The sequence below is a fragment of the Mercurialis annua genome, linkage group LG2, assembly GCF_937616625.2.
Source record: "Mercurialis annua linkage group LG2, ddMerAnnu1.2, whole genome shotgun sequence".
NCBI lineage: Eukaryota > Viridiplantae > Streptophyta > Magnoliopsida > Malpighiales > Euphorbiaceae > Mercurialis > Mercurialis annua.
The window spans coordinates 44,387,044-44,508,517 of record NC_065571.1 but is presented as its reverse complement, the minus strand read 5'-3'; the positions used below and the strand labels follow the sequence as shown (position 1 = coordinate 44,508,517).

At 32.5% G+C, this 121,474-nt stretch overlaps 16 protein-coding genes and 1 long non-coding RNA gene across 20 annotated transcripts in view; 9 read left to right on the top strand and 8 right to left on the bottom strand.

The window, feature by feature from the left end:
• Nucleotides 1-15,988: 15,988 nt before the first annotated feature.
• LOC126668844 (N-terminal acetyltransferase B complex auxiliary subunit NAA25) lies at nucleotides 15,989-29,332 on the top strand. 2 transcript variants are annotated; one of them, XM_050362052.2, is made up of 19 exons: nucleotides 15,989-16,267; nucleotides 16,367-16,523; nucleotides 16,615-16,733; nucleotides 16,813-16,887; nucleotides 18,649-18,742; nucleotides 18,828-18,946; nucleotides 20,304-20,374; nucleotides 21,582-21,723; nucleotides 21,825-22,000; nucleotides 22,131-22,333; nucleotides 23,284-23,414; nucleotides 24,038-24,114; nucleotides 24,852-24,926; nucleotides 25,063-25,255; nucleotides 26,204-26,323; nucleotides 26,406-26,544; nucleotides 27,314-27,354; nucleotides 27,491-27,733; nucleotides 28,250-29,332. In XM_050362052.2, exons 1-19 carry the CDS (start codon nucleotides 16,121-16,123, stop codon nucleotides 28,952-28,954), a joined length of 3,027 nt encoding a protein of 1,008 aa, XP_050218009.1. In that variant the 5' UTR covers nucleotides 15,989-16,120; the 3' UTR covers nucleotides 28,955-29,332. The 2 variants fall into 2 exon arrangements, with proteins under 2 accessions (XP_050218009.1, XP_050218010.1); XM_050362053.1 differs by lacking the exons at nucleotides 15,989-16,267; nucleotides 16,367-16,523; nucleotides 16,615-16,733 and having other exon boundaries at nucleotides 18,860-18,946.
• Nucleotides 29,333-35,956: 6,624 nt separating this feature from the next.
• On the top strand, nucleotides 35,957-36,471 carry LOC126668577 (uncharacterized). The gene is made up of 2 exons (XM_050361767.1): nucleotides 35,957-36,207; nucleotides 36,270-36,471. Exons 1-2 carry the CDS (start codon nucleotides 35,957-35,959, stop codon nucleotides 36,469-36,471), a joined length of 453 nt encoding a protein of 150 aa, XP_050217724.1.
• Nucleotides 36,472-37,850: 1,379 nt separating this feature from the next.
• On the top strand, nucleotides 37,851-42,036 carry LOC126667410 (cation/H(+) antiporter 24-like). The gene is made up of 3 exons (XM_050360375.2): nucleotides 37,851-38,186; nucleotides 38,984-39,994; nucleotides 40,842-42,036. The coding sequence occupies exons 1-3, from the start codon at nucleotides 37,896-37,898 to the stop codon at nucleotides 41,970-41,972; spliced, it is 2,433 nt and encodes an 810-aa protein (XP_050216332.1). The 5' UTR covers nucleotides 37,851-37,895; the 3' UTR covers nucleotides 41,973-42,036.
• A 7,917-nt stretch (nucleotides 42,037-49,953) lies between these two features.
• LOC130014759 (uncharacterized) lies at nucleotides 49,954-51,005 on the top strand. Its single transcript, XM_056104677.1, has 3 exons — nucleotides 49,954-50,745; nucleotides 50,846-50,953; nucleotides 50,997-51,005. Exons 1-3 carry the CDS (start codon nucleotides 50,008-50,010, stop codon nucleotides 51,003-51,005), a joined length of 855 nt encoding a protein of 284 aa, XP_055960652.1. The 5' UTR covers nucleotides 49,954-50,007.
• A 7-nt stretch (nucleotides 51,006-51,012) lies between these two features.
• LOC126667356 (uncharacterized) lies at nucleotides 51,013-52,188 on the top strand. Its single transcript, XR_008790090.1, has 3 exons — nucleotides 51,013-51,173; nucleotides 51,256-51,348; nucleotides 51,615-52,188. It is a non-coding gene; the product is annotated as an uncharacterized LOC126667356 (long non-coding RNA).
• Nucleotides 52,189-52,200: 12 nt separating this feature from the next.
• LOC126668576 (uncharacterized) lies at nucleotides 52,201-54,916 on the top strand. The gene is made up of 8 exons (XM_056104550.1): nucleotides 52,201-52,434; nucleotides 52,513-52,716; nucleotides 52,975-53,100; nucleotides 53,182-53,277; nucleotides 53,348-53,381; nucleotides 53,587-53,713; nucleotides 53,800-53,917; nucleotides 54,000-54,916. The coding sequence occupies exons 2-8, from the start codon at nucleotides 52,561-52,563 to the stop codon at nucleotides 54,585-54,587; spliced, it is 1,245 nt and encodes a 414-aa protein (XP_055960525.1). The 5' UTR covers nucleotides 52,201-52,434; nucleotides 52,513-52,560; the 3' UTR covers nucleotides 54,588-54,916.
• Nucleotides 54,917-55,547: 631 nt separating this feature from the next.
• LOC126668575 (uncharacterized) lies at nucleotides 55,548-58,650 on the bottom strand. The gene is made up of 4 exons (XM_050361764.1): nucleotides 58,297-58,650; nucleotides 57,942-58,126; nucleotides 56,094-57,716; nucleotides 55,548-55,964 (listed from the first exon to the last, which is right to left on the bottom strand). Exons 2-4 carry the CDS (start codon nucleotides 58,122-58,124, stop codon nucleotides 55,548-55,550), a joined length of 2,223 nt encoding a protein of 740 aa, XP_050217721.1. The 5' UTR covers nucleotides 58,125-58,126; nucleotides 58,297-58,650.
• An 83-nt stretch (nucleotides 58,651-58,733) lies between these two features.
• Nucleotides 58,734-61,612, bottom strand: LOC126669744 (uncharacterized). Its single transcript, XM_050363291.2, has 10 exons — nucleotides 61,223-61,612; nucleotides 61,003-61,088; nucleotides 60,822-60,888; nucleotides 60,478-60,620; nucleotides 60,124-60,172; nucleotides 59,877-60,014; nucleotides 59,713-59,793; nucleotides 59,468-59,644; nucleotides 59,304-59,390; nucleotides 58,734-59,031 (listed from the first exon to the last, which is right to left on the bottom strand). The coding sequence occupies exons 1-10, from the start codon at nucleotides 61,478-61,480 to the stop codon at nucleotides 58,969-58,971; spliced, it is 1,149 nt and encodes a 382-aa protein (XP_050219248.1). The 5' UTR covers nucleotides 61,481-61,612; the 3' UTR covers nucleotides 58,734-58,968.
• A 2,579-nt stretch (nucleotides 61,613-64,191) lies between these two features.
• LOC126668574 (uncharacterized) lies at nucleotides 64,192-69,064 on the top strand. The gene is made up of 12 exons (XM_056104676.1): nucleotides 64,192-64,350; nucleotides 64,900-65,757; nucleotides 65,973-66,254; nucleotides 66,350-66,856; nucleotides 66,937-67,080; nucleotides 67,181-67,264; nucleotides 67,346-67,525; nucleotides 67,670-67,876; nucleotides 67,948-68,001; nucleotides 68,131-68,321; nucleotides 68,403-68,526; nucleotides 68,606-69,064. Exons 1-12 carry the CDS (start codon nucleotides 64,192-64,194, stop codon nucleotides 69,062-69,064), a joined length of 3,249 nt encoding a protein of 1,082 aa, XP_055960651.1.
• A 1,573-nt stretch (nucleotides 69,065-70,637) lies between these two features.
• LOC126668573 (uncharacterized) lies at nucleotides 70,638-72,192 on the bottom strand. Its single transcript, XM_050361762.1, has 2 exons — nucleotides 71,380-72,192; nucleotides 70,638-71,063 (listed from the first exon to the last, which is right to left on the bottom strand). Exons 1-2 carry the CDS (start codon nucleotides 72,190-72,192, stop codon nucleotides 70,638-70,640), a joined length of 1,239 nt encoding a protein of 412 aa, XP_050217719.1.
• Nucleotides 72,193-80,855: 8,663 nt separating this feature from the next.
• Nucleotides 80,856-81,851, bottom strand: LOC126668571 (uncharacterized). Its single transcript, XM_050361761.1, has one exon. The coding sequence runs from the start codon at nucleotides 81,849-81,851 to the stop codon at nucleotides 80,856-80,858; it is 996 nt and encodes a 331-aa protein (XP_050217718.1).
• A 1,503-nt stretch (nucleotides 81,852-83,354) lies between these two features.
• Nucleotides 83,355-88,060, top strand: LOC126668869 (uncharacterized). Its single transcript, XM_050362083.2, has 2 exons — nucleotides 83,355-84,299; nucleotides 87,418-88,060. Exons 1-2 carry the CDS (start codon nucleotides 83,535-83,537, stop codon nucleotides 87,631-87,633), a joined length of 981 nt encoding a protein of 326 aa, XP_050218040.1. The 5' UTR covers nucleotides 83,355-83,534; the 3' UTR covers nucleotides 87,634-88,060.
• A 331-nt stretch (nucleotides 88,061-88,391) lies between these two features.
• LOC126668870 (probable protein phosphatase 2C 26) lies at nucleotides 88,392-91,749 on the bottom strand. The gene is made up of 11 exons (XM_050362084.2): nucleotides 91,510-91,749; nucleotides 91,367-91,418; nucleotides 91,217-91,296; nucleotides 90,789-90,870; nucleotides 90,386-90,456; nucleotides 90,206-90,285; nucleotides 89,986-90,083; nucleotides 89,767-89,890; nucleotides 89,608-89,690; nucleotides 89,487-89,535; nucleotides 88,392-88,648 (listed from the first exon to the last, which is right to left on the bottom strand). The coding sequence occupies exons 1-11, from the start codon at nucleotides 91,626-91,628 to the stop codon at nucleotides 88,518-88,520; spliced, it is 969 nt and encodes a 322-aa protein (XP_050218041.1). The 5' UTR covers nucleotides 91,629-91,749; the 3' UTR covers nucleotides 88,392-88,517.
• Nucleotides 91,750-94,303: 2,554 nt separating this feature from the next.
• On the bottom strand, nucleotides 94,304-95,206 carry LOC126668570 (uncharacterized). The gene is made up of 3 exons (XM_050361760.1): nucleotides 94,794-95,206; nucleotides 94,501-94,699; nucleotides 94,304-94,402 (listed from the first exon to the last, which is right to left on the bottom strand). Exons 1-3 carry the CDS (start codon nucleotides 95,204-95,206, stop codon nucleotides 94,304-94,306), a joined length of 711 nt encoding a protein of 236 aa, XP_050217717.1.
• Nucleotides 95,207-99,440: 4,234 nt separating this feature from the next.
• On the top strand, nucleotides 99,441-102,818 carry LOC126670278 (protein FLC EXPRESSOR). Of its 2 annotated transcripts, none has more exons than XM_050363969.2 (4): nucleotides 99,441-99,994; nucleotides 101,235-101,380; nucleotides 101,486-101,565; nucleotides 102,480-102,818. In XM_050363969.2, the coding sequence occupies exons 1-3, from the start codon at nucleotides 99,516-99,518 to the stop codon at nucleotides 101,548-101,550; spliced, it is 690 nt and encodes a 229-aa protein (XP_050219926.1). In that variant the 5' UTR covers nucleotides 99,441-99,515; the 3' UTR covers nucleotides 101,551-101,565; nucleotides 102,480-102,818. The 2 variants fall into 2 exon arrangements, with proteins under 2 accessions (XP_050219926.1, XP_050219925.1); XM_050363968.2 differs by having other exon boundaries at nucleotides 101,486-101,569.
• A 3,768-nt stretch (nucleotides 102,819-106,586) lies between these two features.
• Nucleotides 106,587-110,843, bottom strand: LOC126668907 (transcription initiation factor TFIID subunit 15b). 2 transcript variants are annotated; one of them, XR_007638392.2, is made up of 7 exons: nucleotides 110,630-110,843; nucleotides 110,401-110,527; nucleotides 109,557-110,265; nucleotides 108,975-109,125; nucleotides 108,749-108,827; nucleotides 106,792-107,002; nucleotides 106,587-106,668 (listed from the first exon to the last, which is right to left on the bottom strand). XR_007638392.2 is itself a non-coding variant. In XM_050362137.2 (6 exons), exons 1-6 carry the CDS (start codon nucleotides 110,745-110,747, stop codon nucleotides 106,888-106,890), a joined length of 1,299 nt encoding a protein of 432 aa, XP_050218094.1. In that variant the 5' UTR covers nucleotides 110,748-110,843; the 3' UTR covers nucleotides 106,587-106,887. The 2 variants fall into 2 exon arrangements, 1 of the variants encoding a protein (XP_050218094.1); XM_050362137.2 differs by having other exon boundaries at nucleotides 106,587-107,002.
• Nucleotides 110,844-118,576: 7,733 nt separating this feature from the next.
• Nucleotides 118,577-121,474, bottom strand: part of LOC126669156 (biotin carboxylase 1, chloroplastic) — a 9,553-nt gene continuing 6,655 nt past the window's right edge. The window contains exons 13-16 of the mRNA XM_050362534.2: nucleotides 120,511-120,586; nucleotides 119,843-119,889; nucleotides 119,671-119,733; nucleotides 118,577-118,865 (exon numbers count right to left, since the gene is read on the bottom strand). Of these exons, the coding sequence (XP_050218491.1) occupies nucleotides 118,830-118,865; nucleotides 119,671-119,733; nucleotides 119,843-119,889; nucleotides 120,511-120,586 (222 nt within the window). The 3' untranslated portion in view covers nucleotides 118,577-118,829. The remainder of the gene's footprint in view (nucleotides 118,866-119,670; nucleotides 119,734-119,842; nucleotides 119,890-120,510; nucleotides 120,587-121,474) is intronic.

Here is a 121,474-nt window from a genome sequence, read left to right as displayed (position 1 = left end):
TATCTTCGCACATAAACGTTGAATTCTGTACATAGAAATGCAAAATTTTGTTGCGTTTTCCGTTGGCAGAAATGTAAAAATATGTATTTCTGACTACAAAAATTATTATTGGGTGCTTCGTTGGAAGAAATGTAGAAACGTGCATCTATGGTTAGAATAGAACTATTACTGCGTTTTTCGTTGGCGAAAATCATAAATATGTCGTTAAAATTGTCATTCATGGCGTATATTTAATAAAAAAATCGGATGTCATTATAATTGCCAAATGACAAATTATATTCATATATTTATAGGAATGGATTCATCAAGCGGACAACAAGAGATTCATTAGCGGAAAATGATTTTAGCTATGTGTTGTGTTATAAATTTATGTGGATGATTTGAATTTTATACTTTTGAGTCTGTGAATTGTTTGTTGAGGATTTGTACTATATTTATGGATGATAATATGTCTTTTGATTTGAATTTAAGGTTATATATCTGGATTTGGAAGAATGAATAATGGTGTTTTGAATTTAGTATTTACGTATTAGCTATTTAATTTTGGTGGGCTAACTTTTTGGTAAGTGTTTATATTCACATCCCATATGAAATATATTTTTATAGCTAAATTTTATCAAATGTTTTATTAATATAATAAATATATTTAATTGTATAAATTTTAAAAAATGAAATCATTAAATATAAATATATTAGATATAATTATAATTATTTTGAAATGAATTTCATGAAATTATGTGAAATTCATATGGGACAAATTGTTTGTTTTGAAAAGATGTATTACATCGAGTTTGTAATTTTGATTCAGTAAAAAATGAAGGGAAATGGGTCATATATGTCCTTCATGTTTGGCCCTAAAATCAATTTGGTCATTTATATTTGGAAATAGCTTAATAAGCCCCTCCTTTTAACACTGTTTGAAAATCTGTCAATCCTTATTTATGTGGAATTTAACGTGACTTATTGAACCTATGGTGACTCCAATATGCCATCAATGTTCGTCCAAGGGCCGTCTGAGATATGGAAATGCGTAAAATCATATTCGCAATGGAAAAGGCAGGGAATTTTTGAAGTTATCACATCAGACTTTCCATAATAAACGTAAATTACATTCACACTCAAGAGAGTGATCCTTCTTAACTTGCACATAAACAAATGAGTTTCGACAATAAGTTAGAAGCTCATTAAGGAAAGAAGTTATGCTCTTTTGGAAATAGGACAAGTTAAGATTGGTCCACTCAAGACGATTATGGAAGGACTTGATCATTACTCCATTTTCAAAGTAAAGAAGATATTCTCAACTTGATCATCACTTAAGTTTTATATGGAAGGATGATATATTTGGCTTGGACTCCACTCAAAGTGACTCTATAAATAAACCCCATTTGTGTAGAGAAAATAGATATCACTTAGTGTAAACTTAGACTTAGACACCAAAAATATTCTTTTAGTATAGTTTACTTTTTATCTTCTATCTCTTATGTACTCAAGGTGTAACTTATCCATTGTTATAATTCATATGACAATGGGTAACTAAACCTTTCGTTCGAGGGTTGATATGAATGTTTAATTATATAATTGATTGACTTTGAATATATTGGTGATTTATCGTGTTTCGATTATTGAACTTAATGCTTGGATTAAATTGAGAAATTGATTCACGATGCATGTTTAGTTAACTAATTGAGAAATTGTTAATTAAATAGATCTAAGTAATCGGAAACTTAAACGACAACGCCATGAGAGTGGGTTGGAATTTAAGTAATCTTAAGTTTGTTTCATAATTACGATTCAGTTGGTTAATTGGTTTTTAATAACGCGAGAGCGATTTAATTATCGATTAATTAATAGGTGTTAAAATTTGGTGTTGATTAATATTCTTCATGCTTGAATGTATTTGATCAATTCATTCATTTCTCTATGTTTTAATTTTGACTCAAGAGAGCTTAGTTAAAATAGATCAGTTAATCAACAACGTATGAATTTATAACACGAGAGTGAGTTAATGAATACGTGTTCTTAAGGATTTTCTTAATAAATACTCCCTCAATCCCGTTTAAAAAGTCTCATATTCTATTTTGGGATGTCCCATTTAAAAAGTCTCATTACTATTTTTAAAATATTTTTCCATTGAATACCCCATTTTACCTTTATTTTAGTTATCTTAAAAGAACTCTATGGAAAATTCCACTATCATTAATAGGGGCAAAACATGAAAAAACATGAAAAGACAAGAATAATTAATGTTTTCTTAATCTGTGCGTAAAGTCAAATGAGACTTTTAAAGTGGGACGGAGGGAGTATCATTTAATCATTTGACTAGGTTTATTATAATACGAGAGTGAGTAATTTGCCTATTAATTGGTTATTTGTTTATTTTTATCTATAGTAACTCGAGAGAGAGCTATAGGTGCTTTAGACTAGCCTGAACTATAATTTGGCAATACAATTGAGTTGTGATCATTTCGGTCTTTGAGACTCTAGAGAGCGGGATTCGATGTTTTAGAATAGCTCGATTCTATATAATCACCAAGATATTCATTGTTCATGATTTTATATTCTTATTCGGAATTATCATCCCTCGAGCCTTTTACTATTATTATTTCCAAATACTAGCTTTTAAATCTTTTAAATTTAGTGATTTTAACTACATAAAGTTTATTTGTTAATTGGTTACTATTAATTATTTAATTTGGTCACAAATTCTCAAACCATTTTCGTAACTAACCGGTCAAAATAATTCTTTAAATTAGTCGTTAAATTCATTGACTCTGTGTGATCGATATCCGTACTTCCGGATTATATTATTTGCGCGATATCTTGCAGTTTAGCATCAACAAACGAGTGTAAATCTTTTTTACTTCTTTATTTTCTTATTTTCTCTAAAATTAACTTATCTTTTTATATTCAATTTTTATGAATGTACACGTTAATCTGTTTTTGTTTCTCTTGTCATATTTTTCTTCTAGTTAGGAAGTTAAATATATGGTTAGTAAACCGTAAAAAAATTGCTAGGGTGGCTATAATTTGGTTTACAAATCTATCAACCAATGTTTTAAAAACCGAACCGGTAGCTACACTGGCGTGGTCACCGGTTCACGGTTCAACCGGTTAAGTACATATATAAAAAAAGGGTTAATGTCAAAAAAATCACGAACTTTACACGTTTTCTCATTTTAATCACGTAATTTAAATTTTATCATTTTCATGCACGAACTACCACTATTTCTCAAATTCATGCACGGCGCTGAGGTGGCACTCATTCATTGGTGTAAAATGACCTTCACCTCAGTGAATTACACTAATAGAGTCGTGACACCTCAGCACGGTGCATGAATTTGAGAAAAAGTAGTAGTTCGTGCATGAAAATGAGAAAATTTAAACTACGTGATTAAAATGAAAAAACGTGTAAAGTTGGTGAATTTTTATAACATTAACTTTAGAAAAAATAAACGGGACTATAAATAGTAATGGAGACCCATATATTTCAAAACTCTAAAAATAGTAGGTGCCAGTTAAGAATGACTCCTAATATTTAACATTTTTATAATGACTTTTGCTATCCCAAAAGCTAAACACATAGCTAAATTTTTGAGAAAAATCGACCTATCTTCTTCAAATGACCAACTTTCTTCTTCTCCATTATCTTTTTGGTTTTACTTTTTTGGTTTGACTGGTTATTATTTTTGGATTTGTTAATTTTTCTTACATATCTTTAAAGATTTTTATGGGTTTTCTTCATTTTTCTTCTTTGGTTATTGGATTTTTTTTTGTGTTTGAATCACTTCAGAAAATGGCGATAATTATCTGTTTAATTTCTGCTTATATTATTGATTTTGGTGGGCTGTTCATGCATATGGTGGTTGGTGTTTGTGTATAGGTTTTAAATGAGACGAAAGTAATAATAATTGAGGAAAACTTTATGAGACTAAAACAAGACAAATGCTGCAAGATCATTTACAGAAAAATATGACAAATCTTGCCTTCGTCTAAAAAAATATTGCAACCTATAAATCTTTAAGACAAAATCTTCTGACCGGACGATCCAATCTGGTCCGTTTGTTTCCGGTTCCTTTTGGTTCTTCTGGTCTAATCCGGGTTAATCCGGTTGAACAGCTTTTCCGATTCAAATATGTTAATTGGACCGGATAGTTGGCCGGTTCCCAGTTTAACCGATTCAACCGGCTGGTCGGGTCTGGTTTTTAAAACAATGCTATCAGCATACTTAAGAAAAGGAGAGTGGAATTGTCGATTATAATTCATAAACCTGTAACCAAACCATTTCTTACTGATTAGCTGTTTGATATAGTCATTTCTAATTCTAACTTATGTAATTTTCATTACTTTTAATATAATTTAAGACATTTCTGTCCCTATATATTTTTTTTTCTTTTTTTTCGTAACTAGCTTTCTATTTTATTTTATATTTTATATTCTAATATTTGAATTATTAGATTTTCTTAATTTAATTTTAAAGATTTGTTTTCAAGATGACTAGTACGAAAAATAATTTTCTACCATTTAATGATGAAATTATCAATCTAGAAGAACACGATGATGAAGTTATAAAATTAAGAGGAACAAAATAGCAAAGCGTTAAAAGGAAATTAGCATCAGTTATATGGAACTATTTCATTAAAGAGGAAGGCAAGTGTCACGACCCGAAATCTCGAGACGAGATCGGCGCTAGGGAATGGGAATGGTAGTTCCAAAACCCGTAGTAAGCCTAAAACCATAAAAACTTTTCGCAAAACATCAATTATACATTGACATTATAAACGGAAGCATTTACAAACACACATCTTTATATACTAGTAACTTACTGATACAAACTAATTGGGCTTACTGTCTCCGTATCCTGTACGTACTAGCCCGATACATACTAGTGTTCAAAACCATATCATCACAGGTATTCACCTTCCGTGTACAAAACATATATAACTACAAAGACAACAAATGAAAACCGACATTGTATCAAAATGATGTACTAGACCACAATTCTGGTCAGACAAGACACTACTGCAGCAACTACGGAAGTCCAGACTGTACACGCCAAGATTGACTTCCGATTAAATAATGGACTTCTAGCCAAGTCCAGAGTCTTGGTACCTGAAAGAAAACATAGTGGGGGGGGGGGGTGGGTGTCAGCTTTAAGCTGAGTGAGTTATAAGTTACATACCCTATAATCAAAATAGCATCGTATTTTTTAAAAACATTTTGTGCAAACACAAACATTTCATATACATATACTTTCAAACATTTCACAAAAGTACTTGATTCAAACAAATCTTAATCTTAGACTTATAACGCTCTAGGTATTTACCTAATCTTAGCGAGGGTATTGCCTTTTTTATCCATTTTGGTAAGGTCCCGAGATAGTTCAACCGAGTTCAACCTATACCAAGTGATACAAGTTCCGAGATAGTTCAACTGAATTACTCATATCACGCTCGAATCCAAACAAGAAGGGAATGCCCGAGATAATTCAACCGAGCTCACATCCCTAGACACATGTCCCGAGATAATTCAACCGAGATCAACCTTGTGTCTCAAACACAAAATGCCCGAGATAGTTCAACCGAGCTCATATTACACATACGGGAGATTCCATGATCAGTTAGTTGGGTTCATTCTAGTTTTATAGTCTAAACTTGACTCGACACTGTGATCACATTTCTAATACGAACCATACACACATTCACAATTTGTATATACAAAGCAATACAAATAATACAATACAAGTCAAACCATTCAAGCCAATATAATTAATCCAATCCAAACAATCCAATCCAAATTAATACAATCCAAACCAATACAAACCAACCCAGTTCAATATATATATATGGGTGTGTGTGTGATGCATTTACATACTATTCATATAGTATATAACATAAGTTTAATATGACAATGCGAGTAAGTAAAATATACTCACAACTTGCTATTCCAATCATTTCATAATTCGCTTGTCTTGGCCGAACCTTCTAAGCCAATGCCATCATTCGTGAAACTCGTCGATAAGTCTGTCACAAAACATAACCAAATATGTTTAATTCAATAAACGTATGCCACATATACAATCCTAAGTTGTTAAATTAGGTTGACTTCTTTAACTTTATATGATTTTGTTATCAACTTGTTATCGCATTTCTATTTCGTTGAGCTATCTATCTTATATAGAATCTTGATCGTTATTTGATTTCTGTATCAAATAACTCTCTTGATGATATCAACTTAGTATCATCAAGTCTACTACTTTTATACCTCATAACAATAATTATTAATGATTCATGTCGAGACCTACTACCTTATCGATATCACATCTTTATACTAGTATATCCAACAATCTTATAGGTCATTAATATACACAATCCAAGTCTTAACACAATCAAATACACTTAGACATGAAATCCAAGTTTTGGCCGAACCTTATTCATCATTTTAATCAACAATCATCAATCCAAACACAACTTATTTTCAGCTATAATAACCTAAAATCAATGCTTATAACCATCATTTGACCCAACATTATCACTTAGCATGGTGGCCGAAGCCCCTTAACCAATTTCATTCAAAAATTTCACTTAATATCCACACAATTCCATGACTACAATCATCAAATAATCCATCATACAAATGCTCCTACCATTGCCGATTACGTTGGCTAAAACATCATCCAAGTTTATCAATTAACACTTAATCAATTTCAAAAATTGGCTTACCTTAGTGATGTCTCATTGCCGAAGTCCTATCTCCATCAATTTCACCATCAAATCATCCATTCCAAGCTTAATAATTACTTATGAACATGAATACACCAAATCCTAACTTAATCATTCAAAATCTGAATTGAAACAACATAAACATTAACCTCAAATGCTCATCCTTACCTAAAATTGATGCTATAATCTATTAGATAATCCTTTCCTCGTCCCGTGTCCGCGAGAATCGCTCAATTTCGTTAAGAACCAAAAAGATATGGCCAATTGAAGTTTTTAAGGTTTTGAGAAGATGAAGTTACAAGATTTCTTATTTCAGCTGAAGGAAGAAGAGTATTTGCTGCATATCAATTCATTCCTTTGCTATTTATAATTATGGCAAAATACCCTCGTTAGTCCTTAAAGAAATCGACTCAAACCGCTTCAATTTCTAACTTAAAACTTGTTTGATTTCATCGATTTAATACCCGATTTTTACATCTCGACAGATTTTATATTATTTATTGTCCAAATAAATAATATTAACTTAGTATCTCATAATTCTGTTTCCGATGATTTATTTTGACAATTTTGGCCAAAAACACTGAATTTCCAATTTTGAGCTAACTTGCATTTTTTTCTCACTTTTCGTCCTAATTCCGTTTAATGAATATTGATATCCAATTAATCGATATTGTTTTCTTAAATACTAATTCCCATATATAATTTATTTAAATTATATTTTCCGTGAATTTAAAAGCTTATTTTCCAATTTTGGGCTAAAGTGTACTTTTAGCCACTTTCTCTTATTTATCTTTTTAACCCAATTCCATTTCTCTTATAGAATATTATGATTGAAATTTTCTTATTAAAATTTCAATGTCAACCTACTAGTGTCCTCTATCCGAACCTACTCGGCCTAAATTTCATAATTTAGGACTCGTGGCACGATCCAATTATCATATCATTTTCAAGGTTATTACAGTAAGAACAAAAAAAGGACTGCTAAATATAAAGTTTGTCGAAAATTCTATACAGCTGATAGTAAATATGGGACATGTAAAATGAAATGTCATATACCTATTTTTCCATGGAACAATAATTGAGACATTGGTCAGAGTTTAAATTTTTTAAGTGATGAATTTTTTATGAATGTAAAATTTAATATTAATATGTTTAAAGAATTGATTCTCATGGCTGTATTTATGCATGATTTGTCATTTTAGTTTTTTGAGTAGGTGTAGATAAAAATTATTATTATGTCATTAGAAACCTAATTTGCATATCACTTTATGGAATATTTGTAGAGCTGATCGCATTAAGATCTTTAATAGAGAGAAAAATCATGTCTTTTTACTAACTTCTGATAATTGGTCTTCTTTTATTACTGATGGATATGTTTGCTTGATCTGGTATTTTATTGATAATGATTGGTAATTGCAAAATAAAATTTTTGAATTTATATTATATGCCTTCTCCTCATAGTGGAATAGCTTTATTTGACAAAATTCATAACTTTATATGGTTTTAGCAAATTGATACGAGTATATTTTCTATTATTTTGAATAATGCATTCTATTAATCATGTGTGTGCTGAATTATTGAAAAAATCTTTTACTTGTTTAGGCTGGACTTACAAAACATATTTTATTTTCACATGAGATGTTCGGCTCACATCTTGAATTTAATAGTTCAAAATGGTTTAAAATAAATTGATGAATTTATTGTGAAAATTTGCGAAAATATTAAGTATGTGAAGAGATCTCATCTAGAAAAATTAAGTTCTTAAAATGTGTATGTATTTGCAATTTAGATTCAAGAATAAAATTTAGAAAAGATGTTCCTACAAGATGAACTTCAACGTATTTGATGATTGATAGTGCTTTATTTTATCAAAATGTTTTTGTTTATCTTCAATTGAGATATTCTAATTTCAAGTATTGTCCAATCAATTGATGAATGAAAAATGTAGAAATATTTGTAAGTTTCTATGAGTATTCAATGATCTTACTTAATATCTTTTTTGGAACAAAATATCCAACGACAAGTATGTATTTTCTCTTGATATTTTCAGCCCATTTGACATTGAATGGGGGAATTAATAAACATAAATATATGTTAAATCAATGACATAAAATGCTTACTAAATTTAATAAATATTGAGTTGAATATAGCAAAATTTTAGCTGCCGTGATTTTAGATCATGAGTACAAATTGAGTTTTGTTGAGTGGTGCTTCAAGAAGATATATGGTGATGAGGGGTTAATTGAGACTAAAAAATTAGAAATGATTTGTTTTCTTCATATTTCGAGTTTATGATCACTGTGGATACACATCACAGAATTGTGACTCAAGCACCAAAAGTCATGCAAAAAATGGAGAATGATGCAAATTATTCATATGGGGTTAAAAATGTATTGAAGGTATTTCATTAACTCGACTATATTTCGTAGATATTTCTCTTTTTTGTTAATTTTATTAATTTTGAAATCCTTTTTATTGCCAATATTTGGTATTGTTTCAGCTCATTTTTTTTTTGTAATTAATGATCGTTTCTTCTGGACTTGGAAGTTCTATTTTTAACATTTACATGTAAAACATATTTTTAAATTATTTAATACATGTTAACTAAATAGGCCAGTGGTAGGATAGGAAATCATATGAATTAAGACTAGAATAAGTTAGTGTTAAGAGATTCTCAAGACATGAAACTCTAAAAAAGTTAACTAATGAAGCAAGAGTTTTTCATGGTTATTTTTTTATGCTAGTGCAGTTGGATAAGCTGAAATGTAAATTAAGTTTGAGTTAGCGTTTAACATTTTTTTGGTTATTTGCGTTTGAAAGAGAAACACGAATGCCTTACAAAATTAAGATTTCCCCCATTATTGAATTGTTGGTTATTTGAATTTGCTTTTATAATTTTCTATTTTATAAAGAAATTAGTTCTACAATTGGTGTCATTGTCATAATTTATCATGTTAATCCAATTGTGCTATTTCCTTCGATATCAAATGTATGTACACATACACTTGCAAACACACACACACACACACACATAAATATATATACCAAGTTAGATATTTATGAATATAAATTTTATATTGTAGGAATTTAATTCGTTGGAGTTTGATGGGCTTACTCCTCAAAAGATGGAATTAGAGCTTTATCTCGAGAAGTCAAGGATGGACTGAAAGATTAAATTAGATATATTAACATATTGAAAACGAAATCAATATCGATATCCTTATGTTGCAGCCGTGGCTCGTGATGCTATAGCTATTTTTGTTACTACATGGCTTTTGAAAGTGCATTTAGTAATAACTGAAGGTTTCTTGATCAATATGGAAGTGCATTAAAATTTGAAGTTGTTGAACCTTTAATGTGTAGTAGAGATTGGCTACTTGGAAATCAAGGTATGACATGATTTTATAAAGTTTGATAAATAATAATTTTTAAAAATTAATTCTTTTATTATTATAGATGTAGATTAGAGGTAGAAGAACTCACAAAAAATATTATGGAGCTTAATTTGGAGTCCAAGTTCAAAGAAGATGCTATTGTCCTCCTTCATCAAATTCTAAAAATTAAGTGATGAAATATTTATTTAGAAGAATTTAAAACTTAATTTATTTTTGTGAGACATATTTAATTTATGTATATGTTTGATTTATCTTTAAAATTATGGATGTTTATTTAAAATTTTAAGACATTTAAGTTTGGATTATAATTTGAGCATGAATTGATAAATTTAAGTGTAAAATTATGTTTTATATGTTTTTAATATCGTTACCGGTTAAGCAGGTCGTGTCAGTCATGTCGTTTAATCGTGCTAGTTGTGTAACCCATTTATCATAACTTGTTAGGCGTATCGTGTCGTATCACTCGTTTAAAATTCAAGCCGTGTTAGGGTAAAATTTTGGACACGATTAGTTAAATGGGTCATGTTCGTATGGGCTTTATTGTGTCACTAAAGTGGGTCGACACGACATGAACACGATCCGCCAACCCATTTTAACACCCTTATTCATATACAAATATGTTTAAATATCATCATTAAGGGTGAGAAAAACTATAGACTCATCAAATTACCCGACCGAACTGATGATTATTGATCGGTTTGATTATAAATTTGGGTGCAATTGGTTTGGTTTTGGTGAAATATGTTAATTATTGTTTTTCTTGGTTCAGTTAGAGATTTGAATTGTCCAAATTAACCGAATAAGCCAAAATTTAGATTTTTTGTAATTTTTTCTTGCGTTTGTGTCGGTTTTAACCTGACCGGGCAAATTGCTGCCATGTTCGGCCAATTCGATTTTGAGAATTTTTCTTTTTTTGTTCAGTTCGTTCGATTTCAATCAAATTTATTATTCGTTCGATTTTGAGTTTATATATGTTACCTTTCATAATAGCAATGCAAGATTCTAAGCACAATACATCACTTTTGAGGTTGATTCGCTTCCAAAATTTAAAGTGAAACTTGATTCACACTCAATTGAATATCAGTTAAACGCTCGAGCTCAAACTCTATAGAATTATTGGAACTTGAATTTTATTCGACTTGATTATCCGTATTAATATTAGAGTTGATTTCAAATATTTCCCAAGTCAATTCTAAATACTCGGTTAAACTCCATATTAAGGGCATATACTTGTGACCGGAGCAGGGTTCAGGGGCCGCTCGCCCAAGGCTTATGGATGAATTCTCGATTTGGAAATGGTTTGAAAATGGAGTCGCCACCTAGTTCAACTAGGAAATGCCTTTTAACCAACTGGATAGCCTTACTCGCCTCCGGTAAGACTATCGTGCATCAGACCAAAAAAAAGGGTTCGTGGACCTCCCCGAGTCTCATGTGTTTGGCTTATCTGTTACCGGCTTTATTTTCTGAACATATTCGTTTTATATCCCATCTCAACAGTATATGCAGTTCACAGGATATGAAAGCTGTAAATAAACAGTGATGAAAGCAGTAAACACGTTTGACGCGCATATGACTCGATTTGGACTGACATTTGAGGCAAGTAACAGGTACTCCTAAGCACACATCTAACTTAGAGGTTTCTAACAAATAGTCATAAGTCTGGCTGGTCTGGATTGATTACATGCACAAAGGCTAAAACCGGATGTATAAATGTGATTGATTGATTTTATTAGGTGAGTCTTAAAAAACCTATACAACTGTTACTACTTTTTCGTATTAGTCCTACGATGTCTAAGTGATGGACTGGATTCGCATTAATGGGCTAATTTTGAGTGATTAGTCCTTTAACCGGTTATTATTGGATTTGAATACTTTTGGAAAGCAGTAAACATTGCTAGCATGCTCAGTGGCAGTTGGATATACATACAAGGTTAGAAATACTTTTAAACCTCGTTGACTTTGAGTGCCTGGCACTCGCGTGAGTTTTAACCATCGGTCTGGTCAGCATGGGCTTTTGGTTAGATCACGAGAGTTGTTCGTCTCGTCGATCCGGTTCTACTGGTTTAATCCGGAGTCGATTCCGAGTTTGGGTTAGCCCGGAATCGGCTCCGGAAGTTGCTGGTTTGCTAGGCCTCGGTCTCGTGGGCCCGATTTATACACTATGTTACATATTTGGACTTCTGGGTCCGTTTTACATCGTGTCTGGCCCATTACATTACATAATATTATTCTATACTAAATTCTCTACGTCTGGATTCAAACTAGGCCTGATTTGGATTCCGGTTGGGCTCGGAAACACGTTTTGAAGTTCGGATCGAAGTCTGGAAGATCTGGAAAGAAAATCTGGAAGCTGGGAGAGGAAGAACACGGTGCCGGTTCATAGTGCCGGCGCCGCCAGTATGACCTGGCGGCGCAGCCGGTTTGTTGTGACGGCGCCGCCGGCTTCGGCGGCGGCGGCGGTTCGTCGGTAGTTTCTGAGTCGTTTTATTTTGCTTCGTTCTGACTCGTTTTAACTCCGTTTTTCATGCAAAAGTAGTCAAAACAGCATAAAATCGAACAAGGAATCCAAAAAACACATAATCGAAGTGTTTAAATCTCATCTATGCAAAATTATTTTCTAGGCAGCAAGTACGTTTTTAGGGTTTTTATGGCAAAAAGAGCTAAAATCTCCTAGAAACATCCATTCTAAGAGCCCTAAATTGATTGTTTTCTGGTTCTGAGCATTAAAAACATCTAATTACAGTGACTAATATGCTTTTTCATCGAATTTTATGGTGATTAGGAAAACATTGAATTAATTGATTCAAGCTATTTAATGGCAAATAAGCAATTATAGGCTAAACATGCATCCTAAGGTTCACAATTACAACAATTATGACAATTATACATGCAAAATTATGGCAAAATCAAAAGAACAATATTGAGGATCCTCAGAAATACCGTTCTGAGTCCTTGGCTCGTTTACTAGCGAAGTGGATGCGGAATCCAACTTCGAATTTGTGCAGGGCTTACGTTCTTGGAGAATCAACACATGCTTAGTGTTTTTCAGGACTTGATTTAGCGTGTCTGTGTGTGTGATGGCCGAATTTTCTGGTCTATTTTCTAGGATTTGTGTGCCACCTTTAGCCAGGCTGGCTTAAGGGTGTATTTATAGGGATTAGGGGTGAGCTAGGATTTGGTTAGAGTCTTCTAGGGTTTAAACTATTAAGTGATAAGTCATTAGGTTTTAAGATTAGAATTAAACTCTATTTAATTAATTAAATTCGTATTAAAGATTGGCGGCTAAGTAAAAGATTGATAAAAATCTATTTTGATGCCTGAAAGTGTTAAAAAGGTTTCTCTAGTCCTATAGGTTTGCTTAAGGTCAATTTTAGTCAGTCAAACTTGCAAATTGGCCCATAAACTTCTAAGATATGGCAATTAGTCCAAATTCTAGACTTAAATTACAATCACTTTGAATTTTTATGGGATATTTGTTAGGGATTTTACTCGCTAACTTGTAGTAACTCGACAAGTCGAGTGTCGATCCCACGGAGACAAGAGGTTAAAGTGAACGAACACGGATTTTGAAGTTCAATTCGGAAAGCAAACGAGTAATATGATTTAAATTAATAACTACGGAATTTAAATACTAATTAAACGAACAATTAAAATACTAAACAAACAAATTAATAACTAAGCAAGCAAATTATAAGCCAAACGATCAAATAATAAACGGTTTAAACAAATAGATAAAAGGCGCTTAGAGATTGCTAATTAGGTTTGAAAACGCTCCTAGGTAATCAGGGTTGATTGAGTAATTGATTCGAGTCAAATCTTTCTAAAATGTCTAATCCGCTCTCTCGAGTCCGCAATTATAACTAATTGAAATTAAATTAATATACCGAAATCTAAATCGCTCTCGCGTAATTAGATTTTGATTATACTAATTGAATCCAATCACGATGCTAACCTATAACCGATTAAGCCCTAAACCGCTCTCGCGTGATTAAACCCTAATTAAGTGATTTGCTAATTCCGGGTAATTAAATGACTCTCGCCTAATTAATTAACCTTTTAAACCTAGGATTAGGAGATCAATCTATCCTAGGCATTAAGCATACAAATCATTACAAACCCTTCAACACAATCAAACCCTAATCAACTAATCACAATCAAACTTCATTAACAACCCCCAAACAAGGGGTTTATCTACTAACTACTAACATGATATTAATTAACAAATAAGAACTAAAAATAAACACTGTGTAAGAATTAATTACCTTGTAAATAGAAGAAACCCAAAGCATTAAATAGATAATAAGAATAACCAAGATGAAAAGAACAATAATCTTCTATTAACTAATAACCACCTCAATCCACAATAAAGCTTGAAAAGTAATCTAAGAACAAGAGTAATTTAAAAAGCTGAGAATGATAAAGTAAGATGGGGGCTACAAATTCTAATAATAGTGCATAACCCTAAAAAGGAAATAAAGGGGTCCTTATATAGTTCAAGGACAAAAAGGGTACAAAATTACATCCTAGTACAAGTCTAAAATAAGTCACCAATGAAAATAAACCAAGGAGATGCCCATACATGTCATTTCAGCCCTTCATCACGTTTTTTCATTAAAAATGCGTTTCTGTCAGAAGTTGGCTTGTTCTGTCTGACCCTCAAATGAAGAACTCCTGGACACCATCAGCCCCTGTCTCGTCCGAGGGTGTTTCGGCCGAAACACTCCTTATTTCAGCCGAAACAGCCTCTGGGCCATAATTTTCTACTTCTTCCGACTTCGATTTCTCCAATTACGCTCCAATTTGCTTGATTCTTGCCAATATATACCTGAAACACTTCGACATGAAAATGAGCAATAAAACACCTTCAATGGACATTAACATGGCATTAATAACTCAAAATAGACAAGTAAAATAGGTGTAATTCTACACCTATCACTATTCACGCCTAATTACGTTTTAATCCTCCAAGTTTACAGCTGTGCATAGATTACGCCTGCTTAGATTCCAGCAAGCAAATCAAAAGCTCGTCACCCGGACAGATTTCTCTAGAAATCATCATTGGACGCTTCAGTTCCTTATCACTTTTTACCTGTCCGAAAAATAGGTATCTGCAATACTATTTAGGTTAAATGACTAAAAAAGACCAATTTTTTTATGAAAGTTTCACAAAAGTCCAAATCTTTCAATTTTATCCAATTTATCCGGAAAACGCATGATTTCTTTTCAATTATATCCAACTACACAATTTTGCTTATTTGGCGCTGGTGTGGCACATTGCCACATCAACGCCACATAGGCGCCACATGAGCAAAATTGTGTAATTTGACATAATTGAAACGAAATCATGTGCAAATTGAATAAAATTGAAAAGTTTGGATTTTTATAAAACTTTTATAAAGGTTTAACCTTTTTTGATCATTTGGTCTACTATTTATACATAAGTGACATATTTGAATTTTTTCATATACGAAAGGCATATCTGCATTTTGTATACATAAGGGTATTTTTGAACCTTTTTATATATGAAGGGCAATTGATTAATTATTTTTGGGCAATATTTGAACCGTTTCATACATGAAGGGCAAACTTGAACCACATGCCAAACATTGAGGGCATATTTAAACCGTCTCAAGTTCAATAAGCCATATCAGATTCCGCTTAAATAAGGATGAACGATTTTTTTAAACATTGTTATAATCTTAATTGAGTTTTTTTAACATTAACTGTGTTTTAGTAACTTTCTAAACATAGAGGGCCAACTAGATCCTCATGCCAAACGTAGAGGGCATATATGATTCTTTTGCCAAAAATAAAAATTGCAGTCAAGTGACGGTTTTATTCGGGACAGCGTGTAGACTCACACTAGCAACCAAACGCCGAGATTAGGTTTTCTGAGTCTTCACTTCCACAGTACTGTATAATCAAAACACAAGCAAACACCTTTATCAGTAGAAATCCAAAACCCTTACAGATAAAATCTTAAAAGGAATTTAAAAGTAACGAATAATGGCGTCAAAATTCGGTTTAGCTGGCGGCATACCGGAGCGGCGGGTTCGACCGATTTGGGATGCGATTGATTCGCGGCAGTTTAAGAACGCGCTCAAATTGTCAACTGCACTTCTTTCTAAATACCCTAATTTACCTTATGCTCTTGTAAGATAGTCACTCATTATCATTATTTATTCAAATAAAATTTTATCTTATATGAATTTGATGATTGAATTTGAACTCCTTTTTCTTTGGATTTTTCAGGCACTTAAAGCATTGATTTTAGAAAGGATGGGGAAATCCGATGAAGCGTTATCAATATGTTTAAATGCGAAGGAGTTTTTGTATAAGAATGATTCCTTGTTAGTGGATGATCTTACTCTCAGTACTATGCAGATTGTTTTTCAACGACTTGACCACTGTCAGTATGCTTCTTCTTTTATTTTATTTATTTTGTTATGATGCTTTGCTATGTAACATTGTTGTTTAACTGTTTTTCGACTTTTGGTCAGTGGATTTGGCAACTAGCTGTTATGAGTATGCTTGTTCAAAATTTCCGAATAATTTGGAATTAATGATGGGGCTTTTCAACTGTTATGTACGAGAATATTCTTTCGTCAAGCAGCAGCAGGTTGCTTTCTCTTTCTTGCCTTGTGGTTTATTTAGTAAATACTTAAGAATTACTAATTGCTATTTGTCATTATCTGCAGACAGCTATCAAAATGTACAAGCTTGTTGGTGAAGAAAGGTTTTTGCTTTGGGCCGTTTGTAGTATTCAGCTACAGGTTTCTAATTTACTTCCCTGCTTCAATTCCCCCCTATTGTTTTTGCTGTATTGACTATGCTGTTTCCCCCCTTTAAAAACTGAAATGCATGTGGTAATGTATACATGTTTTTTTGTTACATAACTTGGATTGCATGATTTGTATACTGAGGCGCCGAGACTGAATGTTTTGGCTTCATGATCAGTATGTTAGATTTTTTAGTCATTTTACAAGCCCCATTATGGTCTGTGTCACTCAAGATTGAACAATCTGCGTCTTACCTGGCTCTAATTCCCATAAAAGCCAACTCCGAATTGATAAAGAAGAAATGTTTTAAAGAAAATCTTTAATCAAATATTTTCGAATCTCAATGCAGTATTAATTGCTGTAAAGACAAACCTGGTTTGAGGTTTGAAACATTGCAATAGTTTTGTTGAAAGGATCTAAAAAGTTAAGTGGTTGAGTGCTTGTCCTTGATGTCTCTGCCAGAAGACTATTAGAAATAATAACTAGCAGAAGAGACAAATTAGAGTGATTGGCGCAGCTAATTAAGCTGTTTCATTATGTCTATGAATATATTATTTTTTTGTTCAGCAAGCAGTTTGTAAAAGCAAAATGAACTTTATTTTAGTTTGGATTAGATTCTTGAATTCAGGAATTGGTAAGATATGGATACCAGGAGAACTTTTTTCAGCTGATTTGAATTGTTTAAGACATTCAAGCTGTTAGCACCTTCAGTTGAGATAATGCTGTTGTAATTCATGTTATCAAATTCTTGATTTACATGAAAAGAATTTTCTGTTGTACTTCCATTTTGATTAATATAGTTACCTGTCATTTCAGTTCTACCTATTGATATATACACTTCATATGTACACTAGGTTTTGTTGTGCATTTCAGCTTGTTTTTCTTCAGTCAGTTTGGTTTTATTTCTCTTACCTGGCGATTCTTATTGCTCTCATTAGAATAGTTGTGAGGAATTTTTCACGCATGGCTTCATAACTTTATTAATATTTGTTAGCTATCTATAATTTAATCTATGATGTGGATATGATTTCCTCTATAACCAATTTGTACTTACATATTTTGTTATAGGCCATGTTTAAATACGCAGGAGAAAGTTGTTATGTAAAAGACTTGGCAAGTGACCTAGTGTTATGTATATATCTATATATAGTCCTGGATAATCAAGTAGTTTCTTAGTTGCTCAGAGAAATTTTTAAGGATGCATGGATTTCAAAAGTGTCATAATATTTTGACAAACTAGAAAATCACCAGCTTTCTTGTATTTACCTTCCAAAATATTTTTTTTAGATGAAGATGTCTTAGCAAAGCTTACCTTTTATATAGTGAAACTGCATTTTGTCATCCATTAGTAATTCTTTGATACAAAAGTTTGGTGTTCCAATGTATTTATGTGTTTTTAATTGAGAAGGTTTGGAATGCTTTTATCTGTAAATTTTTGCTATCTTATTGTCATTATGCTTCTAAAAATAGTTTTCAGCTCTAAGTTCTAACCCTTCCTCTTCTTTGTGAATCTGAATATTTTGGCTATTGTTTTTGGGATATTTCATTAGGATGCCTGATCCAGAATAACACGGGACTATCTCCATTGTTTTCATAAATTTCAGAAATCGACATGCTTTCTCTACAAATTTTATGCACTTTGTTAGTTGTTCCCAACGGACTTTAGTATGTTTGTCTGTTGATGACAATTCTTTTTTCCTGCTGGAATGTATGTTATTTTTCTTGTTTTTATTTTGTTGCTTTGACTCGTGATAGGTATTTTGCGGGAATGGGGGAGAGAAATTGTTACTCTTAGCTGAAGGCTTACTTAAGAAGCATGTTGCTTCCCACAGCTTGCATGAACCTGAAGGTGCCTTTTTCCATCTTGCCAATTTCCATGTAATTTTTTGTGTATGCTGTTCAGTTCCTTACTAAAGGCCTGCAATCTCATGCAGCTCTTATTGTCTATATCTCCATATTGGAACAGCAAGCAAAGTATGGCGACGCATTGGAAATCCTTTCTGGGAAATTAGGACCACTTCTAGTTATTGAAGTTGATAAACTACGCGTGCAGGTATTTTCTAAAGCTTTATTCATTGTTGTTTTTATTTTTATTAATGATTTTTGTTGCAAAAGATTTTGCTAATAATTAAAGATATTGCATTGCCGAATTGACTCAGTTTTCAAACTGTCTGTTATTAGTTTTGGGTTTGGGATTCTTATCTGTCTTACTTTTATCCAATCTCTTTAGGGAAAGAATGCGTCCGTTTTTATATGTCTGTTGGCTTTACCTTTTTTTAAAAGTTTGCCAATAAATCAGAATTCTGGTAGAGAATAGGGCATACGAGATTATAACCAAAACATATGATTGGACTAAGCTTTGAGCAGTGGACAAGTTAGGTTCATAAAGGAGGATATAATTTGGAAAAATTAAGAAATACCACTAAGATTGTTGAAGCTGATAAAAATTTCTTTACAACCAAGCTTTGATTTGGAAGGAAAGACCTTCAATTGTATTACTTGTAAAAAAATTAACGGGAGAAATCAGTTCTAAAGTTAATAGGGGCTAAACAACCCTTTTTTTTAATAATGGGGGCCAAATGAAAGCAGTCCCAAAACGGGACATCGTCTCTCTCAATGCTTCCTCTATAAAAAACCTAAATCCAGGGTATCATTCTCTATTGTGATTCACTCAGGCTTTCTCTTCTACTTGTCATTCTCTTCTTGTAACTCAATGCCTTTACTTTCTCAGATTTTTCTCTATTCTTTCTCTTCTTATGTTATGCATTCATGACTTGATTTTTAACCTTTTGATGTTACTTCGATTATTGGTAAAAGATGGCAATGCAAAGCATTAATTCATAAGAAGAGGAATATGACAATAAGATGGTTTGTTCTAATATCAACTGAAGTTGCCTCTTTGTCTTTACAGTTTGTTATAATGACGTTACAATGAACTTCTGTATTTATGTTTTCAAATAGTACTACCTAAAAATTGAAAACATATTGAGACTCTCATCACTTAAATGCATACCTGCCCTTATTTCTTGGGATTTAGCCCCATTGCGTAGTTCACCAATATACACCTAACGTCCTGAATGTACAGAGTCTTATAATTAGAGGGCTAGAAAATACCTTTTTAATTCAATAACCTAAAATGGTACTGTATTCTTTGGCTGTGTTAAGAGGCGTATATTGTGAAACTGTAACGTCATTTATGACATAATGAAACCGACCCCTTATGTTGCAAATTAAATTTTTCTGAAGGATTTATATGAAACCTTTAAATTTGTCATTGTCTTGTCTTGTGGTAGTGGCTTCTGAACATGTATTATATTTTTTGATAGGTTGGGTATTATTTGATTTTATTGTAATTTCTATTACTTTTAAGTTTCCTTATCAACCTGTACTCTTTGACTTTAAGTTGACAGGGTAGGCTGCTTGCTCAGTCAGGTGACTATGCTGCTGGAGCCAGTGTTTATCAAAACATTTTAGAATTATGGTATGCTTGCAACTGAGCAGTTTTATTACTTCTATATATGACTTCAACGTTGAATATTTTCGTAATTCATTTGTAGGCATCTTGAGCATATAATTATGTAGTTAGCTCTAATTGTTATCTTCAGATAACGTTATTAACATTGAAATAAATTTTGATAGAGAGACCAGATTTTGCAACCAATAGACAATATCTGAAGATCAGATTTTCTGTCATGATAATAACCAAAAATGAAAAATGATAAGCCTTTTGAAGTCTGGTATACTGACTTGATACTGAATTTTTGATATGGGTTGAAATTTAACTTCTCATCAAATGACTTTATAATCCTTGGCCTTGTATGGATCAATTATCCATGGCACTTGAAAAAAGATGTACCCTTGAATGTTTCCTTTTTTCAACCCCTTAAAAAAATTCTATTTTTACAGTAATTTAATTTCCATGCTTTATCCTCAAAGCCACATTGTGAAAATTTTCTATACTTCAGCTGTTCAAATGAATTCAACTTTATCGATCTCCTTTAGAATGTATCAATTTCTTAGCTCTTATCCTAAATTGTTAGGGATTCAATACTGTGCCTTATAAAAGTTCAACAAGGTGATTAAAAATATATAGATGATTAGTATCCTAACAGATAGACTAAAGTTAAATACATATAATTCACTTTTAGAAAAGTAAGAAGTCAATTGTATAATTATGAAACATGCACTGCTGTGCTATTTTTTGAAATGAAGTTATAGAATACATTTGTTGTTTTGTTTGCTTATTATGTATGTTCTGAAATTTAAATTTAAATTTTCATTTTCAATCTATATCTAATTTCTTTGATCGTTGTAGTATCAGTTTTCTGTTTTATGTTGAGGTTGTTAAGAAAAATATTTATTTTGGATTATGAGATTATAAGTGATTGCCATAAATGATAATTGTGATTGCTTTCTCTTAATTCACAAGCCTGATTTTTCCAGATTTTCTTCCGTATTTTTTCAGTTCTTATGGTAGATGAATTTAAGTCTTATGTCTTACGCTGAGCGCTTGAATAGGCATACCGGTCTTTACTCAAGTTTCATTCATAAAAATAATTTGAGATCTCATGCTTAGAGTTTGTAATTGAGATCATTATTCCTTGTCTCCTTTAGGTTCTTGTATCTTTTCATTTTTCTAATTTTGCAATTATTTTATTGCTGTTAATGTTGTTCCTTTTTTATGGCAGCCCTGACGATTGGGAGTGTTTCCTGCATTATCTAGGCTGTATGCTGGAGGATGACAGCAGCTGGAGTAGTGGAGCAGATAATAATCCAGTTCATTACCCTAAATTTTTGGACTGCAAAGTCTCTCATTTAGCAGATGATGTGGTGCATGTTTAAATCTTTGAACTCGATAGCCATTGCTGTATTTCCTTCATACAATACAATCTTTTGAAGCAGAGTTTGATAGGTGTAATTTGGATATGCAGTTTGATTCTCGTTTATCAGATGCGTCAATTTTTGTGCAAAAGCTACTGGTGGATGCCAATAACGGTTTTGTTAGGTGTCCACACTTGGCAATTCTTGAAATTGAAAGGAGGCGGCACTTATATGGAAAAGCTAATGATGATGAGATAATGGAGGCTCTAATGCAATATTTTTACAAGTATGTAAAAGCAGCATAAAACTTTATTTAATTATTGAAAATGCAAGTTGCTTATACTTAATATATCTTCTTTTGTTCATTCTAGTGATTGAACCATATCACATTAGGGTTTTCCATTCTCTGGGTACAGGTTTGGTCACTTGGCCTGCTTCACTTCTGATGTTGAGGTGTTCCTTCTAATCTTAACTACGGAGAAAAGGATGGAATTTGTTGAGAAGCTTACAAAATGTTCCAATACCCTTTCAACAATCCCAGCTAAGGTGCTTGGGCAGTCAATAACAGTATTCAAAATACAACTGTTGGTTGGAAATATAGACAAGCTTCCAGTTGTTGGTGCGTTTCTTTCTTACATACATTTGCACGAGTGCAGGCACCTGTTCACTTTTATGGACTGTCACACATCCAATGCATGACATCCTTCCTATAAATTGTTCTCATCTATTTGATGCCTGGCTTTGTGCCATTATAATTTAAGTGGAAAATTACCTTAGAAGAGTGATTAGCCATCAAATGTATCTATTATTTTTTTATATGTGGGTGTTATTCAGGAAGTATTTACTGTCATATGCCGACATGATCTAGGATGCACATGTATTCCATAAGGACATGTGTACGACACGTTTCTGTAGTTGGACTTTGATAATCTTTTATTTAGTGAACATTTCTTGTATACAGCAGGGGGCTGATTTGAAATTTTAAAATCAGTTCAAATAGTAATTAAAGTCCCTTTAATTTGTGGCATTCTATAAATCAAATTTTAATATTTTTAGTCCATTATTTTGTATCATTGAATGCTTATACTCAATTGCTGAAGATCTTTGACTAAATTAAGAGATTTTAAGACACTGCAATGGGGCTAAGTTACTTTGAATTTTTGTTTTAAATATATTTTGACAAGGTATATAGTACTTTTATTGAAATTAAACTAAATATATTTCTTACCATTTATTTTGTTTCATTAATTTAAACAATTTCTTTTTAAATTAAATTTAATACATCTATGTACTTTTAATTAGGATGTCAGGTGTCCCTATTGTCTCATTTTCAAATTTTTGAGATTAGTTGTGTCAAGCTATCTGCCTCTGCATTGTCCCGTATCTGTGATCTGTGCTGTGTCGGTGCTTCAAAGCATTCTCATTTTCTTCTAAATCCTTATTCAGTTCACTTCTTAATTCCTTTATTATTTTTTCTTTCTAGTGCTTGTTTTATGTTTTCACCAATTAAGCATAAAAGAAATAGAATGAACATGAGATGTATGTGAATGATTTGGTTCTCTTGCACAGAACTTGAGGGTTTTGCTAGACAAATGGTGGAGATTTTTTGGAAAAGTATTCCACTTGCGAAGGACTTGGATCCACAAGAGAGTATGCATGGAGAAGAGCTGCTATCTATGATATGCAATGTATTGGTTCAGGTATGACATTTGGTGTAATGGGCAATGGTTAATATCAATGTACATATTTGTGGTTTCAATGCTTGAGGTGAGACCATTTTTATAGATTGACTCATTGATTGTAGATGGTCTTTAGGGGTTCCTCACTGAAATTCTGCCTGGCATTGGCTCCTTAAGTCTGACCTGCTTCTTGTCAAGACTTTTGACTTCTAAGTATGTTCAGTTAGGTCAGGTGATGTTAGGTAGTTACTGTATGACAACTAAAATTCAGTACTTGTAATTGTTGCAGCATCTTAGTGTGGGAGAAGGCCAGGAAGGATACTGTATTTGGGAATTGATTCAAATAGAAATGAACATGCTTGAGAAAGTGATATCAGACAATGAAAAGTAATTGATGTTAAATGATGAAGAATAATGATAATTGATGATGAATGATAAAGATCGAGGGTAGGTGTAGTGCTTATCTAGGCTGTGCTACATTTTGAGTTGGCGCTTGTTCTGTGGTATACTATTTTTAGTTTTTATTAAATGAATTCATTACATAGGTTAGTAAATTCTTCTACTCAGATGGAAACTGTAAGGCCAACTTCTAACTAAAAATTAGCTCTTCTATTTGTATATTGATTTTCTTTCCTTTTGTTCAGTTATTCTGGCGGACAGGGCATTTCGGCTACTTCATGGAGGCAATTATGGTTTTGGAGTTTGGGCTGACTATCCGACGGTAAGTGGAGATATTCTTTTGCTTTTGCTTCTTTAATGATGGTTTAGTGGAATGTCAACCATTCATATAGCAGCTTTTGAGCTTTGTGATTATTTTGTTATTGTTCAAAGATGTATTATTTATGTAGCCTTGTTCTGTTGTTCACTAGGGAGGCTATAGAAGTTACCTGTTGTTAACAATGGGAAGTCCTCGCAACTTTTTGTTGCCAAAAGGAATGAGTAGATCCTAGATACTGGCTACTTGAAATTATTAGTTGTCTTGTGCAGTTATTCAGGCAATCACACTAAAAGAGGTCCAAGGCAATTGTATTTAGAATTTGGGTGAATGCTGAATTGAGTCAACACAATTAAAGTTGTATAATGCTGAAATTTTACTAGCTCTCTCTATGAATATGAAACAATACAAAGTTTAGTATTTTTAGACTCAATGAAACTCTAATACTATTAGAATTAGTAATCCTAAACTAGTAATTCTCTTGCAGTCTTACTCATCTTTACTTAGAGGACATGACCAAACCATTTGAATTGAGCTCTTGCTAATTTATAACATGGTTATATTTCAATACTTATATTTTAAAACCCTCAAGGTTTGAATTTGTCATGTTATCTTTTAAATGGTTAGCATGAGAACTGAGATCAGTAGAAAGAACTGAATGCAGCAGTCGTAGGACATTACAGCTTTGCAGGAAGTACTTACATTTTGAAAGCTAACTTTGTGATTTTTGTCATATTTGGCAGATTTGTATGGCAATACAAAATATTATTGCTGCACTTGTACTCGCACTTAGGTGCTGTCTCATTAGCTTATGAAAGGTAAATTAGTTGATTTAGTATGTCTTTAATCTAAGTAGTTAATAGTGATCTTATTGTTGCCTCTCCCTAAATTTAACACTTCAGTTTCTGCTTTGTTTTAAATCAGTCAACTCTTTGAATTTTCCATTCTGTTTAGGTATAAATCAATGGACGTGAAGAATATATTAACGGAAACTATTTCACACCATATTCTTCCCCATATGTTGCCATCTCCTCTGTGGGTTGATTCAAGTAATCTGCTACAAGATTATCTGAGATTTATGGATGACCACTTCAGGGAATCTGCAGATCTTACATTTTTAGCATATCGCCATAGAAATTATTCAAAGGTATTTGAAATGTTGCTTGATGCTTCTTGTGTCTCTGCATGTATCATAAAAAAATGATGCTAGTAACTTCTGGAACAAATTACTTTGAGGTCCCTGAGGTATATCATAATTAACAGTTTGATACCTCATGAAAAGTCTACTTAATGGTCCCTCAGTTCCAATTCTGTTTACTATTAGGCTCCTCCGTTAATTTCAACATTTGCTTTCAAATGATTCGGTACCCCACCTTTAATTTCGTGAACGATTTGGTCCCTCATTTTTAATTTTATTAAATGATTTGGTACCTCACTTTTAAACGATTTGGTACCTCAGTTTTAGTTCCGTTAAACGATTTAGTCTCTCAAATTAACGGAAGAGTCTCTCAGTTAACGGGATTAAAACTAAAGGACCAGACTTTTGAAACAAGAGATACCAAACTGTTAATTATGCTACCTTACTTTTAAACGATTTGGTACCTCAATTTTAGTTTCTTTAAACGATTTACTCCCTCAAATTAACGGAAGGGTCTCTCAGTTAATGGAATTAAAACTAAAGGACCATTAAATAGACTTTTGAAGCAAGAGGTACCAAACTGTTAATTATGCTATACCTCAAGGACCCCAACGTAATTTGCTCTAACTTCTATATATGATCCGTGAACATATCAGAGTTTTATTTCCAAAGGTATATGAAATGTTGCTTGATGCTTCTTGTGTCTATGCGCATGTATCATAAAAAATTGATGCCAGTAACTTGATATCATAATTTTATTTTCAACTATTTTTAAATAATTTAATTTTTTTTGATTGTTTGTTTGATTACCGTCTTCATTTCATTATAGCCCATTATTTACATAAATTGTTTGTACATCTTTCACTCTTTATGGGAGTAGTTATATATTTTGAGATTGAGCATTACATTATGATGCATATATCTGTGTAACGAAGCAAATTGTGTGGCTTGTGTCAGGTAATTGAGTTTGTGCAGTTTAAAGAACGATTGCAACGATCCAATCAGTATCTAAATGCAAAAGTTGAGACATCGATATTACAGCTAAAGCAAAGAGCTGATAACATTGAAGAAGAAGAGGTACTTATTTTTCCTCCCTCAAAACATTAAATGGCCGTTCTTTTATGTATTTGATGACCAATGCGAGTATTCTCCCTTCCAGGGAATTCTTGATAGCCTGGATTCTGGGATTTACTTTGTAGAGCTTTCAAATGAGATCAGATCAAAAAATTTAACCTTCAATGAAGATTTTCAAACACGGCCGTGGTGGACTCCGGCTCCAGAAAAGAATTATCTTTTAGGTTAGCATTTGCTGCACCTTACTTTAAATTGCGTTGATTAATTACAATTCCTTGGCAAGGGACAAGTTCATTTGGTAGCATATTGTGTTCAATGGGAAATATAGGATGCTTGATTACTTCATGGTCTTCCAATTCAATTGATATTTCAGTAGCTGCTGTAGCTGCAGTTCCTTTTTTTTAAAACATAGAGTTAACTAAAAGTGAAAACGTTGTTAAAAGTTTCTTTTCCTGTAAGTTGGATGCCATAGTTTATCTAATGGCATTACTTGCATATTTCTTTCAGGTCTTAGTACCTTAATCATGTACAAGCATGTTGTTGGTAAAGATATTTGGATGAAATCTTGTTCAATGTCTGAATAGCTGTATTTTGGTAAGGAAAAGCTCCAATATATAGCGTTCAGAATTAACAGTTTTCAAGTGTTCCTGGCTTTATTAATATCCCACATCTTCTTTTACTGTTCTGCCAATTGTGGGAGGATTCAGATAGTTTCAGTTGCTTTTTTGAAGTATAAGGTGGACCTTATAATTTTTCTTAAGATGAATGAGAGTATACTTTGTTGGGAAGTGTCTCTGTCCTTTTCACTTGTTATTACTCTTTGCGTTCACTTTTTCTTTTGGGTGAAACTCCAATTCAGTTTATGATTTTGGTAGCTTATGTTTATCTTCAGCAGCACTGGTGTTGTAATGGTTGGGGGCTTTGTTGTCTTATTTCCTGATGATTTCTCTTTGATGTTCTGTTCACCTTTTTGTTGGTATTTATCTTTCCTAGGTCCATTTGAAGGAATTTCCTATTACCCTAAAGAGAACATGGTATGAAGTGCCTCTCTACATATATATATATATATATATATATATATATATATATATTTTTGCAGATACTGCAATATTTTATAGGTTTTATGTCTTTCTAATGCTTATGTTCATTTCATCATCCATCATAATATAGACAAAAGAACGAGAAGAGAATGTGAGAAGAGTTATTGAAAAGAAGTCTCTTCTCCCTCGAATGATCTATTTGTCTATCCAAAGTACCACAGTATCGTATAAGGAGAATGGGTCTATATCTGAGTCTAAAATCTCCTCAGAGTTGAAGTTTTTGCTTGAGCGTTATGCAAAGATGCTGGGGTACTCTTTAACTGATGCAATAGAAGTGGTTATGGGAGCTTCTACTGGCCTAAAATCATCTGAGGTATAACCAATCTATTCACTTTATGCATATTTGGTTTTCTGCACTTGATCTTTGTTGAATTCAGTGCGACTGATGCTTTATGATATGTTCATTGATTATGCTTTTTTTATTATTCATCTATAACAAGACAAATGTAATTTGTGCTGGTTTGTACCTATTTCCACATGAAGCTTGAACTGTATTTTTGTGCACATGCAATTCGAGAATTTTTTTGAGGTGCGAAGATGGGTTAAACTCGAGAATTCTTTAGGTACTATAATTTTTGTAGTTAGTATAGTAAGATGTAACTGAAATGGTACCTTGTAGATATAAAGTTGCACCTGGAAAATGATATTTATTGCTTTTGGTAAATGTATGCCATTTTTGTGAACAAGATGTGCACTTCATTGGAGTATGGTCTTTTGCTAACTAGACAGATTGTATTAACAAATTCAGTGTTCAATTTAAAAATTTGCTAAACTAAAATTGCAAAATTTAGTTATCCTTCCTCTGATGCAATGCTTGCCCTTGATGCAGGCTTTTGGCTCAGACACGATTGACTGGCTTAACTTTTCTGTGTTCTTGAATGCCTGGAACTTGAATTCCCATGAGCTCTCACATCCTGATGACGATCGAGGGGGGCGTGGTATTTGGCATAATGTGGATACTTTACTGGCGATGTATATTTTAGAGAAGACCAGATCAATGGGGTCTCTTATTAGCTCGCCAAGGGGTGATCTTCCAGTTTTAGTTCAATTGATTACGGAACCATTGGCTTGGCATGGTCTTGTACTGCAGTCCTGTGTCCGAGCATCACTTCCTTCTGGAAAGAAGAAGAAGAAAAGTGGGCCTACAGAGCATTCAACCTCACTACTTTGCGGTATAATTCAAGATTCAATAAATTCTTCGGCGGGCATAGTTGAAGAGGTTGCAAAGTGGATACAGGAACAGATTAACAAAGCAGAGGATGAGGTTGTGGATAATATACTCTCCTCTCTTGGGAAAAAGGAACAGGATGAAGGGCCTGGTCAGGTTTTCCACCTTCTGGAGAAGTTTACCTCATCAATTGACGAGGTTCAGCTTGGCAGCCGCATCTCCCAAGCATTAAATTTATGGAGTCCTGTTGATGTTGCAAGGAAGATAGTGATAGGTAACTCTACAGTATTATCCGAGTTTCTGCGTATTTGTGAATCCAAAATCAAGTTGTTGCACAAATTGAAACATCAGATTGCTCAAGTCTGAAGAGATATATTGCAAGATGAAATCAAGGTCTCTTCCTGTATTTCTTGTTACGCGAGCGCGGCATTTATCTGGTTTGCTATTATTGTAGTCTTCGTGTCTAGGGGATGGATGTTTCAAATTTTGTCCTGTTTCCCTTTTCTTAGTGATTTTTTTATCTGCAGATTTTCATGCCAGCTTTGTCTCTGGCAGTAGCTGCTTCTCTTTAAGCAGTAATGGAAATTTTTGTGCAAGAGTTAGCTTGATGTAGTGTAGAGAAGATTGTTTGGAATTCTTGTGGACTCGCACAGGTTTCTAATTTTGTTCCTCGAGTGATTTATTGTAACAATGCATCAATGTATTATTTGGTTGATTGTTAATAAACAGAGTGCAAGTATTTAATTTGTTCTCTATTAAATAATTGTTTTGTAGTAGGGTGTGATGTATTATTTGGTTGATTGTTAATAAACAGAGTGCAAGTATTTAATTTGTTCTCTATTAAATAATTGTTTTGTAGTAGGGTGAGTATTTTTTTCGTCGAAGTAGGTGAGTTACTCAATGATTTACTATAAATAGTAGAGTTTTATATGAAATACTTTTTTCTCCAACATTTACTTTTGGCCTAATTACTTAAAAAACTCCCACCTCGTAACATTTTTTTGTTTATACCCTCACGTAGGAAAAAGTTCATTTGTACTGTTTTTTTGATTTTTCGTTTTCATCTCTACCCTAAAATTGAAATTTTTGACAATTAAATTAATTAAATGATGAAAAGATTATAAATGATTAATAATATTAATGTTTAATTAAAATATAAGCTAAATATAAAGGATCATTTTGAATATTTTTTCAAACGAAAAGAGGTCAAATTAGCTCTTTAGGGTAGAGACAAAAATGAAAAATCAAAAAAAGGTTAAAATAAACTTTTTCCTAAGTCAGGGTATAAACGAATAAATGTTATAAGGTGGGAATTTTTTTAAATAATTAGGCCTTTACTTTTTTACTACCTCTTCTAACTCTTTACATTTCATATCAATTTTTTTATACTACTATTTGAAAAAAAAATTACTTTTTATATTAACTTTTATTTCCAACATTTCCAACATCATCATTTTTAATTTTTTTTCACTATTATTTCATGCACTTAATATTTATCACATATTAAAATTTAATTTTTTTTATTTTTTTGATTTATTTTTTTGAATTTTGACTTTTATTTTACTGTTAATGTTTTTCGTCAGTTTTAATATCAACACGAAATCAACACAAATCAACATATGTAATAAACTAATTAATTTAAAGTTTTCAATCTTTTTTACACTAATTTTTATTTTTTCAATATTTTTTAAATTTAATTTTAATTTTTTATTTTATTTCACATATAATGTGTTCTTTTTTGTTAATATTAAAATCAATTAAATATCTAAATAATATCAACACAAGATCAACATTGTAACATTACAATAACTTAACATTATTATTTTCTTCTTCACCAATGCTAAAATTAACAAAATATCAACCGAAGATCAACACAATATTAACACTGTAAAATTACAATAATTCAACATCATTATTTGTCTTTTTCTCCGATACTACCATATCATTATCTAGTCTCAATTTAATTTAATTTAATTTTTTTAGTTTATTTCACAAATAATATTATCTTATTTGTTAATGTTAAAATAAAACAATATCAGTTGATATCAATATAATATCAACATAAAGTCATCAATTTGTAACATTACAATAATTAAACAATCAATCATCATCAACAAATCGTTCTGCGGAATAAAAAAAATGCAGAAATACAACAAAAGACAACAAAAATGCAGAAATAACAGAATTTTATTCCATAAAATCACAAAATTATTCTACATAATATGAAATGAGTATTAGATTCTTTAAAAATACTCTTTATACATGTTTAATGGTGAAAATGGTAATAAATAAATAAATTACAGATCTGAAAATGATAAAAAAAAAAAGAATAAAAAATTTCAGATCTAAAATCAAAAAGATAAAAGAAAGATGGCAACGAGACGAAGGCGGAACGACATAGATGGAACGACAGAGGCGGAACGGCGGAGGTGGAGGCGGAACGACGATCTGAGTGTGTGAAAGGTGAGTTGAGAGAGAAAGGAAAGAGAATTCCGAAGAGAGAGAAAATAATTATAATTATGAGAGTTTGTATTATTATGGTTTTATTTATATGAACGGTATAAGAGTAATAAATTTGTTCTTGTATGTTAGTTTTAAAATGTCAAATATGAGTCAGTATAAAAATAAATCAAACCTGAATGTTGGTTATTTGAGTAAAAAATCTAAAATAATAATATTAGTAGCTAGTGTAGAATTATGAGCGACTGGCAGTAATAATTCTAGAACAGCAAGCTAGCTAGCTAGTTTAACTTGTTTTTCAAGATATTCTTCTAATAAATATAGAGTACTTTTAATAATTTTGTCAAATTTTAGGTTAATAATAATATTTAAATAATTAATTATTTTAGAAAGTACTTTAAAAAAAATTATTTTAGATGCATTTCATAATGAAATAAATTTACATGGATGTGGAAACCAAGGCTTTTCAAAATATATAAGAGAGCTTTAAATGTTTGTTATTTTATAATAATAATGTGAATTCATTCAGTCTTATACTTGGCTTATTGCTCCTTCAATTTTTCAGAGAAAACAAAACTTGCATTAGTTTTTGAAGTCTTATTTTTTCGGAAATCATTTTTGTACAAAACTTGAAAAGAAAGTTTTATATTATAGATATCCGCAGTAGTCTAGTATTTTATAATTTATATATAAAGTATTAAGGGTTTTTTAAATTCTGATGTTTTATATAAATGAGTCACATATTCTAAGAATGATTGTTTAATTACATTTCAAGTTAAAAGCGAAAAATTTATAGCAATTTTTAGGCTTATCACCTATTTCAAAGTTACCACCTTCATTCTCTAATGTCGGTTTCGGTTCAAAATTTTGAATCGTGGCAATTTTTTTCTTTTATTTTTTTCCATAGATAGAGAAAATGAAAGCCATATAACAACAATTATAATCCTCCAACTAAATATGAAACAAGAAAAAAATACAAGCAAATGATAATAATAATAAAAAAGATAAATTAAGCCGAAATCCCGCTAAAGTGCCATCTTGGCGCATAACGATGAACAAAGTCCCATTGGTATTAACTTGAACCGTGATCGATTATGCCGTTAAACCGTTTGAATTCTTTAAAGTTTCAAACTTTTAGCACATGTCCTTCAAGTTGGATCAAGAAGATAAAATATCACCTACTACATAAAACAAATATTAAATAAAAAACAACTAAATAACATATAATATCAAAGAAAAACTTCAATATTTAAAGGTTCATAGATCATCATCTACATAAATTTTTTTGACATGCAAGCCAAAAAGGTTGGAAATTTTTTATTTGGATCATAAATTTTTAATATGCAAATCAAAAAAAAATTTAAAAACCAAGATTTTTTAAAAAGCTTTCAAAAATAAACCAATAAAACATAAGAAATTCTATTAATGGAGTAATTATTGAAGATAATAGCTAATTAAAACTGAAAATAATAAAAAAAGGTGGTGGGAGAGATGGTTTTCTGACCATAAGGTCAAGAAAACCACCACTAAAAGCTATAAGTGTTGAGTTGAAGTTTGAAGAGAAGGTAGATAATTTTTTTCATAAGTAATTCTACTATTCCTTAACCAAAAACTAATTAAAAATCAACCACTAACTAGGTCAAAGTTTATTTAGGTTCTTTATAATTTATATTTCATACAAATTAATACTCCTGATTGTCCTTATTTTCAATCTAGACTAAATTTCAAAATATAATAAGATCGTAGCATATTAATTAATAAGTTACCAATCCTCATGTTCGTGACTAATTTCCATAAGAAAACATTTTTTCTTATCACAAATAATTTAATTTCTACAATCATTAACTCTCATAAATCGTGAGAGACGTCTAACACTACATATCATGATCATCCAAAGAGATATGAAGGGAAAAGTAATGGATATTAGCATACACTCAAATAATTTCATTATAAGGTTTTGATCTTGGCCGGTTTCATAAATAATCAAGCATTGAATCTCTTAATCGTATGACCTCATCCTTTAGATTTAATTCCTGACTAAATAAGATTTATATTAGAAAACTCATTTATAGTATTAAAACACCTTCTATACAAGTTAAATTCTTTTAGCCAAGAATTCATGCACCAAGAACAACCAGAGATGGTATAGAATTTTATGTCTGATCATATTGAGTAATGACCACCTATCTCCATATAGAACTAACTATATCCATCACATGTTCTGAAACAAATTCATAAACAACAATTGGCATAAATAATATCAAGCTACAATCACACTTATATATAAGATACCCATATCACCACAAGTCGAAAGACGTGTAAGTACAATCATGAACTAAATGATGATATATTGACTTATATAATATACCATGTATATAAAATTTCTGGTATAAGTCAGGTGATTCTAACACCCGTTTTTTTTCACAAAGCTGCTTTTGGTCGGAGAAGAATTAATAGAATCATTAAGCTGCAAACTAGTAATGGTCATTGGGTTGAGTGGGGTAACAGTTTGGAGGAGCACATTTTAGATTACTTTCAAAGTTTGTTTAAGTCTACGGTGGATATTGATGTTAGATTGCCTTGTCCTATGGAGGGGAATAGGCTAGCGAATGTTGGTGTGCATGTGCTTATGGAAAGTGTGTCAGAGCTAGAAGTTAGAAGTGCAGTTTTCAGCATGCAAGGGGACAAAGCACCAGCACCTGATGGTCTGACCCCTGCGTTTTACCAAAAAAATTGGTCTATTGTGAAGAAAGATTTAGTGTTTGCTGTCAATAGATTTATTCAGAATGGTGAGGCCTATGAAGGGGTGAATGATACAATTATTACTCTAGTTCCGAAAAAGAAGAATCCCACAATGTTGAGTGATCTTCGCCCTATTTCTCTTTGCAACGTCTTCTACAAAATTGTATCAAAAGTTCTGGCTAACTGTTTGAAGAGATTCTTGTCGGAGATGATCTCTGAAAGTCAGAGTGCGTTCGTTCCCGACATATTAATTAGCGATAATGTTTTAATTGCTTTTGAAGCTATGCATTTTCTGAAGAGGAAAACTCAGGGAAAGGATGGGTATGCTGCTCTAAAAATCGATATGTCGAAGGCGTATGACAGAGTTGAGTGGGTGTTTATCAAAAATATATTGATGGCTTTTGGATTGGGAGATAGGTTTGTGGAAGTTGTTTTTAGATGTAATTCTACTGTTAGGTACTACATGATCCACGAGGGTAATGAGATAGGCCCAATTGTGCCTAACCGTGGGATCAAGTAAGGGGACCCTCTGTCCCCCTATCTGTTCATTATATGTGTCGAAGGTCTTAGTTTGTTGCTTCAAGAGAAAGAAAGAGCTCGGTTACTTCATGATGTTAAGATTTATCGAAGAGCTCTTGAAATTTCTCACCTGTTCTTCGCAGATGACTGTTTGCTTTTTTTTCAAAGCAAACCCTTCAAAAACTCTCCAAGTTAAAGAGATCCTAAAATTCTACGAGGAAACTTCAGGCAATTGGTGAATTATGGGAAGTCTTCTATCTTCTTCAGCAGTAACGTGAGGCTGACTATGCAGATTCTATCAAAAACCAGCTAGGTGTGAAATGTATGAGTTCAGATGGTACTTATTTAGGCCTTCCCTTAATGATTGGTCGAAATAAAGGAGCTGTGTTTGGAATGATCAAAAGTCGTATCTGGAATCGTATCCAGGGCATGAGGCATCAATTTATTTCTTCAGCTGGGAGAGAGTTAGTCATTAAAACAGTTTTCCAGGCCATCCCAAACTATTATTTTAGCGTGTTTTTTATTACTAATTATGTCTTTAAGGAGATTGAGAGGATGCTAAATTCCTTTTGGTGGGGATCGAGAAACCGTGGTGATGCTAAAGGAATTAATTGGTGTAGTTGGGAGAAATTTTGTGTTCCTAAAAAGCTTGGGGGTTTAGGCTTCAAGAAGTTGAGAGATTTTAATTTGGCTATGTTATGTAAACAGGGCTGGCGTTTTCTTACTTCTCCTCTCTCTTTAGCCAGCAAGCTTTTTAAAGCTAAATATTTCTATGATTCAGATATTTTACAAGCTAAATTAGGAGCGAACCCCAGCTATGTGTGGAGAAGTCTTATGGAGGCTCAAGAATTGGTTAGAAAGGGTACTAGATGGAGGATTAGAGATTGTAAATCAGTCCGGATTGGAGTTCAAGGTTGGCTTCCTGATGATAACATGGGATTTACTGAATCTAATCTCTCCGAAGAAGTGAAACATGATCTTGTTAGTTCGATTATCACTTGTTCTAATGGCTGTCGTGCTTGGGACAAGGTTAGGATTGAGCAATTGTTTTCCAAACGAGATAAAAATCTTATCTATTCTGTCCCCTTCCTTAATGGTAATGTTGATGATAAATTAATTTGGCAGCCTGAGATGAAAGGAGATTTCAGTGTGAAGAGTGCGTATAGGGTGGCTATAGGGGACTTGCGGGAAGCAAGGGTTGGAGTGGAAAGTTTTTGGAAGTGGTTATGGGGTACGAAAATTCTAGAAAAGTGTAAGTTGTTCATGTGGAGATTAATGCGCAACTGGTTGCCTACTACGGATGCGTTACAAGCCAAAAACTGTGATGTTTCGAGTACGTGTATGATGTGTAATAACGACTCAGAATCTATTCCTCATTTGTTTTTTAATTGTGCTTTTGCTTCTAACTGTTGGCAGCTGGTGGGTTTGATGTTGCATGATATTTCTTTTACTAATGTGATGGAATTTTTTGATTGGTTGGAATTGAGTGGTAATGAGGACAAGAAGCAGATTAGTGTGATGGTTTTGTGGAGCTTGTGGTCAGCTAGAAACCAACTTTTTTGGAATGGGGGCAAAGGTTCTCCAAGGTACGTTTTTTATCGAGAAGGGAACACTCTTCACTAGAGGCAGAGTGTTCAAATAGCCCTTATGAATAAGGTGTTATCAGAGGAATTCTGCGGAGGTGCTATCAAGTGGGAAAAACCTCAGTCAGGTTGGACAAAAATCAATGTTGATGCAGCTTGCTTCAACGACTTTCCTTTCACAGGTGGTGCTGCTGTCGAGCGAGATGATCAAGGACATTGGGTTGCTGCTATGACGAACACAAAGGCTGAAAAGTTGGCTCCAGTTGTCGCTGAAGCGTGGGCTTTAAAAGAGGCATTATCATGGATCAAGACCAGGTCGCATAATAAAGTTGTGGTGGAGGTTGATTGCATTCAAGTGGTCCATTTATTGTATTCAGATCTTCATCCCTTATCAGCCCTGTTATGTTTGCTGTGATTGTATGGATTTACTTAAGTGTTAAGGTAAGTTTTGTTTATCGCTCTGCGAATATGGTTGCTCATGCCTTAGCTAGAGAAACTTATTCTATGTCAGGTCGACGTAGTTGGTTTGATAGTGTTCCGGAGTTCTTGCGGAGCGTCTTTATTTCAGATTCTTATTAACATAATTCAAGTTGATTATCAAAAATAAAATAAAATCATCTAATGTTACAATTTAACCCATTCATTACATGAGTGTCCACATATTTATCTAATCTCCATCAAGTAGTATAAAAACTAACTCCATTAGTATCTCAAATTAATTTAGAGAATAAACATAGGCAATGATTTAGGATATATGATGTCCTATATTCGTATATTAATAGATCATGAACTTATTTAGACCATTTGTATAAAAAAAAAATTCGTAACTCATATTTATGACTTTAAGAATAGATTCTTGTACAATGTGGTAAACACAATATGTAATTGTTGTAATATTGATACCGATTGTTGAATCTTTGGTACCAATTGTCTTGACCGGTTCTTGACCGGATTGGTATGCGCAGCGGAATCGAAACCATTCGGTAGGTATTTAATAATGGATTTGATCAACAAATAACAATATAGCAAAATAATAAATAACACAAGAGATTTACGTGGTTCTGCTTTAAAGCGTACATCCACGGGCGAAAGATTCGAGCCATTCACTAATCATCAAAAGGAGTACAAAATTGGTGGAGAATCACAAATAGAGAACATCTCTAGTAAATATGCCCTTAGAAGAAAAACTCACAAAGTGTTTCTCTCTCTACAAGAAGTACCCAAAAGGGTAAGAATTAACTTATATTCCTCACATCACACACACCCCCTTTTCCCCTTATTCACATCAATGTCTACATTGTGTGTTCGGTTTTTGGTGTTTTCTAAAAGGTGAATAAGGTAGGCTATATATAGTGAGTAAATAATCTATATGGCATTAGGAGTATTAATCCTAATTGGATTTATACTTCCTAATTAGCTAATGATAACAAAATTATCCTTCTCCCAAACACTTCATTAATAGAGTCCTAATACAAATAGGAATTAGAATTTTAGACATATTCTAACAGTAATAAATAAATATTTAGTCTTAATCAAATAAAACTTATATAATAATGTCATTGAAATTATTTTACATAATTGTACATGATTAAACGGCGCCCGCGCATACTACTAAAAGATTAACATAATAAAATGCATTATGTTCATTAGAATACATATCATGTACATCTTGTTGTACAATATAGAGATTCAAATCTAGTATTAAATGTTTATTCACATAAATCATAGATTAATACAAGAGATTAACATTAAATAACTATATCATCAACCTATAAAAAAAATGAGAGAGAAAAATATAGTTTCAACAAACGAAACAAAAATAAAACAAAATGTGCGTAAAAAGAAAGAAAATGGTCAACTAATGTAATCCATGAATAACAATTAGTAAACTAATAGAGCACAAATTCACGGACATCCACATTTAAGTAACAAAGATGTGTTATGATTTTTATCTCATTCTTTCTTTCTTCTTTCTCTACCTATTCTCTTGACAAGTACTTGTTATGGTTAGGCCTTTCGCAGTCTTTCAATTTCTCATTGAAGATCACCGGCGACGCATAATGGACGACGAGTCCAACTCCGACGCGGAATTGAGGAACATTGCGTCTCAAGTTATACATGTTTGTCAAAAAGCTCATGTTCCTCATCATTTGGGCATCTTTTATAAAAATAATCCCTTAGAATACTCGTTTAGTCTTATATTATTCGAGACTATCTTGGTTATTCTACTCTCGAGAATTGTCCGATTTCTTCTCAAACCTTTAAAGCAGCCCAGAATTGTCTCTGATATCATTGTGAGTTTCTCTTGCATTCTATCAAATGCTACACCTTGATGACAAAAATACGGTGATCAGTTTAATTATGTAACAATCGGTGACAACATATTATAAAAATATGCTGGCATATATAAGGCGCCATGCCGGATTATGATTGAGATAGCAACGGATTAATATGGCATCATAACCTAATAAGAATGTTTTCATTCGGTCATTATATTGGATCTGGAATTAAAAAGATGTTACCTCCTGAAATGAAGATTAATTTGTTTATCCATTTTGGTATAAATTTATGTTTGGATAAATTACACAAGCGGTGTTTGAACTTTTCTAAAATTTCTAATTTGGTATTTGAACTTTTATTTATTTCGTGTCAGTATTTCAGCTTTTTAAAAATGTAACAAAATAATCCTTTTTATCCATTTTGGATAACCGGACTACTAGCAAAGTTCAAAAGTAATTTTTAAAATTCACTGTATATGATTTGTCATTTTAAGTCTCTATATATAAGTGTATTATTGCGCATACAATTATTATTTTATTTACTAATTTGACGCATATAAAAATTGATCTAGAGTTATTTTTATCATGTAGTATATAGGTGACTGAAAATTGCTAAAAATACTTGTTTAGTACATTTTTAAAATACTGATACCGAAATATAAAATTTGGAAAAGTTGAGACACCATTGATATAATTTTTCCTTTATATATTTTAGTATCAAATTGAATAAGATTATTTCCTGCTTTAATAAGTTATTTAAATTTTGTATACCACCTTAATAATTTGTTTGAAATGAATTTATTGATGTAAAGGGCGGGATCATCATTGGACCTTCAGTTCTAGGGCGCAACAAGTCGTTTACAGAAAATGTATATCCAGAACAAGCTCAATATATGGTGGCGAACATTGGAGTATTGGCCTTCATGTTTTTTGTATTTTTATCCGGAGTTAAAATGGATCTAGGTTTAATCTCAAAAACAGGAAAAAAACACTTATACGTTGCTTTAGTAGGAGTATTCTGTCCGCTTATAACCACAGCCGTACTCGGCTTCGTTCTCCGACCTATGTTGGACAAAGAACTCGCCAAATTATCGGGTATCGGAGCAATGTCTTCGAGTTTGGCATTGACTTCATTTCCCGTAATTTATCTTATTCTTAAAGAGCTAAACCTACTTAGTTCGGAGATCGGACGAATGTCCTTAACGACGACAATGGTCAGTGATGCACTTGGTATCATCGCCATTATCGTATTCGAAGCCTTAAAACAAGGGGAAGAAGGTCATGGAGACAGTGCCCTATGGTACGTCGTGTCCACATTCGTTATTGGAGCTTTTTTCGTAGTACCCATTCGACGAATATTGTGTTGGATCGTTCAAAGAACTCCGAAAGGGAAACCCGTCGATCAAAATTACGTGATCATGATTTTGCTCGGGGTGTTGGTGATGGGATTTTTTACGGACATGTTCGGATTAGCAATAGCAAATGGATCGTTATGGTTAGGTTTGGTAATACCGGATGGACCGCCCCTAGGAGCTACAATTGTAGAAAGAATTGAGACGATAGTAATGGAGATTTTGATGCCTTTTGGATTTGCATTGGTGGGATTATATACGAATGTATTTGTTATGGCTGAGTATGGTTGGGACAAACTGGCTCCGGTTCTTATAATATTTTTAGTGGGTTATGCTTCTAAGATAGTGTCGGTTTTTGTGGCATCTCTATACTTCGGAATTCCTATAAAAGATAGTCTAACACTCAGTTTGATTATGAATTTGAGAGGACAATTAGAGCTCGTTATCTTTATTCATTGGATGGACAAAAGGGTACATTTCTTTCACTTCCTTTATTGGCTTTATTAAAAAATGTTTCATTTTTTGATTTTTTTTTATTTGGGGCTCAAACTTTTAAAATCATCAATTATAACAATTTGTTTAGGTTGGATTGGAAAAAAAAATTCAAATATATCCTTCTGTTTTGAAATTTTTGATAGTAAAAAGAGAAATTGGAACAATATATAAATATATGAAGCGCATATATGAATTCTTTTTCCATTCTAACTAAAAAGTGGCTATAGTTGAAATTAAAAATTAAGAACCATTTTTTTAGCATTTTTTGGTGATTAATTTTTTACTTATTTTAATTCAGTTACTAAATTTTAATTTTTTTCTCAATATTAAATTTAAATTTTATTTCAACATGAGATTTCTTAGTTAAAATATGCATGCATGGCAGCTGTATTTTACTTTTTGAATGTAACATTTGCAATGTATGCATAATTTGTAATAAAAACTCTCTACTGAAATAAAATTATGCATACATAACAAGGTTTCAAAAAATATAAGCCAAAAAACAATTGGTATGTGACAAAATCCGGCTGCCACATATGTATCTTTACCAAAATGCTTTTGTTAAATGAAATTAAAGTTTAGTAACTAAAAAGATTCGAAATTTGATCACAAAAATGCAATAAACAATATATAGTTTAAATACCCTAGAATGAATTACCCATATTTTGTTAGTTTGACAACATTATTCTTATTCATATACAAATTACTATTTCTTTTTGAATCATTGAATGACATATCTATTTAGTAAACCATGCATGTTTTCTTTAATTGTATATCTTAATCACAATATGTTTATTAAAATTCATTGAATTTGTTTGGGCAGATAATTGGAATCCAAGTGTTCACGATGCTAGTTTTATTAACAATAGTAACGACGAGCATATGTGCACCATTGATCAGCGTGCTCTACAATCCAACGAAGCCATACATGGTCAACAAAAGAAGAACAATCCAACACAATCCTAAAGGAAAAGAGTTACGGATTGTAGTTTGCATCCATGAAAAGGAAAACGTAGTTGGTCTCATTAATCTCCTCGAAGTCTCGTATCCGTCATCAGAAACTCCGGTCTCCATCTACGCGCTTCGTCTCATAGAGCTCGTAGGTCGCGCCACCCCGTTGTTGATCGATCATGACCAAAATGAAGGTCCTTCGAAGGATGCAGATCATGAAACCATCCACAATGCGTTAAAAAGCTATCAAGAAGCACGAAAAGATTCCGTACAGCTCCATTTTTGTACGGCTTTTACCGTAAAGCGAACGATGTATCAAGACATCTGTAAGTTGGCTTTACTGAATAAAGCTTCTCTCATCATCTTGCCATTTGAACAAGGACAGCTTAAAATACTTGCAGGAACTGAAATTGTCCGTTCTGGAACTAAATCGTCGATAAGTTCGAATGTCATAGCTCATGCGCCTTGCTCTGTCGGAATTTTCATCGACAAAGGCAATGAAAATGACACGGTTAGGCTGCAACCCTTTCGACGCGAATACAAATTTGTAATGTTGTTCTTGGGAGGACCGGATGCGCGTGAGGCGCTCATATACGCGGACAAAATGGTTATAAACCCGGATGTTTCGCTTACGGTAGTGAGATTTCTATCGGACAACAACGAAGGAGACGATGTGTTAGAAAAGAAAATAGACGACGGAGTAGTAACGTGGTTTTGGATGAAGAACGAATCGAACGAGAGAGTAGTTTATCGAGAAGTTGTGGTGAAGAACGGGGACGAAACACTTTCAGCAATTCAGTCATTCAACAGCATTGATAATGATCTATGGATTGTAGGTAGAAAACAGGGAATAAATCCCACAATACTTAAAGGACTAACACATTGGAGTGAGAATATAGAATTGGGAGTGATAGGAGATTATGTTTCATCTTTTGATTTTGGTAGTAGAGCTTCTCTTTTAGTAGTACATCAACAGATAATGAGAGTGCAAAATATAGAATGACCTTTTTGCTGTGTTATTCAATTTTCAGTAAATTATAAAATAGATACTATATCTTTTTTGGTTATCAGAACTAGTATTTCGTTTCACCGGGAAGTCATATGCCGAGAAATTATTATTATATTTTAGATATAAATTCAAAAAATCATTAAAGTATATATATTATTTCAAAAAGGATACTAAAAATACAAATTTTATTTTCAAAAGGATAGAACTTTTAATTGATGTGGTATTTGACATTAAATATGTCAGCTATATTAATATCGTTTTCTGGCAAGTGACCTTTCGATAAAACAATGCATATTTAATAACTAAATGAAAGTTGATTTCAAAAAAAAAAAAAAACTAAATGAAAGTTGAGTTATCTATGTAGTTTAATAAAGAGATATTGCTATAAAAATTCATAAAATATACATATTTTCTCAATTTAATCACGAACTTTAAACCAATGTTTAAAAACCGTACCGACGATGAGGCCACCGATTCCCGATTGAACCGGTTTATGACCGGTTCAACCGGTTTGATAATTTGCATGGTCCGAATTCGGCAAAATGATCTCTCAAGAGACGCCTTTGACGTTGTTGTTGTTGTTGACGATTATTCTTCAAGTGTTGTTGTCTTGGTGGATATGGGGCTTGTTGGATTCCTCCCTCAATAGGAGGAGGGGGAGGTGTGGAAATTGTTGATCTCCTTCTTCTATTGGTGGAATGAATCCGTTAATGTGATACTCATCCCCTTCACCCTCCTTGAATTTTGGGTCTCTTGGTCGATTTATGCACGTTTCGTTCAAAGCTATCAAGGTTCTCTTAGAACGGTTCAAGTGGGAGTTTAGCACGACGAGTATTGTGCATACACTAAGACTAAATTTTCCGCACACACGCAAAAACAAGAGCACCCACGCGTAAAACCACAAAAAAACAGAAAATAAAAGAAATTAAAATATAAACAGAAAATAAGGATAACTCAACTAAGTCGACATACTTTCAATCAATTAAGTACACAATTGTCCATGACAATGGCGCCAAAAATTTGTTGGTGAAAACCACAAGCATATGGTATCATCTCAAGTAGTGAGTGGACTAAGAAGTCCGGATTTTTAGACCCACGAGGACAATTGAACTTAATGAGAATGAGATCAAATCGAGTCTTTCATTCGTTTAGCAAATATATAAAAAGAGATTTGTAACCAATTAAACAACTAGATCAAATCAATATAACCAACAAAAACAATTAAATGATTAACAGAACAATTAAACTAGCAATTAATAAACGGGTTATGAAAAACGGATTAAACAATAAGAGTAAAGCGTCTAAGGGTTGCTACTAGCTACTAGGTATTATCATCATGGAAAATGCATAGCATGGCGTCTAACAAGGGCCGAGTTTTGTTTAAGGTTGTTCCCGCTCTCTCGAGTTTCAAAGAACAACAAATCCACTAGCTTAGCAATCAATTAGAACCTAACTCACCCTCATGATACTAAGCATAATTAACTACACGACAAGCAATTAATCAATCTAGTCGATGATCACCTAATCTCCAACCCGCTCTCACGGTGTCAAATCTTAGGTTCCTAATTATGTTGGTCTATTTAGTTAGTCATCTCTTAATGAGCTAATCAAACGCTAATCAAGTGTAGGGTAGCTAATCCAAAACGAATATTAAACACCAAGATTAGGATATGTTAATCAAACCATAACATACATTTCCAATTAAGGATTAATATCAACCCCAAACATGGGAGTTTAGCTACACATGCTAAACATGAATCTAACAACAAATAAATAAACATAACCCATGATTAAGAAATACTTACTTGAAGATATCAAATCCAAAATGAGAAATTGTATTAAAAATAGATAACTCTTGTTCAATACCATAAATATTCTTGAAAATAATAATAACTAGAAGATGAAGAACAATAAGAACAAATGCTGGAAAATAATAGATTGGTGGATCCAAATCCCAAAACTACTCTAAGTGTCTATTGATTCTAGGAATAAAAGTTGATACCCTAAAACAAAAGATAAAGTGTCCTATATAGTGCTACTAGAGAGGAAACAAACATTCCTAGTACAACCTTATGTTTTGACAAAAGTAGAAGTGGGCGTCACAAACTTCAAACTTTAAAATCGATTTATGGCATGTCTCAATCGAGACCCTTGTTAAAACTCCCCTTCTCGAGTGGTGCAGGGGTCTTCTCGATAGAGAACCCAAAAGCCACAAATTTCTGTTTCTGAAAAATACACATGTCTCGATCGAGTCGAGACATAGTGCCTCTCGATCGAGACATGACTAAAATAGGCCCTTCTCGATAGAATTGTGGGGCTTCTCGATAGAGACCAAGTTTGAGTTGATTTTTTGTTCCAAATTTACTCGTTGATCAAGACATGACGCTTCTCGATAGAGACATGAGCAAAATGTCTTCTAACTTCATTTTATTGCTCAATACTTCCACAACTCCATCAATTCATCGTTCTTTCACACTTTTGGTCCAAACTAATTTCACATTCGCTCCATTGTACCTAAAACACTCGCACACGGAATAAGACATACAAAATAACAAGTACGCATGACAAATAGCAAGAAAGCGATGCAAAACGACTCATAAACTAGGAGTAATTCTAAATCCTATCAACCAACCGATGTAGTTTATAGTCTAACATCGATAGCACATCCAACTGATGTAATGTATACCCCTTGTATCTATAGAACAACCAACCGATGTAATTTATACCCCTGACATAAGTAGCAATGCTAACCGATGTAAATACAACCAATCTTTCATTCAGATCAATAACATACCTAACTTAATATTATTGGTGTACACACAGTCTTATCGCCGCTCAATAGGTAAGCTCGTTTTGTCAAAACTATATCGGATTTTCAAACATATATTATATACTTTATGAAATAGTTCGTATAAATAAAATAATTATATGCATTAACATTTAAGAGTAAAATACAACTCACAGTTCGCGCGCAAATCCCGATACCATTTCTATGCTTATAATGGCCCTGGTTCTGATGCTCTGGAACTTGATGGATATAACCAATATATTTAAATTAATATGCAAACAACAACACAGGATTCACACCTTAACTCTAGATTGACTTCTAGACTCAGCACAATTTATTCAATCATATCACATATCAATTAAAATCAATAAACCTTTTTAATTCAATCATCGTGTTTAGCTCCGGTAAAAACACTCTTTCAAAATATTTCCATTTCTCGCATTAACGTTTCACCTCGTCGACCAAATTCAATATTCTAGACTCGACATTAACATTTTTAATTGATTTGATAGAAAAATTGACTTTCAAAAATTGACCATATACACCAAAAACTTCAAATTTTCAATCAAATCAATTAAAAATAATTTATAATTATCAATTCATCTTAAAACGACCCGCTTATATCAAAATACATATTTTGGATAATTTACAAAAGGGTCCTCAAAATTAACAAATCTTACCATTTGATCCTAAATTTTTAATTTTCACAAACATATTCAAATCAATTAAAATTCACCCCAAACATTTAATCCATGATTCTAAACATATCCAGCAGACAATTTCAGTGATCGAACATGCAATCCTTGTAAATTTCATATTCATCACAAACACTAAAAATTCATTTTCATCCATAAATTCATGATCAAATCAATTATCCAATACACAAATCATCAGTTAATCATGCTTGATCCTTATTAACCATATAAATCAATTTCTCAACAAAAATTTTGGCATGGATCATCACATGCATGATTAAACCATAAGTTTGATTCAAAAACCTCAAGGAATATCAACACCAATTTCATCATCAAAGAAACATCCAAATCATAAATCATTGAAAGGGTTTATCAATCTTATCCTTGAGAATCTAAAAATTAGCCAATTTCACCAAGCGATTACAGAGAAATTAAATTTCTCAGTTCTTGAATCGATTCTTGATGAACACCTTGATCTAATCCAACATGCAACACTTGATCTACACTTTAAATGATGATCAAAAGGTGTTTTAATTTTAGTTTATCTATTTGTAGCCTTAGGTTAGGTAGGTTTTAGAGAGAGGTGAGAGCATTTAGTGAGAGAAAATCAGCAAATAAATTATCTTATTTGAATTAAATCCTGAAATGCACCTTTTTATAGGAAATCTAGGCTTACAATCGTTCATGATTTTAGACGATTGTCCATATATTCGACGGACGATCCCAATGGTCGAATTCTAAATAATTCTCTTAGGAAAAACATATCTCAAAATTAGTCCAATCCAATAGTTCAAATTGAGAGATATCATTGTTTTACTAAACTGCGTAATTTTCAGAAAACATCTGAAACTCGACTATAGGATTGGTTCCCAAACCAAATCCAAAATTTTAAATAGCTAAGAAAACATTCTAACACTTATATAATATTTATCAAAACCATCTATTCTTAATCCAAAAAAATATCGGATACGACAAACGCGTAAGACATTATACGTTTCACGTCGGAACTCGAAGAAACTTACGTCATTAGGTTACGGGGTATTACATGCCTGGTATTTTATGGACCGCCTATCAGATTTGCACAAGAGGTAAGGAAAGTTGCGGGTTGGTTCCTTTGTCACTCTTTTAGCGAAAAAGGCTAATACTTGGACACCCGCAATCCGTTTTCGTCAAGGGAGTATCATGGCATGGAACAAGCCTCCTTTGAATTTTGCGTATTTTGCCAACCGATGCGGGGCTCTCCGGATTGTAAATGATCATTTTGTGAACATGTTTTGGCGAGAATGTGATGCGACCAGATGTATAACGCCTTGCTCCAAAAAGCATGGGGCGCTAGACATGTGTGGATCTTGATCGGGAATTGATGAAGCCCCTCAAGGCCTTCATGTAGAGGGCTCAAGATGTTTCTCCTCCGATCAACTTTTGTCTCTCGTTTATGGACAAAATGATAATTTGATTGGTCGAATGATCTTAGTGGAGACAAATATTAAAAACTGCTTCAATTTGATGGAAACTTATTTTGGTCGGGTGGAATCCGACATTACTTATGTGAGATCGCGAATGGTTTGCATTGGGGTGCTCCTTCTCCTCCATCGGCTCATACTCCATCACATGCTGATGGTAAAGGTGATGATTATGATGATGTGGATTTTGTTGATGCAAAAGAAGACTAGACTTCATATTTTTTATTTTATTTCTCATGCATCTTCCATTTTTTTTACAATTTTTGCATTTTTCTTAGTACCAAAAAATGCCTTATATCTCAACTTGTTGTGGAATACATGTTTCTTGTGTGATTTAAATTAAGTCTGTCCTTTATGTATTGCCCTAAGTTTATTTGCAATTTCATCAAATGAAATTATGTTTATGTTTAATTATTTGTCAATTTCAATTTTTGAATTTTTTTAGTATATGCCTTCATTTTTTTTAGTTTTGACAAAAGGAAGAAATATTTGCACTCTACCTTAAGTGGATAGGTTCAGGTTCAGAAGATCGTTGAAGGATTCTTGACAAAGTGAGATGTCGTGGGCGCGACACTTTGCGTAGTCGTCGCCAGCATAATTTTTTGTCATCTTTTTAGATGACTGAAGGAGAACTATTGAGCATTATAAATATTTTTCGACCACCACATTACTTTAATTCTACAACAAATAAGCAATCAATTCTCTTCACTTCTTTAATGTGTGTATTAATTTACATTGATTGTTTTCTTTGTAGGCTGGTAAACATTTATTGTTTTACCATTAGTGTAGGTTAGTGATTAGTCTTGAAAATTATTTTACTGTGAGTTTGATTTTAACTCTAGAAAAACTCTTTTTTAATTAGTTTGCTGTAAGTTTAAACATTCTTTACAGTGGATTAATAAATTTCAATTTTTAATTAAGTTGTGGATGTAGAATCAGTTTGTAATCCGAACAACTATAAATATTGTGTTCATTTTATCTAAACTCAACCCCCATCCTCTCAGGTTTGTATAGGAATTCCATGTGCCACGTCCTCTTCACAAGTGTTGTTATGTCCGTTAAACTCACTCTATTCATCAAAAGCATGTACATTTATCCATCACATTAATTATTTGTTCATGATGGGGTAAGAAAGTTGACACCAGTTGGTGCACCGTACCCGCATGGAATACACCCACAAATTCAACCCTTGCAAATTCACCGCTTTTGCAAAATCCATGTATAATGTACTTAAATTTTTGTTTCAGTTTCAGAATCTAGTATATAGATATACAGATTGTTTTGATTGTTGTCTATTAGAATTAAAGTCATTTTTCTACGTCCAAATGAATATTTTACACAGAGTCGACAAGAAATTCCATTGATAACTACTCGTTTTAATCCTTTAGAGCAATTCAATGAATTTAATAAAAAAAGTTAGGAGGCCCAATGACCATAGATCTGGATTACTAAACCTGAGCAAAGAGTTTATTGTCTTCCTCGGGTCTGATTAAGAATGTTCCTTCTAAATAGAAAATGCTTCAGACATTGTCTCAATTTTTTCAACGGTGACGATTTTTCATTTTTGTAAGCCCTAACTATTTTTTAAATCCATACCTTTGTATTTTTATCAATTCCGACTAAATCTTTTAATTTTTACAATTATGTCTATTGAAAGTTTTTTTTTGCAATTATTAACCAAAACTTTTAATTTTATTTTTTTTTATCAATTGCAACTAAACGTTTATATTTGCTCTTTTTAAAGGTTAGATAATTTTTTAAAATTTGGTCGTAATTGATAAAAATCCAAAGGTTTAGATTTTATAAAATGAAACTCAAAATTTTAATTATAATTGCAAAAAAGGTATAAATTGAACGTAATCGTAAATATTAATAAGATTGGTCGTAATTGATAAAAAATGCGAGAGTTTGGATTTAAGAAATGATTAGGTCTTTTTGTAATTTAAAAGATTAAATTGAATGAAAGAAATTTATTTAGACCTGATCTATAAATTTTTTTATTTAGACCTGATCTATAAAAAATTGTATTTAGACCTGATCTATAAAATATTTATAGACCATCCAATGAAATCCTAGAAAATCTAATATAATTTTCTCTTTCTTCTCGATTTTTTTAGGGCTTTTTATATGTTTTACGGGTTTTTCCAGCCCAATATCTTTTATACGGGCCAAGCAATTTCTTTACTTTTCATACCGGGTTTTATTACTTTGTTGACCTAGAATTTTAAATTCTTATCTTTTTTACGGAATTCCTTCTCTTAGCTCTGAATTGGCGGTTTCTTTTTCTTTTTCCTCTGAAAATAGCGGTTTCTTTTCTTCTTCTCCACACGATTTCACAGTCGCGCACGATCTCCATTACTTCATTTCCATCTTTATTGCTTCTTTCTCGCTCAACTGTTGCTCCTCCGTTGTTAAATACTTGTGAGTTTCATTTTTTTTCAATTAATTTTGCTACTGTAATAACCGGTAATTGCATTTTGATTTTATTGTCTTTGATCTTATTTCTTTCTTATTTATTTGCTTGATTTTGTTTATGTTAATGATTTTGAGGTTTTAATTGTTATTTTGTTGTTGCATGTTGCTTTTAATTTGTTCTATTTTAGTTTTGTTTACTTTTTTCGCTTTATGTTCACATTTTATCATTATTAGATTTTAATTAATGTAAGTTTTAACTGATTTAGGTTTAGTTTAGTTTGATTTTCTTATGTTATTGATTGTTAGGTTTTAACTGTTATTTTGTGATTTTATGTTGCTTTTACTTTGATTTATTTGCTTTTTTTTTAATTTTTTTTTGCTTATGTTTATATGTTATGATTGTTAGGTTTTAATTGATTTAGGTTTTAATTTCCCAATCAATTTTTAATTTGAATATGTATTTGTTAATTTGTTATTTTGTTAAATTTAGAATTAGTTTATGTTTACTGCATGTTGATTTTTAATCTGGCTATTTATTTTGTTAATTTGTTAGTGTTTTAATTATAAGTATAGTCATTTCATTTTTAATTTTAAGTATTGTTTTGTTATGTTTATTTTTTTGAATTGTTGTTGTTTGTTATTTAGTTTGTTAACTTCATGTATTTATAATGCGGAGAAAGTCAGTTGGTCATAGACCGTCGAGAGGACTTCCGTCTGTTGCCATGGATTCTGATTCGCAATCTGTGGATAAAAGTGTGGATGAAATAATGTCGCAAGAAACTTTTATTGCTGGTGTTCTGAGGAATGAAGATTCTGAATCTATTCAGAATGAACCGTCTGTTACAATTGATTCTGAATTAGTTGATTCCGTTTTAAAGAGTCAAGGTGAAGTGTTGGAAAAAGCTACATCTGGTGTTGGAGAAATGAATGTAGCTGATGCAATAGAGCAGCGTAGTTCAGTGGAAAATGTTAAGGATGTATCTGAAAAGGAGGATTTAGTGCCTAAAGGAAATAAACCTAAAGTCGTTCGTGCTTTTGAGCGTCGAAGAAAGAGAGATGTTGTGGTTGATTCAAACCTTTTAAAGTCAGAAACTGTTGAAACTGAAGTTGCAACTGCTGTTCCAAAGTTAGCGAAGCAGCCTGTTCGTTCTTCTAAGCGTGTTAAGAGTAGTCCGAGTGTTGGTACTGATTCGATTGCTGTCGAACTTGCGAAATTAAAGGCATCGTATACCGTGAAAAAAGCAGTGAATCAAGTTTCTTCTGAAACTACTAACAGTCCAAGCCATGCTGTTAAACCTAACTCTCCTGAGAAAACTTTGAAGAAAAAGACCGGTGTTAAAAGAAAAGTTTCTTTTGAATCTACTGATTTGGATAGTGCTGCTGACAATGTAGACAATGTTGATAAGGTATTAAACTGTTTTTGTTTTTATTTTTTTATGTTGTTTTTATTATTTGTTGTACATATATGTCTTAATTGTTTTTTGAAATCTTTATTTTTCTTTTCAGCAACCTGTTGTTCAGAAAAAAATCACTATTCCAACTTCTATTTTGAAAAAACGAATTCCTCTTCAAAAGTCTGAATCTGAAGATGTTTCTGTTAATAAGTTAGTGAAGGTAAGTTATTAATATTATTTTTTTAATTTTTCTTGCTTTACAGTTGTGTTAAACATCTTTTTTATTTTGGTATTTAATGTTTACATTCTGTTTAGTAAATGTTACTTTTATGTTGATTTCCTAGGCTGTGAATAGAAGATCAAGTTCTGGTGTTTTGAATAAAAAAACTTCTTCTGAAATTGTTGATACTAAAGAAGAACAAGCTGATGAGTGCAATAAGGTAATTTGAAATGTTAAATTATTTTTAAATATAATGTTTATTTTATGTTGATATTATGTTTACATTCTTGTATTTGTTACAGCCTGTGAAGAATAAGTCTCCTTCTTCTGCTGTTAAGAAAAAAGCTTCTCTTCAGTCACCTAAATCTGAAGTAGTTATTGGTGATCCCAGTCAGGTTATCTTTTGTTAATTCTTTATTTTTTTTCATTTTTTTTAACTATTTTGTATATTTTTGTTTTTGAATATTTCGGTTTGTTAATATGATGTTGAGTTGCTGTTAATGTTATGTTGATATATTGTTTTTTCAAATGTAAATATTGTGTCTGAGTTTTTAACTTGCCATTTTTTAAAAAAATTTATGTATATTGACATTATGTTTAGTTGTTGCACATTGTTTTTGTTTATATACTATCTTATTGTATTTGCTATGTTTCTTAATAGATGTGGTCTCCCCGATGGAATCATACTCAATATTCTTCTACAAGGGTTGATCACTGTATGAAGCAGAAAGTTGTGGATAATTTGAAAAGGAATTTGTCTGAGGAGCAACTTAAACTGTTTAAGGAGACTTCTTTTGGTTTTGTTTTGGATTTGCCTGCTTTTTAGTTTGCATGGTCAAGTGATACACTCTCTCCTGTCAAGACAGCTTAATCATCCGCAACGAGACGAACTTTGGATTGGTGTTAACAATTTAAGAATTAGATTCAGCATAGAGGAATTTGCTGTGCTAACTGGTCTGAATTGTGTTGGGGAAATTCAGAAGATTGTTGATGTTGATAAGACTAATTCTTTGGTCGAGAAGTATTTTGTTGGCGTATCCAAGTTGAACAGACAGTCCGTTACAGAGTGCTTTTTGTCTAAGCGATGGGAGTCGGACGAAGATGCTGTTAAAATTGCTTTTTTGTATGTGTTAGAAATATATTTTCTGTCTGCTGTTGATGTTACTTTGGTGGAGCGGCACCATTTAGACATTATTGATTCCGGGGACTATAACTCATACCCGTGGGGTAAAGAAGTTTATGCTGTCACTCTTAGGTCGTTTAAGAGCAAACATATTTGCCAAAAGCAAGAATATGGTTATTACAGAGTGGTTGGCTTTCCTATTGTCCTGCAATATCTGTTTTATGAGTGCTTCCCGACTTCAGATGGTGTTATTTCTACGAAGCTTGGCAGCTATATTCCAAGATGCTTGAACTGGAGTGTTGGCAAATCTGTGAATTTGAGTGTGTTGGACACTGAGTTTTTCAGTTTAGGGTCCAAGGTAATTTATATTAATTATAATGTTATCTTTGTTGTTTCCATTTTTTTTAAATGTGTTTTAACTGTTTTTTAAATGCAGCTGGAGTATACAAGGATTATACCTACCACTGATGAAAGGAATAGCTTAATGTTGGATGGCTTTTTTGGAATACAGAAGAAGCAAGCTGCTTCTGATAGAAGACAAAGTGTTGATGCTGTAGCTGATGATTTAATTGACACAAATGCTGTAAATCCTAGTCAATCAACAGGAAATCAACATAATCTTAACACTGTTTTTGAGAAGGTCTGTAACCTTGAGAAGCAAATTATGAGTATGAAATCTGAGCAGAATCATGTTAAGAAGCAAATGGAAGATTATCATGTTGATTTGAAAAAGGACATTTCAGAAGTTGGTGCTGCTCTTAACAGTTTTGTGATAAAGATGAACCAATTTTTTGAGAAATCAGTTGATGTTGCGGTATATTTTTAATTCATTTTATATATTGTTTTAATTTATTTTTAATATTGTGAATATGGTGTTTATTTTATATCTCAACTTTAGCATGAGAGTGATAAAGAGCGTCGAAAGGACGATAATGAAGTCTTACCGCATAGAGTTGATGGTAAAGATAATGGTGATAAAGAAAAGCAAGAAGTGTCTGATAAATCTGCGTTTGTTGATAATCAGGTATGTATATTTTGATATTTTATTACCAGTTTATAATAATACTGTTACTTGTTTCTTATTTGTTTTTTGTTTTATATGAAGATATCAATGGAGGATTCAGATGTCGTTTTTACTGATTCTGAATTGGCTAGACTTGACGAGCAACTTGTTTCTATATATAGTACTCGTGAGGCTGATGTGAGTTTCTTGTAGTGTAATTGTAGTTGTATTTTTCAGTTTGGATATTTATATTTTGTTTTTTATATAGGCATTGTTATCAAGTCAAGCAGCTTCTCAACCTGGTAATGTTTTCTCATATTTCTTTATCAACAAGTAGTTAACATGTTGTTAATATTTGTTTTAAATTTTATGCTTTTATATCAACTGAATATTAACACAATGTTAACAACATGTCAACATATATCCTACGTGTTATTGATTTGTCTTATAGTCAATTGAGATATTTATGCACATATAGTTTTTGATAATGTGTTGATTTTTTTACAGTTGTGAATGTAGCTTCATTTGAAGATTATCCGTGCCCTTTTATGGATAATGAGTATAGCTTGCTAGATGCTTATAAAGATTGTGAAATCTTCAATTGGGTTGAACAAGGATTTAATAAGAAGCTTCGGTAATTTAATTGTATTACCTTTTTTAATTAATTTGTTTTTTTTACATGTCAATTAATTTACTGTTGATTATTTTTTTGTTTATTAGAATTTTTACCGGTAGATATGGTGTAATTGATCCTCCTTTTAAGTTTGCTGGCGAACTACAAGCGAAGAAGAAATGGCTGCATACATTAAATTTCGTGGGCTGTGAACTCTCTACATCTGTAAGTTTAATTTTGTTTTGTTTTTATGCATTAATTTTTTTATTCTAATTTAAAACTTTGTTGATTTTTTTTTCTGTGACAGCATGTTGATACTGTCTTCCACTATTTGAGAAAGAAGAGTGTATTGTTGAATATCCGGAAGCCAAATTTTACAACTGCAGACTCTAGTTTTGGTCAGATTTTGGAGGCAGAATATCGATCTTTTCTTGCTGCCGGTTCGAAGTCTATTGAAATTAACGCCAGTAATACGATTCTTGAATATTACGTGGGTCAAGGGTGTGGATACTCAAAGCCATGGACTGAAATCGATGATCTTCTCATTCCTATCATTGTTACAGATCCAAATCATTGGATTCTCGCGCGTGTTAACTTTGAAGATTGTAAGGTTTATGTTTACAATTCGATGAAGAGTCCGACGATGGATGCCATTGTTCACAATTATATGCAAGCTTACATCCATTATCTTCCCAAATTTCTGAAGAACATGGACTTTTATTCAACGAGGACTAGTTCTAGTTCATTTGCTCTTACTTCAAGTTTGGACAGCAGATACGAGTCATTTTCATATGAAAATGTTCCCTATATGCCAGTTCAAAGTGACAGGTCAGTTCTTTTGTTTTTTGTTTCTACATTATTTGTTTTTATGTTGATTTTTTTTCCGTATTTTTAACTTGTTTCATTTTATTATGCAGCGATTGTGGTGCGTTTGTCTGTTTATTTGCGGAGCATTTCATAAGTTCTAAGAGAATTCCTTCTACATTTTCATTAATGGAAATGGAAACGTACCGTAATAGGCTTGTTCAAAGCTTGATTAAGTATGGGAGGTGGAAGCAAAGTGTGAATCTTGTAAGTGATGGTGAAGAAGAAGCAGGACCTCGAAAAGATTTGAATGCATAGAAAAATATAGGTTGTTGGTTCTGTTTTTATTTTTAGTATTTTGTTATTTTTGTTATGTTATTCTGAATTTGAATCATACGCTGTTTTTTTTTTGTTGTTTTCAGAATGTTGATGTTATTACTTGATTATATTTTAAGTTTTTATTATATATTTAGCTGATTGATGTATCTTTTTTTACTATTTTTGCTCATTAACAAATTGAATTAAATTATATTATTTTATCCCGCTATTAACATTTTTATCAAAATGTTAATGTTAGTTTATTAACACTAAATTAACACATAATCAACAGCATTTTAACATAGCTTTTAAAAAAGAGCAGTGTGTTTTTTCATTCTATTTGAATATTTAAGTACAATACTTTACTACTATTATTTATTAATCTTACTAATTATCAACATGAGATTAACATAATAGTAACACAAGGTCAACATAAATATGTTAGTTTATGATATTTTAGTTTATGAACAATATGTGAACCATCCATAAATGTGGTAGTTTATGATATGGTTTTTTATGAACAATATATGAACCATCCATAAAATGGTAATTTTATGATTTGACAAATTTTTCCATTTGAAAATACTAATTATCAACATGAAATTAACATAATAGTAACAGAAGGTCAACATTAAATGTAAAATTTCAGCAAAAGTCATATTGTTTTATGAAATATATGAAATGAATTCAAAGTATTTTTATTTAATACAAATAAATCTTTCCTGAATCATAATCATCTTCTGCATGTTTTTTTACTGTGTCCCGTCTTCTTGCAAGCTCCGCATTTATTTTTTGACTTTTTTTCATGTCCTCCCAATATGCGCTTCTTTTTTGGTCTGCCGGATTTGGTTCTTGATTCAGGAGGCAGCACGATTATATCTTTTATTTCTTGCGGCGTATTCCATGTTGATTTATTTGTCATAGGATATACTGTGTGGTTGTACGTGTTGACGTACGTTTCCTTCATGTAGTATTTGGAACAATAGAGCAAAGGATCCTTGTTGTATTTCCTTATAACAGCAACTGCATGTGCGCAAGGAATTCTATCTGTTTGAAACCTTCTGCAGCAACATGTTCCTGTTTCCAAATTAACCGAGAAGGGTGTTTTTGTTTTAGTCACAGTATATATATTGTCATTTGCTGGACTGACCTGATAACAAAGAATTCAGTTAAAAAATCAACACATGATTTGATAGATCAACAATATATTAACAACAAGTCAACAACATATTAACATCAAATCAACAACTTATTAACAAATTTTAATTTTTAGAAATACCGTTAGATGCAGAGATCGAATGTAGTTTTCATTCAATATATCTTCGGCTACTTTTGACATATCTGTCTTTAATGATCTTGCACAAATTCTGTTTGCATGAGTCCATTTTTGCACAAGGGAACGTAGAAACTCAAGCATGGTCGTTATAGGAAGTTCTCTTGCAGCTATGTTTGTTGCATTTAATGACTCAGCAATGTTTGAAGTCATTGTTGAATACCTGTTGTTGGTGGAATAAAGTGTTGTCCATTTTTCGAAACCAACGTCATTTAGGTACTCCCTTATCTTTGGGTCAAATTTGTCAAGTTCTTCCATGTGTTTCCCAAACTGCTCAAGCGTATATGCTTTTGCTGCCCCAAAAAAGTGCTCTCTGATTTCACCTTTTGCTCGTCTATATCTTGCTTTGACATTGTTAAAAAGATGGTAAGTACAGATTCCATGATGTGCTTCCGGGTATACTTTTTCAATTGCTTTTTTAATACTGTCGTGTCGATCTGAAATGATGCACATTCCCTCTCTCACACCAAATGTTTCTCTAACTTTGTTGAAAAACCATTCCCACGAAGCATCATTTTCTGAATCTACGACACAAAATGCTAGAGGAAAAATTTTATTTGCAGCATCTTGAGTTGCTGCCGTTAGAAGCGTTCCTCCGTAAGCTGCCTTTAGGAACGTACCGTCAACAACAATTACTGGTTTGCAAAACCCCCAACCCTGAATTGATGCATTCAACGATATGAAAACATAAAGGAATCTCTCTTCTTTTGTTTCCAATTCAGCTACAGAACCTGGATTTGTTGATTTGAGCGCATGTAGATAAGAAGGCAGTAATCGGTATGATTCAGCTGGATTACCCCTTGTAAGCTCTAATCCCTTTTCTTTTGACCGCCATGCTTTTTGGTACGTCAGTTCGACTCCATACTCTTTCTTCATGTCTCTAATAATATCGGCCGGCGTATAAACAGTTTTGAAGTTTGCATACTTATCTTTTACAAAATTTCCAATTAAATCTGACGTGGCTTGTCTTTTATCAGCCATTCTCTCTCCCACTTTGCAGTTGTGCACCTTGTTGAATTTTCGCACGATAAAGACATTTGATCTTTTATTTCTCGAAGATCTCAGTTTCCATTCACACTCTGGTTCATTGCAGATTGCTATATATTCAATCTTGCACGACTTGTAAGATCTGAATTGGAAATGATTGTTGATTGCATAAATGCTTAATATAGTCTTCAACGTGCGCTTGTCTTTGTATTTCTGCCCTTCTTCTATTTCTATCGCCTTTACTTCATCAATGACCATATTCTCTACGTACGGGCTCTCGACTTCTTGATCTTCATTTAACAAATTTCCGACATTTGTTGCATATTGAAACATGTTTGAAACCGACTCTGAATTATCAATATTTGTTGAGTTGTCTTGCTGTTGACAAACTTCTGCATTTCTGTTGATGTTTTGTTGTGTTGATCTCGATGATGAAACGTATAATGATATATCTCTCATTTTTTTTTCAATTTCAATGCAAAGTGGAAACTGTGTTGGATCTGATTGTTTGCTTTTCATCTGGAAGTAGAATACTAAAGCATCATTATCTTGTATTATTAGCGGTGGATAATCTGGTTTAACCTGTATAAATTTTAAAATAAACAAAGTTTAAATATAGATCAACATGTTGTCAACATGAAGTCAACAATAAAACACTACATATTTGAAAAATTATATAACATTAATACATCATTAACATAATATTAACAATATGTAAACATAATAATAGCAATTATATTCTTACATGATTTTATCAACACAAATTTTAATAAGTTTGTATTGAAAGAATTAATAAATTTACTTTACCTGATACTTGATTTTCAGATTTTCTTCTTCTAAATTCACTTGTAGCTGGTTTGCCAATAATTGTTCAAGATTATTCATACTAGAATCTTTTGGAATAAGAAGTCCCTTAACAGAAAAATCTGTATACTGGAGTTTATCATTCCAATAGCCATTATACTGAATAAAAGTTGCAATTGTATCCATTCCTGATTGAAAGTCAACATTCAAATAAAAAATTAACATTGTTTCAGTTTATAATGTAGTTTAAGATTTTGTTTTAGAATTTCAATTATTACGTATGTTTATATATTTAATCAACATTACAAATACATTAATATCAAAATCTACAAGAAGAAAGTATAAATTTGAGTCTTACTGCTTATGGAGATCTATATTTTCTCGATTTTTCAAACTGTTGATGAAGATGAATAACAGTTGGCTGTAAGATCTTATCTGAGAGAGAAAAACGCCGATCTGAAGATTAATTTGATATTTCAGTGTAGAAGAACACGAATTGAGAGAGATAAAAGTTGAGGGAGAGGAGCTGAGAGAGATGAGCTGAGAGAGATGAGCTGAGAGCGAGGAGAGAAAATCTAATTGTGATGAGAGAGAAAATTATTTGATTTATGAGGGTTTGACTTGGTCAGCTTATATATGACATCCGTATAAAAGTTATAATTTTCAGCGCTGACGGTAGTTTTCATATTGAAAACTATGGTCCGTATAAAAGTTATATTTCTACAAAAGATGCATGTTTCTGTAAAAAGCCCATTTTTTTAACATTTGATTAGATAGGTCCATGAAAACCATATCTACGTAAGATTTTTCCTGAATTGTATATTCATAAAGACAATCAGAAGAACATCATAATAGAGAAAGTGTGGAAGCTTGTGTCACCCTCATTTCTAATACATGATTCGAAATTTAAAATGGATTTATAACTAGTCATCTAGTACGTCACATGCTCGAATGATCTGGAATAACAAGTCTATTCAAAATTGGCATTCCAAAATATGTCAAGACAGATTGCATGATGATGGTTACCACCTTAAGCACCTATATTCTCAAGGGCAGCACCTCTGTCCATTCTTTTCACGATGCCGGCAATAACCTGACAATTATTCAAAATGAAATTGAAATTTGAGAGATCTTAAGAGTTTAAGCCTAAAATGGCCTTAATCCAATTTGAAAATTAATGACAAGCTATATTGCCGTAAACAGAAACCTTAAAACACGAAATGCTGAAATGAAAAACAATGAAATCACATATTTTACGAGAATATGTTGTAGATATAAGGTTTCGGAGTTTCAGAATCATTTTCATAAGTAAAAACAAAACGCTCAAACGTAGGACTCCCAGCATAAATGAGATGACAGGTTTACCTTTCCAGGTCCTAATTCATAACTTTTACTCAGCCCTTTACTAAGAAGAGTCTTCACTGTCGTTTCCCATTGAACAGGAGAGGTCACCTACAATTCAAAATTTAGCATTCAGATAAAATTTCTGGATTTATTTTGTAGTAGAAAACAAATTTTTAGTAGCTTACTTGGCGTGCCAATATTTTCTTGATTGTGGCAGGATCTGAATGTGGCAGAGCATCAACATTGGATATAACAGGTAATCTTGGAGTTTTAATTGCTGTTGCAGCCAATGCAGCTTCCAATCTTGACACAGCTGGTTCCATAAAACTTGTATGGAACGCACCAGCAACAGCTAGCCGCACCTAAGATAAGTGGAAGGTTTTGTTAACTCTGGTAAAAATATTGCAATTGCCAAAATAAAAAAATTTACCGTCATTCGAGCTTTAAATGACTTGGCCTTGGCTTCTACTGCTTCCACTCCCTTCACACCTCCAGAAACAGCATAATTCCCCTGCCAAAGCAAATGGCGCAAGATACATAAACTAACAAATAAAAAAGCAATGATCAAAAGAACGGGGTTTGAAAGAATCTTACAGGACATAGGTAATTCGCAATTTGAACTTTATCAGCTTCATCAACTTCTTGATTTGCTGCATCACACAACTGCTGAACTTTCTCAGCGTCCAGTCCTATGATACTGACCATAGCACTTTTTGCAGCATCAGCAGCTTCCTGAAAGCAGTTTCTCGAGAAGATTACTATTAAGGAATGTCAAGAGCTGCTCCAGTAGCATTCAGATTTTAATGAATAAGCAATATATTAAACAGTTATAGATGCTTACCTGCATAGCTTCACCCCTTAGTTTGACCAGTTTGAGTCCATCTTCAAAGCTTACATGACACACATATTAAACAAAAACAAATGAGACAACAAACATGGATTTTTAAATTAAAAAAAAAAAAATGAAAAGGTTGGATCATTTGATTATGTGCAGTCTAAGGGAATTTTTGAAGTTCTACCCTAAAACTAGAAGCAAAACATCTACTAAAGACTAGGTTTGAGCTGTGCAAAATATTCACAAAAAAGCAGCAGAAGGTAGATATAAACGATGAGGTTAACCATATTTAAGATTCAGATCCTAGCAATGTCGTCCTGTGAATATCATAATAATCACTTAGATATATAAGCTGCTCACCTAAAAGCTCCAGCAAATGCTAGAGCAGTATATTCTCCCAAGCTGAGACCACATGTGACATCAACAGAATCAATTATCTGCTGGCCTCCATCACGAGAGCGGAGCACCTCAACTGCAGCTAGACTGGTAACATAAATTGCAGGCTGCAGAGATGCAAAATCAGAAGCCAATGAAAAGTATTAACTATGAATTGCAAGAATTACTCCATGCCAACAGAAGATATTGTTTTAGCACCAGTAACAATATATAAAATAAACATAATATCAAAGACAATAAAAGTATGATTGCAAGGCTACTACATTTTGCAAGACAATAAAGTAAATTGCAAGGCTAGACAAGCACACCTGGCTGATCACAGTTGAATCTAGCTTCTCTTTTGGACCACTGATGCAGAGGTCTAGAAGATCATACCTGCATTCTAACAGATTGAATCAGATTTTAGGTAAAAATAGTAATTCATCACGAATTAAAATCACCGAGCAATATGCTATAAAATGTTAAACATATAAAAAATAAATAAGCTACCCTAAGATATCATTGGCTTTCTTGTACAACTCTGCGGCAGACGCCACATTTTGAGCCTCCTTTCCCATTCCAACTGCTTGTGCACCCTAAAAACATCGCGGCGACACCGGCAATTAGCTAAAAATTCAAACAAGCTCGACAATTTTCACTGAGTACAAAATGCAAACACATAATAAATTAAGGAAAAATTATAAGAAATTGTTTGAATTGGATGACTGACCTGACCAGGGAACAGAAAAGCAATGTTAGGCTTGTAATCCTTGAACAAGGAATCATCAACAACGCCGATAGCTTGAGATCCAACAGAAACGCTCATAAAAACTCTGGATCGACCCAAATTTTTGATACCGAATCGTTGAACTCCATTCCGACTGAGACAATCAGAAGAGGTAAAAGAGAGGGGTTTGAGAGGGGAAGTGAGAGAACAGGAGGCCATGGTCGAGCTTGAAGATGGAGCGCGTAGAAGGAGAAGGCGCATGCGATTTTGTGTATAAAAAGGAAGCGAGTTGAGTTGAGTTGAGTTGAGTTGAGTCGGTTAGCGGAGTTTACAAAGAGAGACGTTGGAAATGGCTTCAAAATTAAACAAACCGGCCAACTGTAATGAAGTACACAATCTAATTTCAACCATTTCTTCACCTATTGCGTTCCTAAATTATTTTTCTACTAAAATTTCCTCTTCTAATTATATTTACACTCTATTTTTAAATGAATTATTTTAGTTGGTTTTAAAAGATTCAATTAAAATTAATTAAAATTTTAAATTTAATTAGATAATTTATTTTATCAAAATATTCTTTTAAGTAATTTTTAAAATCTTTGAAATTTATTAATTTTGACATGATCTTTTATTTGAAAAATTCTCTCACCAAAATATTTCACTCTAAAGTTTTCTTTCTAAAAATTTCTCTTTAAATTTCAGTGTATCAAAATTTATAAATTTTTACAATCTAAATTTTTTTCTCACTACAATTTATGATTTTTTTTTCTTGCTTATTTTCTATCTCTAAAGCAATGATTAAATAATCTGAACTTATCAAGCGGTTCAGCCAGTTGAATAAAAATCGACCAGCTGTCTAGTCTAACTGATTCAAAAATTGAATTGGAAGAACAGATGGTTGAACTGATTGAACTAACAATCGGATCATGAACCAAACAGGATTAATCCAATTTTATTTTTTAATTTTACTCAATTGATTCAACCAGTAATTGAAATGATTCAATCGATACGGGTGACCATATCGACTAGGAACTAGTTTAATTTTTAAGACATTGCACTAAAATTTAGATTTTCTCTTTAAAATTTATAATAGTTCTCACTAAAATTTTATAATTACAACTTCTTCTTTTAAATTTATAGATCGTCTCCTTTTAAAATTTATAAATTTTGACTCTTTAAAATTTACGAATTGTCTCTTTCTATAATTTGATCTCTCTAAAAAAATTGTCTATAATATTTTCTCATTCTAAAATTTTCTATTTTAAAATTTATAAAATCTTTCCTCTATAAAATTTATGAATTTTATGAGAAAGTATATGATGCAAATATAAATAACTTGAATTTAATATATTTTTCAAAAACATATGAGCTATTTTCTTCCACTGTAACGTCACCGTCTAGCATTGAGGATTCTTATATTCATGACTTCTCTCCTTTATTTTTTCTTAATGGAGGAACTATTTGGTTTTCCACGTTCATCAAAATCGTTCTCATAATTTTGCTAGGTCTTTCTTCTTCTATTTTATCTATAAGTTTTTCATCTCTTTATCTGTCCGCCCGATTTCCACTCCGAAACTCGAGCCGAAACCGGCGCTAAAAAATGGGAGTGGTTACTTCGAAACCCGTAGTAAGCCTAAAAATCCTTACAAATTTTTTGCGTTTAAAGACAAAAAAGTTCACAACCTCGTTGCAGAAACACGTTGAAACCTTTTCTTAAAACGCGTTCAAAAAATCATAATTGTATTTTAAGAAATCAGAGCGCAAACATCATTCTCTTATGACGTACCTGCTCTGTTTTCAATATAATGTTAAAATGCTATTATCAAAGACAGGTCTAACTCATTAAACGGCTGGTCAAAGCATTTTAGAAAACACGCAGCTTTTAAAACATATATCTTATACAGTAGTTCAAATCAGATTTTATCAAAATATATCGAACTACTGTAAATAGAAAGACATTGACTTTTAGAATTATTGTGAAAGTCCGACCTCGTACTTGATAACCTGAAAGGCGAATATTGGAGAGGGTCAAAAACATAAATATTTCTGCGTGAGTCTGCAATTTACAGTTGAATATTCAAATCACAAATACATAAAACATTTGTACATGTAAAATACTACCAATTGAAGTTTTATTTAAGCTTTTCCCACAAAAAGCGTCAATTGATGGAGTATATCTTCTACAATGGGTTATAACCTGCAAAATAGTGTTAGACTGCTGAACAGAATGTGGTTGTCAGATGAGCACTCTGATGCTTAAGTCAATATTGAGTTTGAGATAGTATTAATTGTCATTTTTTGTGTATAGGCAATACCTCAAGTCCTTTTATAGTGAGTATGGAGGAATATCTTGTTGAGTCTAAATATAAAAGGAATTCCTATTTAGAATATGAATTCAAATGGGAAAGAGATTCCTATTTGACATTTAATTCTATTTAGAAATAAGTCTCCTAGATAGGATTATACTTCTTTAATTAGGAATGTGATTCCAAATAGGAGTATATTCCTCGTTCTTCTAGATGATCTGGATCTTTTAGAATCTTTTTTATTCTCGATATTGTAGTTGAGCTATATTCATATTCTATACCTTGGAATATCCAAATTTAGTTATGATTACAAATTCTATGGATTCAGTCTTTTGTTTGTAGGGCGAATTCTTGTGGATTCTTTTTGAGGAAATTAGGCCCAGCACCACCAAAGGCCTAATTATTCTCACTTTTACAGCCCGGTCCAGTTCATTAGAAATATACGATTCATACCTTCTTCTCTTCTTTTTACCGTTAAACATTTAGAGGATTACAGTTTCTATCAAAACTCTGATTTCCTCACTACATTTAAGCATTCATGTCTGTATGTGTTTGAAATTCGAATCCCACACACTTCTTTTTCAACCGCTCCAATTTTCTCAACTGTTTCTCCACACTTAATCATCGTGTTCTTCATTTTTCAATTTTATTAGTTTTCTCTATACTATGGTGATTACTAGGTCTGTTTCCAAAAAATCTCCTAAATCTACGGCTGTAATGCCTAAAATTAAGAATCCTTCAAGCAAACGAAAGATTGAGTTTGCTGAGAGTAGTGGTCACAAAAGGAGAGTTGTTGTTGAAGACGACGATGATGATTTCGAAAATGTTATAGTTTCGGAAAAAAAAAATTGCTAAATCTGTTCTTCCTTCTAGTTCAAAGACTGTGCGTACCGTTAAGGTGACTTTTTCTTTTTATAGTTTTAATTTTTTTGCATTTTCATGTATTTTGTTAGTTATTTAATAATTATGATATTTTATTTATTTTTGATCTGTGTTTTTATTTTTATTAATGATTATTGTTATGTATATTTGTTGATTTTAGCAATAATTTTTAAAAATAAAATTTTATTTCAGGATTTAGGAATTTTTAATTTTCATATATCGCAATTTTTTTCTGATTTAATTGTTTTGGTTATGATTAATTTTGAATAGCTAATTTTACAATTTATTAACCTATTTTATAGTTTACTTAATGTTAGTTAATGGTTTTCTATTGAGTTTTGTGGTTTTTCTGTGTTTGTATTTGCTATGTTTGGTTTTTCTTATTTTCCAAATTTAAGATAGGTTTACTAACTAGTTTCTTTCAGTCTACTATTTTTTTGTTCTTTTATGTTTTTTGTAATATATTGTATTCTTTTATTTGCATTTGTTCAGGAATGGGATTATTTCATCAGGCCTGAAGATCATTTTCATTCAAAGGTTTCTCATAATGAGGGTGTCGATGTCATTTCTAATATTAAAAAGAATTTAACCCCTGAAACTTTGGAGAGATTTTCACAAACTTGTTTTGGAAAGTTTTTAAATATGCAAGAATTTTTAATTCAAGGCCAATTGATCCACTGTTTGCTTCTTAGAGAGGTAAAACAGCCTGTGTTTTATGAGTTATGGATCAAAGTTTCTGGTCAGTTGTTAAAATTTTCTATTGATGAATTTGCTTTAATAACTGGACTGAAATGTGTTGGTAGTGTTGATCTCAAGTTGTACAAAAATGAGACTTCTGATTTTAAAACTAACTGTTTTGGAAATATAAAGAAAGTTTCAAAAAAGTTTTTGGAATATAGTTTTCTTTCGAAGCGTTGGAGTAACGAGGAAGAGGCTTTTCAAATGGCTGTCTTGTATTTCATTGAAATATTTTTATATAATAACAAAAGTGAGTCAAATGTTCGTGATGCACATTTTAACCTTGTTTGTAGTGGTGACTTTGAAAATTTCCCATGGGGAAAAGATTTGTTTCATGCTACTTTGGAGTTTTTAAAAAGTAAACTCAGTTTATGGAAAAACTGTGATTTTTTAAAGAAAAAATCGAGATCTTCTGATACCCGACCTTCAAGCCGATATGACGGATTCCCTTTGGCCTTCCAAACTTGGTTTTTCGAGTGTTGCCCTGCTCTCGAAGGTGGAATAGCTTCTTGTTGTGGAACTGAAATTCCTCGCATTTTGCGTTGGAAGGTTACAACTCTTCAGAGTTGGTCTTATTTGTGCCGAAACCTCTTTGATCAATCTGCTGAACAGGTTTATATTTTATATACTTTAATTAAATTATATAGAGTTTGTTTATAAACCCTGGTTTTATATATTTATGTTAAAAAACACTCATACACTGTTGGAACACTGTTGGAACACTATTGGTAAACTATTTAATAGAATTTGTTTAACAGTATGTATATTATCACGTAGCTGAGTTTATTTAACTGTTTTTTTTATGTTGTTTGTCTTTTTTTGTTCAGTTAAAATTATGCTATATTACACCAACCGTTGAGGAGAGGACGTTGTTGAACTTAGAGGGGCTGTTTTTAAAAGGAAAGCGTAAAGTCGAAATGGAGCTAGAGGATAGTGAAGGAGTTAATTTTAAAACCAAAATTAATAAATTGGTTTTGAATCAGTCGAAGATGTTCAATGAGTTTGCTGCTATCAAGACATTCATAGAGACTGAATTCTTTGATGTCAAGAATCAATTGGTTGAATTGAAAAGTCTAATCACTGCGGCTGCTCGTCGAGATACTGTCGAGGTAAACATTTAGTAATCCTTTGTTTTATAGTTAGTAAACTTTTTATGTAATTCATTATTTACCTTGTTATATTTTGTTTTTGATCTTTTGTGTAGGTGGATGCTCGTGGTCTTGTTTCTTCTTCAGAAGAAACTGTTAGTGAACATTCGATGAGAGTGAATCAAGAAAGCATTGATAACAAGGGTGATGAGAATGAGCAGAATAAGAAAGTGGAAAGTAATGCGAACGATCCTACTGACATACCGAAAAGCGATGACGTCGGTGATTCTAAGGATCATATGAATGACCATACTGATGACAGCGATGATAGCGGCAGTGAGGATAAGGTTGATCCGAATGAGACTCGCGATAGAGAGGAAAGTGATGATAGCGAAAATAGTGATGATGACATGACAGATGATAAGAGTGAAAGAGATGACAGAGCAGGTGATATAAAAAAGGATGATGAGAGAAGGGATGGCTCAAGCTATGGGAATGCAGTTGACGAGAGGTTCAATTATGCGTACAAAGATCGTGAGGATGGTGAAAGTTATGAAAAGAAAGTTGATGAGGGTAATGATGTATCAAAAGAGAATGAAAAAGTTAGACAACGTAGCAAAAAGGTAATTTTTTCTAGGTATTTTTTATTAAATTATTTACTGGCTTTATATGGTTATTAACTTCTTCTTTTTTTTTATGTAAGGCTGATTCTGTTGATAGTCGTCCTACTTTCAATCTTCTAGAATCAAGTACTCAAGGGAGTCCTAGTACATTTGATTCAGTTGAAATAATGGGTCTTACCAAAGCTGTTGATCTTGCTGAAATAGAAGCCGGTCTTGTTTCTAATGTAATTATTTTTATTTTCCTGTTTCAATAATTATTATTATTTTTATTTAATGGTGTACTTATGGTTTACTAATAGTTTGCTAATTGAATTTTTTTTTAAGGTTAATGCCGTTGATTCTTTTTTTGAAAAGAAAGTTGATGAGGGGATTAATGTGATGCAAAAGGGTGAAAATGAATCAAAGATAGCGAAAAGGTAGAATTGATTACCCTTACACTTTTTAATTAATTAACTTGTGCTTTTGTCATTCTTATTAATTTTTTTTAAGGTTGATTTAGTTGATAGTCGTCCTACTCTCAATACTTTTGAAGCAAGTACACAAGGGACTTCTAGTACATTTGACTCAGTTGAAATACGTGCTATCGATAAAGCTGAAAGAGACGCTATCAATAAAGCTCAAATAGACGCTGTTGATAAAGCTGAAAGAGACGCTGGTCTTCTTGGCAAGGTAATTTGTTTATTACTTTTATTCTGATTTAAAGTAAGTTTTTTGACAAATTACTAACAGTATACCAATAGTTTACCAATAGTTTACCAATATACATTTTATTTGTTTTTTGACTGTTATTAATATATAGTTTTTATTTAGAAGGTTTATGAAGTTGATGAGGGATTAGAGGATGAATCTATATTTGATGAAGCTTGTCTCAATGATCTTGCTTATGTTTGTGATCGTATTGAAAAACAAGCTGCTGATCGTATTGAACAACAAGCTGCTGATCAAGTTGCAAAAGAAGCTTCCGCTGGTCAAGTTGCAAAAGAAGCTTCCGCTGGTCAAGTTGCAAAAGAAGCTTCTGAGGTATTTATTAAAATTTAATAGTGAATAATAATTTATTGTTGTTTTTTTATAAATTAATTTTTTTTAAATAGTTGCAGAAGGCGTCTTTGAAAGAAATTACTGTGTATCGAGGCAGTCCATCAGAGGTAGTATTTCAATTATATTTACTATTTTTTTGTTATAGTAAGTAGGTTCTAAATAGTTACTAATAGTCTACTAATTAGTTTTTACAGTTATTTTTGTGATTTTATTTGATATAATAATAATAATGGCAGCAAATTTCAAAGATTGCCTCTGAGTTCAAAATTCCTTATGCAAAGCCACTAGCATTTATCAAGGCTAAAGAGAACGTAAAATGTGTGAAGAAACTGAATCCTCTTGACGATAATGTTGATGGAGATATCCAATGTGCAGAACTACAAGATTTTGTTGACTGGATTCAGTGTGGCCTGAGGCCTGATCTTAAGTACGTTTTTCTATTTTTAAGTTTTATTATTTTAATGCATTATAAATATATTTTAACTGTTTTTTGTTTTGATATTTGTAGGAAAAAGTTTTATCTAGATAATGACAACATGATTCGACCAAGAATGGATTTTGGAGTGGAACATATTTGGAAAAAATCATGGTTTTATGCGATTAAGTGTAGTGGTCAATTTTTGACGTCATCTGTAAGTATTTTTTACTTGTTTTATTATTGTGTTTAAGTACTATATTTTGTTTTAATTTCCATTTAACTTTTATTTACAGCATATCAATGTGGTTATGTATTACATCCGCAAGAAAGCCAAGTATAAGCTGTTAGATGGTTTGCGAATTACCACAACTGACTGTCTGTTTGACGATAGAATGTGTGCAACGTATGTGGCATATACAAAAAAGAAGAAGCATGATGTATCAACTGTCAGTGAGCGTGGTACTGTAGCTGATTTTATTCGTGGAGATAAGGTTCTTTGCAATACTCATTGGAAGGACGTGGATGAGGTTCTTTTTCCCATACACGTGAACAGTCAGAAACATTGGATTTTGGGACGTTTGGTCTTTAAAGAGAGATGCATATATGTCTATAATTCCATGCAATCAGCTTTGTCGAGGGCTCTTGGAATCGAAGCAGCCACGAAATATTCAGTTCTCATTCCTCTGTTTTTAACTCGTATGAATATTTATCAAATGAGGAGCGACATTGATTTCAACTCTCCTGCTTATTAGAATAAGGATTTTTGTGATCCTTTCAATATTGTATCTGTTTCCAGCCTTTCAGAGCAACAAGAAACGTAAGTATTTATATATTTATAGTTTTATATACATCTGCGTTTTTGTGCATTAAATAGGTCATTTGTTGATTATTAATTAAGTCTTTTTTTAAACAGTGATTGTGGAGTGTTCACTCTCGCGTTTGCAGAGCATTTGATTCATAATAAACCTATTCCGTTGACTCTGGATATTAATCGCTATCGGATGCGTCTCTCATATCTGTTGTACCGATATGGCATGATGAAGAATGCAGAAAATATTGTTAGTGATGAAGAGATTGAATTGAAGAAGAACGATGAAAAAGCAACAAAAAAAGGGAAGAAAAAGGTGTCAGATTAGTAAATGTTTAGTATAGTATGGATTTTTAATGGTATGTTTGAATCAGTAAAAGTTTAGTATAGCATGGATTTTAGTTAAACTAGTGTTTTTGGATTATTATGTGTTTTTTTTTGTATATAGGTTTTTTAAACCTATGAATGCTTTTACTTTAAACTAATGTTGTTCTAAATTTTTCTCTCTTTTAGCAACCTTTTAGTTTTCTTTTAGAAAACAATATGTGATATTTAATTTTTGCCTTTTCTTATATGTTTCGATTATTTTATGTTTTTTTTTCTATATAGATTTTCTAAAATTATGAATGCTTTTTTACTTTAACTAATGTTTTTTTAAATGTTTTTTAAAATTTTAGAAACTTGTTAGTTAACTCTTAGAAGACTGTATATAATTTTAAATTTTTTAAGTTTGAATATTTGTATTATTGTGTTTTATCTCTTTTATGATGGAAAGATCAAAATAGTGTTAAAAGAGTATAAATTTTTGTTAGTTAACACTTAGTAAACAGTCAGTTACCATTTAACTTTTATATATATATATTCACTCTTTTAGTAATATATTAGTTAACCTTTAGTAAATTGTTAGCTACCACTTTGATTTCCTGACTATATTTAAGGATAAAGAAGTAACTAAGATTTAACTAAAAAATTGCTAAAGAGTATAAAAATTAATAAAAGAACATTAATTATTATAAATTTTTAACACTATAGATAATAATTAGTTAATCACTAGTAAACTATTAGTTACCATTTAACTTTTTTGTATATAATATTCACTCTTTTAGTAATATGTTAGTTAACCCTTAACTCACTGATATATATATATATATAAACTATAGATAATAGTTAGTTAACGTTTAGTAAACTGTTAGTGACCATTTAATTTTTTTTGTATATATAATGTTAGTTAACCCTTAACTCACTGAAATATATATAAAAACTATAGATAATAGTTATTTAACCTTTAGCAAACTGTTAGTGACCATTTATATATACATGCAAATTGTTAAAGAGTATAAAAATTAATAAAAGAACATTACTTAGTATATTTTTAAAATACTTAGTAAATTAGTATTCAAATGCAAAATCAGTTTTTTATTAGTAAACATATGTAACTTGTTCACAAACAAACAATAATAGTGTCTAAAAAATTTCAATGATGTTTTATTACAAATCAATTACTGAAAAATAACATTCTACTTTGGTAGATTTCGACATGTCTTTCGGTTATGTCCTCTTTGATCACATCTTCCACACTTACTTGGATTAATTGTCTCCGCTGGTCCATTTATTCTTCTTTTTTTTGGTCTTCCAGCTGGTATCTTTCCTATTGGTGGAAGTATTTCAATCCTTTCAATTTCAGTAGGTATATCCCAATTGTTTTGACTTGGCATTGGATACACAACTCCATCATACATTACAAGCAGATTCTCTTTGGTGAAGAATTTAGAGCAGTATTGATAAGGATCTAGGTGTAGTGAGGATAATATTGCAAGTGTATGTGGACATGGCATCTCATCAATTTGAAATCTGCCACATGTACAGTTCTTTTCTCTCAGTTTCACTATAAATGTCTTTTCACCATCTTGCACATCATGCACATTAGTAACTGATGTTGAAGCCTGTGTTATAAAAAAACATGTTATAACTTAATTATAGAATACATTAGAAATTATAAATAGAACACTGTCAGTAAAAGAGTGAAAAATAATAAAACATTTAGTCCTCTAATTAGTAACTAACAGTTTACTAAAAGAGTGAAAACAGATAATAACAGCATTAATAGGTTTAGAAAACATACATACAAAAAAATAAAACATAAAACACAATAATTAAAAACATAGAAGCAAAGATAAAAAAAGTCAAAGGTATATATATATATATATATAGTCCATTAAGGTTTAACTAACATATTGCTAAAAGAGTGAAAAAATGTACCTTCATTCTCAAAGAAATTGCATAGTTATCTCTGAGATCATTTTCTGCTTTGCTTGTCAACTTAGTCATTGTACAGATTGCGGCATTTCTATTCGTGTAAGTCCATTTTTGCGTCAAGAATCTCAAATATTCAAGAAGTGTCGCTACTGGTAACTCCCTAGCTGCTTTGATAGCTGCATTCATAGATTCGGCTATATTTGAAGTCATTGTTGAGAACCTATTGTCTTTGCAATGTGATCTTGCCCATTTTTTGACCCCAATTTTTTCCAGATAGGGTCGAATTGCAACATTTATAGCATCTAGTTGTCCCATAAAATAGTCAAAAGACTGAACTGAGTAAGACTTTGCAGCTCCATAGAAACACTCTCTCAACGCTTTTGCATTTGTTTTCTTTCCGAACTTTAGTTTAACATTGTTTAGTAAATGGTATGCACAAATTCCATGACTTGCTTCTGGAAAAATGTTTTTGACTGCCTCAGATATGCTATCGTGCCTATCTGATACTATACACAATCCAGCCCTTCGACCAAAAGTTTCCAGTAATTTTGCAAAAAAGTATTCCCAAGAAGCATGATTTTCAGAATCAACAACAGCAAATGCTAGTGGAAAAATCTTACCATTCCCATCTTGGGTGGATGCTGTCAATAGCATTCCACGATAGGTTGATTTTAAAAATGTCGCATCGACTACAATCACTGGCCTACAGTACTTCCAACCTTTTATGGATGCATCGAGAGCCATAAAAACATATTCAAATTTTCCATCGGTTGTCTGTATATCTACTATTGACCCCGGATTAGTTTGTAAAAGCATGTGTTGAAATTTTGGCAAAATAGAATATGAGTCACATGGATTACCTCTAATCTGATCTAGCGCCTTTCCTTTTGATCTTCATGCCCTATTGTAACTCAAAATCACCCCAAAATCTTTTTGTATGTCTGCAATTATGTCTGATGGGGTATAAATTGTTTTAACATCCAAAAACTTTGTTTTTATATATTCCCCAATTATTGATGATGTAGCTTGCCGTTTGTCTTCCATTCTAATTTTTGGTGGACAGATGTGGATGTTATTCACTCTTCTAACAACAAACATACTTGTCTTTCCATCTCTTGAGGCTCTTACAGTCCACTTGCAATTGTCGTCTAAGCAATTGACTATATATTCCTTCGGGCATGATTTACTCACTTTATATTGAAAGTGGTTAGCAATTGTGTAAAAACAAAAACTAGTTATCATGATCTTTTTATCCTTAAAGATCTGCCCGACATATATATCATTTATACTAGGTTCAGTGACCATTGAGATGTCTTCTGGTGTTGTCTCAGCTTTTTCTTCTTCTTTGCTATTCTGTTCTCCCAAAATTTCAGCATATTTGACAATATCCATTGTTGTTTCACTGGAGATCATATTTTCTGACTGTCCTTCAATCATTGTGGCAGAATTGAAGCTTTCAGGTTCCGGTGATTGCCACTGTTCTTCGCATACTTTGTTAGTAACACACAAAGGAAATTTGGTTACTCGCATTTCCTTTTTTTTTAGTTCAATGTAGAATTGTAGGCTGTCATTGTCTTCAACTTCTAAAATCTGGTAGCTGTCTTCTAAGCGATATTTCATTTCCAGCTCTGTTTCCCAGTGGTTTACCTTCAGTATTCCAGCTATCATTTCCTTCAGTTTTTGAAAGTTTATGTCTTCCTTTATTATTATTCCTTTCACCTTATAGTTGGAGTAATTTAAATCTTTATCCCATACTTCATTGTAGTATACAAGACCTTGAAGTGTTGCTTTTGCTGCATCATATTTATATAAAATCAATAAACTTATAAAAATAGCATTAATTATCTAAAAATAAAATAAACACTTAATTTATTATAAAACTATTAAACTGTTGAAATCCAGTGGTAATCTATGAGTTTACTAACTGTTTACTAGCACTTAATTTATTATAAAAGTTCTCGTAATCTATAAACAGAATACCTAAACTAAGAAATGTACATTAAAATAAATGAAAAATACAGTGATAATTATAATTGTTGAAAACTTATAAAAAAATATTGTAAGTTTAATTTTTCTAAATTCTCAAAAGCTGAAATTCACTCATGCACATACACGTTGTAACACATTCACTCAGTACACATACACATTGTAACATATTCAAACGCATAGAACACTTTTAGTAAACTAACAATACTAAAAGTGTTTAACTGATTATTAAACTATTTACATAACTTAACTTAACTCATAATACATAACTTAACTCATAATTTTAACAATTTACACAGCTTTCAGCTAAATAAACACATCTAAACATTTTGAGAATCATTCAAAACCTAAATTTAGTTTGATTTGAGCTGTTTAACTGATTATTATCTGTTTTTAGTTAAATTTGTATGATATTTCAGCTCGTTTAAAAATCACGATTAAGATTGAAAGTTAGCACAAATGTGATTGATCAAACTCACCGAAATCGTTTGGTAAACACATGTCGTCGTGATTCATCGCTTTTTCTCCAATTTTTTGATTGATTATCCTTCTTCTGTTGAACTGTGATTGATCGCGATGATCAATTTTGTAATTGATCGTGTTCTAATCAGTGATTAATCGAAGCTCTGTTTTGAATTTTGAGAGAATTTGTTGTTTGAGTTTAACAGAATCTCTTAACTTTTTGAATGATTGATTTTGCATGGGTTTTGTTTCCTATTTATATTGAATCGTATATATGCGAAAGAGGAAACATAGTTTTGCTAGATTTTAAAGTCAACCTGTAAATTTCTATAAGTCCTGGTCAAATTGTATTTGTGAGATTCTTTTCCTATTTTATATATATTTGTCTAAAAATCCCATTCTTTTTTAAATAGATGAGCCTCGTAAGACTCGGTCTTTCTTACCTTAAACATGATTCTTTGACTTAATCATTTTTCAGCGAATTTCGAGATCCGCCTCGGTGGGCGAATCCCATAAGAATCATACAAAAATGAGATAAAAAACAAATAAACAACTAATCCATATTTTAACATCAATAATTCATAAAAAAATAAACAATAAAAATTAAAGTTTAATCCAACAAATTTAACATTAAACCGTTTGCACAATTATACATATAAAATACATAAAATTTTAAGAAATTGCAAAAAGAATAAGAAATCGACGCTGCAACATCATTTTCTATAATCTTCTTCAGTGACTTGAGAAAATCGAATCGGAGTTACATGAACAGTAAATAAAAATGACAGTACTTCTTTGCATAATCAACCTTTTCAATTGATAGATAGAGACCGTGTAGATAAATTGAAAATAATAGACGGTCAATTAAAAAAGAATGTATACAAAAAAATAGCAAGATCCTAGAAAAAAAATTAAAGAAAAATAATGAAATTATAGGGAAGGAATTGATCATGAAGGAATGAAACAAAATTACGAAATTTATAGAAAGAGTTAAATAAATATACATAAAAAAAGACTAACCATTTTTTAAATCAAAACCTTTGTGTTTTTTTATCAATTACGACCAAATTTTTTATTTTTATAATTATATACAATTTATAAGTTTTTTTCTATAATTATGGCCAAAACTTTATATACTATTTTTTTTTAAACCTAAATCTTTCAATTTTTATCAATTGCAACCAAAAGTTTACATTAACTCTTTGTAGAAAATAGACAATTGTTTAAAGTTTGGTTGTAATTGATAGAAGACGTAAAAATTTGAATTTAAAAAAATAAAACTCCAGGTTCTAGTTACAATTGTAAAAAAAACTCTCAAACTGGACCTAATTGTAAAAATTTAAAATGTAAAGATTTGAATTTAAAAAATGATTAGGCCAAAAAATAAGAATGTAGAAATAAAAAGAGCAGCGATAGATTTAAAAAGGGGTAATATCATAAAAATTCACCAACTTTTCACGTTTTCGCATTTTAATCACGGCGTTTAAAAGTCGTAATTTTCATACACCAACTAGAATTTTTTTTCAAATTCATACACCGAGTGAAAATCCGGTGAAAATGTTGAGGTGTCACTATATGGTTCGTTCTGACGTGTCATCCGGTTGTCAACTTAGCGATTTTTATCGAATTTTGAACGGTGTATGGATTTGAGCAAAAATGGTAGTGGGAGTATGAAAATGATGATTTTTAAACGACGTGATTAAAATGAAAAAAACGTGTAAAGTTTGTGAATTTTTATAGCATGAATTTCTTTAAAAAATATTAATATAATTATAAAGAGATATTTTTGTATAACTAGTTCAAAATTTAATGTGTTATAATTGGATTGAGTTGTTTATGATATTTGAATAATTATACAACCCAACGGATGTGTCACATCATTTGTATAATAAACTGATGAGACATTTGTCATATGTGAATATTTCATGATAAAAAAATAAGCAATAAAAAAATTCTATTGTAAATATTTATTGGCTTGTTATAGGGATAACATGGTGCGTTCATTGTGTGCGACAAACACTCGTAATACACAGGATATTGGATTTAAGTGACAATTTGCCTCCTCAACTTGTATGCAATGGGCAATTAACACTTATATTGACTTTGTGAGCAAATTAGTCACGAACTTGATAATTATTGACTATTAATCCCATTTGAAAAAATTAGTTTACGAATTGAGGGGGCAAATTATCAATATATTGAACAATTAATTTACAAATTCAGAGGATAAACTGTCAAAATGGAGTTAATTACCCATAATTAATAAATTCGCGACTGATTTGCCCACAAAATTAATTTATATGTAATTGTCCATTATTTACCGGTTGAAGGGAAAATTACCATTAAAGTCCGGGGTATTATATCAGGCTGAATACATAGGTTGACCTCTGAACTTATACCCTTTTACCCATCTAACCCCTAAACATAACGTCTCCCCTATCAAACCTCTGAACTTATCAAATAATCTGATTTGACCCCTGAACTTGATAAAAACGTAAATATTGAACCCCTTCATACACAATTTCTTCTAGAATGTTTTAAGTGACAGGTGGCACGGAGGGGTTCAATATTTACGTATTTATCAAGTTTAGGGGTTAAATCGGATTATTTAACAAGTTCAGAGGTTCGATAGGTGAGAAGTTAAGTTTAGAGGTTAGATAAGTAAAAGGGTACAAATTCAGAGGTCAAACTATATATTAAGCCTATTATATCATGTATACAATTGTCACGTTTAGTGGAGCACCATCAATTCAATTTATTTGAGAAATAAATGTAATATTTTTGTCACTGTTATTTTAGAAGTTTCATTCATGATGCGTTTGAATGCAAATTATAGTATTACTAACACTTTAAAGAATTTATAAGATAATTAATTGTTATTAATGGATAGAATTATTATAGTTAAATTTTAAAATTAATACATTTAATAAACTAAAAATATTAATTTATAAATTAATAGTGAAAAAGCAACATGCATTTGTAAAATAAATTACATATATGTTTTTAAATTAATAATATTAAAATATTATAAATGAAATTTTTAAGTTTAAACAAAAAAAATTGTAAGAAAATAGGGTGTAATTCAGATGGATCAAGAGAAGATCAGGTATGTTGTGGACTGGAGAGTGCCGAAGAAAGAGAGAGCAGACAGAAGAAGCGAAACGGATGCTCGAATCCATCTTCTGTCTTTCTTGTATATGTTCAGTGCGGGTATAGATGTTATGGCGGGAAATTCAAGAGACGCAAATGGAGGAAGTAACAAAAAAGAGAGGAAAAATTGTTCTCTTTATTAATCACAAAAATTAAGTGTTACAAACTATCAATCTCAGCTTATATACTTGCTGAGATTGCAAAGCTAAGCTAAAATATAACTGCTTCCTAATAACTTTTAACAAACTATAAAACACACTTTACTGGCCTAATTACAGCTGTCATGCTGAGATGTAGATGAGTTGTTTTGCTGAAATAGCAATCCACGTGACTTGAGTCCTTTGGCTGATGTGGCAATCTGTGTGATTGCTGCTGTTGAAACACACAGTTTTGACAAACTGTGTTACCCCCCCTCAAACTGGAGCAAATATGTCAATGATGCTCAGTTTGGAAATGGCCTGATGGAAAGCTTGAGGTGGTAGAGCTTTAGTGAAGCAATCAGCAAGTTGATTGTCTGTGGTGACTGGGAGCAAGTGTATCAAGCCAGACTAAATTTTCTCTCGAACCACATGGCAGTCTATTTCTATATGTTTTGATCTTTCATGAAACATTGGATTGTGTGCCAATTGGATTGCTGATTGGCTGTCACAATAGACTGTTGTTGGTAAAGGAAGAGACTGTTGAAGATCATGAAAAAGATAAGCAAGCCATTGAATTTCACAAGTCAAGGCTGCAAGTGCTCTATATTCTGCTTCAGAACTTGATCTAGCAACTGTAGTTTGTTTTTTTGACTTCCAAGAAATCAAAGAACTACCAAGGAAGACACAATATCCTGAGATAGATCTTCTGGAATCAGGACATGTACCCCAGTCAGCATCTGAAAAAGCAGCAAGCTTAAGATCAGAAGATGCTGAGAAATGTAACCCTTTTCCTGGAGCCCCTTTCAAGTATCTTAGTACTCTATGAGCAGCAAGAAGATTTGCCTGAGTTGGGCAATCTAGAAATTGTGAGAGTTGTTGAATGGAGTAGGAGATATCTGGTCTGGTATTACCTACCAACTTCCTGTATGCAGTATTATCTGGTAAAAGAGAAGTATCATCTTTAGCCAGTTTCTGAGAATTAAGCATAGGAGTAGGTACTGGTTTTGAATCTTGAAAACCAATGTCTGTGAGCAAATCCAGTGTGTATTTTCTCTGTGTCAAGTGAATACCAGATGAATTTCTAGCAACTTCCAGGCCTAAGAAATACTTCAGAACACCAAGATCCTTGATACTAAAAGTAGTATGCAAATAATCCTTGATTTCAGAGATGGCAGCTTGAGAATTGCTGGCTAAAATAACATCATCCACATAGATTAGCAGAGCAATAAAGATAGAACCTGTTTTCTTTATCAACAAGGAAGGATCAGAATGTGCTTGATGAAATCCAATTGAAAGCAAAGCTCCAATTAATTTGGCATTCCATTGCCTGCTAGCCTGCTTAAGGCCATACAAAGATTTTTGAAGTTTACAAACTTTCTGTGGACTGGTTGACTCAAAACCAGGAGGAATGACCATGCAAACTTCTTCATCAAGGTCTCCATGCAAGAATGCATTGTTGATATCAAGCTGATGCAGATGCCATTTATTCACATCTGACAGAGAGAGTAAAGTTCTGATGGTACTCATTTTTGCCACAGGGGAAAATGTGTCAAGATAGTCAAAACCCTCTTGTTGAGTATACCCTTTTGCTACCAGTCTTGCTTTGCATCTCTCAATCTGTCCAGTTGATGTATATTTGATCTTATATACCCATTTGCAGCCAATTGCTCTTTTTCCTGCTGGTAGATCAGTAACAATCCAAGTATTGGTCTTGTCTAGAGCATCAAGTTCTGCTTTCATAGCATTTCTCCAACATTCAAACTTTACAGCAGCATTGTATGTCTTAGGTTCTGTCATAGTGTCTATGGTTAGTGTGTAGTGTTTGTGAGCAGGAGATAACCTGTCATATGATAGAACACTGGAAAGAGCATGAGGGGTAGTGGTGTTTTTGGTAAAAGAAGGTGGTAAAACACAAGTAAAGTCTTTTAAGTGTGCTGGTAGATGTGATGTTCTGGTTGTTCTTCTCAAAGCTGGAAATTCAGAGTCTGAATTTAGAGAAGGAACTGGTGGTTGTGAAATAGAAGGAATAGGTGGTGAAGAAGGTGGAGATGAATTAAGGTTTTCAAGGATAGGTAAGAAATAATCTGAATCAATGATTGAATCAGATGAATTTATTTGAGAAGTGACTGTTTTGGTGATTTTGTATGGGAATGTGGTTTCATAAAACATAACATTTCTAGACACTATAATCTGCTTTGAATCTAAACAGTATAGAATAAAGCCTTTGGTGTGTGATGGAAAACCTAAGAACACACATTTATCTGCTCTTTTATCAAATTTGGTTCTGTGTGCTGGTATAGTGGCAGCAAAGCAAAGACAACCAAAGATTTTTAAATGCTGTAAAGATGGAGGTTGTTTGTAGAGTAACTCAAAAGGAGTATGTTCTGATATAATAGGAGATGGTGTTCTATTTATCAGATAGACAGCATGTGAAATACAGTAATTCCAAAAATGTAAAGGCAGATTAGATTGAAACCTGATTGCCCTTGCTACATTGAGGATGTGATGCTGCTTTCTCTCTACAATACTATTCTGCTCAGGAGTATAGACACAACTGGTCTGATGAATAATCCCATGTTCCTTGTAGAAATCTGTACAAGCAAACTCACCTCCATTATCAGATCTCACTATTTTTATTCTTTTAGAAAACTGAGTTTGAACCATGGCAATGAAATTCTGCAGATGAATTCTTGCTTCTGACTTATGTTTCATCAAAAAGACCCAGGAATATCTTGATAAGTCATCAACTAATGTGAGAAAATACTGAAAACCATTAATGAAAGGTTTTGCTACAGGGTCCCAAATGTCAATGTGCAGCAAGTCAAATACTTCTTTAGAAACAGAAGAACTTATTGGGAAGGGCAGTTTTTTCTGCTTTGCATAATGGCATACATCACAGACTTTATTCACTGATGTTTTAATTGTTGAATCAAGTTTCTGTAGAGGTTTTATTCTACTATGTGACAAATGACCAAGTCTATAATGCCAGATATCAACATCTGCATTTTCTTTAGAAACTGAAAAAACTGAATTACAATTTCTTCCTGTTAATGACTCCTGCATGAGTTGATATAGACCATCTTTTTTCTTAGCTGATCCAATCCTCCTCCATGTCTCCATATCCTGGATGAAACAGTGATCATGATAAAGTATTAAGCACAAAAGTCTGTCATCTGTCAATTTGCTTGCTGAAATTAAATTGAAGTTAAACATTGGGACATATAGAACATTGTGTAATACTAGATCAGAATTGAGTTGTAATGAACCAATGTGAGTTACTGCTATGAGTTGTCCTGTTGGTGGCTTGACATGGACATTTTGAACCTTTTTATAATCCTTAAAGAATTCAATTTCACAGATTATGTGATCTGTAGCTCCAGTGTCTAATATCCAACTTTCTCTATAACCTTTAGATGAGAAATAACAAGCATGAACAATACCTTGCTCTTCTGTCATTGGTTTAAAGGTAGATGAAAGTGAATTTGCATGAGCTGTAATCTGTGTCTCACCAATCCTGTCTGCTTGAATCAAAGACATAATCTTTTGATATTGCTCAGGAGTGAAAGGGAAGATTTGCCCTTCATTTGAATGCTGATGAGTGTGCATATCCTGTCTATGCTGCTGAGTGTGCATATCCTGTCTATTGTTCATGATCTGTGCAGATTGATTGTTCATCATCATCTGTTGAGACTGATCTACTCTGTAACCATTCATTTGTCCCTGAGCATTCATGTACTCCTGTTATTCAAGTTGTACATTATTAGCATATCCACTACTCTCTCCCTTGTACCTTGGCTGGAATCCAGGAGGGTATCCATATTTTTTATAGCAGTAATCAACTGTGTGATTGGTTTGTCCACAATGGGAACAAAGTTTTTGTTTGGCAAATTGATTAAGATAACCACCTCTGCCTCTAAACATTCCTCCTCTGAAATTGCTTACACCTCTACCTCTAGCATAACAGATATTGGATTCATATCCTTGTTCATCACTCTCACTAAAACCTTTAGCCATGAATACACTTGATTCAGCAGGCAACTTATTGCCAGTAGCATTCAATTGTCTTTCAAATTGAATTACCATAGAGAAGGCCTTATTAATTTTTGGAAGTGGTTCCATCATCAATATCTGAGTTTTGATTGTGCCAAAATTCTCATTCAATCCTTTCATAAAACGAATCACATGATCATTATCTAAATTCAGTCTGACTCTTTCTATCAGACCACAAGAACACTTAGGTTCACAAGTACAAACAGGCAAATTCCTCAAGCTTTTCAACTCATCCCAGAGAGTTTTCAAATGTGTGTAGTACTCAGTTACATTCAAGGCATTCTGTCTATATGTGTATATTTCTTCTTGAAGATCACCTATTCTATAGGCATCTCCTTGAGAAAAACGATCTCTCAAGTCTATCCAAACATCTAAAGCACTATCAAGATTCGAAACACTATCAGCTATAGTCTGTGTTACAGATCTATACAACCACGACATGACAAGTGTGTTACATCTTTCCCAAACTTCATAGTTATCATGATCAGGACTAAGTGCAGGAATTGAGCCATTAACAAACTTATATTTATTTTTTGAGATCAAAGCCATACGCATTGATCTATACCAAGCATTGTAATTAGTTCCATCAAACAAATTTGTAACAAGAACGAGTGAGGGATTTTCACCTGGATGAACAAAGAATGGAGAAGAAATTGATTCCTCTGCTCTAGGTAAAGTGTGCGCCATTGTTGAACCAGAAAACAAGAAACTACTTCAAACGAAGAAGACGAAGATCAAGAGCAACAAGGCTCTGATACCATAACAAAAAAGAGAGGAAAAATTGTTCTATTTATTAATCACAAAAATTAAGTGTTACAAACTATCAATCTCAGCTTATATACTTGCTGAGATTGCAAAGCTAAGTTGAAATATAACTGCTTCCTAACAACTTTTAACAAACTATAAAACACACTTTACTGGCCTAATTACAGCTGTCATGCTGAGCTGTAGATGAGTTGTTTTGCTGAAATAGCAATCCACGTGACTTGAGTCCTTTGGCTGATGTGGCAATCTGTGTGATTGCTGCTGTTGAAACACACAGTTTTGACAAACTGTGTTAGGAAGGGAAGAGAATTCTCCGATCCAACTGTGCTTTATGCCCTTACTTGCTTTATCTCATTGCCATCAACTCTTGCTTGTGCTTCAATTCGTTATTTCTTTATGTTTATGTTGTGCGCAGCATGCTCCGAAACAGAATAATCATTTAAAAAATCCTGGAAACAATTTATTACTCTTAGAAAGAATAATCTTCTAATAAAATATGTTTCTTTCCATTCCTCGTAAGCCATTCATTTCTCTGAACATAAATGGTTTGACAATACCAATCAGGCCAAGAGCTTTATCTTCCATTCCTATGGAGTAAGCACTCAGCGCTTCTTTAGAAAAGGCTACTCGTTGAATTAAACCTATGTTCTCGCTGAATATACCCTTATTTGTCTATAACGATGGGCGGTTAAGTTTCTTTTCAAGCAATTCCATTTTTTCTGCTAGCTATCTAGTGGGAGAAAAAAGAATTGTTAGAGTGCTAGGCTAAACTTAAATAGAACTAGTCAATCCATAAATGGGAATGTTCAGTTTACTGCTTTCTTTCATAACAAAGCCGTTATTCCTGGCTGGCATAGAAATATCTCGCACGCAAGGGGATGCTGCTATAATAGAAAAACTCAAAATAATTTTTTTTATATACTTCCTTCATTCCATTTTAGTAGGATTTGCTTTTACACATAAATTAACAAAATATTATTTATCTTTGTCTTTTTATATGTTGCCTCATTTTTTATAAAATTCTTTTAAAATAATTAAAAAAATAGTAAAAAAAAATTTAATGGAAAAATATTTCAAAAATAGACTGAAACTTTCTAAATGGATATTGAAAAATGGAATATGGAACTTTCTGTATAGGACGGAAAAAATATAAAAATTGAATCTTTCTATCAATACATAACTTTTTTTATATACTTTCTTTAACAAATATAAAATAATTCTATAAAATTTATGAATGATCAAAATAATAAAATTAAAAATCATACACGATGGAATGAAATTTTTTTAAAAAATTATATGAAATTTTATTTATTTACTTCCTCTGTCTTATTTTAAAAATAAAAAAACATAAATAAGTAATGATTTTCCAGAGATAAAATCCGTTTTTGTTTCTGATAAACTAAATTAAACCCTTAAATCTTGGAAACCTAAATTGCAAAAAATCCTGTTCGTCTTCCTCTGACTTGGCTTCACAAAACTGAAACCAAATCTAAAATAGTGTTATTATATATCCACAACTTCTTACATATCTCAGTCATTCCTTTAATTCAATCCAAATAAAACGAAGACGAAGAAGACAATAATAACCTTGTTTTCTTCTCTTCAATGGCCGCCGAAGCCACCGCCAAATTCCAAAACCCTGAATTCCGCCCCGATTTCCGCCCCGAAATATCACCCGCCATGACCTCTCACGACGGCCTCCACTTCTGGCAGTTCATGATTGCCGGTTCCATAGCCGGTTCAGTCGAGCACATGGCCATGTTCCCCGTCGACACTGTCAAAACCCATATGCAAGCCCTCGGTTCTTGCCCCATTAAATCCGTCAGCGTCACTCACGCCTTCCGCTCCATTCTTCAAACGGAGGGCCCCTCCGCCTTCTACAGAGGTATCGCCGCCATGGGTATCGGCGCCGGCCCTGCCCACGCTGTTTATTTTTCGATCTATGAGGTGTGTAAGAAGTATTTGTCTGGTGATAATCCGAATAATTCGATGGCGCATGCTATGTCGGGTGTTTGCGCGACGGTTGCCAGCGACGCGGTGCTTACGCCTATGGATATGGTGAAGCAGAGACTGCAGCTGGGGAGTAATGCGTATAAGGGTGTGTGGGATTGTGTTAAGAGGGTGTTGAGAGAAGAGGGGTTTGGCGCGTTTTACGCGTCGTATAGGACTACGGTTTTGATGAATGCGCCTTTTACGGCTGTGCATTTTGCGACTTATGAAGCTACTAAACGAGCTTTGATGGAGGTCTCTCCGGAGAGTGCTACTGATGAGCGGTTGATTGTTCATGCTACTGCTGGAGCTGCTGCTGGTGCACTTGCTGCTGCTGTTACTACTCCTCTTGATGTTGTCAAGACTCAGTTGCAGTGCCAGGTACCGTCTTTATTCTTTGTTCGTCTGTTTGCGATTTCATACTTTAAGATTCTGAGGAGAAATTTACAATTTTATTCATACATGTATTAGATTTATATGTTGCTTAAGTAATTATGTTAACAATAAGAACATGAAGACGGGAGTTTGAATGCTTATAATATGTAAAGCTACCACCTTGAGTATGGGGAGAAAATGACAATGTAATTTGAAAATGGTGGAGGTAAACGAAGTAAATAGAAGATAGAACAATCCATTAAGCTACGTCACAACTTCGACTTGCAAGTTCTTGCAGTTGAATTAAAACTGCTCTGTCTATCTATTTGACATTATCTTTTTGTTTAGTAAAAGCGCAATAAGTTATTGGCCAGTGGCCACTAGAGCTGATTCTGCTGTTTATTTGTATGAAGCAGATTCTCTTTAAGTAGATGCTTCGCTCGTGTAGGTAGATAAACATAGTCAGTACACCTCTCATGTTTAGATTTGAATAGCTCATGCAGCACTAAGTCCTTGGAAGATTTTGAATTTCCTTCTGAACTCCCATAATTTCTTCATTAATTACAACATACACTTTAAACTTCCTCGTAGTATCATAAATTTCTTTTATCAGCTGATTTCAAGCAGCCAGACCAGCTTTTTAAGCTATGTCTGAAAAAAATTTGCCCTTCTATTTTCAACCTTAGCTTTTTCAAGGTGCTATGTAGTAGCATAGTAGCACTATCTAGTAAATTTTATGTTTGGCTTTGTTTATTGCCAATTGTTCATAGATTCATAGATGTTATAAGTTTGTACCCTATTCCCTTGATAGAGATCTTATACCTAACTAGTTTCTTAGCTAATTGCTTGGCTTTTTGTTCTTTTTGGGTCTGGCGACTAACGTTTTTGTTCCTTAGTAAAAGCAAAGAAAGGAAATAAAAGAAAATCAGTCATGAACCTGGAAAATTAAGTTCTCAACCAGCAGCATCATTGTTGTAGCTGGCTGTTCCATCTCTAGAATATCCGAGTGTTTAATTTTTACAATGATATTTCTTTTATTAGAGTTCTTATGTTCACATTGTTCTGTTCTTTTGGTCCAACATAGCAAATCCAATTCTAATGTTCTTCAAACTTTTTTCTGCCAATTAAACGTAAGTGGTGGATTTCATTGGTTATATTTGATATCATCCGTCCGAAAAAAATGTGAATCAGTTTGTTTGTATTGCTTTTTTTCTCAAAGCAATTCTCTCTTCTTTCTTTTTCATCGTCATATATATTATAATAATATAGGCTATAAATACACACGTATTTACTGAGTGGTCCATTGCATATTCAGAACATACTTTTCAAATTACAGAAATAATCACTCTTTTAAATCAAAAGAAATGTGCACTATAAGGACAAGCAAGAAATCATTCGAACTTGTAATGAAATCTTAGAACGCATTGAAAGATCCATTTGAATATACTCAACAATAAAGTACTATAAGCAAAAGAAGGGTCAGGCAGAGAAGGGAAGAGGAGAAGAAGAGAAAAATCTTATAACAAGAGCAAGTGGACAATGAAAAGGAGGTATTTGGAAAGAGATGAGAGATGGAGAGAAATATCATCAGTTAACTAGGTCGTTGAAATGGTGAGAACATCATCTATTGGTTCTGCTGGAGGGATGATTGTTGCTCTGTTGAATGTTCTGTCAATTTAAAGGAGATTAGAAACAGATGGAATATGGAGAGAAATAAGCCAAAAAAAACTAAAAAACCAACCACCCCAACAACTAACATTAGTAGTTGGCAAAATACACATTTTGTCTGTATGCTTTTATGTTATAGAACATGTTTGTTTCTGCTTGTCTAAATCAAACTACCAATGTTGTTATACTGAAGCATTTAGATAAAGCTAACAGATCACAAATGGGTATCACATGATACCTATATATCTAGATTTTCTGTTTTTCAGTCTGTAGAAAAGTAATAAACCATGAAATATGTAGTGAAGCAATAAACTAAGAAAAAAAAATAGTTTTATCTACAAATAAGAAGTGCCTAGGAAAAAGCAGGTCTCTGTACTCTTTTAAGTCGGAGGATTTATGAGTTGATTCTCTTATAAATGAAGATGGGGCCAGGGTCAGGGAATGCTTATGCAAGTACCACATAGACTCTTAGCTAAGTAGGATCCCATCTTAATGATTTTCTTTTCTCTGAACTCTTTGTATCAAGAGTCAACTGTTCTTAACAATGAGTTAGAAGTTTATTTCAATTCTCTCCAAATACTTTTTGCAGGTAGAATGTGTTTCATCTTCTTAATTAAGTTTTAGGCTTCCGAATTAGATTAATTTCTGTTCATGACATAAATTTTGTCAAAAAATAAGTGGGAACTGTTGTTGTTATGGATATGTTGGTTCATAGCGGCATTTGAAGATAGCCTGGGGCGATAAAAGATTTAGTGAGAGACGTTCTGTTATGGCTGTACAAGGGCCGTATGCTTGATCATTTACTGTATTGCTAAATTCTTCCTGTCTCATTATCCAGGGGGGGTGTGGAAAAGGTAGCTGAGAGGCATAAGGAAGCTTAATCATATTAAAATCTTGTGTTGTCTGTTCTTCTTTGTTACGTGGTTACATTATGCTCTTATTGGTTAGCTGGCTTTTTGCGTATTGCTATTCTACCAAAAAAAGGGCTCTGGCTGATCCTACAAAAACATTCATATCATGTCAATTAAAGACTTGGTGTTAGGCCTCAGAATCTTTTTATTTTGTTCGACTTCAAAATTGCATAAAAAGAAATTATACTTAATGAAAATGTGTTTAGATAAACATAATTAAAGTACGGAAATTGAATTAAAAATTGCTTTTCATGAATGGAAATTTATTGAATTTTTGAACAATATCAAGCATTGCCTTTTGTTTTGTTCTCCCATAGGAAGTAAGAAAAAAAGGGGAAGGGATAGCTGATCAGATAAAACTTCTAGTTTATGTGCACCCAAAGTTTACAACAATTAGGTGAACTTCATTTATAGAACGTACTTAACTTTTGATAACAAATAGTAACTGAAACTACAAGTCACGAAGATTACTCAATTCCTAAAATTATCAGATATTGCATGAAATTTGTTAATTAGTTCAGTGAAACTAACAATTGCATTCACAGGGTATCTGCGGATGTGATAGATTCAAAAGTGGTTCAATTGGAGACGTTATTCGGGTTATAGTGAAAAAGGATGGGTATAAAGGGCTGATGAGGGGTTGGATTCCGAGGATGCTCTTCCATGCTCCTGCTGCTGCAATTTGCTGGTCTACTTATGAAGCCTCTAAAGTATTCTTTCAGGAACTCAATGGTAATAAAAATAGCGGCACTGTCACCTGAATGGGGCGGATGAAATGGCATTTGTAGTTTAGCGGTTGCAACACAATAATGATGTACAATTCGAAGGTGTTAGCTTCACACGAGGGACGGTATGCAAGGCATGCGCACCCTCTTTATAGTCTTTGCTGCTCATTAATTATCAAATCAGGTCAGAATTAGTTATGTTGTACACATTGTTGTCTCATAATCTTATTGATAATTATGTTATGCTCTTAAGTTCATCACCCTGAGCAGAATGAAACCCCCCACACAGCTTTGTCTCGGCAATTTTTTTCTTTTCGAAGAATTTTTTTGGGCTTCATATTGATGCGAGGATTACGGCTGAGGCTACAAGTAGTGTATTTCATGAATAATTGAAGGATTATTTTTCTTCCATTAATTTCCCTTTCTTTATATTTTAATTTAACTCGACCTATTCTTACTGTTATTGCTTTTTTTTTTTGAGAAGATTCTTACTGTTATTGTTATGTAGTATTACTTTTGTCAGTACTATTTGCTAAATTAACTTCTCTGCTTGAATATAACAGTAAACTCCCTTTATTCGAAGGGAATTATGTCTTATATAAATGAGAGTGACATGCAGCCTAATTGAACTAAATTTTTTAAACTGTTTCTATTGGAGATTATAATTAAATTATACCAATTGTCACACTAAAAATAAAATATCAGTACAATTTTACATAGCAAATGACACATATCATGAGATGCCATTGAAGAAAGGTTTAAGCTGTCTTTACGATTGCATAAAAAGCTAACGCTGGCGAAAACTTTGAAATTAAATCTATCATAATCAGGTGTTTTATGGAACAATTTTCAACTCAGTAGCTTATCAAAGCAATTGGATGATCTTTACAATGATGCAGTAAAGTATTGTGTAAAACTATTCATATTTCAGCGTCGTTGGAGAGTGTTGGTTCTTCTTGTACTTCCGGTTCTTCTGAGAGCGTTGGTACTTCTGGTTCTTCTGATTTTACGATGCGGCCAACAATCACAGTAATATCATCAACCTTCCCTCCTGTCAATGAATCAAGAATGGCATGACATATCATCCGACTATCACACCTTTACCTCGATTAACACATATCCTTCGTCCGAATAATAAATACCTTTATCCGAGAAAGATAATCTAGAACATAAAATAATAAAGAATTTTGAAAAGATAATGTACCACCATGACGTGTGTTAGGCACACCCCCTTAGCCAGAAGCTTTGCCCCTTCATCAACGGAGAAGGGGCAAAAGCCTTTTTTATTTTGTGTGTGTTTAAAACGAAGGAGATGGATGTGTTTTTGTAAAAAGATCATTTCAATCCACTAGATATTATAAAAAGAATGTTCAAACTCTTGAAGTAAATTCTCAACCAATTAAACTCTTAAATAAAAAATATCCCCAATTTAGCAGAATCAATCACAAAAAAATATAATGTAACTGCTGGCGACAAACTGCTAAGATTGCGGATTCAATTCCTTCATCAAGTGCTCACCCCTCCTCAATTATATATACATAAAAAATAGAGCAAATAACTTTTTTTACTTAAAATTAGACCAAGTAATATTTCTTTTAGCTAAAAAAAATATCCGAACGACGATATCATTTGACCTAAAAATAGACGCCATGTCGTTCCGTCAAATAAAATTCCGCCCCTTCCCTCAATAAAATTCATAGTTTCGCCACTGGTCACCACATTTGCGACCCCCTACAAAGGCTACAATTCTAACTAACTACATGCTGAGAACAATCCCACTAGTCACAAACCTTGGGATGAGTTAATGCAATTATTTTGGTCACACAATTATCTATACTATGACTATCAAGTTGATGAAAGCAGCAATTATATGAGAAATAAGAACATGCCTGTAAGCTTCATTCCAAGTATTTTCTTCCACAATGGAACATCAAAACCCTGTTTACAAAGGTTTATTAGCAATTATCAAAGGTTATTCAGTAATTGCTCAACTCTCATAAATAGTTTCACCTTTGATCTTGCTTCCAAGGCATACGGCGAGTCAAATTCTGAATCCAGTGCATGTGTTCTTGCTAGGTTAGCTAATGCCTTTGCTAGCAGCCACATTGAATCTCAGTTAGAAAATCATAGACTCCTCTAACATAATATAACTAAACTACGAAACCATACCAGCCTCTGCCACACCCTTGTGTTCAGTAATTGTTGAAACAATTTCTTCACTGAAAACATTGTCAAAAAGTCCGTCTGAGCCCATCACAATGATGTCTCCCTCCATTAATTCCAGACTGCTAACCTTTTTTAAGATTAGAAAGAAAAAATGCTTCAACATAGCTCGCCACATGACATTCATACGGTTCTACATTTTAGGAGAGCTAGATATCATCATACCATGGCGTCGGCATATGTCTGCGTGAGCATTTCTGAGCTTAATTGATAGGGACAATCAAAATAATGTTCTTGTATCGATGATGAAAAAATTATCTGACCTGCATAGTTCACATGCAATCAAATTAAATAAATTTGATTTTGTGAAAAAAAAAATAATTGAATGCGAACGAAAACATAAAATTCAGAGAAACGTGAAATAGAGAAGGGAAAACCGACGGACCACAGCGAATGACCCTTATTCCACAATCCCCTACATTAGCAATCTTTAGCATTCCATTCCTCTCCAGCATGGCAACAATTCTATTAAAACCAAGTGAAGTTTAATGACGTTACATGTTAACTTCAAAGGTCCAAAAGCAGATTTATCAATTCTCTCATGGGAACAACATGTAGGACTTACACAGTAGCTGAACCTATAGAGGAAGTAGAAGCATGTGCTTTCCTTATGAGGAGTTGAGGATCATAGTTTACCTATCAAAAAGTAAGGAATTCTGAATTGCTGGATACATATATCCTCTGCTATATGCAAATAGAAACAATGCAGCACAAAAACGTTGAAACGAAAAACATTATGGTGGCATAGTTATAATTATAAAAATTTCAGTTTTAGAAGCATTTTCGAGAACGGAAATGAAACACCGAAACATAAGACTCAATAAGTTTTTGTGCAACATAGCATATATTATAACAGCAAAGTATGATTGCTGACAATCCAAAACATCGAATATTAATTGTGAAGAGCATTAACAAAAACTAATACTATTAACTTGCATATACACACTCTGACACTAGTATAGAAGTACCTCTTCATCCCCTACAAAACATGAAGCATTGGCCATAAGTTCCCGAGAGAACAACGAAGGATCCACATTCTCTTCAGCCCAGCTAAGATCATGCAAATGGAAACCAAGTCTTAGGTTTCGTCAACAAATTTCTGGTAGTATGTCATTTCATATAAATAATCAGAAATCACACAGATATATGGATAAACTATACTTCAGAATTTATTTCATATTCAAACAAATTTCTTATTAAATTCTTTTAAAATAAGCAAGACAATATTTAAAAAAATTCCAAATGAATTCAAAATAAATACTAATTGAATAGCACTCGTAATCCGGGTGTGCATTCGGTTCGAAGCATATCAAAATTTTAAACTTTTCAATATCAAAAGAAACTTAATTTTCAAGATTCAAATCAAACCGAACCAAACCAAGAATGTCATTCATACCCAGAGACACCATCAGCGACCGCGATAACTCCTCCATTGTAGGTGCTCACGAAGAATGCATCTTCCCCACCTTTGTCAATCTAAATAAATGAAATTTAACTAAGATAATCATACCATTGCTATACAAAGATTGTGAAAAAAGATAGCTACCTTATTGGGATGTGGGATGAGGTGAGTTCCAATGCAAAAACAAAGCTCTGTACTATAAAAAACAAAGAAGAAGAACCATTAAATCTTGGAATGAAGAAGAAAAACAACAACAAGAAGTACAAAAAAATAAAGGATTTGCTAACCCAGAAGAGTTGAGTTGCTGTGATGAAGCAAAAGAGAGGCATTTCCTCTTGAAAAGGGATGCTTTAGGAACTGTCCAACAATGGAAGAATTGGTTACACCGAGAAATGGAAATTGCCATTTCACAAGTGAATGTTAATGGGGAGTATCAGAATTGCCTCTCTGGTTCTCAACATAAGTAGTTGAAGACAAACTCATTGTCAGCTGGGTGATGTTATTCCATTTCAAAGAGAAAAAAAGGCCATGATAAAGCCACGTCAACAAGTGTTGAGGTGGATGATTAGAGATTAATAAATTTTTGGTGTTTGAAATGACTATATGTGTCTCGATGAAAATTTATATTGATATGGATTATAATTTTGTTAAATAATTACAAATTAATTGTTTCAACCGGTTTTGTTTCGGTAGCATGTAAAACCGCCTGTTAGTCACAAGTATATTTCATTTACGTCATACGTCATGTCACCTTTTTTGACATAAATCGGTTGGAACAACTAATTTGTAATTATTAATAAGTTCATTTTTTGGTTTGGTATAAATTTTTATTAAGACATCATATTGTTATTTTTTTTAAAAATTAACTACTAAAAGTTTATTAATCCCTTTTCTCGAGGCTTAATGAAAAAAATACACTATTTTTTGACTTTTTTCGTTATGCACAAACTTTTAAAATTGTTAATTTTCTCTCACTTTTCAATTTCAATTGTAATCATTTATTTGAATTAAAAATGGAATAAAGTTTAAATACATCTTTCATATTTAAAATTCTCGATAGTAAAAGCACAAATTGGAACAATTCAAACAATATGAGGATACATATTTGATATTTTTTACTCTAATTTAATTAAATATTTGTAATTAAAATTAAAAATTAAAAAATATATTAAAATTGATAATTTAAAATATAAACCATAAAAAATCAAAAAATAAGATATTTTTAAATAATTAAGTCAAATAGTACTCACTCAGTTTCGATCAATAGAGTTGTCCACTTTAAGAAATTTTATTGTTCCAAAATTCTTTTCCACTTTGAAAAAGTAACAACTTTTATATTTAGTTTTCCTATATTATTCTATTTAAAATTCACTAATGAGTAAATTGAAAGAAAATTACAAGTGGACTTATATTAAATAAGGATATGATAAAATAAATAAAAAAATATTAATTATTTATTTTTCTTAAATAATATGATAAAGGTAAAATTGATAACTCTATTGGAATGGAAGGAATAATAACCAGTAACTACCTTCTTATCCTAATCTAATTACAATATCTAATCAAATCAACTTTTAATTAACCAATTAATTAACAATCACAAACTTATCTTTTTACTAGATCAAATTACTGTCCTGGATTCAATAAATATAGATAATTTCTAATTCAATGGATTTATATATTAATTACTTTTTCTGTCTTAAATTGATATTTGCTACTTTTATTTGTTTTGTACCAAATTATAAACTGTAATTTATTATTTGATTGTTTAATTTCCATGCATGTCCTTGTTTATTATAGTTGAATGTATTAAAAATAACACAAAAAATAGTAAAAAATAAAATTATTGTTATAATAAATAAAGAGCATCTACAGTCGTTAGACTATTTTTGAGTCTGATAAGATGTCACATCAGCTTTCAATTAAACTCAATCTTATTATACAATATTCTACAATGGTTAGATTTTAAAAAGCAAACTGATAAGGGAACCACCCATTTCGTACTACTTTCTTTATTAAAAATATATTCTACTCATAATTTTTTTAAGGCCAAATGTCTTAAAAAGGCTAAATCTTTCATAAAAGTTTCACAAAAGTCCCGACCTTTCAATTTTGTCGATTTTGGCCAGAAACAAATTATTTGGTTTCAATTGTGGCCAACTCTCAATTTGGTTGCAATTTGCCTATGTGACGCTTATGTGGCATGCCAAATATTGAAAGGTCAGGATTTTTGTGAAACCAAATAATCCATTTTTAGCCAAAATCGACAAAATTGAAAGGTCGGGACTTTTGTGAAACCAAATAATCAGTTTTTGGCCAAAATCGACAAAATTGAAAGGTCGTGACTTTTATGAAACTTTTGTGAAAGGTTTGGCCTTTTTACAACATTTGGCCTTTTTTAATTATGTACAAATAATTACGTATGAATTAAATTATTTATTAAAAATATGTTGCAAATTATTAAAAATAATACACCAAAAATATTAAATAATATTTTTAAAAAATAATAATATATTATAACAATAAGTAAAGTAATTGATAATTAATGATAAAAAAACATATTAATAAAAAAATACATAAATCATTAATTGTTAAAAAAACTACTACATAAAAATACTTCAAATAAAAAAACATAAAATAATTCAAAATAAAAAAAAACATAAAATACTTCAAATAAAAACACTAATTTACAATAAAGTTACTATAAATTTTCGTTTTCTCCAAAATGTTGACAAATATGTTCGACTAAGTCCGAACGGAGACGATAGTGTACTTCGCGATCGCGTACTTCCACATCCCTCTGAAGATAATGTTGGAAGTTTTAGATAGATCCTTAGCTTACGGGTATCGGTAGTTCTACTTCTTTGTCATTCCAATTTTTTATTGCATCTCCTTCATCCTCTACAATCATATGCAATATAATGCATGTATACATTATATCTTTCAACTTTTCTCTATGCAAAAACGGGCAGGACCACGTACTATTGCCCATCGAGATTGGATTACACCATAAGCTCTCTCGACATCCTTTCTTGCAGACTCTTGCATTTGTTTGAATTTAATTCTTTTTTAGTATTCCGGCTATGTAAAACTCTTAACAAATGTTGGCCATTCCGGATAGATTCCATCAGCTATATAATACGCCTTTGAATATTGTGTTCCATTTATTGTGAACTGGACCTTTGGAGCATATCCTTTCAAAACGTCATTAAATAATGGAGATTGATTGAGCACGTTGATGTTATTATTAGATCCAGCAACACCAAAAAAATACATGCCATATAGAGATATACTGATGCAACTGCTTCCAACATAATTGTTGGAGATCCTTGATCACCTCGAGTAAATTGGCCTTTCAATGTAACTGTACAATTTTTCCATTTCCAGTGCATACAATCAACACTCCCAAGCATCCCAGGAAAGTCGTGGCGCTCAGAATGCAAGTGCAATAAGCGTTCAACATCCTCAGCATTGGCGCTTTCTCAAATATTTAGATGAAGAAATCTCCATCATGCACCGATAAAAGTTGAATAAACATTCGATTGCAGTGGTTTCAGAAATTCTTATATACTCATCATAACTGTCAATTGGGGCGTCATAAGCTAATTGACGAATAGCAGCAGTGCATTTTTGAAGCGGAGAAAGTCCGCTTTTTCCAGTTGCATCAACCCTCATTTGGAAGTAATCTGAATGATTTTGAAGAGATTCAACTACATGAAGGAATAACGCTTTTCGCATTCGTAATTTTCGAAGAAATATATTTGCCGGGTAAACTGGATTGTCGGCAAAATAATCATTGAAGAGTCGATCGTGTCCCATTGCACATTCTCGATTATAATACCTTCGACTCCGTCCACGGCTGTCGGATGCTTCACTTTGTTGCTGATCCCATTCTTGCAACATTATAAACATTTCTTCATCACTATTATCCATCATTTCGTCTCTAAAAAGCTTTGTTATTTGTTCTAGATCGTAAGGATCCATTTTGTAGGCTATGATTTGGGAATTCAAGAATATGTATGAAAAAAATAGTGTGGTAAATGATTATGGGAAACATCTCATTTGTATATATATACACACACTTTTACAATGGCTACTTTTACAATAACTACTTTTACAATAGCTACTTTCACAACGGCTACTTCTCATAAAGTGAAAGTTGCATAAAAACAAAATTCCATGATATTAAAATTACAAAAAATTGAAATAATTAAAGTTAAAGTTATATAAAAATAAAATTCCATAATATTAAAATCAAATAAACTTAAAATTACATAAAGTTAAAGTTATATAAAAATAAAATTCCACAATATAAAATTAAAGAAACTTGAAATTATATAAAATTAAAATTACATAAAACAAATTACATAAAGTTAAAGTTACATAAAAATAAAATTACATAAATTTAAATTGCAAAATATTAAAATTACATAAAATGAAAATATAATTTATAACTATGATGGTTTATATTTAGCATTAATAGCATCCACAATCACATAATGATTGTAAAGTTGATCTGAATTCATGTTACTCGTATCCATGGTTAGTATACGATGCTCATGAACCCTTGCTAACTCTTGCATGACGCTATTTTGTCTTGTTGGGCTTTATTGCATTTCTCCCACTTTTCTTGTTTAATTTCTTCGGTTCGTCTGCTCGTCGCCTTATCCTATTTTTACCCTTTGCCTTTGCCGCCATTGCCGCCTTTTGGCTAATTGGACGAATTTCAACCTCACTATCATCGATGTCGATATTTATATCTGGATTCGATAAAGATGTGTATGCGCCGGACTCATCAAGTCTTGTCTTTTTGGAAGCATATATGTTGAGGAGGCTAATTTGCTTTCCATTTTGGATCATCTTTCAACATAACCCACACATGTTCAAGAACAAAATGTTTTTTACGAATACGAAAATAAAGCTCGCGGGCACGTTGCTTTAGTTGATCATCACTCCATCCGCTATGATGTTCCACCACTAATTTATTATAATGTTGGTTGTATTCATTCACCATCGAAATCATCCAATACCAACGTTGCTTAGTCGGATTACTTGCTCTTGATGGCCTTGATTTTCTATTTTCGTTGAAGTAATCGGTGATCCTTTTCCAAAACTGCTTGCTATTTTGGGCATTTCCAGTAATGCTATTAGTTGAAATTGTAAGTTAAGCACTTACAAGAAGTCTTTCATCATTGATGTTTCAAGCCCTTCTTGAGTGGAATACGGCAGAAATTGTGAATCGGAAGAAGAATTCTTCGGTGTTCCTTGATTAGTACCGGAAGCTCCATCAAAATCTTTTATTTCCTCACTCGGTGGTGTTAAAATTTCAGCTCTCATGCCCGGATTATAATAATTATTAGCTATAGCCGGGTTGAAATAATTTGAGTTTGGAAAAATTAAAAATGGGGTATTTTGAAAATTTGGTAAAGAAACGGAATTTGTAGTGGATATCCAATATTTGACATATTTGGATTAGGAAAAGAAAATGGGAAATGAGAAAGATTTGGAAAATTAAATTGATTAGAATTTTGTGGAGATGCGGAATTTTCTAAATTTGGAGGATTGAAATTATTTTTAAAATAATTATCACCGTAGTAAATGATAATTACTTTATAAAATATATAAAATAAAAGGATAAGAAATTTTTGTAGAGACTGACAATTAAAATATAGATATTTAGAGCAATTGAACAAATAAAATTAAGTCCAAATAATATTTATACTACAAAGATAAAATTAAAAAAAACAACGGTAAAATGAGTTACGGTAATATTATCATTGCCCAATTTACTTTGAAAAAAAGAAAAGAATAGCATGATCAGTTACATTTTCCAACATTTTATTTATTATTAAAAATAAAAAATAAAGATCCCACCATTGAGCGGTTGGTAGTCACCAACCTGAGAGTATCCACCATTGTGGATGCTCTAATGATAAGTGGTGTATTTTATAAATCAACTCATTTTATTTAAATAAGCTCGTTTTTTTAGTATTTATATTTGTTTTAAACTGTGGGACAGATGAAATAACACTTAATTCAATAATCGTTTATTTTTGGTATGTGATCCTATAGGCACATTTAACATCGACAACAATGTTTTAAAACTGGAACAGATATTAGAGTCGATGAGGTCGCCAATTCTTCTTAGAAACTAAAGCTTTCTGCGTCTTTATATTCAGAGCTTTCTAGAAATCAGTTTTGCAAAAGAACTACATATATAAGCCATTGATAATGATTTAATAATAAAAATAGAAGTTTGTGTTGAGTGATTTTGGGAGATAATGGGGAAGAGAAGAAAGTGCGTGAATAAAAAAATAGAGTAATGGAGGAAGTGAAGAATAAAATATATAAGAAAAGAGAAAGTGGGAAAAACTTGAGTGTATGAGTACACAATGACAACTATAGAGCAACAACTATAGGGCAGAATTAATGAAATAACTTGCAAATGAAAGAGGTAAAATTGAAAATGAAAAATTAAAAGAAAAATCTTTTTGCTAAATATATTATGTTGTTAAATTTTTCAGATTTTGAGATATATGGTGTATATTTTCGGCCTAATTACGTAAAAAACTCCAAACTTGAATTTTTTTCGTTTATACCCTGAACTTGTAAAAAAAATCATTTGTATCCAATTCTGGATTTTTCGTTTTCATCCCTACCCAATACAAGGATGTAATTGACAATTTAATAAATTAAAAGATGAAATCATTGGAAACAACTAAATTGAGAGTTATATTATACTTTTTTATTTTAAAAAATATAAATAAATCATTCAACTTAAAAATGTTTAAATATATTCTAATAATTTTTTTTTTAATTTTATAAAAAGAATAAAAAAAATTCGGAACCAACCGATAAGAAGGAGCGGCGGCCGCTCGTGCATTTGGAGAAAGAGCAGCAGCTCCTTCCTCGATGAGAAGGAGCGGCGGCGGCTCCGGGGAAATTGTTTTTGAATCAAATACAATTTATTAGTTTTTTTAGTTTTTTTTAAGAAGATGGTATTTTTATATTATTAATAGCATTAATATTTAATTAGTATATAGGTTAAAAATGAAGAATTATTTAAAAAAAAAAATTCAAATGAAAAGAGTATAATTTAATTCTTTTGGGTAGGATAGAAACGAAAAACCCAAAACTGGGTACAAAAGACTTCTTTATAAGGTGAGCATAAAAACGGAAAAAAATTAGGGTGAAATTTTTTTAAGTAAGTAACCTATTTTCTCTTTAAAAAATATTGAAATATTAATAAAAAAAATCTAAAAGAGTGAAAATTTAAAAACATTCTCCATGTCTAGCATATATTAATTGTATGTTTTTAAAATTTATCTAAATTTAGTTAAAGTAATTAGAAATTAAAATTAGTGCTAATTTGATTATGGTTTATAGTTAGTGATGGAGTCTGCCTTCTGATCTAGTGCTGTAACCTGCAAAATAGTGTAGAAGCTAACCGGACGGTGGTGGTCCAATTAACTCTCCGTTACTAAAGTTAGTTTAAGCTTTAAGCAGCATTTTGAGTAACAGTATAGTTGTGTGTTTAGACATACCTCAAACTCCTTATATAATAGATGGCCGTATATATTGTAAAGTTGGAATATGAAGGTGCATCCTATTTAGTAAGATTTGACCCTAATTATGAATATAAGTCTCATTCAGATATGAGTCATATTTAGGAACGTCTTTTTAAATAGTCTCGTCTTCCTAAATTATAAGTCATTTTCCTAAATTGGAGTTTGTATCCAAATAGGAAAGATACTCGAGAATCTCCGCAGATCTAATAATCTGTCCGAATTCCAGGGTTGCGAGCTTTGTCCGAGTCCTCAGGGATTAGTCTTATTCTTGTGGATTCAATTATATTCCAGTCGAGGCGGATTTTATAGATTTGGCCACTGGTTTTGTCTGGCTTATTTTAGGCGGGATTCCGGTATCATTTGGGAGTAGATCTCCTGCGATTCGGCTCCATAGTATTTAAGGTAGAATTTAGTATCCATTAGTTAATTTTTAAAAATAAAAGATTTATTTGTACTTTTTTGAATAAAAAAGAATTTAATTCATCTTTAGATTTAGTTAATTGAATGATTTCATCATTTAAATAAAAAATTATCAAAAATTAAAATATTCGGGTATAATTACAAACAGAAAATTTAAAATTGAATAAAATTGATAACTTTTTAATGTTAGAGTGGAATTGAAAAAAGTCTAAAGATGATGGGGTTTTGAGCGATTAGGTTTAATTTTTTCAGGATGGTGGTTTGATTTCGTTCTGGTCATTTGCAAACAAAATCTCCGACGAGAGATGGGAGGTCACAACCGTCCCAATTCTTCAAAATTCCCTCTCATCATCAACCATCAAACCACCATCCTCGAGGACCGCATCGCTATCCAACGCAGGGAAATCCAAACCCTCCTTCGGGATAATCAACACCTCGCAACCAATCACCTCGCCCTAAAACAAGATCTATCATTCATTCAAGATGAAATCCGACGATTAAAGGCTGCCGCCGCTAATGTCAAGGCGGAGAGGGATGATCAGGTGCGGGAGGTCTATGAAAGATCGTTGAAATTGGACTCGGAGGTACGGTCCATTGATGCATTGAGAGGTGAGCTTGCTCAGGTGAGGGCTGATGTAGAGAAGCTTAGCGTGCACCGTCAGGAACTTGCCACGGATTTGAGAGTGATTAGCAGTGATGTTGCGAAGGCGAAAATGGAAAAAGAGCAGATTATTGAAGTTAAGAATGAGATAAAGATTATGCAAATGGAGATTCAAAGTGGAAGGTAAAGTTTAACAAATTGGAATTTTTAAGGTCCAGTTTTAAATAAGTTTTAAGGTCTAATTTTTTACTTTGGTGCATCTGTATATATCGTCCAGTGGCGTAGCCAGGAAATTTAGTTGGGGCGAACTTAAGAACAAAAAATATTGAAATGTCGATAGGACTTAACGATAAATTCATATCGAATAAAATAACACATAAAGTGCACTTTCCTTTACAGTGTTGTTTTGCCCGAGTAAACTAAGACCTGGCACCTAGGCACATTGAACATGTTGGAAATTTCATCTTTCACAACTATGTGCTTCTGTGTAACTAACTTGCATGAAACACTTTGTATGAGTACTTTGTGGTTGCGCAAATTCTTGAATATGGAGGATCTCTTATTTAGATATGACTTTTGTCGTGACTTTTATGGCAGCGAAGATGGTGAAATTTTGTGTTATAGAGATGTTATTTTGTTGTAGTATTTCAAAAATGCTGTAGTTTACATCAAATATTTGTTTATAAATTCATAGATTTAAAATAGTAGTAATAATTTACAAGAATGAGATAATTGCAGATCTTAAGTAAGAATTTGCTTGTTTGAATTTGTTATACCAAGAAATCTTTGTTGTTGCTGCTTGATGGGCGAATTGAAAGCTTTTTTGTGATGAAGTGATCTGTGATCTTTTGAGTAATTGCATTGTTGGGGAATTTCTTGATGGGTCTGCTTGGTTACTTTCCATTTTCTGAATTTTTCTCTTAAAACACATTCTCAAGAACAACGCACAAACACACACTGCCACACAAATCCAGACATAACTTTGTATTTGGATTCCGATGCTGTGGTTTATTTTCTGGTTTTGGATTTTACAGTTTACACTGATAAAGAGGAACACTTCAACAAAATGATATCATTTGGTGTTGAGGAACACTCTCTATCCTATTAGATATTCAAAGTATTCCATTAATCAAATGCACTTAATTACATCTGTACGCATGCATTCAACAGGTGTTCAATTGAGGACCTGTACATGATGAAAATGAATTCCAAGATTCTTTAAATTTATACTAGGGAGATGCATTTGGCCTCCCTAAAGTTCAGTAGAAGCTTGTTTTCCTTGTCATCCAAATCTTTAGCATGTAGGTGCACTAAAATACTTGTGCTAATAATCAGATTTCATATTTCTTTCCAAATGCAATTAAAAAATTGGAAAATCATTTTCTTCAAAGGGGTTTGAAAGTGTAACTACCATTTGATTTAGGGCTGCCATTGAATATGAGAAAAAGCTCTATGCTAGTAATCTGGAGCATGGTCAGAAGATGGAGCAAAATATGGTTGCTATAGCTCGTGAAATCGAAAATCTCCATGTTGAACTGGCTAATGCAGGGAAAAGAGCAAGCACAGAAGGTACAACAGCCTCAGCAGGAAACCTAATTAATTACTTTATGTTCTTTTCAAGCCGACTTTGCCAAATTTGCCACCTTTTAACCTACCGAATCATACAATGTCTAGGTCCTGGTTATGCTGGAAGCTACAACAATCCTGAACTTCTACATGGTGGAAATGGTGTGCCCTAATCAACATGCCATCCAGTAGGTATATGGTCATTTCTTTTTACATACATTTTACATAAATTATATTTTAGCACACCACTTAATAGATCTAATATTTGTTGGGATTGGAACTTTTTACTTGTCCAAGTTAATAAATAAAATGCATATATTAATGGGACCAACAAACTATTGATATCTGAGCATATGTTTGTTGCTGAACTTTCTTTAGATATAGGTGGAATATTTTAGTGCTATAAAAAACAAGCTTCTTTGTACTTTTCACATTGAATCAAAGTCTAAGATTAGTATACTTTTTACGAAGACGTAAAGAATTATAGTAACCATTTTAGATATTTTTTTAGAGTAACCATAAGTAAATATTTGTAGGAGAGAATGTAAGTAGTTGTTCATTTAGTTACCTATGTGCTAGGATAGTATTAGGATTAAAGAGTTGGATACCTACAACATAGTTTTATATATTCTATATAGTCAGAAATCAAAAACATTCTACAACAAAAACATTTGGACTAATATTTCTTTGTCTATTCATTACTCTTATCTCACAACACTGTTTTATTGGAAAGTAAAAAAGACATTACCAATTAGCTGGACAAGAGATAAACTGGATTTTGACCTAGCACTTTGGAGGGACTTGTCAAAATAACTTTTGGTGTCTTTCGTTTTAAACATTCATGCGTATTCTTCATGAAGGATCACAGTTATACAAATGGTAATGATGAGATATTTTATGGTTGTCCGTGCGTAATATGTTAACATTAGTATTACATTCGTGGGAGCCTAAAAGTATGACAGATTTGAGCAGATATTACATACGTGATTATAATTGCAATCCCTTACGGTCGGTAACTTGACAAATGGCCCTATTTTTCACAGCCTTCATAGGCGATTTAGGTTTTGATGCATGTAATATGTTGATTTTATGCACAACTTAGGTGCAAGATGGCAGTGATGCTGGTCCCTTCTTTGTGCCTGGATGAGATGCCTAACTGTCAGCTCAATGAAAGTGTACATATAGATAGAGGCTGCGGAGTTATGTGATCTGGATGAAATGGATGCAGCTGGAAATGCAAGGTTGCTCAAATTCTTCCTCTTGTTGTGATCCTAGAGAAATGGTACCCTTCTTTCAGTTTAACAATTCACCATTTTGACAAGTATTGATAGAATTACGTGTTAGAGCATTGGTACATATTTCCTAGAGACGGGGACTTAAATTTTAGTTTCTAGTGAACATAAATAATAATGACATTAAAACATCATATTAGTTAGCACCATTTTTTTTTTATAGCCAATTAATGATGATTTCTTTTTTTTTCGAATTGAATTGAAAGTTTTGCTTAATTTTCTACTCTATCTTTTTTTTCATTGTTAATAATTCCTACATCTAATGTCTTCTCCGACTTATCTAAGAAAAATGAAATACTATTTTATCTTAAAATATTAGGTCTAACAAGCCCTTTTTTGATAACTTTTGTGATATTAAATAAGTGAAACTCTGAAAGATTCTTTTAGTTACTCCCTCCATCCCATTTAGAAAATTTATTTGTTAATTTACACACACACATATATGTATATATATATATATATATATATATATATATATATATATATATATATATATATCATTAATTATCTTGTAAAATTTATTTAATCATTAAGATAAATAAAGGGGGATCAAAAAAAATGACAAATGGACTTTACAGATGTGTTGGAGGGAGTAAATAAAAACTAAATTGCAGAAAAAACAGTTATTTTTAAATCTAAAAATAAACAGTAATTCTAATCTAATATTAAGGGAGTTATAGTAATTTTTTTTATTGAAAAAGAACATAAATTTTTGTAATCACAGAAAAACGGGCTTTTATTCTCTTTAAGCTTTTAGTTGTTTCTAAGCTCATTTCACTCATTTTTTTCCCTCAAAGGCAGAAAAGGGATAAAATGTCAGAGCTTTTTTTTAATATTATTATCATTGTTAATTTGTTTAATTTAAGGGTGGCATTATTGCCGGAGTAACAATTGACAGGAGCAAAGCAAAAAAAATAATGTTGACAAAATCACCCTTCATTATTCATAAGAAGAAAGTAGATGCAAATTATAAGAGGATAATTTTGTCAAGATAATTTTTTTTGTTCTAACCCTATCAATTGTTGTTTTGGCAATAGCGTCACCCTACTTTATCAGTAACAAACAAGTATAAATATTCATATCGATGACAAGGGTGAATATTCGTAATGTGATTTGCCTATTCTGTTATGCTATCTATGGGAGCAATATTTAACGGTATTATTGTGTATGTCATCAACTTGTAAATGTCATCAGAACAAATAGGTGGTTCAACAACCCAAAATACTGTCTTCATAGTGTAAACTGATCGCTATTAATCTTGCCGTTCCCTCGTCAATTACATCTACCCTTTCCACCCTTCGAAACATACCTCATCAATCTCTAGGTTGCGTACAATTTATTGTGGTAGCACAATTGCTTTCATTAACTAACCACTAAAACCTTGCTGGACATATTAAATGATTGATAACAGGTCAAATCTGCCTATAAATCACAAGATTTCTCATGGATCAACATGTGTGAAGTTGGAGTATTGGTTCCGTAACTAAAAGCTTCACTCTACATGTTATCGGAGTAACCTATATCGATTGTTACATTTTGATGCTATGTCTTCATTCTTTTATAACGCTTCATAAAATTTAAAACTTTACACTACAATCCAGTTCTGTAAAAGATATTATTTCCCCGTATTCCATTTTATGTTTTTATTCCCGTGCAACATAAGGAGCTAGCAGTGGTATGGTAGCTTGGGATTTATAACCTGTGCTTTTGGTTCAACAGCTCAAGTTCGTACTATCGAACCAGTATATTACCGAATGTAAAAAGAAGCCAAAGGTATATATATGCTCGAATGACAGCACTTAGTTGGAACTCCAATTTTGGACCATGATCTTTTTAAGTTATTGCGAATGGATTTGAAACAGTTGTTTGAGCAACGATTGGATCCTCAGTACCCGTTAATACATTCAGGAAGCATGTCTCTAAGGGTTCCTTTGTGTCCATCTCATTAAAAAGTATTGAACAAAGGGTCATTTCACTTCCTTAACTTGGCATAAAAAAATAAAAAAAATCATTTTCAAACAAACTAGATCAAAAAATTTAGAAGTTGGTAAAACCATATCAAAATACTCTTTCCCCAACCTCCTATGTGAAACACACTCCCCTTTATGAAATGGCAAAAGTTTGAAATGATTTTTCATGTTTATTTTATTTTTCAAATTGATACTTATTAGTTATTAGTTTCTAAATATTAATTATGGCTTTTAAAATTTTAAAAGTTCCTTTTCAAAAAAAAAAAATTAAAAGTTCAAATATCATATCAATTTTTAATTTAAAAATTATTTGTACTTTTTCCTTTCTTCTTCTCCCCTTCTTTAGTCACAATCACCGCTTATCATTGATCCATCAGTGCCGCCGTCTTGTTCACATGTCACCTTTTAGCCGTTGTCGTTTGCAGCTGCAGACAAACGTTTGTCGAGCTCAGCTCATACGAACCCAGGTGATTCGCGAGCTGAGCTTGACAAACAGTTGCAGGCAGCGTTGATCCTTCGTCTTGGTTGGTGTGGCAGCAAGTGGATGGAGGTTGTATGTGTAGGTGAAAATAGGTTTTAATTTATGATTAACTAGAATTAATTAGAATTTTAATCTAAAATTTTAATTTCGATCATGGAGTAATTAAAATTTTAATTAAAATTTATTAGATTTAATTAACTATTTCACTTTGTTTTTATCAAAACAGTGAAAATGATACGAGTGTTAATCCAATTTGCTTGAAAATGGCCCTTTTATAATTTTTTGTGCCAAATCGAGGGGGTGAACTTATCCTTTATTCCAAAAAAATTATCATCACCCTTCATTGATTTTCTCTTAGCTCTGTTTCAAAATTTATATCTGCAAAGTATTTCAAATTAATCAAGCACCCCTATATATACTTATATTTCAATAAAACAAAATAAAATAAAAGGCTTAAAACCAGTCATAGGCTCAAAAAGAGTGACAAATGATGCGTTACAATTTGCAAAAGTAGAAAAATGGTTAACTGAGAATCCACTGGTTTAGTTAAAACGCAAACTCGCATAACTGGTGTGCATCTTAAAAATAAGAGACTAATGACTCGAGCTCCCAGTGCAACAGCAAGAACATCTCATAGCTTCCAAAATGCAGAAAGCCCAGCAAGACCACACCATCAGATGAAATGATATAATCCTCTTCTCCTTTATAAACTGGGCAGTCCGACACAGCCTTCCTAGTGATTATGGAAAAGATTATATCGACAAATTCATTATTTCTTTTTCTTTTTGATGCTTCAGAAAATTTCATACTTATTTGCACATCTCATTATTAGCAATAAATTTACCATGCAATCTCATAGTGAGATCAGCATAATTTTGGTCCTTATGAAACCAATAACCACACAACACAACGCATATTCATAAATACAATTTAGACAACTCCATCAGCAAACATAGTCCGCACACAATTAAAAGGAAAAATAAATGCGTTTCTGAAGTAGAAATATTACATGATAAAGTTGAGGAATACAATCACCAACCATAAAAAAATTTCTGAATCAACAAGGTATTTTGTAATGAGTATTTGACACCCTCCAAACTTGTTCAATTTTTCATATAAAGACTAATATCTTTCCAACTCAAATCAAACATAGTACCATACTGCTTAAAGTAACACATACCTCACAGATTTTGTAACCTACCTATATCTAAATAAACACAAAATAACAAATATCGTGCAGCACACACTATGTCAACATCAGACAAACTCCAGTTTAAAAAAAATAACAATCAATTTGAGACGGGTTGCCTAGAAAACAAAAACAACAGCACACCTTCTTCCAAGTTCCAATCAATACAATTTAACAAAGATACAAACACATATTGAAGATATGTATGAAGTTCCTGTGCTACAAACATGCAAAAGAAAATTAGCATAATTCACCATTTGCATCCAGACAAGAAGAATTAAGAGTTTTAAAGAGCTGCACTCACCTGAAAACATCAACCTACCTTAGCAGCAAGCAATTTGGAGTTAATCCACTTGCCTCTATAAAAACATTCACATAATCAAAATCAATCCCATGCCTAAACGGAAATCCCTCCGTGAGCAGGTGAACAAGAAAAAAGGAGAAAAAGGGTATTGTATCGCTCAGCATAATGAACAACCTACCTTTTAGTCTCCAGTTTAAGAACCCCCAAAGAAACAGAATATAATAAAATCTCAGTCCACAATTCTTAGTACATAAAAAGCTCAGAGCTGAAATTCTCAGTACGGGCGTGACCGATTTCCACCATGGTGATGCCTATCAGGGCCAGATCCTCCATCTCTGTAATTATCCCTGCGCCGGTCACCTCCACCATAGCCACCTCTACCACCACCTCTGTTGCACCAATAATTGGTTAAGCATATATCAAACACTGTGAGAGAGACCTCATGAATTGTATGGATCGTGTAGACCAACAACAGTTCCAACATAAAAAGCATAAAATAAGTGAAGCCAAATCAACACATATTCCAAGTTATTACTGACATAAGTAGTTCTCAACACTACCTGAACTTCCTGCCATATTATGTAATAAATTTCGGAGGAAAAAAAAAAGAAAAAACAGATGATAGTCATACAATTCTGAATCACATAATTGCCGATGTAAAGGAGTTTATATTGGGATGGCAGGATCTCAGTTTATCCCATATCACATGATTAGGTTCTCTTGTTTTAATAATTGTAGATCATGATTAGTTACACGCACAACAATAAAAAAAGTCGAATAATTTTATCCTGATGTACAATGCATCTGAAGCAAATGCACAAAAGAATGCAAGTCTTTGTCATATATATTTAGAAAAAGCGAGTAAAACATGCAATCACACTTTAGTATTCAACCTTTTGGCATTGGCTCCCATATTGATTACGAGCAAGTCTTTTGAATATAAATATTCATTTAAGTTTTAAATGTATTAAATAAATTTAAAGAACCTCTATTAGTACTGTTAAGAAAATACTCTTTATTCTAAAATAACAACAAAATAAAATGGAAAAACATTTAATTACTGAACTCCGAAATTCCTAAAAAGAAATTAAAAAAATTGATTCTGTTAACCCACAAGAGACTATGAAAACAAGAAAGTCCAGTAACTGAGATTCTGCTAGATTTCAAGAACAATTCTACTCACAAATATCTAATAGCAAGAAACCATTGAAGAAAAACATTAAATCAACCAGATGCATAGCCAAAAATGAAATCCAAATCTTTTGAACTTTCAAATTGTTATACTCAGCCATATCCAGCTTATCTTGATCCAATGGTTATCAAGAAAACCCGATTCAAGGTTACCATAGCATGCACGAACTCCCTATTATGGCAACAAAGTCATAACATTCATAGTCATATTTTACAGGGAATGCAATTCCATCTCTTTGATTTTTTTTGCCTTTTCTGGTGTCAACACGGAACAAAAGTACTTTGGACAAGCTTATAATAGAATAAGATCAATTTGCTGATTTTTTGAAGAAGAAAGAGTGAAGCATTGATGTAAAGTAATATTGATGAACTGATTTTCTGCCAAATAAACAGCTAAGTGAGGCAACATAGAGAAGATGGAAAGGGAAGATTGGAAAGCAATTATATAAATGCATATGTGATGCGGATATCAAACTCTAATTTCCGCAATGCATCTTTAAATTTTTTTTAATAAATATAAATAAGAGAAAAATTGAAGATGAGCATAGAATCATAGATTGCACAAGGTTAGAATTCTTATTTTAAGTTTTGAGATTTCCTATTGTATTTAGGAAAAGAAAAATATTTTCTATTATTTAGTAATTTAAGAGTAAAATTGATTTCTTATGTACAGTTGACTGGGCATGTACAACGAGGTACGCATGCCCGTCTTAAGAGAGTCCAATGTCTCGGGAAATCAGAATTCGGATACAATCTGATATGCAATGAAACAATAAGGACCCCATGTCAAACCAAAATTCAAGGACGAAAATATGCATTTTATTAAAAAAAATCATTGTTATGAACACAAAATAGATGCAGTACAGAAAATTTAATTTGAAAAACATGAGGACAGGTGAAAGCACACAAGCTGGACACAATAAAAGGAATTGTTAGGAAGTTACCCATGGTCGAATGAAGGCTGCCTTGGTGCTGTCTTCTCTGCCATTGTAACACTGATCTTATTACCTCTCATATCATAATCTGTCAAAAGAAAAGAAACTATAAGTAAAGCAAAATTGAAGTATGGAAGAAAGGAAGGGACAATAAGAGCCACATTTTATGCAAGAATTAAAACAGATTTGGAATTAGTATGAGACATAAGAGAAGAAATAGTTGCAAGGTCAATACTATTGTAAAAACCGCCAGCAGAATGTGCAGCAGATGGATCTTCATAAGACAAGACTGCATCGCCTTTGTTGTTTCCTTTCTCATCTGTGTACAATTTTATATTCCAGGGCCACTGATCTTTATAGCCACGCTTCTGCTTAATCCTTCCAACCTAAGCAATAATCACCCAGCTAGCATTCATATCAAAAGAACATGACACAAGTAAACTCTACAATAAAATTATATTTTCTAAACTAAACAGTGGCTTTCAAATGATTACAATTGGATAGTCAAGACAAGCCTCATCATATAGTGAAGAAACCAAAGAAAAAAAGAAAATCACTAAAACAACAGTCACCCTCGACATGGCATGATACATATTTAATATGATCTCAGACCCTTAGTTGCCAAATATTGCAAATTCTTTTTAATGCAGGTTAAGCCTGTCAAACAACTAGTTGCATCTTTCCATGACAGCTAACAAGTTATGCATAATATAAAAATTAATTGGTGAACAGCATTGAGCAATTAAACAATCCCTAAACATTGAAGCACCGCATGTGAATCCACAGCATTTAAATATAATATAAAAAATGGAATTACTTGTCCAATGCCTGCAAAAAGTTCTCTCAATTCATCAGTAGTCACATCAGGAGGCAAATTTGATATGTAAATTCTCGAGTTATCACAACTATCATCGCAGTTTCCATCGCATTGCTTAATTTTAGCAGGGGTATCAGCAGAAGCACTGCTGTAGCCACCACCTCCTTCACGAGGAGCACCACCACCATATCCACCACCTGGTGGGCCTCCTCTTCTACCACCCCTTGCATCAGCTGTAACATCACCACCACCGTAACCACCCGCAGGACCGCCATCATAAGATGGTGGGTAAGATGTAGGTCCACCAGTATAGCTCGTAGGAGGGGGAACAGCTTCTGCCCCAAAATTTGAATTGCCGCCATATGAATTAGGAGGAGGCGCATAATTATTTCCAGAACCCCCGTAGGATGGGACTGCAGGTGGAGGCATCTCGTTGTAACCACCACCACCATCTCTTCCATGCGATCCTCCCCTATTGCCGCCACCCCTATTGTCATAACCACTACCTCGGCCACTATCATCGTAGTTACTACTTTTATTTCCACCATAATTACCCCCTCTACCACCACCACCACCACGACTTCCCATACTTCCTCCTTTGTTATAACCTCCAGCATTTCCACCACGATCATTGCTGCCACCACCGGCAGGGGAAGCAGCACCGCATTTATTGCACTCAACTCTTCTTGCAAAGTTCAAATTTCCGCAGCTACATATAAAACACACGGGTATAAAGAACTGAATTTATAAAGTTATATAAGATGTCATGGACAATAAAATCAAACTACTAAATAAAAAAGAAATATCAAAAACAATAAATCTACTACGAAATTTCATTTATTACCTAGGGTTAGGACACATCCAATCACCATCTCTTCCGCTTCCGCCTCGTCCGCCTCCTCTGCTACCACCTCCGCCGCCCCCACCTCCGCCACCTCTTCCACCTCGATCTCCTCCTTGATATCCTCCTCCTGTATCACAGATTGAAAATTACTAATTAAGCAACGCCGCATAAAACTTACCCTAAAAAGGATAATCAAAAGTTCAATTTTGGCCGCGGGTTTGCAAATTACCGCCATATCCTCTGCCGCCTCCACCTCGACCTCCACCGCCTCCGTAACCACCATCGCCTCCATAGCCGCCGTAAGATGGAGGCGCTGAATCGCCGTTATGACCGTACATCCCAGACATAGAGTTTAGGTTTTACGTTTTATTTCTTCCAAACGACGAGGGATTCGAATTTCTTTTAGAAAAGACACTCTCTCACTTCAAGCTCACGACACATTTATCTATGGAAGCTTTACTAAAATACCAAAATTATTAATAGCAAATATTTACAAAATACCAAATTAACCAACAAGGGTCAACGCGCCACCTAAACTTGTGATGCGGGGTCATATAGCCCAATTTATACTTTTTTGAGCAACTAACCCCAAAACTCTTCATTTTTGGGTCAAATAACCCATAATTTGTATTTTTTATTTCAAAAAATAGATTTAGGATAATTATATCGCAACAATTAGAGAAGTATGTAATTATTTTTTTGCATCCCTCACCTTCGATTTGTAATTTATGCGTTTTAAAAATATAATTATATGTTATTTGACTCAAAAATGAAGAGTTTTGGGGTTAGTTGCTCAAAAAAGTATAAATTGGGTTAGGTGACCCCGTGTCACAAGTTTAGGGGGCGCGTTGACCCTTTGTTCCCAAATTAACTACCATAAAATACCATATTTGCTAGAAATGTCCGGTACATTTTTGAAAATTCTATTTGTTACACAATTAAAAAAATTAATAAATGAAAATAATTATAAAAATATTTATAAATAAACTATTAAAGGGTAAGTTTCATAAAAAAAATAACTTACACGAAGTTTTATTTTAATAACAATTTTTAAAAGTTGACATTTAAAAGCACGACCTTTTATTTTGTTTCAAATTTATCACCACAATAAAATTTCGTGTATTTTTCTGACAACAAATTACAAATCCAACATATTCTAACTGAAAGATAATAATATTTGGTGTCGATTTATAATTTGAGTCTTTAATCAATGGTTCAATGAAGAATTTAGCCAATAAAATTACACTAAAATGATTGATTTAAAAAAAAAATGAAAGGTCATGATTTTATATGGAAACTTTTAAAGGTCGTGAATAAAATGAAATTCGTGTAAATGTCGTGATTTTTTATAAAATTAACCCATTAATAAATATGAATAAAGGATCATTTCATCCCCTTACTAACAAAAAAACCCACACCAAATACCCCTTCCCCTCTTGTTTGTATATTACGCTCAAGTAAAAGAGAGTTATTTGGTTTTTGTGCACAATTTACCGCGAAAAGAAAAACACGTGTATGTCCAGTGGAAAATTAAATGAATACTGTAAAAAATAATTAACTAGTTTCTTCAATCGTTTGTTTTCCTTCTTAAAACTTCATCTTTCTGATTGTTAGCAAAAAAAATCTTGATAAATTAAAGGCTCTGAAGTGTTGTAAGTTGGATTAACTCTTTGTTACAAAAGAATTAATGAAAATTTTGCCGATTTGAAGACACTAAACTTTTCCAATAGTATAATATTACTCGGTCGGACTACTTCGATAGGTGTGTGGTTTCTCCCTTGTAATATTCTCTTTCCGTGTTTTGCTTTATTACATTTACAATGGTATAAAAATGTGTATTGAGAGTGTTATTGTGGACTGGTTTAACTTTTCAATTTTAAATGTTTATTATTGATAAATTACTGTGTATATATTTTCTTCTTATTAATTTCTTTTATTTGATTTTGTTATGGCATATTGAGTTTGATTGATGAGGGTATTAAAATATTTTTGAAAATTAAGCATAAAGGTATATTTTTGTTATGGCATATTTTTGATAATTATCTTGGAGAGCTCCGGCGGAGGGGCTTTAGAAGGTTAGTGTTGATGCAGCTGTGTTTCCGGAGCAGGAAAGGACTGGAGTGGGTTGTGTTGCGAGGGACTCGACAGGCACTGTGATTATGGCACGTTGCTGTAATTTGCTTGGGTCTTTTTCACCAAGAGTTGCAGAAATTATTAGCATCCGGGAAGCGTTGTCTTGGCTCAAAGGACGTTCGAACATGGTGATTGAATCTGATTCTATGGAAGTTATTCTCGAAATTAGAAATCATGTACTTAGTTCACAGGATCCTTTTATCATTGATTGTTCCGATCTAGCGAAGCATTTACCTAATTTATCGTTTTTTTTATAAGGCGATCTGCGAATCGTGATGCGCATGTATTAGCATAATTTGCTCGTTCCGTGTCAAGTTATCAGGAGTGGTATTCTGAGCTCCCTGATATTCTTACCAATGTAATTGCTTCCGATATTTATCAATGATACTCTTTGACTCTCAAAAAAAGCATAGAGGTATATTAGTTTTTGACCTTGAATTCATATATTATAGGAAAAAGTATTATAGACAAACTATTTCAAATCTTAATGATTTAAATTTTAGCATGGTTGTTAATATAGTGAAGGGTTTAGGGTATGGAAACATGTCAAAGATGTTGTAGTTACCAGCAAGGGGTGTAATGAATGAGGATAGGCCAATTCCTGATGATGAATTTGATAAAGTTGTTAAAGTGGTGCAATCGCAGGGTGAGGATAACATGTGTGCCATGTTAGCTTTATTACTAGATCATAGAATAAACCAACCTATGTATTTATGTGAAACTGAAACTATAGTGGTGTTGTTAGAATAGAAAAAAAGATGATGGTAATTCAGAAATAATGGATTAGGGATTAGATATGAGGGTTAAGGGACTAAATGATAATGAGAGAGTGGAGGGGGTAAATTATAATGATAAAGTGGAGGGGATAAATGATATTGATGTTAATAGAGGTGAGGATGAATAATTAGATATGGGTGTTTGAATTCCTTATTTTCCAAATAAAAGTAATACTATGCAGGTCTCAGTTATTTATAACAGAACCCTATCCAAAGTTCTAATTTGACTAAACTTCCTACTCCTAACATAAATAACACTTCTGATGGGGTCAAACCTCATATTAAAGAAAATTACTAGAAATAACAATAGTTTAATTTTAAAATAGCTCTACTTGGGCCTTAGTACCTTGATGAGCCCATTAATGTCTTCTAGACATGAAATCCTATTTATGTCCGTTTTAGGCCGATGTAAATAGCTATGTACCTAGTTAGACAAAGAACCTCATTTTATAGGAGTTTTAGAATCAAAGGGCTTCACTTTGACTTTAATAAATGAAATAATGAAACAATCTTTTGTGCACTTATTGTCATGTAAGGAATTTTAAAGAATAACAACTTGTATTACTATCATGGTAATGCAATTATTAGTACAAGTACAATGTCTTCCATTGATGATAAGGAGATAGAAGCAACTAGAATATAACATGTGCGTTTCGAGCATGCTGGTGGAAAATCTTTGAAAATTGTTGCAATTCAAGGATTATTGAAGGGAGTACATCCCTACAATTAGATATTCGTGAACATTTTGTGAAGTGTGAGGTTTGACACTACAATCCACGAAACCAAAGTATTTTGGATTATAATCACTTTCATGTGTGGGGCCCTTATAAAACAACTTCAATGGGAGGTAAATATTATTATGTTGTACGTCTTTCTTGATGATTTCTCACAGAGTCTGGGTGTAAACTATGAAATTAAAGGATGAAGTTTTTGGAATTTTCCTCACTTGGAAAAAGATGGTGAAAACTCAAACTGGTCGTAGGATCAAATGTCTTCGAAAGAATAATATACAAGTGATCCTTTTAAGAGAATCTGCAAAGATGAAGGCATTGTTCGACACTTCATAGTTAGAACTACACCACAACATAATGGGAAAGCGGAACCCATGTACCGAACATTGCTATAGGAATTTTGATGTATGTTGTCCAATGTTGGGCTGGACAAACAATTTTGGCCTAAGGCTTTAGCATATGCTTCATCCCTTATTAATCGCTTACCATCATCTTCTATTGGTGGCAAGACACCTTTAGAAAAATGGTATAGAAAACCTAATATAGAATATGACTTTTTACGTTTGTTGGTTTCACTGCATATAACCATGTAAAGGAATCAAAGATCGGCCCAAGAGCAAAAAAGTCACTCTTTATGGGATCAGCTAGGAGTGAAAGACTATTGTCTTTGGAATTTAGAAACAAATATAAAATATTTAGCAGATATGTTACCTTTGATGAGTCTGCCCAGTTGAAAAAGGAACATTTGAAAACATATAATTTTGATGGTACTTCACATCACGTGGAGAGTACTCCCAACACATGTAGAGTTTGAAAAAAAAAATTGTTAGCCTATTAATCTATGCAAAAGCAGACGAAGATAATCCTATCAAAAAAGAAGAGATTCAAACCCAAGAACCTCCACAACAGGATAAGTCAATTGTACAAGTAAAAGGTAAACAGACGAAGAAACTTCTCACTTGCTATGCTAATTTGATATCTTATTCATCTTCAATTGCAAATGATAAGCTTCCTACTACTTATCGAGATATTGTCCAAAATTCAGAAGAAGAAAAGTGGCGGAATACTATGCATAAAAAATATAGTCTCTTCATAAGAATCAGAGTCTACCAGAGAAAAAAAGGTAGTTGGATGCAAATGGATATATGCAAAGAAATAGGAATTTTCTAACAAGAATGATGCTTGCTATAAGGCAAGGTTGGTAGGTAAAGGCTATGCTCAAACAAAGAATAAATTATAATGAAGTTTTTTCTTTAATTGTAAACATTCATTTATTATAATTTTCGTGGCCTTAGTAGCACAGTTGAATATGAAACTAGTTCCGTTATATGTTAAAACGACTTTTTTACGTGGAGACTTGAATGAGGAAATCTATATGATTCAGCCAGAGGGATTCAAGGTTGTAGGTGTGCAAATTTGAAAAGTTGTTGTATGGAGTAGAGCAATCACCAAACTAGTGGTACAAGTGATTTGACAAGTTTATGTTGGAGCCGAAGGATATAAGAAGCAAATACGATCATTGTGTGTATTTGTGCAAGCTACAAGATGGATCTTTCATATATTTTCTCTTATATGTTGATGATATTTGATCTCGTTTCGACAAATAAAGCAGAAATTGAAAAATTAAAAGCTCAACTAAATCAAGAGTTTGAGATGAAAGATCTACGACAAATCAAAAAAAATTCTCGGTGTAGAGACAAGTAGAGATAAAAATTCGGGAAAACTTTGTTTATCTCAAAAAGATTATTTGAGAAAGGTACTAAAGAATTGAACAAATAACTATGACACTCCTCACATTTGACATAATTCACATTTTAGTCCCTCTTGTTTGAAAATTGAACTATATAGCCCTTCAGTTTTGGTTTTATCAACGATTTAGTCCTTCCATCCATTTTGGATGTTAGTCAACGAAACTATATGATCCCCCACTTTTGTTTTTCTCAACGATTTCACCCCTCATTTTTATTTTTGTCAACGATTTTGTCTCTCAGGTTTGATAATTAATTTACCCATAAGTCCCTTGACTTCGTTGACTAACCCTAAAAATGGATGGAGGGACTAAAATGTTGACGGAAGCAAAAGTGAGGGACCACATAGTTTAGTTTTCAAACAGGAGGGACTAAAGTGTGAATTATATCAAATGTGAGGGGCCTCATAGTAATTTTTTCTAAAGAATTTTTGTATGAATGAACGATCAGAATTGTTAGTACTTCACTTGCTCTTCATATAAAACTGAGTGAATCTCATCACCAAAAAATGATAAAGAACAAGAATTCATGTCAAAGGTTTTGTACATGAGTGTTGTTGGCATTTTGATGTATGGTATGGTGTGTACAAGGTAGACCTGTTCATGGGTCGGGTTTGGCGGGCTTTACTATTTTTTATGTAAGCCCAAGCCCTCCCCGAGCCTAGTCCGGGCTTTGTATTTACTAATCAAATCCGACCTTTACACTCTAATATGTGGGCTCGGGCCCGGTATTTTCGGACTTACATGAGAAATTATAAAAGAAAATTAAAACCCTGAGTCCGCCATAAAATAGCGAGCTTTGTTGGGCTCGGCTCGGACGCGGGCCGACTTTGGGAGAAAAAATTAGTATCCAAACCCCTCCCTAGGGGGACGGGCCTGGGAGGTCGGATTGGATACCCAGACCCATGAACAAGTCCAGTACAAGGCTATAAATTTCACAAGCAGTTAGGGTTGTGAGCTGGTACATGCATGCACTTGGAAAGGAGTATTGACAAGCTATAAAACAGATTCTATAATATATTTTAAACATTATGGATATTGGTCTAATATTTGAGTAGGTATGGTCAATGTGTAATTGGGTAATGTGATTCAATCTATGCTAGTGACTTAGATAAATGACAATCGATTACAAACTATGTGCTTACATTAGCAAACACACCAGTTAGTCGGAAGCTTACCTTACAGTCATCAATTACTTTGTCTACCATAAAGGCAAAGTACATGGCAATTACAAAGGCAATTAAAAAAGCAATTTGGCTTCAAGGGTTGCTTGATGAATTATGAATTGAACAGAAGCATGTAAGATATTGTGTCAAAGTGATTTATTTGACAAAGAACCAAGTTTACTATGTAAGGACTAAGTATGTTCGATAGCATTTTGTACGAGATGTTATAGAAGATGGTGGAGTCTTACTTTTGACAACGAAAAATCCAGCAAATATGATTGCAAAATAACTAACAACAGTCAAGTTCAAACATTATTTGGATTTGAGTAGTATTATCATAATTTGAGTATTGACGCTTTAAACTGAAGTTAAAGGCACTTTTAAAGATAGTATGAGATGGTGGAGAAAAAAATTGCCAAGATGAAGAATTATGGAATAGGTCTTATTTTAGACATATCCCACATTGTTTAGAAAAGAAATTTGTATTTGTTGAATTTTATACAAATAGTATATAAATTTCACATTGTACAGGTAGGGACGAAGCCATACATTATTTTAAAAGGGGTCAAAATATTATATGTTATAAATTTATATTAACGTTATATATAAATTACAATTTATCAAAAAAAATATAAATTATAAGAACAAGGTGGGCAATATACCAGTAAAAATAATAATTAAATGTATAATTATGTATTAATTTATATGTAAATTATTGAGAAATAAATATTACATGTGGTCAATTGACCCTTTTATAGTGGTTCTAGCTTTGCCACTATGTATAGGAGTGAAGAGAAAAAAATCCGTAGTCAATAACAGGAAACTTCATCTTTTTTTAAAAATTCATCCCACAAACAGGTTTATAAACAAAGAAAGGGTCAGCGCGCCCCCTGAACTTGTTACACAAGGTCACTTAATCCAGTTTTTACTTTTTTAAGCAACTAGTCCCTAAACTTTTTCATTTTAGGTCAGATTACCCCAGAATTCTAAAACGTGTGTAGTACAAACTGCATATGCTAAGAGGTGAGGGATGCGATAAAGAAATTAGAGAGCTCTCTAATTGTTACGATGAAATATCCTAAACCTATTTTTTGCGGTAAAAACCTAAAGTATGGGGTAATCTTACCTTTAGTGTAAGAGTTTAGGAGTTAATTGTTTAAAAAAGTAAAACTGGATTAAATAACCCAATGTTAAAAATTCAGAGGCCTTGTTGATCTTTTTTTCATTTATAAGTATGCCTTTAATGTTTGGCTTGAGGATCAAGTAAGGTCTCAACGTCGGGAAAGCTTTAAATATGTCTACTGTTTCTATAGCATCCGAAGACATACGCTTATTTGGCCAAATCTCTTGAAATCTTTAGTGTTATCTTTATTATTTATTTAATAATGATGATAGTTGTAACCCATTGTGGTGTTAATTACATCTAATTTTTTTTAATAAGTTGGTATTTAAGTGGTGAGCCTCTAATTTTTCTGATAATTATTTTTAGTGTATTTGGTATATTTCTAGTATAACACTTAATATGGTTCCAAAATTCAACGAATCTGAATGTCATAAGCTCGTAGTTTGTGTGCAAACCTGTAGGCGTAGTTTGTGTGCAAACCTGTAGGTCACACATAACAGTAGCAATAATCATTGATTTAGTTTTTGAATAATATAACATTAATTAGAATTAATATGAACTAATTGAATTAAGAAAGTCAAAATTTATCAATTGTTCTTACATGCCTAGAGCAGTCCATAGTACAACTCATGCATAATCCCAAAATAAAAATTAAAAACGCAATGCATTCAAAGAGTGGTGTAAATGAAGCCTCGTCACGCATTTTCATCGAAAACTTGGCACACATTTAATCTCTTGCAATTTCGAGAGCGATTAGACTAATTGTTTGGCTGGTACAATCTTCTGTGGCTGCAGGCACAACATAAGAAAGGTAGCAAAGTTTTACTAAAACCAATTTATAGAATAAGAGACTTTAACAGAGCCTTACATACATACATTCCTCACAACTAGCCCTAGGGTTGTACACTGGTCGGTTCGTTCAGAAACCACCGAAACCAACCAACAGAAGTTTGTAAAATTTCAAACCGCACCGAACTGAATATTAAATTTGGATTACACCAAACTAAACCGAAAAGTTCGGTTCGGTTTGGTAAAAAAACGAAACTATTAATTTTTTTTCTTCATCTTTTTATCTTTAAAATTAATTTGAACATTAAGTAATTAGTGTCTAATAAATTTATATATATATATTTATTAGCATATTTATATGTTGTATGAAATTTATTAACTTATGTATAAAAAGAAACGTTTTTTTATTTTTTTATTCAGTTTTTCGGTTTTTTAGGTTTTCAAAATGTCCAAACCAAACTGAACACCGAACTTTTGCTTAATTATAAACCGAACTTAACAGTATTCACCAGATAACTGAACCATAATTGCAATGGTTCGGTTTGGTTTTACAGTCCGGTGCGGTTTTTGCACACCCCTACTAACAACTAGATACCAACTTATGTATTGTTTCATCATTTCTGTTTTCTTCAGGAATTAATTAAAAATTATTCTGGAAAACATTCTAATTCTATCCAAGGACCAAAAATGCGACAAAAAGCAATGCCAACAAAGAAGATGAACACAACGCTAAAATGGAATATTGCATAATATTTGTCCAAAGCAGCACTAGAATAATAAAAGAGAACTGTAATCAGCCTCTTACCGCCTGCAACTCCTCCTCATGCTTTGGAATGAAAGCAGTATCAACCTTGCCATTTTTGAAGTCCTGCGCGAAAGGCATAATAATACAATTAGATTTTAGAATTCGACTTCCGAAGTCAGACTACAATACACAATTAAATAGTATAGATATATATCTTATAAAGCTTTCTCACCTCAATGTCAAGAATAAGTTTATGGTACTCAATTGTTGTAGGAACTCCTGGAGTAAGAAAAAGAAAAAGATCAGAAAAATACAATAAGTATCAAGCACATAATAAATTAGAGCAACCGATGTAACAAAAAATAAAGTTACGAATATTGATGATCTACTAAGCCCGTGAGAAGAAACAGATGTGAGCCACAATAATAATTTGAAGATTTTAATTTTCCTCTATTATGTGAAATCTATAACACAGTCCTGCCAGTGCAAAGCTTCAACATCTTAATCCTGCTCTGCTCTTGACCACAGGAATGAATGCAAAGCTAGCAACCCAACATAGAACAATCAACCCTGGTCCCTCATATATTTAAAATTTAAGAAACTAATAACTTTTGAACAACGAACTTTCTTCCACATTTAATAATTAAGAATTCTATTATTCAACCAATAAAATTTTAGTATATTTTTAGAGGGTCTACTGACACTGTAGTAACAAAGACAAAGGGGCATTAATCTCTGAACACTCCTAAGCTTGCCTCTGCTCGGGTCATTTGCAGCCCTAGCTTCATGGCCTGAGCTCATCTCTAGTTTCTGTGCTCTAATTGGGTTTGATCTCTCCTATGTATCCAAAAAGTACAAAGACAGACCAAAGGAGGAGATAATCAAAATTTGGGCACTTGCCTGTAATAATGGTGTCATTCAGTGCTCTTTTCATGCGTTCAATTGCCTTTTCTCTAGTTGGAGCCCACACGATAAGCTGCAAGTTACCAATCATATGCAGTAAGTATAATCAAATTTAACCAAAATTGTTCAAATTCACAGAAACAGTCGGCATGTATGCATGGTTGCTTTAATGAATGGGTTCAACAGAAGAACAAAATATACATTTGTCAACAACGCTAAGATGAAAAGGAATAGGATTCTGAACCTCTTTATACTTGACAATGTGATTAGTTTACATACACTTCGAAAATGAAATTATAGTTAACCATAAGAGCCAAAACTCTTTCTGATACTAGAATATAAGACATAATCTGCATTGTCATCACCTCCTTGACTAAATTAGTCATCTCTTCAGCTACATTCTTGAATTACTTATCTGGTATTTTGACTGCCTAAAAACTTAAAGAAATTCTAAAATCAAATAAATTATGTTTTACGAATTAAAACATTGTAATAGGTTCAGCCTATTAAGTTTGTAGGTCCTTTGTGCACAGTGGTAATCCCCAGCCTGTGCATATGCAAGTCCACACCCTAAGGAAGAAACTTCAGTAACAACGATGCAAAAGCTCAAGCTGTCATGTAGAGACCTATGAACTATGAAAAGCCATACAAAATCTCACAAATCAAACAGAAAATAAGAATATTTGGTAGACAGAAACATTTAGAACCCAGAACCAAAAGCATAAGATGATGTAAGTTGGTTGAGTGGAAAGACAAAAACAACAGAGGGGCAAACAAAAAGACAAAGTGGATCAGGCATGTATGTATAATGAGCACACATACAAATTACAAATAGAGCGCAAACAATCAATAATCAGAAGGCAGAAAAAACATCATAATAGAATGCGTCCTTAACAATAAAAGACCAGCAGATTAACTGGTGATTAGATGAATGTTAGTGCATGCATCTTGTCAGACTAAA

Bases quoted from the DNA above. Each gene is read 5' to 3' on its own strand.
- LOC126668844 (XM_050362052.2), top strand. From the start codon at position 16,121: ATGGCGTCAAAATTCGGTTTAGCTGGCGGCATACCGGAGCGGCGGGTT. The intron at 16,268-16,366 runs GTAAGATAGTCA...TGGATTTTTCAG, and splicing joins CTAATTTACCTTATGCTCTT to GCACTTAAAGCATTGATTTT. The intron at 26,324-26,405 runs GTACTTATTTTT...TCTCCCTTCCAG, and splicing joins ATAACATTGAAGAAGAAGAG to GGAATTCTTGATAGCCTGGA.
- LOC126668577 (XM_050361767.1), top strand. From the start codon at position 35,957: ATGAATAAGGTGTTATCAGAGGAATTCTGCGGAGGTGCTATCAAGTGG. The intron at 36,208-36,269 runs GTCGCATAATAA...TATTGTATTCAG, and splicing joins TTATCATGGATCAAGACCAG to ATCTTCATCCCTTATCAGCC.
- LOC126667410 (XM_050360375.2), top strand. From the start codon at position 37,896: ATGGTTAGGCCTTTCGCAGTCTTTCAATTTCTCATTGAAGATCACCGG. The intron at 38,187-38,983 runs GTGAGTTTCTCT...ATTGATGTAAAG, and splicing joins GAATTGTCTCTGATATCATT to GGCGGGATCATCATTGGACC. The intron at 39,995-40,841 runs GTACATTTCTTT...TTGTTTGGGCAG, and splicing joins TTCATTGGATGGACAAAAGG to ATAATTGGAATCCAAGTGTT.
- LOC130014759 (XM_056104677.1), top strand. From the start codon at position 50,008: ATGCGGAGAAAGTCAGTTGGTCATAGACCGTCGAGAGGACTTCCGTCT. The intron at 50,746-50,845 runs GTATTAAACTGT...TTTTCTTTTCAG, and splicing joins ATGTAGACAATGTTGATAAG to CAACCTGTTGTTCAGAAAAA.
- LOC126668576 (XM_056104550.1), top strand. From the start codon at position 52,561: ATGTTGGATGGCTTTTTTGGAATACAGAAGAAGCAAGCTGCTTCTGAT. The intron at 52,717-52,974 runs GTCTGTAACCTT...TCTCAACTTTAG, and splicing joins TTAACACTGTTTTTGAGAAG to CATGAGAGTGATAAAGAGCG. The intron at 53,382-53,586 runs GTAATGTTTTCT...ATTTTTTTACAG, and splicing joins TCAAGCAGCTTCTCAACCTG to TTGTGAATGTAGCTTCATTT.
- LOC126668575 (XM_050361764.1), bottom strand. From the start codon at position 58,124: ATGGATACAATTGCAACTTTTATTCAGTATAATGGCTATTGGAATGAT. The intron at 57,717-57,941 runs GTAAAGTAAATT...AAATTTATACAG, and splicing joins ATCTGAAAATCAAGTATCAG to GTTAAACCAGATTATCCACC. The intron at 55,965-56,093 runs GTATTTCTAAAA...CTTTGTTATCAG, and splicing joins TTCGATCTCTGCATCTAACG to GTCAGTCCAGCAAATGACAA.
- LOC126669744 (XM_050363291.2), bottom strand. From the start codon at position 61,480: ATGCGCCTTCTCCTTCTACGCGCTCCATCTTCAAGCTCGACCATGGCC. The intron at 60,621-60,821 runs GTGTGCTTGTCT...GCATCTCTGCAG, and splicing joins ATTCAACTGTGATCAGCCAG to CCTGCAATTTATGTTACCAG. The intron at 60,015-60,123 runs GTAAGCATCTAT...AACTGCTTTCAG, and splicing joins TAAGGGGTGAAGCTATGCAG to GAAGCTGCTGATGCTGCAAA.
- LOC126668574 (XM_056104676.1), top strand. From the start codon at position 64,192: ATGGTGATTACTAGGTCTGTTTCCAAAAAATCTCCTAAATCTACGGCT. The intron at 67,526-67,669 runs GTAATTTGTTTA...TTTATTTAGAAG, and splicing joins ACGCTGGTCTTCTTGGCAAG to GTTTATGAAGTTGATGAGGG. The intron at 67,877-67,947 runs GTATTTATTAAA...TTTTTTAAATAG, and splicing joins TTGCAAAAGAAGCTTCTGAG to TTGCAGAAGGCGTCTTTGAA.
- LOC126668573 (XM_050361762.1), bottom strand. From the start codon at position 72,192: ATGCTTTTACAAACTAATCCGGGGTCAATAGTAGATATACAGACAACC. The intron at 71,064-71,379 runs GTACATTTTTTC...TTTATAACACAG, and splicing joins CAATTTCTTTGAGAATGAAG to GCTTCAACATCAGTTACTAA.
- LOC126668571 (XM_050361761.1), bottom strand. From the start codon at position 81,851: ATGGCGCACACTTTACCTAGAGCAGAGGAATCAATTTCTTCTCCATTC.
- LOC126668869 (XM_050362083.2), top strand. From the start codon at position 83,535: ATGGCCGCCGAAGCCACCGCCAAATTCCAAAACCCTGAATTCCGCCCC. The intron at 84,300-87,417 runs GTACCGTCTTTA...TTGCATTCACAG, and splicing joins AGACTCAGTTGCAGTGCCAG to GGTATCTGCGGATGTGATAG.
- LOC126668870 (XM_050362084.2), bottom strand. From the start codon at position 91,628: ATGGCAATTTCCATTTCTCGGTGTAACCAATTCTTCCATTGTTGGACA. The intron at 90,457-90,788 runs GTACTTCTATAC...ACTTTTTGATAG, and splicing joins GTTTTGTAGGGGATGAAGAG to GTAAACTATGATCCTCAACT. The intron at 89,536-89,607 runs GTGAAACTATTT...CTTTGTAAACAG, and splicing joins CCTTGGAAGCAAGATCAAAG to GGTTTTGATGTTCCATTGTG.
- LOC126668570 (XM_050361760.1), bottom strand. From the start codon at position 95,206: ATGGATCCTTACGATCTAGAACAAATAACAAAGCTTTTTAGAGACGAA. The intron at 94,700-94,793 runs GTATATAAGAAT...TATTTGAGAAAG, and splicing joins CCAATTGACAGTTATGATGA to CGCCAATGCTGAGGATGTTG. The intron at 94,403-94,500 runs GCATGTATTTTT...TATGCTCCAAAG, and splicing joins CATCAGTATATCTCTATATG to GTCCAGTTCACAATAAATGG.
- LOC126670278 (XM_050363969.2), top strand. From the start codon at position 99,516: ATGGGAGGTCACAACCGTCCCAATTCTTCAAAATTCCCTCTCATCATC. The intron at 99,995-101,234 runs GTAAAGTTTAAC...CATTTGATTTAG, and splicing joins ATGGAGATTCAAAGTGGAAG to GGCTGCCATTGAATATGAGA. The intron at 101,381-101,485 runs GTACAACAGCCT...TACAATGTCTAG, and splicing joins GAAAAGAGCAAGCACAGAAG to GTCCTGGTTATGCTGGAAGC.
- LOC126668907 (XM_050362137.2), bottom strand. From the start codon at position 110,747: ATGTCTGGGATGTACGGTCATAACGGCGATTCAGCGCCTCCATCTTAC. The intron at 108,828-108,974 runs GTATTGACCTTG...TTCTTTTGACAG, and splicing joins TGCTGGCGGTTTTTACAATA to ATTATGATATGAGAGGTAAT. The intron at 107,003-108,748 runs GTAACTTCCTAA...TTGGTGCAACAG, and splicing joins CAGCCTTCATTCGACCATGG to AGGTGGTGGTAGAGGTGGCT.